Source organism: Haemaphysalis longicornis, unplaced genomic scaffold, assembly GCF_048455015.1.
Source record: "Haemaphysalis longicornis isolate Haplotype H1 unplaced genomic scaffold, Haemaphysalis longicornis Haplotype H1 scaffold_2, whole genome shotgun sequence".
NCBI classification, from domain to species: domain Eukaryota; kingdom Metazoa; phylum Arthropoda; class Arachnida; order Ixodida; family Ixodidae; genus Haemaphysalis; species Haemaphysalis longicornis.
This window is the reverse complement of record NW_027526295.1, coordinates 86,475,677-86,619,855: the sequence shown is the minus strand read 5'-3', so window position 1 is coordinate 86,619,855 and position 144,179 is coordinate 86,475,677. Positions and strand designations below refer to the sequence as shown.

General features: G+C 47.5%; 1 protein-coding gene and 1 long non-coding RNA gene across 2 annotated transcripts; one reads left to right on the top strand and one right to left on the bottom strand.

Annotated features, from left to right (window-relative positions):
* Window positions 1–66,121: 66,121 nt before the first annotated feature.
* Window positions 66,122–80,194, top strand: LOC144168147 (uncharacterized). The gene is made up of 2 exons (XM_077697195.1): window positions 66,122–67,118; window positions 80,085–80,194. The coding sequence occupies exons 1-2, from the start codon at window positions 66,122–66,124 to the stop codon at window positions 80,192–80,194; spliced, it is 1,107 nt and encodes a 368-aa protein (XP_077553321.1).
* Window positions 80,195–97,611: 17,417 nt separating this feature from the next.
* On the bottom strand, window positions 97,612–101,058 carry LOC144167230 (uncharacterized). Its single transcript, XR_013321894.1, has 2 exons — window positions 100,993–101,058; window positions 97,612–98,240 (listed from the first exon to the last, which is right to left on the bottom strand). It is a non-coding gene; the product is annotated as an uncharacterized LOC144167230 (long non-coding RNA).
* Window positions 101,059–144,179: the final 43,121 nt, after the last annotated feature.

The window sequence follows — 144,179 nt, the reverse complement described above, 5'->3', positions numbered from 1 at the left end:
GACGAACCGAGCCGGGTGTGATGCCTGGGCGGAGGAAGCCTTGCTGAGGGCGGCAACGACCGTACACGAATATGCAAAGACCTGCGGGATGAGCTGCGCTACCCAGAAATCGGAGCTGCTCATTGTTAAGCCGGGACGACCACAGACGGAACAGCCTCCGAACGTGACCATCACCAGTGATGGAACGGTCATTAAACCAACGCAACAGATGAGAATCCTGGGTCTGCTGCTGCAAAGCCACGGACGAGCGTACGCGGGCGTCACGAACATCAATCGGAACAGATATTAAGCATGATCGGATGGGTCTCTAACCGTAACAGAGGCCTAAAAGAAGACTACGCAATGCGCCTACTGCAGCCGTTCATCGTGTCGAGGGTGACCTACTCTGTCCCGTACCTACACCTAACAAAGACAAATAGAGACACCTTGAACACGATGCTGCGTAAAGCCACCAAACTGGCAATGGGCCTGCCGATCTACTCCTCCACGCAGAAACACCTGGACATGGGCGCCCACAACACGGTGGAGGAGGTGATCGAGGCTCACCTGTCCAAGAAAAGGGTACGGCTAAGCCAAACGGAGCACGGCCGGGTAGTCCTACGGAAAATTGAATCGCAGATAGAACCACTGCCAATCAAGGCAGCCCTTCCCGAGCAGTTGAAAGAGGCCATTCAAACCAAGCAACTCCCCAGGAACATGCAACCAGGGAAGAACGAAGGGAGGCGGAACGCGCGAGCCAAGGCCCTAGCCCGACAGCTGGAGGAGAACCGTGGGTACTGTACACGGACGCCTCGCTCAGAAAACACGACAACCGAGCAACGGCGCCACGTCCACCGACAAGCTGATCATCAGCACGTCGCTGAGGACGACAGACCCAGCCGTTGTGGAAGAAGCAGCCGTGGCACTCGCACTCGTGCAACCGAGCGTGGACACCGTAGTCACAGAATTGAAGTCAGCCTACGGAAGCTTCCGAAGAGGAGTGATCTCTCCCGCGGCGCGAGCCATTCTCTTAACGCACAAGCCTCTCCACGCACAAGAGGATGAGCAGGCTGAGCTACCGTGTCCGGTGACGAGCTTTAAAGACATTACTCGGATGTACAAAAACGCGAGGTGCAAACTTTCTGAACCACAATCGCGGTTACCCTGGCAACAGAAAACTATCCTGCGGCGCATGCAGCCGGGATTGCTAGCGAATCCCGTTCTGTTACACCGAATGTACCCGGCGCAGCGCAACACACTCTGCCCTTTCTGCAAAACGGAAAGAGGCACTCTGACACACGTCATAGTCGAGTGCAAAGACCTCAAGAACCCCCCACTTCCTCTTCCCTCCAACACCCCCCCTCCCCAACCCCCCGAGCGATGGGAGACCTTGTTTTCCAGCCCTGCCCTGCCAACTTAGCTCGCACTGACGGCCAGGGGCCAGGGGTTGCTAGAGACATATGGGTCCCGTGAATAGAAAACCACCCCGTCTGGTGCCTGCGCGCACCATCAATCGTTTGAGCTCAGTAAAGTTTATTCTCTGTCTCTTTCAGTTAAAACAAAATTTCATTCATCCTTTCGTTTCCCGTAAAGTTCCGTATAATTCTAGACTACAACAAAAGAAATTTAGCATGCATTGTATCTTAGGTATATATTCGGTTACAGTCACTACTTTCATTGCTGTTTTATAGTATGTATACCATTCAACTGATATCTTATGTTTAGGTTCTCTCCTCTGAAAAAGAAGCTGCTAAAGGAACTGAACGAGCGCTTGGAAACAATTATTCGAGATGATGTGTTTGTTGCAGCCAGTATCCTCAATCCCCGACAAAAGCTTCGTGTCTTCCAACCATCATTTGCATTAGGGCTAAAAAAGCCAACACCGGAGCGAGCTGTGAAAGCCATCGAAAAGCTGCTGGAGGAACAAGAAGAGGTACTACTGGTTTTTCTTTTATATACTTGTAATTTAAAAGCGACGGTTTGACTAATCGCAGTGTGATGTATGCGTTTTAAGGTGCGGAATACAAAACATTAGTAGCAGTTTGCCCATGAGATCACGCCCAATCAGCATCCTAATATTGGCAGCAACATAATCTCGATTTTTGAATTTGTATGAAGGTTGTTTCGCTACTTGTTATATTAAAATGTGGGAAAAACAACCAAATGTGAAAAATATGTTTTTTAACCGAAAAACATGTTTTGGCGTTTTACGCAGAATAGATAGGGGACACGAATATGTGAACTGAAGTTGACTAAATATAAAAACAAGCAGTTTTACTTACCATATAGACCATATTTCTGCCCTCCCAGCACCCGGTCGTCGATTGTGGCAATCGAAGTATTTCTGGAATCGTCTGCGCCAGAGAGGTGAAATTTCGTAGAATTTATGTCTATCAATTGTTGCTGTTGCTGCGAGACGTGAGTGATAGTGCTATACCCATATCAAAGGAAATGAAATGTAATCTTGCCATCATAAAGATAAGTGTGCTCAACTGTCCTGCTTTATGAAATATATTCCCTTATCGAGAAAAACTCCGAAAACCCCTCTTGCCATGAAAATAGGAGACATAGAAGGAACCTTTACTTAGAGGAAACAAATTCCCTGGGATACGAAATAAAACTCGCTTGGTAGACTTAGCTAAAGTCGAAACAAAAAAAGAGAGGAGCTGTACCGGAAATCGCTTGGTAGTTTTAGCTAAAGTCGAAACAAAAAAGAGAGGAGCTAGAGCGGAAATACGATGCAAAAAACTCGTAAGTTGCCACTGGTTAACTACAAGGATAATAGGGCCGATGGGAAACAGATAACTCAATGGAGAAACTTGGCAGAAAATTCGGGGCAAGGAACGGATTTCGAAGGCGGTGGACCGCAGTGGTTCGAAGTAATGAAAATGCTGCTTGTAGTGCAGCGGACTTAAATAGGCCGGCGATGATTAAAAATATTAAAGCCTTTTTTGCTTTCCACTAGTATTGCACTCTGGTCCTTTAACAAACCATTTCACTCACATTGAGAACTTCTAGCGTGGAAATAAATAAGGACAACAATTTGTTTCTCTCAACTTTTTCACTATCAGCAATTACGCAGAAATTTCTGCCATTTCATCTCAGTTATCAATGTGATGTTAGAATATTTTTTAGTGGGTTGCATATTTATAGCGATTTGCAATACTTCCGAAATAAAAAGTCCATCTAGAGGACTTCGTAAGCGTACGCGCGATCAACTACATATTAAGTTACTAATAGCAATGAATTTTGTCTAACGGGTCTATTGTGACCTAGGATTTCTGCAGTGCCTTCTTAAGGAACTTCGGAATAGCTAAGCGGTTTAGGAATACCCCAGATCTTTTCGTGGGCACGCAAAATTGTATTTTGGCAGCTGTGAGATGCGTTTCCGTTTGCCTTTTTGATAATGGTCCACTGCAGTATTCCTTAAAAAAGCGCACTGTGGTGGATTACGCGTTGTGCTGCTCCTACGTACAGGAGGCGCCGAATCTGACTCCGACGACGAAGAGCGTTGTTTATACCTAGGCAAATCACAAAACGTTCTGTGCATATAATACCACCTTGCGCACAGCACTTCAGATTTCACCTGGACTAAACGCATTCGTATCCCTCCGATACGGCGTGCATTTTTTGATCATTTAAACAGAACTATGCTGGTCGCACTTATTTACAACTTCTCCAAAAAAGCGCAAATATTCTATTGCTTTTTTCTGCACACATGAAAACTTGCCTCGCCACCGTTTCCATTTGAACCGTTCTCTTTCTACACTTTAATTGTTTGATCGGCACAGCTGTGTGCGTTCGATGCGAAAGTGAATTTTGTAAGAAGCTGAATTTCAGAATGACTACATTAGAGCATGCCTTTCCGCTGATCTCCTTCAGGACCGACCCCTCGCTTCAACTAGCCATGCGTCCCACCGACCAGAACGTCTGGAAGTACCACACAAGGAGAAGGCTCATGCAGCCGCGAAGTATTCGGTCTCGAAGACCCATAAACCTTGTTGGACTACTTCAGCCCGCCTGGAGACTGTGGGCAAGACTCCGAACTTGAAAGCTAACTAAAGGCATCTCTGAGTTTGAGGACTGTTTCTCGTATTGAAAAAAAATGAACGCGCCTATCCACAGCTGGCACAGCTCGCGGCCTTTGTTTTGGCGTACCAGCGTCATCACGATCTGTGTAGAAACTGTTTTCTACGTCGGGAGCGCTTCAGTGCACAAGGAGGGCATCATTGTTGCCACAAACTGTAGAAAAACTCCTCCTTGTGGCTGAGCACAGTACACGCAAGGAGAGCTCATTTTAGATGCCGAGAAAAATTCAAGACTCATTGTTTGCTGAGGCACTTGTATTAGTTTTTATTAGCATTCGCTAGGTTGGGTGAGCTCTCGTAGCTCGGAAAAGCACCATGCTATCGTTGTAAGCAATTACCGCCACTGTACCTAGCTGTTAACTTCAAGCATGCACACGTGTGCGTGTGCGTGTGCGTGTGCGAGTGCGAGTGCAAGTGCGAGTGCGAATGCGAGTGCGAGTGCGTGTGCGTGTGTGCGTGCGTGCGTGCGTGCGTGTGTGCGTGTGTGTGTGTTTGTTCGTACTAGCGTGCGTGTGCGTGTGCGTGCGTGTCTGTATGTCTGTGTGTGTGTGTGTGTCGCGTCAGTCATTGGTTCTTTCATTGTGTTTGACATGTAGTCGTTGGAGAACTGCAGCGCCCGAGTTAATTCTTTTTATTTATATTGTTATCTTGTGCTAGTTTTGATTTCTTGCGCTGATTTCTCATTGTAATATAATAGGTGCGAGCGGACACACAAACTGCGCTTGCATATTTTTCTGAAGTGTTTTCTTTTTGTAGCAATTTCTGTTTATGTCTTAGTGTCTCTGTTGCCTGTCTATCTCCTACACCCTAGCAAGGAGTTATTATCTCAAATGTAATTGGCCAATTCTGAATTCGAGTGCACGTTGGCACACCGTGGGAAGGAAATTACGGACACGAAACGCGTCCGCAAGGCTTATTCATAAACAAATGTGAAATTCGCCTTTCTGATAAGCTGTGATGCCCCCTGTTACCTAATACCGTGCACAATTTCCACGCCACCATATGTGTCGAAGGATTTGCTTGTTTGTTAGGGCACACAAAAATTGGAGGAAATAACGCTTGAATGGCACTTATTAGCAGAGAGTTTTTAAATCCGGGAATTTGCGTTCGATAGTTTGGCATGGCTTTTGTTTTTACCTTATGCCATCCTGCCTTGATGATTCAGCAATTAGACTCCAACATTTTTATTACTATATACTGCATTGATGGACATCTCTGGACAAACCTTCGCGTGTATGTAGGACAACAGCCTTACGGGTTGGCAAGAAATTTTGGTTAAATCCGACCCAGCAATTAAAAAAAGATACCTTGTGATATATCCTCATAACTATACCCAGAAAGCATTTTTATATTTTTCCCACGTGATTCCACTCGACAAGACCTTTAATTTAATACACCACTCACCCTAGCAGGATCATAAGGAATTCATACCAGTCAAACAAACCATGACTCTCATGGCTGTAACCATGACGCATTATTTAAATGTCCGAGGTGATTTCCCAAACTGAAACCTTCAATTTGACACCCCACATGCTTTAGCGGCCTCACCTTGAATTTTAGCATAATCTATAACTCATCATGAGTATCTCATGATTAGGACCACGAAGCCTTTCCTTATTTGTAAAACGTGATTACCATCTTCAAGACCTTAAATTTGATACCCTATACGCCCTAGCGGGGTCACTTCGAATTTTAATCCAATATCAGACTCGCCATGACTATCTCATTGTTATAACGAGGAACCATTTTTAATTGCTCTAACGTAATTCCTCTCATCAAGACCATTTATTTGATATCCATCACATCCTAGCGGAATCAATTTGAATGTTAACCCAGTCCACGACTAACCATGACTATCTCATGTTATAGCCATACTACATTTTGTCCAACGTGATTTCCCTCATAGGAACCTTCAATTTGATGCCCCACACACCCAGTGGCGTCATTGTTAATTTTAACCTAATTTACGGCCCACATTGACTATGTCATGATTATATTCATGAAGCACGTGAGTACCCTCATCGAGACCTTTAATTTGATACGCCACGCTACCTAGCGTCATGAACCTCAATTTTACCCGAATCTCTGACTAACCATGACTACGTCATGATATAACCATAACGCAATTTTTTCCCGAATAATTCCCCACATCGAGACCTTAATTTGATTCCCCACATGCCCTCGCAGTGTAATTTCAAATTATAACCCAATCTATGACTCATTATGACTGCCTGATGACTGCAATCAGGAAGCTATTTTTTATTTACCCGGCGTGATTCTGTTAATCGGGACTTTTCATGTGACACCTTACACGCCTTAGCTTCATCAGTTTGACGTTTCACCCAATCTAATGCGGTCATTATTCTGTCTAAAGGGGCGTTTCCCAGTCAATTCAGCTAATTCATTAAAAAAGTGGAAGGGACAGCCCCCGCCCCTTTCCCCACCGGCTCTCACCTCTTTTTTCTGACCCCTAGTAGATCAATCTGTTAACAGAAGCAGGCGTAGAACCAGCAAGCAAGCGCCGCCGTGTGCTTTCCACAACCCTTTCCCGCCCTTTTTGTGGATCCATCAGGAGGAAAAGTAAAACGACCATTTTTGTGACCTCACCGGTTGATTATCAGTCACGCGCCTAGACGCGAAAACTTGGCATACAGCAAGTGAGTTGGGTCATAAAACGAGAAACTAAACAATATCAGACACCCCCCCCTCCCAACCGATCATGCGGATCGCGGAAGGTGCCGTACCCGCAGGCAACATGAATTCCGAGCCCACAGTGACGCATGAAACTTAACAGCCAACCATAGCTACCTCCTAGGCTACTCATATGTACTCAAACTCAAAATGGACTCAAAACTCATATGTACTCAGAATTCACAATGTACTCAAACTCAATATGTACTCAAACTCAAAATGTACTCAAACTCAAAATTTACTCAAAACTCAAAATGGACTCAAACTCAACATGTACTCAGAACTCATAATGTACTCAAACACAGAATATACTCAGAACTCAACATGTACTCAAATTCAAAATGTACTCAGAGCTCAAAATGTGCTGAGAACTCACTAGGTCTCAGGCATACTCAAACTCAATCGGACTCAAACTCAGTCGCGCTCACTCGGCTCAAACTTACTGAAGCTCAAACTCACCATGCCACACTAGCCTCGACCCACTCAAACTCAAAATCACGCGTGAGTTTGAGTCCAAATTATTATGAGTGAGTGGACTCATGAGTGAGTTCGCCGACCTCTGCTCAATGGACACCAAACACACAGCGTTCCCCTGGTCAGCGCAGCAGGGACACTTGAAGACCAGGCTGGCACACGTGCAAAACACTTCCAACAAGTGTCTAGTTCAGCACACTACACAAACATTTTCATGAAGCACAAACTCGTGGCCGAAAAGGATCCTTTACGTGACAATGACAGATCAGCGACTTTTTATAACTCTCAGTTCACACTTCATGAGCTTTAAGGTGCTCTAAGCACGTGTAAACCCTCAGCTCTAGAACCAGACAACATCACATACACAATGTTATAGAACACACACACCGACACTCTTGTAACACTCCTTCAGTTTTTCAGCCGGACATGGCTTTCGGGGCACATTCCAAAGGTTTGGAGGGATGCTAGAGTTGTGGTATTCTTGATAGAAGGGAAGGACCCTTCCTCTCCCGCAAGCTACCAATCCATTGCCCTGACCAGCTGCCTGTGCTAGCGTCTCGACAAGATGATAAACCGGAGGCTCGTGTACTTTTTTGAGCAAAACGGCCTTCTTAAGAGCTGCCAGGAAGGCTTCAGGGTGGGGAGATCTACAAACGATCAATTTGTGGCACTACAGTCCTATATCAAGGATGCCTTTATTCACAAACACTTCTCTTTAACTGTGTTTTTCGACCTAGAAAGGGCCTATGACACCGCTTCGCGTTATTTTATCCTTAGTGACCTGAAGTTATTTGGCGTTTCTGGAAATATGTTTAACACCCTTACTACTTATTTGTCGGAGAGAACCTTCCGCGTAAGAGTTGGTTGTGCATTCTCGAAGGTTCACGTGCAAGGAAATGGCGTGCCGCATGGTGGCGTGTTGAGCTGCGCTCTCTTCATAGTAAACATGAACTCTCTTATAAAGGCACTGCCACCTACAATTTCTTGTTCAGTGTATGTAGACGACATGCAGATATCTTTTAAATCGTGTAATATGTCAATATGGGAACGTCAATTCTAGATTGGTGTCAAAATACTTGCCGGCTGGGCAGACAAGAATGGCTTTATACTGAATCCTGCAAAAACCTCTTGCGTTGTATTCTCAAGGAAGCGTAGGGTCCATCCGTTCCGAGACGTTACTCCTAATAGCGTGTCGCTTCCTGTGACTTCGCAGTCCAAGAAACGCTCGTCCTGGTCCAGGATTCGGAGGAAGCTGCCTATCTTCCTTAGTAGCCGTTTCTGTGTGGCAGCATCAACTCTAAGGCTCACTGCGCGAGCCTCGTCCCGCACGCGGTCAGTGCTCCCAGGAACTGCGGGCGTTCGGCCAGGCATAGCTGCCGCTGGAACGTCAGCTGCTGACGTGTTCAAAATGTATGTGTTGTTCTGTGGTTCGGCGTTTCATGGCCTCGTGTTACCACAGAATTGGTGACCAGGGACATCGGACATGGCAGCCGACAATCAAACCACTTTTTATACCCAGCTCGGAGCCACCGCTGCAGATGACAGCCATCGAACATCCCCTGCCGTTCAGGGTGACGTGGCTGCACTTTCGCTGAAGCATCCCCAGTACTGGCCTGAGGACCCAGAGCTCTGTCTCGCCCAGGTAAACAGCCGGTTCGCCATTGCTCGCATCACGTCGCGGAGCCAGAAATTCAATCACCTCGTGTCTGCGCTGCCTCCAGAAATCGCAACCAAGCTTCGCGACCTGATTGTTTCACCGCTGGCGATCGCCCCGTTTCATACCCTAACGAGTGAACTCATCAAGCGGGCGACAATGTCGGAACAACGACGCTTGCAGCTTCAACAATCTGAAGAACTAAGTGATCGCAAACCCTCACAGCTACTGCGTCGCCTTCAACTGTTTCTTGTAGAAAAGGAAGCCACGTTCGATCAAGTTTTGCTTCGAGAGCTTTTTCTTCAACGCGTGCCCACATCCGTCCGCATGGTGCTGGCAACCGTGAGAGCTTTATCCATTTCCCAGCAGGCCCATCTGCCGACTCTGTCCTGGACGTTTCCACTCCTGTCAAACGTCCCGTGTTCACCTTATCACTCACGGAATTTTCCGGGTCCACTAAAGCACAACCCACAACACCGCGTCCACCTGCGCTGCAGAGCCTGCGTGAGGAATTCCGAAGGGAAATCACCAAGCTGTAAGATCGGATCGCCGCTCTCTCAGCCCAGCGCTAACACACTCTCTCGCGCGGCCACTCCATCTTGGGCAGTCGTTCGCCGTCCCCTTCAAGGCAAGGCGTATGCTGGTATCATCGCAACTTTGGAAAAGCAGCGCGGAAGTGTACAACCCCCTGCACGTTCGGGGAAACTCCCCAGCGCACCACTAGAGGCGGCGAGTGGTGTCAGCTGCAAAGTAAACCGTTTGTTTTTTGTGACGAACAAAATCACCGGACTGTGTTTCCTCGCCGACACAGACGCTGAGGTCAGTGTCATACCGTCCTCAGCCGTGTTTCACAAGCGCAGGCGAACCATAAGCGGCTTACAAGCCGCCAACAAGACTCCCATTGCAACCTACAGAGAACAATCACTGTCACTCAACATTGGCCTCCGCAGAACATTTCGATGAATTTTTATTATCGCTTATGTGGCCTAGCCCATTCTGGGCGCAGACTTTCTGCGTCAGAACAACTTGTTAGTTGACATGCACCGGAAGCGCCTCGTTGATGCTACAACGCACCTTTCTGTGCTTGGTATGGCATCGAAGGAACCGCTCGTGGCGGTCGCAAGCACCTCGCCGAAGTCGGTCTTTGACAAGCTTCTTAAACAATTCCCGTCCCTTCGGCCACCTGCCAACTTACTCCGCCCCGTCCGCAATAACGTCACTCATCACATTCTTACTACTGGCCCACCCTTTCACGCTCGAGCTTGACGCTTACCGCCTGATCGCTACAAGATCGCACGTGACGAGTTCGAACACGTGCTTGAGCTCGGAATACTTCAACCGTCGTCGAGCCCTTACGCATCCCCGCTGCACATGGTTCCAAAGCCGTCATCTGGAGACTGGCGTCCAAGCGGAGACTACCGGTGGCTCAACAACGGCACTGTCCCTGATCTTTAAACCCTTCCGCACATTGCAGACTTCTCAGCACCTTTGCATGGGGCGACGGTTTCTCTAAGATCGACCTTGTTAAGGCTTACTATTAGACTCTCGTGGAGCTGGCAGATATTCCAAAGATGGCAATCATCACGCCGTTCGGACATTTTGGGTACGTGCGCATGCCTTTCGGTTTTCGCAACGCTGCAAAGTTTCCAACGGTTCATTGACACTGTGACCCGAGGATTAAATTTTTGCTTCGCTTACATCGATGACTTGCTTGTGTTCAGTAGCGACGCAGAACAACACATCCAGCACCTTCGCCAACTCTTGTTGCCTTGCCGAATACCCTTATCGTCAATAAAGCCAAGTGTGAGTTCGGTGCTCACGAGCTAGACTTCAAGACAAGAATGGCATTCGCCTCTTGCCTTCAAAAGTACAGGCCAACGAAGACTTTCCACATACATCTTCCGTGCCAAAATTCCACGAGTTTCATAGCCGCCTACATTTTTAACGCCGTTTCATCCCGAACTGCGCCGCCATCCTCCAGCCACTGACAAACATGTCCACGGGAAACAAACCAAAAGCATCGGCACGCACTTGGTCTCCAGAAGAACTAACCGCTTTTAAGAATGTCAATACCAAGCTGTCCCAGGCAACCCTTCTCCTTCATTCGGGACCGGGAGTTCCGTTTTGCCAAATTACCAATGAATCGGACGCAGCAGTCTGAGCTGTCCTGCAACAGTTTGTGGACAATGCCTGGCAACTCCTTGCTTTCTTTTATCGCAAGTCCTCACCCGCAGAGTCACTCTACAGCACTTACGGAAGAAAACTCCTTTAAATGCACATGGCTGTTTGTCACTTCAGGCACTTCTTCGAGGGTAGAGAGTTCTATATCCAGACGGACCACAAACCTCTCCTTCAACATGCGGCCGAACGCCACCGAATTTTCACCTCGTGAAACCCGCCATCTTTCTTTCGTCGGGGAATTCACAACGGACATACGGCTTGTGCAAGGGCAGGACAACGCTGCCGCGGATGCACTGGCACGTGTCGCCGCAAACTCCAGTTTTCACAACTCGGCTGACATTGACTTCACCGTGCTCGCATCAGCGCAGCAAGATGACGCCGAAATAATAGCCCTTCGAAAAAACCCCGGCGCGCGCCACCTTTGTGCAGTATCCATCCCATCGTGTGCTGTCCTGGTGCTTTGCGATGTTTTCACCCACACCCCCTGTCCACTCGTCCGGGCGAATTACCGACGCATTCTTTTGGATGCCTTTCATATACTATTGCACCCTGGAATAAGAGCCACGAAACATCTGCTGACGAAGCGTTTCGTTTGGCCGGGCATCAACAAGGACGTACGCGAGTGGACGCGCTGCTGTCTCGTATGTCAGCAGTGAAAGGTTAACTGGCACACCAAGGCCCCTTTAGGCTTGTTTACGGCACCAACTGAGCGTTTCGACAAGGTGCACGTAGAAAGTTTCGGGCCCTGGTCTCCTTCAAAAGGAAACACATACCTACTAACTTGCGTGGATCGGTTCACGCGTTGGCCCGAGGCGTTCCCTCTCCCCGACACTCGCAGTGAAACCGTCGCCAACGCCTTCGTTGCCAGATGGTTTCCCACTATGGTGTCACATCAACTATCACCACCGACCGGGGTCGCCAGTTCGAGTCGGCAGTCTTAAATAAACTTCTGACCCTCCTTGGCTTTTCCCGCATTCCAACCACAGCTTACCACCCCATTGCCAACGGGCTTGTTGAGCAATTTCAACTCTCCCTCACGACTGCAATCAGGGAAACCCGACGCTACCCATTGGTCCCCCTCCTTTTCCGTTGGTTCGGCTGAGTCTTCGGGCTACTTTGAAGCAGGATCTGCACTCAACGCCTGCAGAGATGGTTTTTGGTGCGCCGCTACGCCTGCCAGGAGAGTTTTTCACTGATTCCGAATCATCACCGCGCCCTCATCCTACCGACTACGTGACCAAACTACGAGGTTCTTTTCGCTCACTTCGTGCGCCCACACCACGCTGCCAACAGCATGCGGATGTCCATGTTCTCAACGAGCTGACATCGTCCCCCTACGTTTTTGTCCGCCGTGACGCCGTGCGCAAACCACTTCACCCCCGAATGAGGGACCCTACCACGTCATCCACCATGCTGATAAGCATTTCACCGTGGATTTGGATGAAAGACAGGACACTATTTCTGTTGATCGCCTTTAACTAGCGTTCATTGAGGAGCCGCTCTTTACACAACAAGACGAATCCACAATAGTAACTGCGGATCACCCTCCCCAGCCACGACAGTCGCAACAGACAATAAAACCCACAGGATGACCTCCAAATGTATCCTTCCCGTTTATTTCATGGCTCTGAGACTAGGGGGGGGGGCTCCTGTAGCAGCATCAACGAAGACGAAGACGATGAAGCACCCCTCTGAGGCTCACTGCGCGAGCCTCATGGTGCAAGCGGTCAGTGCTCCCAGGAACTCCGGGCTTTCGGCCACGCATAGCTGCCGCTGGCCCATCAGCTCCTGACGTGTTCAAAGTATATGTGTTGTTCTGTGTCTGGGCATTTTCGCTGCCTCGTGTTACCACAGCTCCATTCAGGTGGATGTCAAACTTGCCTTCGCAGAAACTTACTCTACCTTGGGGATTTCCCCTAAATCTGGTCGTTTAACACCTGTCCATTACTTCGAGTTGTTGAACAATTTGTTCTCGCGCTACAAACGACTAGCCACCTGGTTAGCTCAGTTGGTACAGCGACTGCTCCCCTTAAGCGGTGGTCCCGGGCTCGAATCCTGGACCAGCAGGAATTTTTCTTCAACTGCGAAGTTTCTGAGAAAGCTGTATAGCTTTTCTTTGTAGCCGTATGGCTGCATTCAGGTGGATGTCGAACTTTCCTTCCAGAAACGTACTCCACCTTTGGGATTTCCCCTAATTCTGGTCGTTTAGCATACCGTTATTACCCTATTAAATATTATTGTGCAGATAACTACAGCCTCAAGGGCAGTGTTCAAAGTGACAGGGTGGCATACTAAAGATTTCCGAGCGATTATGGCCAAACTGCGAGAAGAGTGTGTGCAGCCATCCCTGTCCTTTTTAGGTACCATGTAACTATTCAAGAAATTTGTGTGTTTGGAATTCAAATGCGTCTACTGAACACACATTAACTAGCATGCAGGAACTCGTAGACGTCGTCAAGGTTATTAGGAAGGCCTCTGCAGCTTCATTGAACAATATTTTTCCTTCCCAATATTATGTGTTCAGAGCTACTAGGGTGTGACTATTTATGTAAGATCTATTGGGGCTTGGACTCTTCGAAAGGGTTTTTCGACCATCTCTACTGACCTGGACGTTGCAGACCGTTCCTTGTGCTGTGATGAATGCCGGAATGGCTCGACGTCGATGTCGTCATCTGAAGGCAAGGGGGTGGGCAGCCGACTGGGCCCCCTTGACTTGGTACCCTTTCGGGCGTTCTTTGCCTGCGCTGCCAGTGCAGAAGGCGTGGGGAGCCCCACAGATGGCACACAGAGGGAGGTGAGGAAGAGGGTCGCTGCGACTGCCTCCGTCTCCTACTCTTCCGTGCCCTTGCGTGTGCTTTGGGCCGGTGGAGAGGAAGCAGTGGATGCAGCGTCATACTCAAAGACGTGGTTGCCACCACAGCCGCTGCTAACGGAGTGAGCGGTGCAGAGGTGGGTTGGATTGCCCGGGGCAACTCTGAGGCGGTTTCAAGCGGGACCAAGTCCGACTCGCGGTACTGGGTCCCCGGCGAAACCAGACGCCGTTCCGCACCCCGGAGAGCTGTGTCGGCGTACCTCCTCAGGGTGAAAGAGGCGAACCTCTTCGGCGCCTCTCGGAAGGTGACGTTTTCTGTAACCTTTATGGTCATTATTTTCTTTTCAAGTTGGAACTTTTCACATTTCCTGGAGTAGGCTGCGTGTGGGCCCTAACAGTTAGTGCAGAGGAGTTGTTCTGAACCACAATTATCTGTGGAATGGTCATGTGGAGCGCACTTGGCAGAGGTTTTTTGGCCCCGACCCGAGTTAGTACCATGCCCAAACCGCTGGCACTTGAAACAGCGCCCTGAATTCGGGATGTACGCTCGCACGGAGCAGCGGATGAAACCAGCCTTGATGTGTTCTGGAGGGACAGAATGATCAAGTGTCAGCATGATATGCCTTGTGGGTACTACCTTATCGTCTCTTCTTATGGTTATGCGCCCGAAATCCTACACACGTTGACTTTTTAGGCCTTCAAGAAGATCGGCCTCTGGCTCGTTTGCTAGGTCTGGCTCCGAGATCACGCCCTGCGACCTGTTGAGGCTGCGGTGGGGCGTGACCTTGATGTCGAAGTAAAGCTGTAGACTGGGCTAGTTGGTAATTCAGAGTGATCAAATGTAGCGCAGCAGAAGCACGCGGGACGGAAAGAATACACACGGACGAGCACTCAGTTCCAACTGATTCTTTATTCACAATACGGCAAATATTAGGCTTACCTTAGCAGGAACAAAAAAGTCGTAGGAAACAAAAACAAAACCACAACAAAAACAAAAAATACTAAGAAAGATCAGATAGCGCGGAAAAAACGACTCTGTTAGCGAACCGCCGGTTGCGTTATCTGACCGTGAATTACATTTTCTGCAATGTGAGGCCATACGCGACAGGTCACTGTGATTGTGAAGATGTTTGGCGCGTGTTGTGTGTACTCGATCTTTCTTTGTCAGTATTTTTTTGTTTTTGTTGTTTTGTTTTTCTTTCCTACGTCTTTTTTGTTACTGCTAAGGCTAAGCATATATATTTGCCGTCTTGTGAATAAAGAACGAGTTGGAAGTGAGCGCTGGTTCGTGTGTATTCTACGCGTCCCGTGTGTTTCTGCTGCGCTACGTTTGTTCACTTGATGTCGAGATCGGCAATTCCTGTCTTCTTCAGGAGTTTTGTGACCTGCTGTTGATTGTGTACCTCGACCGAGTTGTCGCCGGTTCTTTGCTTCTTAGATTTAAAAGATTCTCGTATAATACTTTCTGATTGATTGATTGTAGGGTTTAACGCGCCGACGCAACGCAGGCGATGAGGCGCGCCGTAGTGGAGCGCTCCGGATTAATTTTGACAACCTGGGGATCTTTAACGTGCGCCGAAATCTCGAACACACGGGCGTTTTTGCTTTTCGCCTCCATCAGAAAAGCGGCCGCCGCGTATAATACTTTCTAAGAACTTCGAAATCAAGAACACGGACTGTGAAGAAATAGGCCTGGTTTGTTCAAGAGATTCAACTACCAAGAAGTGTGGGTAGTTGTCAAGTTTTTGAATAGTCTTGTTCGGAAGGGGTGGATAAGATACTTCGGTGGGGCCCCTTTTAGTGGGCCGATCATTGGGTTTGGGAAATATAGAAAGATCCACACAGCATGTATAAAAGCAGGGGACTGCGGTACTTTCTTCTTCAGCCTTACCCTGATAGCTGAAGAGGTCCCAGAGCTCCCTGCCTGGTAAACAGACAGGGAGCACATCCGCCGGAGTTTGACCTGGGCTCCGACGGCCACCGTTTGAGGTTTCTAGCCTTCACAATAAAACTCATTAGCATGGTCGGTTACAGCGTTAATATAGGGGGTCGGGGTCCGTGGTTTCGCCAATACCGTCACCAAGATTGCTCGAGGTGTCCCGTGCACTGCACACCACAGGTGGCAATGGAGACATGCGAATACGTGCTGACCGGCAGGCCTAACACATAACCGATACCACATTTATATTGGAAACGCACGGTAGTTTTCTATGTGGGCGAAGTTCGCAAACTTAGTGAAATTCGCGAGTGATTTCTCATCGAAAAAGATAAAACTAATGGCGCATCAGCGTAGCGAGTTCTTTATATCAAGGTTAACAAACAAGTTTCACTTACTTTAGAATGGGTTCAGGCCCTCATGCTATGATGTCGCTGTCTCATGAACACGGTGTTGCTTCTAGCCCCGAAACTGCTGATAGAATTGAAAACTACCAAAGACTGTTTCACAGTAGCTTCGTACTTTATTTCTGTCCATGGAATGTTTACTGCGAGATTAGCCCTGAGACGTGGCACGCTCGCCACTTCTCAGAACTATTCTGAACTGGCCAATAAGAGAGAGAGATTGAGAGAGAGAGAGACCTTATTACACAATAATGTGAGGGTGGATCACTTGTTTCCTTGCACCTGTGGGCAATTTCGCTAACAGGAAGAAGCGTAGCCCACTGATACTGCATTTTATTGTCCTTAAAGAAGCAGTAAAGGCTGAATATTTTTTTTTCGTCTTACCTAAAAGATCATTTTTTTCATTTCTCTTTCAGCTCTTATTTTATAACAATGACTTATTTGTTGAGAAATCTTTGAACTTGACATTTCCCTCTGATATTCCGGTTCAATTTATTCCAGCTGATTGCACTCAGTTTCATTTTCCCCATTTCTGTTTTAGATATGCACCAGTGGTAACCAGGTACAGAAGGCTGTGACGTTGACGTGCATGCATGCATCTTTTGGCGGCACTCGTATGCGAAGTGAAATGTTTCCACAAAATCTGAAACAACGCTAGCTTCTTGAACAAAGGCACCCAGTTTTATTTTTGGAAGCTGAGCTTTCCATTCCTAAAAAAAGCGCACGTGTAGTTCCAACGTCCATTAATTTACGTTTTTATGTGCCTGACTCAGCGTTAGTTTAAGAAAGATGATTCGGCAAGCTTCACCAATCCTGTTATTCACAGTTCAAGACTTGTTATGTCACAAATCTAGTGGTAAAAGTTATGTTGCAGCGAAACCTGTTTTCACGCTTTTTGCTTTTTCTTGTAATGATAAGTGTCTGCTGCTGCTGTGAGCGCTATGTTCGTTGTCACGACACTCTACTATTACTGATATAGACTAACTTGCTTTTATACTTAGTGCACCTTTAAGGAACTGCGCTTTCTCCATCACATTCAAAACCACTGGCAACGCTGCTACTGGTGCAATGGTAAGATGTGTATACATTGCAATTTTCATTAAACTAGTTGCATGGTCATTCTTCTGTTGTGTTCGAGCACAGTAAATTATTCTAACTATTTCATAAGACACTGTTTTTTTGCGTATAAAGTTTCCCAGAGCAGAAAGAGATGTCTGTCACCAAGAAGCAGTTCCGTTAAAAAAAATTCGATAGCCTTTAAAAAGGCAGATTAACCATGGTGATGGCGGAGACGGTGGAGTGTTTATGAGGGCAAGCACCAGAGACGTTGTCGGCCCTCTGCAGTGGCTGAGTGTCTAAAGGGCCCAAAGATGCGGGGTCCATCGCTGCCGCGGTGGCTGATAATGGAGGACAAAAGCAAAAACGTCCGTGTGTCGAAATTTCGGCGCACGTAAAAGGTTCCTGTGTGGTAAACATTACTCCAGAGCTCCCAACTACGGTGGGCCTCCTAGCCCAGGTGTAGCCTATGCGCTTTAAACACCACCAACAGAAGACTACGTCGGAGGTGGTTGTGCTATTGGAAGTGCTGTCGTCGTCATCTTCTTCAAAGCTTGTCAACACGTCCAACACCACAGAGGTCGCTGTGAGAAGCAGTGGCGTCATTAGAACTGCTGTCGTTATCGTCCTCAAGCTTAATGATGGTCGGCTCAATGTGGTCACTTCAGTAGATCACGTGCTGAAACATGGCCTAGAGAGTTTCAACATGTCTCGCAGATTTCTGCCTCCTTGGAAGCTGACTTCTAACCTTTTCCTTTAGCAGCTGTTCCACGTGTGTGAGGTTAAACGGAGTGCTGCCAGCTGCCACGGCGCTCTTAACTTGCGCCTAGATCAATTCAATAGGGTTTAATTCAAAATGTAAAGAGGCGGCCTCCGCACGATAAAGCCGGCCACCTTTGCATGACAGCTTTGTTTGGTAGCTTTGACTTTGTAGCTGATGAAGCGCTGCCTCACTCGATCTCCTATATTTTTCAGGTGCTTCTTGGGCAGACCAGGGCAATACTGAATGTCCTTGCTGCCCAACCACTCAGTTATCGCTCCCTTGAGGCAATTCGTTGTCGGCACTGCCTCGTTGTGCGGTGAGTGGTTGGAGGCATTGTCCATGATTAATACGCTACCGCTTTGTAGCTTCTGCGGCCCACCTTCGAACCAGTTCTCGAAGCGGGGGCCATTCATTTCTTCACGGCAGTCCCGTCTTCTTGCCACGAAACACATCAAGACAGCCATCTTGGCTGCATATGTGGATAACTATGACCAGCTAAGCTTTACCTGAAGGCTGCTTCTGTTCCGTCGTCAGGCCGCGCCTCAAGACGTCTGCACAGAATGTCACAGTGGTGCCAGTCAACACAGTCCACTTCATGTGTCCTGCCGTCACGCAGGTCTCGTCGAAGTGGAAAATCTGCCGATGTTCCACTCGGCATCGCTGAGTGTCACGCGTGTACTCCTGCCACCAATCCAGGATGTCTTTGCGATCAAGCAGAAGAGTTCCCGCTTCATTTCTTCCGCTTATACCCGATCTCTCAAAGCAAAACTGCGTATAGTCCACGTCTTCAAAAGCGGGTCAGCTGTACACTCCAAAAACTCTTTTGTGATCTTTGCCACCATCGATGACTCGCTGCGGCGAAAAACGTCGTGCAGGCAAGTCTTCAGCACGTTCAACGTGAGGGTGTAGTCGCTTTTTCTAGGCATTCCGCTGGAATTTCCAAGGCAGTACTGAAAGAACTCCACCAGTGGCTTGCGCCTCATTCGTAATCACAAACATATTCCGCGAGCCAATTCCGACCAAATCGGTAACAAATGCGGCAGTTTCTTCGACGGTACTTATCGGTCCTATTACCCGCCAGAACTCCTAGAAGTGGAAGATCAATTTCCGCGCAGTGCTGCAGAACACGGTGCCGGTCTTGCTATTCTAGCTTATGACTCTCGGTATAGCGGTCGAAGGTCCACCAGACTCACCAGGCAAGAAAGAATTGCATGCCAACGTCACACCGTGGGCATGCATCACGGAAGAAGAGCCACACAATGAACTCGCAGAACCGATGAAAGCAGACATGACGCGCGCTGGAAGTGGTGTTGGTGGCACACTACACATACGCCAATGCGCCAAAATCAGACGGGGGTAACTATTCCACGCATAAGTTACCTGAACGGTTTTAAAGACAAATAGAAAAAAAACAGCTTTTTGCGAAAATGTCAACTAAAAAACGTACAAGCAATAATTATATTTTCGCAAATCTAAATATTTTTAAAAGGTTGGAATTTTTTGTCCCGCACCGCATTTCCATCCAGATTCTTGTTTTGTGGTTTCACATACGTACTTTTCCATAAAACACTTCTTCATAACTTAACAATAAATCGATACGGATATTTTTTCTTCCTTTGTACTGATTATTTACAGCCCAAACAAGGATTTGGTTAAAAAACTACAATGTGAATTGCGAAGGTCTCCAGGGCGACCGCATCACGCCTGTGAGCGGAGCATTTCGTTGATTCTTGAAACACCTCTGCAGATTTAAGCTCTCACCGACTATAGTAAGTATACTGGAGAAGAAACTGCACCTGGGACTCCACGTCGTCGTGTGCGGTTATGGGAAGAGCACAGCTTCTTGCTTGGGTTTGGCAAGACTATTGAATTCTTAGCGGTTTTGGCATTTGTTTTCTTCGGTATGCATGAGCACGTCTACGAGCTACGAGGTAGGCAAATCCTCCTTGTTCCGTGGTAGCCTCGAGTAGTGTCAACGGGACGTTCGGTGAAAGAACAGGCAGTGTGCTGTCGCACCTAACGTTGGTCATGCCTGAGTCGAAGGAACGTATGACTGATCGGGTAATATGCCACGAAGAAAGTTGTAGCTGACGAAAAAAACAAATGAAACGTACTTCGTCGAAGCTAAGATACAAAAGATACGGCACCTGTATCCGTCCTATCTCGTCTTCTTCACCGACTGTTTGACGCCGAGTTTACGTTTTCTTCAAATATGACCCAACTTGCTCAGCGACATGTTTTGTTAGACAGTAGCTGACGGTCGGTGCACAGGTTCACCACGAATGCGACGTTTTCATAGGCACAATGAAGAACATTTCCAACCTCTTCGAAACACTCAATGTTTGAACAAATAGTAAAATTAACAAAATAGGATTCTTATTGAGCTTCTCCCTAAATATTAACATTTATGTTCACTTGCTGCTTGGACTGCAGAATAATAGGCACTACTGTTCCGGCAAAAATATGCAATACTTCCTTTTTTCTTAGCTTCAAAACAGCTGTTTTAATTTCCCCGTCTACAGTAACACAGTATTTTTCGCTTTTTTGTGGCACTGTGTTCGAACATACAGCCACTACAACTTTCAATCAAAGCCATTTAGGAAACTGAGGCGACCGCCCGGCGGCTATAGTTTTGGCGGTATTCTCGACGGACTAAATTCAACGCGAACTACAAATTTGCGAGTAGTCTTTTGTGATTGGCTCTCTGTTTTGTCCACATGCTTCCGGTTGACAAATTGGCTGTGTTTTCGCACGTTTGACGTTTCGTGGCGTACACTTGCACCAGTTTCAAATTTTGCCGTATTTCTCTCTACTGACAGCGCATAATTCTTGGCCGGCAATGAAAAACTCAACGAAAAGGAGCGGACATGACAATGTAGGCATGTGTTATTCAGGCCTGTCTTTGGTACGCCGTCTCTGTGACTGGCTGAAAAGACGTGATGAAATATAAACACTTAGGGGGAACGCCTACGTCACACATTTGCAAATTCAGCCAGCGTAAAAGTGACGTGATGCTACGTGACAGGTTAAAAATACCATCTGCTGTAGCTGCGAAAAAGGCATGAAATGGGGCGAAAAATTTCACGGGAGTTCGGCGACGTGAAATCCCTTTGAATTTGAAACCGGCGGAGTTGCGCAGACGACATGCGATTTAAGCCTGATCTCTAGCGAAACAAAAATAGTTGTGAGGGTTTCGTACTCAGCCATAACGGCCGATAAAAACAACGTCCCGTATTTGTTTTTCTGTTTGCAATAATATAGCAAATATTTCTGAGAGAGAGAGAGAGAGATATAGTCTTCATTCAAATATAGCAGGAAGACAATATTTGTTTGGCGTAACAATAACATAAGTACAACCCGCCGCGGTGGCTCAGTGCCTAAGGCGTTGCGTTGCTGAGCACGAGGTCACGAGTTCAATTCCCGGCCGTGGCGGCCGCTTTCCCGATGGAGGCGCAAAGCAAAAACGCCCGTGTGTACGAGATTTCGGCGTACGTTAAAGATCCCCAGGTGGTCAAAATTAATCCGGAGCCCTCCACTTCGGCACGCCTCATCACCTGCGTTACGTCGGCGCGTTAAACCCTACAATCAATAAACATAAGTACAAGCCTTGTCATTACAAAGAGCAAAAGCATGGCATTTGTTAAAACTCCTCCTAGTAAGCCAATGGTTCGCATCATCAAATTCAAGGAAAGCACAGCAAAGAAAACTGACTCTTTTATTCATTAACGCGCTGATTGAGCTCGAGCTTGACACCCACCGCCGTGGTTTATTGGGTATGGCGTTTTGCTGCTACGCCGAAGAACGCGATTTCGATATCCGGCCATGGTGGTGGCTTTTCTAATGGAGGCAAAAATCAAAAATTGAATGCGTATCTGCCCCTTTCGTTGCAAATGTCGTCAAAAGACGATAGTCTTTGTACACATTTGCCAAGGAAATGCCCTCCTTTGCTTTCCCACTCACCTCTCATGATGTTCCTGTTCCGTCGCGATCATCCCAAGGTAAACACGCTAAAGGTTTTCCCAAAGCGATTTCGACTTCCCACGATCTACTCCTACAGGCGGGGTTCCTGGACGCCCGCGCTCCAGTACTGCGGACACGCGCGTTAATCGATGGGGCCGACTTCAAAATTGATAGAGCCGCGTTGCCGTGCTCCACGTGCGTTCGAAGCAGAGCGTGAAACATAGCTATTGGAACTTTTCTTTGCTGCTGCCGCGTTATTTTTTACATGCCGCCAAGAGGTGCTGCGGGCAACAGCAGGGGGCGGGTTTTTGCAGGAGATGTAGAATGTCATTTGCTATCGAAAACCAAGCATCCATGAATTTTTTATAAAACTGTAAATGACCCTTGTGTACTAATTTCTTGTCTTATATTTGCTTAATGTCTTGTTCTTGTTCAACAAAGTTGACAAGTATGAACATATAAACCCGGCTATATTAGTGTATAAGACTATTGCGCAGTATGAATTTTACTTTGGCCGGGTGGCTGAATCGAGTTACAGACAGACAGATGGTCAGACAGACAGACATATATAAAGACCAAAATTTCTGCGTTTAAGTAGCCAAAGAGAGACTATCGTCTTTGAAACACTCGTGTGTGCGAGATTTCGGCGCACGTTAAAGATCACCAGGTGGTCGAAATTAACCCGGAGTCGTCCACTACGGCGCGCCTTGTCGCCTGTGTACTGTCGGCCCGTTAAAACCAATATTCAATCAATCAGTTCGAGGTTGACGAATAAGTGAATTGGCGGCACGTGTACGCTCCGCGATTGTCAGGCGTATCGTTTCACTGTATTTACCGGATCATACAAGTGGTAGTCAAGGCCGTTGTTTTCTGTAGTCACGCGATAAACTCGTAACATAGCAGACAATACAGCGGCAGCAGTGACGGCCGCGAAGGTGATAATGAGAGTAAGCTTGCATTGAAGCAGTACTCTTAGTCGAGGAGTGCAGGGCACTCTGTCTGTGAGTAAAAACGTTTGCTCTATATTTCATCTCCTTTTTGAAGAATTGGGCTATTTTTCCCAGGAGTGGCGCGTGGCCGTCAAAACGAGAGAAAAAATACTCCTCGAGTGATTTAGTTGCTGCTTTTGAGGCGAAGTACTTGAACTCTGCATGGAAATAGCAATGCCAGCTCCAAGGCAGCGTTCCGTCACTTCCTTTACGCGTGAATAAGCTCTATTGGCTGCGGCATTACCGGAAACTGCAGAATGGTACTACTACTCCCTCTTAGAAAGCACCCCGTTACGCCCTAAGAGCATTCTGCAATTCCTGCGAGGCAGCGCATTTTCGCTCCGGCTACTATATATATACTACCCCCTCCCCACAATGGTGCCGTAGACAGTTACAAGCAACCAGAGAAGGAGAAGCTATTTTGAAACATGGTCAAGATGGAGAAACGAGCTCAGACTGTAGTTCCCAAGAAAGTATCACAACAATCGGTTCATTCTGCAATTTCCCACAAAGAGCAATTTATTTCTAAATAAAATATCACAGTATAAAAAGCGGTTCCTACTCCACATCCAGACAGAAGGAGAAGTAGCTCATATTTAGGACACATTAAAAAAAATCACCAATGAAAATACACCAAATCAATTGACAACACTGAAACTCAAATATTAAATTAAGACAATGAAATGTCATTAACACCCTCAAATAATAAGGTACTGCGATTAGCACGAAAACCATCAGTAGAAATGCAGCAGTGGGAGAATAGTTAACAGCATTAAAATAAAACAAAATGCCCGTAGTACATCAGTGAGTGCCTCACATGAACTGGAAGGGCAGCTCTTATTTAGAACAAATTAAACAAATAAATTTTTCGAAGCAAAAATTTGGGGCTAAAACAATAGAGCTTGTAGTACGATTAACGCATTAAAAGGTGCTATCAGCACAAAGATAAAAAGACATTGACACGGTATCTCTGCAACACACATATGCTGATGGGACAATAGGAACACGCAGGAAACATTGCTACTGGGTTTTTTAGTAGGGGTGGTTCTCAAATAAGGATGCGCTAGTAAGATTTTAAGAAGGCATAACTTGGTATTATAAACAAACGTGTTAAAGCTGACTGCTTCATAATGCTGGTGGCGGCCTTCGGAACTATACGGACCAGGACACTTGGCTTGAGCGGAAGTAACGCCTCGAGAAGCAAGAAGGTGCGCTTCGCCTTTAAAGCGTATTACACACTGAACAGCCAAACCACAGACAGCAGCAATAGGAACCCATCCACGATGTCTAAGGCGGTGAGGATAAGTGTCTCAAATGCGACGGCCACTCCTGCTGACGCCTTGGGGCTCTCTCTCTCTCTCTAAAAAACAATCTTCGGGAAAGAAGCAATTTCCCCTGGTTCCTACATCAGCAGAAGAAGGGGGAGTAAAGATAAGTTCCACAATAAAAAAATGGCATCCTCTCCACTCCGTGGATGATGGCGAGGGTGCGGAGTACGGGGACTCGAAATGACATCCACGTCACTTACTGACATCGGAATTTCGCTTCATTTTTGCATGATGGTGGTGAGCGCGTGGATGGACGTGGACGGACATTGGGAGGTCCTAAGGTTCTCCTCCCGTTACAGGCGAGGGAGTAAGCCGTTTGACTCTCACGTACTAAGTCAGCTGCGCTAGCGTGCAGACGCAGAATGTCGTGCTCCCTTCAAGGGGCGGTTTTGGCAGCCCAGGTGGGCCGCTGTAACAGTAATGACGCTTTTGCATCCCAGGAATACCAAGTAATTCTGCCCAATTGCCAACAGGTTCTACAGTTTTAAAAAAATTCCCCCGCACCTCCCCGAAGGGAATCGTGGAGAAATGCCGGTGAGCACCGATGAGTGTGTTGCAAATGCATTGGGAGCACCGATGAGTGTGTTGCGAGTAATGGCGTAATTAATGACGAGAGTGTGAACGTAATCATTTATTCATCAGCACCTGTTTGTGTTATCGTTGTACCTGACGGCCACAGTCACTGCCTTGTGATCGCTAAAGTGCACGGTCAAAGGGTCATTGAGAAGCATACGCGCGTCATAGTTTCGCGTAAACACCAGATCAATGCAACTCCCGTGAATGGTAGTGGGGCACGTGTCGAAGCCGGCAGAGAGACAATGCATAGAGTGCCTGGTCTGCATGTACTCGACCAGCCACTCGCCACTCTTCTTGCGCACGTCAACGTTGAAGTCTCCAACCAAGACTATGGGGTCAGAGGGTTTGGAGCGCACGCGCACACTTTCCATAGCCGCGTCCAGCTGCGCGGCGACGGCATCTCGAGCGAGGTTGGGCGCGAGGTACACGGTCACCACAAAGACTCCGTCTCCGGTGTAGGTAAGGGAGTACAAGTCTTTGTACGGAGACGTGTCTCGAACGGGAGACGTGACAACGGCGTGCGATATCAATTTCCAATACACATTAGGCACGAGACTAACACCGCAGTACTCGTCGTCCTTGCCGCTTCGAGCAAAGTAGTACTCGTTGACGGCGTCATCAGCCACAGCAGTAGCACTCGGGCAGACACTGCGATCGAGGACGAGGAGTGACGCCTGTCGTTGTTGTCGCAGTTCTTCGCTGAAGGGCAAGTAGCGCTTGACGAACACGTCCACACCACCGGCTCGGCAGAGAGATAACACCTGCGGGCGCACGCCGACGGAGTATGACAACCCCCGACTAAGAAATGCATCCGCATTTACGACGGCGACGACGACGAAGGCAGAACTACGAGGCGCGCGCTCACGTGCCCTTGCGCTGAAGGAATGCAAGCGCACGCCGGCCAACGGAGCAAGACAACCCCCGGCTAATAAATGCATTCGCATTTATTACGGTATTTCTGCAGGCCGACCCAAGCGCACGGCCATACCGCGTCGATGACGTCCGAGACAGCTCCTTTGTTTGGGCCTGCTTCTGGGTGTAATCGCTGTGGGAGCATACCAAATGAATCACTGCTGGGCGGTCACTTTCAAGAACGGAGACGGTGTGAAGAAGCTGGTGGCCCCCGCAAGCATCGTTGTGAAGGAGCGATGGTGCCTCGGGATAGACCCAGGTCATCAAGACGTTCGTTTGAAGTTGCACTGGGTGTTGTACAATGTTCCAAACGACGCAGTGCGGGCAGCGTTTGCTCCTTACGGGAGAGTGACCGATGGGGCGAAGGAAAAGTGGCGAGTACAGGGCTATGTCGAGAAAAGCTCGACGACATGCACCGTGTCGCTGAAGCTGAAAGCTGGCGTCTCCATCTATGACCTTCCACACCAACTGCGTGTCGCCTGTGACCTTGCGCTCCTCGTAGTCCCAGGTAGGCCGCCTGTCTGTCTGTGGTGCCAGAACGCCGGCCATGTTCGTCGAGAGTGCCGAGTGCCGCGCTGTTCCCAGTGCCGTCGCTTCGGGCACAACGGGAGTGCTTGTGTGAAAACACACGCCACTGTCGCTGGTGCTGTAGGCGGCAACAATATTTCGGAATGTCTCATAGACGAAGTGGATGCCGAAGAAGCCGCTAACGGTGGAGGCATGGAGGCGGTAACCGTGGCGGCTGATGCGACGGGCAATACTGCGGATGGTGATTCCGATAAAAAAGCGTCTGGCGCGGTGCACGGGCAAGAGACTGTACTTGCAGCTGAGGAGTCTGGGCACAACAGTGTTGTGCAGGGAAAACCTGCCGTCCAATCCGAGGAGAAGGCCACGCCCACAGGTGCTTGTGAGGGTATAAAAGTGCATCCTGTGCCCCGGTCTCCTACCCTGAGGAAGAGATAGCGGAAGACATGGACAGCACCAGCACGCTACCGAAGCGCCAGCGTGATGACAGCGACGACCAGACCAGTACTGGAGTTTCTGCCAACCCGGATGAGCCGCCACTTAAAGCGGCTCCCATGCGTCGCTCGCCATACCGCAAAAAGCCCATTACTGCGACGAGGAAGAACCTGGCGGCAACAGAACCCAGGTGAACGTTGACTCAGGGATGAGAGCAATTGCGGCGACACGAAAGGCTGTTTGACCCACGTTCAGAAGGAGAATGTGCTGTGTGTGTGAATCATGTCCCGTCCTCCTTCCTACCCCCTTCTTTTTTTCCCAGCATTGCATTGGCACTCCATTGTACTCAATCACTTGCCGAAAAGTTTGTATGTACTGTTATGTTCATTTGTTCTTGCTTGTAAATGACAACTGCGACAGGAACAGTATTACGCATTGGTACCCTTAATTTCCGAGGGCTGTCTGCAAAACGCCGACAGTATAAACTTAGTCGCCTGTTCATGGAACAGGAATTCGATGTTATAGCTCTACAAGAGATTAAGACTGAGAGTCAAGAACAAACCGACCGGATGTACAGCCCTTTTCAGCAAGCTACAATGTATGTGTGTGTCATGCCAATGGCCATTCTGGAGGATGTGCAATTTTCCTTCGTAAAACGGTGGGAATCGTAGAGGAGGCAGTTGGCGAAACGGGCCGCTTTGTCGTTTGCGATTTTTCATATAAGCAGTGGCGTGTAATGTGTGTGTATGCACCGATCGACGAAAATGAGCGAAGGAGCTTTTTCGAACGCATTGACCCATACCTGAAGTGTGAAATGTTTATCGTGTTGCTGGGGAGGACTTTAACTGTGTTTGCTATGCCGAGGACAGATTTAAAATTTTAAAAACAAACCAATTCGTGATCCTAGCGCCCGTCATCTTAATGAGCTGATTCAAGAACATGGAATAGAAGATGTTGGTGCCATTATGTCCTGCGGTAAATCACCGCGGTACACGCACAATCCGCATGCAAGTCACGCTAGGCTAGATAGAGCGTAGGTATCAGCAGAATTGGTACCAATGTGTGGCGAATATGAAGTCATGCCTGTCATGCTGGTCTGGTATATTTTACCCTGGGAAGTAAACCAAAACACCCTCGCTTTACCTGGGAGTTGTGGAAGTTTAATGATAAGCTATGTGAGGATGATTGCTTTCTAATAGGTGTTAATGGCCTTTTAGAAAAACTCTTCAAGACAAAGTGGAATACCTTCATAGAGCCATGACAACAGTTTCTTCTTCTTCTGGTGGGGTTTTTTGGCGCAAGGGCATCTAAAGCCAAGAGCGCCATTGCTACAATGAGGTAAAAATGTGCTGATGAAATGAGTGCAAATAGTGCATAAAATTACTTCGGTGTAAAGGGCCGGATCCAAAAGATGTGTGAGGAGTGTGATGAGGCATGGAATGAGCTAACGGTGTATAGGGCCATGATAATTAGAACCCTACGGATGAACAAGGTAATGAGGTGGACGAGAATGCTACTTTCTAAAACAAACCTGCTTTAAAAAACCGATATCACCAAGGTATTCTAAAACTCTGGTGAACTCCAACACAGGACAGTCTGATAAAAACATTGCAATGTGCCGTGGCATATTCTTACGGTACATTTCCGGGAAATAGCGTCTCCTTTCTGGTTCCATGGCCGAGCACTCAACCAAAACATGGAGGACTGAAAGAACCTCGCCACATCTGGCACAGTTTGGCGGCTGGTCACCAGTCAGGAGGTAGGAATGCGTGCCATGTGTGTGTCCTATTTGTAGTCTGCATCGCCAGACCTCAAAGGCCCTGTTTTTTTCCCTGGCAGCTGATCGGCCGATTATAGGTTGTACCAAGTGAAGCTTGTTGTTTACTTCTCCGTCCCATTCTTTCTGCCAGAGCTGAAGGAGTATGTGTTTTACTGCTGGTTTCATATCCAGGTAAGGTACTTGCGTGATGTCAATACTGGTTCTTTCAGCTGCTCTGGAAGCAGCCTGGTCGGCTTCCTCGTTGCCAGCTATGCCACAATGGCCAGGAACCCAGCACACTATAATTTGTAAATTTAGTTGGTGTGCTTTGTACAGAGCTTTAAGAAGGGCAGTAGATGTGGGATTCTTGGTGCCCTTTCCTGTGGACAGGGCCGTGACAACGCTGAGTGAGTCTGTGAAGATAACAGACTTTTGTGTTTTGCTTGTGATAATGTGGTCTACAGCCAGATATACTCCGTGTGCTTCTGCTGTAAATATGGTTGTGTTTTTATGCATTGTTTTTGCTATTGAAAGTGCTGTCCAACAACTGCACAGGCCACAGCCGATTTGGTTTTCGATGCATCAGTGAAAAACTGAGCAGCCTTGTACTTGTCTTGGAGGTATGCGAAGTGCTGTTTGACTTCCAATAGTGAGCCTTTCCTGTCTACTTGTCTAAATGAGGTGTCGCATGATATGATGCTTGTATCCCAGGGTGCCACGCATTCATCTGGGGTCATTTTGTGGGTGTCATCAAACGAGATGGATAGTTTTGTAGAGATGGAATTGATCAGCAGAGGAAACGGTTGCGCTAAGGAAGGTCGATTTGAAAAGAGCAGCATTCTTGAGTTATCTCTAATCAGGGAGTCACACGGGTGCTCGGGCTCTGACGTAACCTTCAGGGCATAAATAATACCAATAAAAGTTCGCTGGTACTCCAGAGACCAACAGTCTGATTCAGCATAGAGGCTCAGTACTGGACTAGTGCGTAAGGCCCCTGTGGCCAACCTGATTCCCAGATTGTGGGTAGGATCAAGCATTTTCAGTGCAGTGGTAGAGGCTGACCCATAAACTACACATCCATAATCTAGGCCGGACAAAACAAGACTTTTGTACAGGTGTAGTAGACACTTCTTGTCAGTGCCCCATTTTATGTGTGCTAGTATCTTAAGCACATTCATTGCCTTCAAACACTTCAGTTTCAGATGCTTCAGGTGGGGGGGGGGTGAACGAGAGTCTCGAGTCGAAAATCAATCCGAGAAACTTATGTTCTGTTTTAACAGGAAGCAGCTGTTCATTTAAGTAGATTTCTGGTGCAGGGGCAATGCCCCTTTTTTCGAGAACAGCACACACGCACTTTTTGAGGGGTTAAACTTGAAGCCATTCTCATCTGCCCATTTGGAGAGCTTATTCACTGACAGCTGAATTTGGCGTTCACAAAAAGAGAGATTGCAGGACTTGAAGCCGATCTGCACATCGTCAACATACTCTGAGTAAAACATGGTTGGCGGAAGTACAGTGCGTAAGGAATTCATTTTCACAATGAAAAGTGTGCAGCTCAGCACACCTCCCTGCGGCACCCCTGTCTCTTGTGTGAATGGTTTAGACAGAGTACTGTCTATCCTTACACGAAATGTCCTATCAGAGAGGTAGCTTTCAATTGTTTTTAGCATATTTCCTTGTATCCCAAGGGCACAAAGATCTCTCAATATACCAAACCGACAAGTAGTATCATAGGCCTTTTCAAGGTCAAAGAATACAGACAGAAAATACTGTTTATGCGCGAACGCATAACTTATTTGGGACTCCAAGCGCACAAGTTGGTCAAGCGTGGATTTTTGTTCCCGAAAGCCACACTGGAATGGATCCAGGAGCCTGTCTGCTTCTAGAAAATGCATTAATCTTCGGTTGATCATTTTTTTCAAATACTTTGCACAAACAGCTAGTCAGAGCTATAGGTCTGTAGCTCGATGCAACTGCTGGGTCCTTCCCTTCCTTCAATACTGAAACAACAATGGCCTCTTTCAGCCTTGGAGGGATATATCCATTGTTCCATATCCTATTAAAAAGTGATAGTAATGCAAGTTGAATTTCTGGGTGCAAGTTCTTGATCATTTCATAGTGAATATTATCAGGTCCAGGTGCTGCTTTACCAAGTGTGTTTAGGCAAGCTTCGAACTCAGCAATAGAAAACTCAGAATTATATGCCTCACTTGGAGGTGATTTACGATGAAGTTGCAGTTTTTCTTCTCGACGTTTCAATTTAAGAAACTTGGCTGAGTAGTGCGCTGCACTAGAAACCGACTCAAAGTATGCTCCCAATGCATCCGCCTGATCTTCCAGAGTGCCACCAGCATTATCAACTAGAGGGCGGGGACAAGTCTGCTGCCCTTGCAGCTTGCGTATCCTATTCCATACTTTATTTTGGTCGGTGTAGGAGTTAATGCCCTCTATGTACTTCTCCCAACTCTCACTTTTTGCTATCCGTCTCACTCTCCTCGATTGGGATTTGATGCGTTTGAAGTTTATGTAGTTTTCAGTCGTGGGAGAGTTACGGAAAAGGCGCCATGCTGCATTTTGTTTTTTCCTAGCACTTTGGCAGTCCTCATTCCACCAAGGAATCGGATTTCTTTTTGGATTACCAGAACTTTGTGGGATACATTCACTAGCTGCTTCAATTATGTGCTTTTCGATAAAGGAAAGTGCGCTGTCGATGTCCAGTGAATCTAGATAGTCACGTGGAAGACAGGTGAGCTGTCGAAACTTTTTCCAGTCCGCAGACTCCATCCTCCATCGCGGTACACTGTTCTGCCCATGTGTCGACACTACCTTTTCTTTCAGCACGATTGGAAAGTGGTCGCTTCCATAAGGGTCATCCACGACGTGCCAGTCCAGTAGTGGGAAGAGATTAGCAGTGCAGAGAGCTAAGTCAACTGATGAGGATGTTTTGTGCGTGGGACTAAAGTATGTGGGCTTCTTTTTGTTCAATATGCAAGCTCTAGTGGAGACTAGTAATTTTTCTATCATTCGCCCTCTTGAATCGTAGTTTTCACAGCCCCAGAGAGGATGATGGGCATTGTAGTCTCCTGCTATTATGTACGGCTCTGGGAGCTGGTCCATTACATTTTCAAATTCATATTTCTGTAGTCGCTTGTCTGGGGGAATGTAAATGGAGAAAATTGTTATTAGTCGCTGCAACCATATAACTCTCACAGCTACAGCCTCTAGTTCAGTCCTGAGTTTAACTTCCTTAGCTGTGGTTGACCTATGAAGGATAATAGCCACACCACCCGATGAATGGTTGGTGTTTTGCCTGTCCTTTCTGTATGTGATGTACTGGGGTAAAACATCTTTGTGTTTGCTGCTTAAGTGAGTTTCTTGGAGACACACTGCCAGAGGTGCATGCTCCCAGAGCAGCTCTTTAACATCATCCAAGTTTTTCAGAAGCCCCCTGCAGTTCCACTGCAGTACACTACAAAAAGCCATTGCTAATATTGAGAAGTTTGTAACTAAAGACAGGCTCAGCTTGTTAGCTGCCAGAGCCTTTTCCAGTAGGAGACACCTTAGGAAGCTCTGCTTTTTTTATCAGTTCCTGTGAGTTCGTACGCTCCAGGGGTTTGTCGCGATCCTTCGGCGTGATTGACGCAGAGGATGGCTCACTTGTGTCCATAGCCTCCAAAGAAGGATTCTTTGTTGACGGTTTGAGACCTGGGGCCTTGGCTGGCCTCCAGTTCTCCTGTGAGGTTACGACCGTCCCAGTGGTGTTAGTCAGCTGTGCAGACCGCGAGGCTGCAGCTGACACATTGGCCGTTTTCGGGCCACCATTTCCTTGAGGTGCAGCAGGTGTCGCTGTTTGCACCTGGGGGGCTGAAGATGTCTCCTCAGGCCCTCTCAACGAGGTCCCTGATTGGACAGTTGCCGCACGTGGCGCCGCCCCCTCACGCGCCACGTCGGCGTATGCTATCTTATGCGTGATAGCAAGACGCCTGCGTGCTTCGGGGTAAGAGAAGTTTTCTTTTACTTTCAACGCAATGATTTCTTTTTCTTTTTTCCATTGCTGGCATGAGCGTGAGTATGCAGCATGGTCACCGCTGCAGTTGACACAGTGTGGTGGGGCAGTGCAGCTTTCCGACACATGGACGGTTTTGCTGCATTTTGCACATGTCTGCTTACCCCTGCAACTCTGTGATCCGTGGCCGAATTTCTGACAAGTATAGCACCGGCGCGGGTTGGGGATGTAAGGTCTGACTCGGATTTTTACGTAGCCAGCTTCTACGGTCTCCGGGAGAACCGTTGTTCCAAAGGTGAGAACAATGTGTTTGGTAGGGATTTCTTTGTTTTCACGGCGCATTACTATCCGCTGAACTTTGACGACATTTTGCTTATGGAAGCCTTCAAGAAGTTCATTTTCAGTAAGGTCTAGGAGGTCTGCTTCACTTATAACACCACGCACGGTGTTCATGTAGCGGTGAGGACTGACAGTAACAGCGGTGTCACCAATTTTGTAAACTTTGAGGAGCTTGTCACATTGAGTCTTATCTTTACTTCAATCAGCAGGTCGCCATTGGACATCTTTTGTGTCTTGTAGCCAGCCCCAATGAGGTTCGACAGACATTTGGACACAAGAAATGGAGACATCTTTCTCATTGTTGTGTTCTCATTTTCCGAGTGCATCACGTGAAAGCGTGGAAAACACTCTTGCTTCTTTGAGAGAAAAAATTCGAAGGTGGTTGCCGCGGTGCGCCCCATTTTAAGAGAGCGATTCATGGAAAAGAAATTTGAAGATGCCATACAACAAGTATGTGTTCGGTGGCAAGGCCGGTCGCCCACCAGAGAGCCCAACAAGAGAACGTGGCTTTTTCAGCACACGCTAACCGTACCTTGCCACTATAACCCTATGCTTGAAAGCAAGAGTGATGTCTTTGCACAGGGTTAACCCTCGCCGCCTGGAGAAGCATGGAAGCAAAGAAGAAAGGAGATGACAGGACAGGGTTAGGAAAGACGATAGGAAAGCAAAAGAATGAAGAAGAAGACAGGAAAAGGCGACTGGCTGATTCCCCCCAGGTCGGGTCAGACTGGGGGCACCGTCTACGGGAAGCGGGGGCCGAAGTGGTGTGTTGCCTCTGCCAGGGGGCCATGAAGGTCCAAAACAACCCTGGCTTTGGCTCAACCACCAGGATGCCCTTTTCCCCGGACACGGCAAAGCCACGCACAGCCGAGGGCGTGGGTGGGTCCAACCCACATGGGCTCGGGGTCCGCGGTGTCGCCACTACCGTCACCTTGAAACGCAAGGTGCCCCTGCGGGCAGCCATGACAACAGTTTAAAAGCGGTGTTAAAATGCTTGCTATGGAAAGAGGGTGCTTCTTGCGGCAACAATAAAGGAAAAATGAAAGCGAGCTCAAACGTGAATTACAGTTTTAATAAGTAGTGATGGCTACAACCCCAGGACTTTCTACAAACAAATAAGGGAAGTAAAAGGGAAGCTCGAGATTATAGATCAAAATAGATATGCTGCTGCAGTTGTTCGAGGTCGATCGGAACGTTTGTGAATGGGTGAAGGCCCTACTAAGCGATCGCTTAGTGACGAAAAGAGCTATGCTGTCAAGAAAGAAATCAAGCAGACTTGTCATCAAAATAAGCTCACTACAGACCCAGCGCAAATAGCAGGTGCGTTTGTTGACTGCTATATTAATCTGTTTGGTAGAAAACTGCACGTTGAAGAGGGTTTTAAAACTTAAATCGAGCCTCTTATGACCAAACTTGATGGTGACGTCAAGGCGGAGCTCGAGGCTCCGATCAGTATAAGTGAAATTGAACAGACAATAGATGAACTAACCGCAGGAAAATCGCCCGGGCATAATGGCTTGGGGGCTACCATTTACAAAATGTTCAGAAGCGAAATCGCCACGGTTTTACGTTGATTGTAGTTCCATTGATATAAAGTAAACCGGATGCCCCCTCCTTTTGCAGGACACACATTGTTTATGTACCAAAAACCGAGGATTCTGTTCAATTACTCTCTGTAATTTCTTACCGCCCAATTAGTCTCACAAATGTTGATTATAAAATATACATGAAGGTGTTGGCTAAACGATTGCAAACAGTAATGAATATCATTGTTGGCCCGCACCAAACCGGCGGGATTAAAGGAAGAACAATTTTCACTAATATACATACAATGAGAAGCATCCTAGAGTGTTGCGATGCGGGGAATGGACACGTGGCAATGCTTCGAATCGATCTTGAATAAGCGTTTCACCATGTTGCACATAAAATTTTGTTTTGTATTTTGTAGTACGTGAATGTGGGTGCTGTGATACTGGATGCGGTGAAAATGTGTTATCGGGATTGCTTGGCTAGTCTAATTGTAAATAAGCAAGTTACGCCAGGTATTCCGCTTCTATTGTTGGTTAAGCAAGGCTGCCCTTTGAGTGCTCTGTTGCTTACCATCTACTTGGAACCATTTTGTTTAAAGATTAAGAACAGTGGAAAAATAAGTGGTTATCCGTTCTTTGATAGCGCAGTAAGCGTATTCGCATATGCGGATGACATAACCACAGTCTGCTGCGACAAAAAAATTGTTGGAGAGGCTGTGAAAGAAGCTGGCAAGTTTTGTAAATGTACGGGTAGTGCTATAAGCCGGAAAAATTCACTAGGTTTTGTGCACAGGGAGTGGGAAGACACGCCTCAGATTTTTGAAAATATGCAGTGGACGTTAACTCCGGCCAAATACTTTGGCGTACCACTCAATAACTACAGGCAGCCTACCGAATTTTGGACGCTGGTAACAGAGCGCACAAAAGTTCAGACAACCAGGTGAGGTGGGAAGGATTTGCCCATGTTTGCACGAGCTAATGTGTGCAACTTATTTCTTGTAGCCAAAGTGTTCTATGTCCTTCAGGTGCTCTCCGTGACGAGAGGTTCTGTTCAGAAGCTACACAGAGTGTTTGCGGTTTTTATTTGGTCCTATCCGTAATCCCGCCACGCCAGGTAGAGAGGAAGCTGCTGCCGGTCAAAATAGTGGATTATTGTAGTGGAGACACCGCCGTGCCAAATGGCGGGCACTATCGGGCACGCCGCTATTGAGGGGCATGGTGGTACAGATGGTGGCATACCCGTCTAGTGGGCATAGGCGTCACAGGGAGAACATTGTGTCGTGAATTTTTCTGGAATGGCAGCCGTCTTGACAGAATATGCATAGATGTATGCGTGGCTGCCGGGACGCTTTTGCTGCCTAATGTGGAAGAAGTAATGCCAAACCATCCGCTCACACCATAGCTTTATTTTATTGTGCACAGACCCCCTTTTCACGGCGGCTCACCCTTGTAAATAACCTCCACAGGTACTTGAGGGCTTAGTTAACGCACATTTCACCAGGGGATTCTGAAAGTAGAAGGCAGGCCACATATCTGGTAAAGGAAACTCACACAGACCTTCCATTTTTTGTTCTCAATAAAACGTTTTCTCTCCTGCTTATTAACATTTTAAGTCGCCTTCTATTTCTGATATATGAACTCAGCCTGTTCTAAGGATGAACGAGTGAAAACCATTGACATAAAAAAAACTACGGGTAAATATGGTTCTCACCCAAATTATTTTCTGCCTTTCATTACCATACTGAAACCACAGGGCGTGGAAAGGAATGGGATAACAGTAAGAAACCTAACACAAGCGTTGACCCGCAACCTCTATTAGCAAAATGGAAAAACGCACGCAGCTGCGCGCATGCGCAGAGGGAGGAGAAAATATTGATGCATCTCTGCAAACAATATTGCGCTGAAAAACGAGAAAACACAGGATAAAGCGTTTGTAGAGGGGTCTTACAAATTACTTGAGCATATGGCCGACAATCTTGGCTTCTTTTTTGTGGAGCGTAATCAAGGTGTGGCTTACGCAGTCAGCTTTTTAAATGTTCGCGTAAAACGCTTCTAGTATCTCCCTAACCATTCCATTTCTATGCTAGAAGTGCCCCTTGCTATCATCCAAACAGCGTTTGCAACCAGACGTTTTGCAAGTTGCAGGTAAAATTGCGTACGTGCGATCTTTTATGGTCCCTGAGTGTGCTTCTAGTCTTACATTTAGGAAGGGCCCCATCTGCCCCATACGCTCTCCTTCACATGACAGCGGTATTGGGTGAACGGCACACATTTTACAAGGCAAAAAGCACACGCGTTTACACCATGTGAAGGTTTTTTTGTTGTTCACCAATAAAATAAATAGAGCCGGCCTTTTTTGTTCTTAACTGAGGAAAAGGCTTGCATACCATATATGGATCCCACATTTTTTGCCTGCGTGCCGTTTTGTGCATGTACGCCAAGACAACTCCGCAAAGGAACTCGTGATTGTGCGGTCATGCCCTACATTCACAAGATGGCACATGGGCTGAAAAATGTTGGGTCTCAATATGGTGTGCAAATCCTTTTCTCAGCTAAGGACAAAATAGGCACGCTTTGTTCGTTGGTGAACAAAAAGCGTCCACATAACGCCAGTTTTACAACTTCCAAAGTCAAGCACACGCGTGCTTTTGTGCCTTGTAAAATGCGTGTCGTTTACCAGATACTGCTCTCTTGCATAACAGTGTACGCGAGGCAGATGGGAGCTGTTCAAAAGAAGAGCACCCACAGACGATAAAACATCACACGTATGCAAGTTTACCCGCACAGTGAAGAAAAGTGTGCATGCAAACCTCGATTCGGCGATAACCAGGGGCTCTTCGAGCATAGAAATCGGATACTTAGGAATATTGTAGAAGCCTTCAACATTAACCTTTATAAACCAAAATATTCCGGCACTTCTTGGGCTGCACCGTCCGGCTGCTTCCTCTGGGTACTGCGGGCAGACCAGCCGCTGCGCCAGCCGAATGCCACCGCTCACGTTGGAATGCATTTTGTGCGTCTCATTAGGCGTGAAAATGTGTAAATGCCTTTTCATTTGATGTGTAATCATGCCACAGCTTACTGCCTAAAAGCACATTCAACGAAAACGAGAACTAATTCTTATGCCAGGCTTGACCACACTGCACACAGATGCAGTGTGTCACAGCGAGTCGCATGTCGTGAATGAACGGTGTTGCGCGTTCTCGTCAAAATCACGAACTGTGTGGTTCGATTTTGTGGGGACCCGTGTTTCCCTACGCCTCGCCGGCACATGCTTTCGCGAACCGGGAGCCGTCATTTTGGGCAGCCGGCGCATCGCGGGAACCATGACCTCTTCGTGACCCCATGCGACGCGCCAAACCGGCTCGCTGTGAATCTGTGCGGGAGGGCGCGGGGGAAGGAGGACCAGTTTGTCGCCTTCTTTCGCGCCACCCTCTCCTCGACCAGGGGAAGACCTGCTCTCGCCACCATGCTGACCTGCAGGACGAACGAGCGCTCCGGCGGGAATCGACTGGGCGATTTGGTCGGAATCGGTTGGCTATGCCCAGATGACGGGAACCCAGTTTGTTCCACGGACTCTGCTGAGATTCTGCCCTGATCGGTGGCACAGATGCCTCCTTTGCTCCTGCAGCCGTGATGACGGTTATCGAGGTCTGGGTCCCTCAGCTTGAGCGAGCGAACGAAGCCACTGTCTCCCCACAAGCGATAGGCATGTTGTCTGGTATATGTCTTGTATCTGCCAGGCAATAAAGCCTCTGAGAACCCGAACCCGTGCGCGAGTCTTCGGATTCCTGAGGGCTAGTGTACGGCGCGTAGCACTTTCTCTATTAAGCTACCCGGGGTCCTCTGCTATCCCTTACTTTAGCCCACAATTTGTAGTGCCAGTCTTTCTAATGTGCATTGTTATACCCAGGTGTTTACAGCTACTTTCCGTCTTTTTAATTCCCACGTTCAAGTCCCGTGCTCAGAGAGACATTCACATGCACAGAGGCCATCCGTTCGAACGTGAAAGAGCCGCTGTTGACTTCTAGAAGCTAACCTCTAGAAAACCGGGGTTTCTGACCTCAAGCGTCATGGAGGTCAATAAACGGGCTTTCTAAACTGGCGTGCCACACCTTTTCTTTTTCCTTTTTGCTGCTCATGCCAAGCTGCTGGATAGGAAGTACTTTCGGTTCAACATGAAGACCCATTTGCGCAGCGCTGCAAGCCTCCATAAAATTTATACACTTCGCACATGTATATGCCCGGGTAAAGTAGTGAATTGGGGGAGTTGGTGTAAGTTCATTTCGTACAACAGTGCAAACACAAAGACAGAAGGAAGGAAAAACATGCAAGCCCTGTGTCTTTTCTTCCTTATGCTTCAGTGTGTTTGCACCATGGTACGATATCTATACGCTTATTTCTGAGGGTTAGTTCTTGCGTGAAGACTTTGCAGTTGTGTTGGTTGTTAATGCAGTCAACAGCAGCGCAGTCATGCTTGAATGGGTAGCTTCCATACATAGTTAATTTCACGCAGGGCATGGTGACTTGAAGGTGGGATTTAAAAAAGAAAACAAGCGACTGTAATAACCCGGGTACCACAGTGGTCATCAAAAAGTCTGGCACTACAAAATAGTCACACAAGTCATGATTTTGCCGAAAACAACGTGCCACACACGGCATTCACAATCTGTGCAGCAGGGTCAAGCCTTTCATAAGAATTAGTTCTCGTTTTCATTGAATGTGCTCTCTGGTGAACAAGCTAACTGTGTCTTGATACATCAAATAGGAAGGCACTTACCAATGTTCAAACCACACGAGACGCACGATATGCAGTCCACGATACGAGCGTTGGCACGCTGTGGGAGTGGCAGCTGGCGTGCCCACATTCCCCCACAAAGCGCTTGCATGGCAGCACATTGGTCACGGAAAAATGCCAGCGCCCAGGGAGAGCCAGGCAATTATTGTCTATAAAGGTGACTGCGTAAGCCAGACGTCGATTACATCCCACCAAAGAAAAAACCAAGCTAGTTGGCCATATGCTCACGTGACTTCTCAGCCCCTCTCCACACACTTTTTCTTCCGACTCTTCTCTTTATAGCGCATTATCCTATGCAAAGCTGCATCAGTATTTTCTTCTCCCTCTGTGCAGGTGCGTAGTTGCATGTATATGCGCATTCTTTCTGTTGCCTAATAAACACTAGTTCGAGCCAGGACAAGTGTTGTGCCCCTTTTTGTTGTCCTGTTTTTTTTCAAGCGTGTTGTTTCCCACAATCATAAATGTCGTAACTCCCCTGTCAATTTTCAACTAGAAACTACCCCTCAGCCTGAACTCAGGTTGAAGAGCTGGGAACGGGTTTTTTTCTGTAAAAATACCTATTCCCCAGTAAAAATACCAACTCCAAACATGCGTGTCAGCCAGTTGGAAACATCTTATATGCTCCAAATATTACATGAATCGACAATATAACCCTGACTGATTTTTTCAAAATGCGCACGATAACAATATAGATGTTCACATACTTTTTCAAGTTCAACATTCACGAAAGATGCTGTCTTCTCTATCGCCCGTGCCATGCTTTAGAAGGTCTGCCCCGTCACATCCTGTACAGCCGCTTCTGTAGGGTTGCCAGATTCAGGCAGAATTCTCCATAGGATGTGTTCCGCATCACCCACGTCCTTTTTGCGTCAGGCAAATCCACATTTGGACCAATCTGCACATGTAATTAGAAAACAAAGCAATTAATTGTAAACTCCCAATTGATCAACTTGCGCTATTTGAATCAGGTATAAGTACTATATCCTGTGTTGAGGTTGTACCTTACTTTATTAGAAAGCTAAATCATGTAACCAAGCTTTACTGGTCACATAAATCCAAAGATTTGACCAAACAAGTGTTGTCGTGCTCTGCAACATCCTATACGACTGGTCCAAGGGGGTCCGCGAGAGCACTTCAGGGGTCCGTGAAGCCTCGTTCAAAACTTTTCCCCTGCTACTGTTTTCTCGATTTTGCCAGAACTTTCTTGCTATGCAAAAAGGTGGCCTAGCTGCATTACATGTATGTTTAGTTTCTCTGCGTAGCGCATATTTTAACACCTTCTTTCCGCACAACATGCCAGCTATGACAAGAGATAAAAAGGCCTACCTAAGGCAGTATATAAGTGTTCAATGATTCGTAGATACAAGTACAAATTATTTGACATAATGACACTGATCAACATAAGCTCAATCGTGGGGTCCCCACTGTTTCGTAAGCCAAGAAGGGGTCCCTGGGGCAGTCATGGCTGCGAACCACTGCGCTGCTATACTATTGAAGTTTTGGTAGGCCAAAAGATACACACCCGCCGCAGTGGCTCAGTGGCTAAGCCGTTGCGCTGCCGAGCACAAGGGCACGGGTTGGATTCCTGGCCAATTTTACCCTAGTGGCGCGTAGATGGGCAAAGGGCAAAGCTGGCCGCCCCACCTAACTTATTTTTGGTTCAACTAAGATTATGCCTGGTTATGCTTGGAAACTCGGCCAAGTGTTATGTGTAGTTGTTTTGAAACGCGGACAAGTTTTAAAAGACAGCTTTCTGCCTCTACCAGCCAACGGTTTCTTCGTGGAGTGCGGAACAAGACACTCCCAACGTGGCTGAGGTGGAGGAGGGCCCTTTTCACTCACGGAGCACTGTGTCGACGAAGCGGCAAAGCGCGCTATTACCCAGCGTACTTCGAACGCCGGAGTTGCTTTCGGAGCTGTGCGCCCCGGCGGGCACGTTGGTAGGACCATTCCGTTGGCTTTGTCATCTGCTTTAGCGATGGTTGTTTGGGCCTGTTCTTGTGCAGCTTCGCGTACATTGCGCGCTTCCTTCACAGGACTTTTTTACCTGCTCGACAGCACCTCCTGGGTAACCCAGGCCCTACGGAATTAAGTGGCCATACACCAAAGATACGTTAAGGATTGGTTTGGAGGGCAGGAAAACAAAATGTACAGACCCCTTTACAGACATCTGGTCACCAGAGAAACGCTACCTTTTGCGCAGTGATTGCCACGAATGGGACTCTGTTGTCTGAATTACTGAATACAAGTTTGTGTTTTAACAGGCATTACACAAGGCAAAAGAATCAACAGGATCTGATAAATAGCGATTATGAAAGTTCCCTCAGCTTTCTTGCAATTCTCAACCTTACTAAGCAAACTGGTTATCGGTATATACGGGAATCACTAATCTCACATGCCGAATTGCTTCGGTGTCTGCGCTTGTGTCGTGCGGTGGTGTAGGCCCTAGCTAGCTCATCAGGATGACGAGGTTCCGCTGTCTCACCCTCAGAAAGACGCTCGTCACAGTTTTCTTTCTGCTGACGCACGGCCGGGTTACAGCGGCGGCGTCCAGCGCTCTAGCCCGGCCGTGGCCAACACTGCTGCAATCGGGACGCCACCCCCGTGAATTCCAGATAACGGCTGGCAGAATATGTGGTTTCACTGTTTGCACTGCCACGTTTGTGAATTCAAGTGATGGCAAGGGCAATTGTTGTGGGTGTCGTTTACGGCTTTGCTTTATAACCACCTTTAAAGCGTGGATTGGAACCAATTTTGTTTTGCTTGGTGTCGTCGTTAGACCCCAAAAGAGGAATGACGAATCAGTGATAAAAGAATGTACAACGTGTGCGTGCCAACCAACTTTGCAATGAAGCCCAATGTGTGCGGTGGCCACTTTTTTAATTGGAGGTGAAAAGCATAAGTGCGTGCATGTTCAAGATTTCGGCACACATTAGAGATCCCCAGGTGGTCAAAATTAATCTGGAGCGCTCCACTCCAGCGTGCCTCATCGTCTTTGTAGCGCCGGCGAATACACCATACAATCAATAATGCATCTCGAAGGGTAATGGAGAGCACAGGGGGACAATCGTTGGCTTTTGAAACTTTTTGAACACCTTTGCTCTCAACCATTTGGCTGCGGGGTCTGGTGTCTGGGATGCTAATTAGGTTGAATAATGTTAATGTTTCACCGACATTCAGCTTCTTTCACTGCATTGAGTCATGCAAGGATTGAGCCATAGTGATGCTGCAGGATTTCTTCCTACGCGAACGCTGAAGAACCCCGCAGCACACGTTTGTAGAAGTTTGAAATTGTCGGTTTACATGTTCCGTCGATGCTTTGCACTGTCGTAGTAGTAGTCATCATATGCAAAAATATCGTCGTGGTCCTTTCGACGAGCACTGCCTGCGCCACTTGACAACAGCTGGGGCGCAGTGGCGCGCCTACATGCACAACGCATGCGCTGCTTTCCTCGATTTGCGTTAAGGTTTATTGGAGCAAGTGTTGAGCAACTGTGGCGTTGCTGGTCGCTAGGCAACCCGACGCACTCCTCCAACATTTTGCCTCTTCTTTTTTGCTAAAGGCACTGTGCACGCGGGGGTCGGTTGGTGGTTGCTCGAGGCACACGCTCACGAGCACTCGGCATTTTTTGGGTATTTTAAACGCATCACCGCCACACATTACAGCCAGCTACAACAGTTGCACTGTTCAAACAGCACGCAAGGGAAAAAAATGCTGCATGAAAGCCAGTCCGTAGTGCAGCATTCCAGTGTCTATGAGTATCTACTGGTAGATTGACCATAACGTGCTTTCATTTCTATTTATCACACTGCAGACCAGGGGGGAAGTCTTGTACCATCACCACCATCATCATCAGTGCCATCATCACCACGAGTATGAAATGGCTGATCAAACACGACTGTCCACCTGGGCGGCTGGTCCTCAGAGCTCCCAGTTCTGGTCGGGCCTACGCGTACACAATAATGTAGCACGCCGCATCTGCAACAACCAAATCTGCTTCTTAAAATAAATTGTAATCTACCCTAACTTTTTGTTTAATGCTTTTGAAGTAAGCCATAACCGAACACATGCAACTGAGAAAACAGCGTTAATAGAATAGAATAGCTTTTGCAGGACAGCTATTGAAATTCGTGACGGTAAAACTCTGGAGTGCTGTATCACTGCTTCTTGCGGGTTATTTTTATGCATACACAATTGAAACCAGGTCATTCATCTCTTACAAATAGCTGCTACAATCAGGCCACTATTCGTAAACTCGAAGCGCCAAGGCTAGTACACAGGCCACATTGTCTACTGCGACTTGTGTGGTAGGAACACGTTAGACTTCTTACTGCACACGTTTTTCACTGCTTTTTCACTGGACAAAATTAGCCACGACAAAGTATTGTTCTTCCATAGAAAGAAAAGTGCGACATGAGCCACTTCCGGCGCATATCTGCAGGGTGTCGGGAGCGGCTGCCGTTCTCAGTTTCGGTTCCCAAAACCCCAATTTATTGGACAGTCTGTGGTGTGTGCAATCAGGTTTTAAACAAGTTGTTGACGCTAACGTTCTTTTTATGTTGACTATTAGACAGCATTCTTACATAGCCAAAAATAAGTGCAGTTGGATAAGAACCAATATTGTCTAAGAAATAACTGTCCATAGAACCTTGCTCTTGAGTGCTGCACATGCATCCAGCTGAAGTTGTAAGGTAAAAAAAAGTGCTGTCGAGATTTAAATTGCAGGCTGAATTCTGGTTTTTTGGCTCCTTATTATTCATTAGTGTACAGCAACGGCAAGGGAAAAAAATTCTGCTTGCCTGCCCATCTACAGCTGCAAACATTTTCAAAGCTGGCTCAAGGAGGAAGGGTAGAGGGGACACCACAGCTCCAGCAACACCTTTCCTCCAGCAAGCGAACCTGGTGCTGGTCGCACCGGCACTGCAACTACTAAAAGCAGATACAAATGAGGATCACGCTCAATATACTGAAAAGTTCAAATGCAAACATAAAGGCCCAATGGAATGCATTGAAATTCCACGTAGTTTTCTAAGAAAAACGGTCAGCCGTGTGGTTAGCTGGCTGCTCCAAGCAATGCTATTATGGGCAATAATTGTTGCATTGTGCACCAGAAGGCACTAATTACCAGGACAGAAGTGCAGTGCATGCTTAGTAGCATATTCTACTGTCACCGCTCATCTGCCACCAATTTGTTTTACGAGAAAGACCTGAAAGCAGGTGCACGTTCTCGAGACTAGCCTGCAGCCGCCAAAGGTTATATTCCTCTATTCCCTCATTGGTAACCATTTGCTTGCAGCGTGGTCAGCGTCAGATATGTTTGTCTGATTCTTCGCAAGCTTTTTTTATGTCCACATGTACAAATTAACTTGAACTGCCAAACAAGTGGGAGGAAAAAGTGCAGACCTGGAAAGGAGAAAAAGCTTTCTAAGCGCTGAGATGAGAATACGCTTGAGAATACGTGCACACACGCGCTGTAGCGCGTGTGTGCACGTACAGCAACTGGAAAAATCCCTGCTGCGCGAATTCGCCTTCGGATACAGGAAAGTGCGGTGGCGGCCGCACGTTGAGGTGCAAACCGAGTGAAAAAATTGCGCGCCAATCCACGCTCTAAAGGTGGTTGGAAAGCGATGCTGCAAACGACACCCACAACAGAACGCACTTAACCAAAATGAACGGACTTAACCGCAACATTTATTACTGCAAAGATACATTCTTGGCGAACGTTAAATCAATGCATGATTAATGAACGTGGTTGGTTGATTTGTTTTGGAGAAGCATATCAGTTGAAAGTCTTTTTTTGTAAAATTAAAGCAAGCTGAAATCCGGTGTTAGACGAGCTCACCTCTGCTCCGCCTCTGCCGCCACCAACGGTGGAGAAGAAATCGGTGGTGGAGACGGAGAACTAGCACGATGTCATGCGCTGGTGGGAGCTTCATTTATTTTATTAACTCCTGGAGCATGCATAAGCATCACACACGGCCGTTAAACGTGCCTTGGGTGGAGCGAACAGCGGCGCGAGAGGTCGCTTGACGCTATCGCGTGCCCTTAAGAGAAAACGCAGCGGGTAATTCCGCATATGGGCTCGGTGAGTCCCCCGTCTGTCTACGACACCTCATCGTGGGCTCGTAGCAGAGTTTTACACGTTCCTCTAAAACAAGACCGAAAGCTCGTTCTTCGTTCCTTCAAAATTTTGAAACGAATTCCCGTTACAAGTTTCTTATCGCGGAAGGAATGGGTTCCAGTTACACTTCGAACACTGGAACGTGTCGTTACCTTAACTGAAAAGCCGTGGTAGTGTGGGCTTGTTGTGCATTCTTGACAGAGAATAACAGCGCTTAAACAGGACAAAAGAGAGTTTGATAAAATAAGGCGCTGACTAGTAAAAACGAGGTTTATTTCATCGTGGCGGAATAAATACCTTCGAAGAAAAAAAACGCAGAGAGAAGAAACAGATGAAGATAAAGAGATTGTAAACAGCTTATATTTATATACATAGACACGTGCGAGAAAGTTGTCCTCAATAAAGATAATCAGGCTCCTTTGTAGCAAATCAATAGATGGTTTGCTGACGGATAAATTCTTTCACGTGTGGATGACGTGCGCCTCGAAGATATCTCTGGCGCACTGATCTGTGTATTTTCGAAGCACACGTGTCTGGGCAAATTTGGATGTGCATTTCATCCGTCAGCAAGTCATCTATTGGTTTACGACAAAAGGAGGCTCCTGACTGCCAAAGCACGATTTGTGAAATACTGCGACATCTGTCAGCGGACTGTACCAAAACACCTAGCAGGCTGCGTGCCCCTAGGGAATACGCCAGTGGTCGAGACACCGTTTCAGCGAGTCGCCATCGACATAGCGGTACCACTGTCCCCCACAATATAGCACGGAACCGTTATGTTTTAGCGATGGTGGACTTCGCGAACCGCTATCCTGATGCCGTGGCGTTGCCAAGCATTGAGACAGAAAGGATCGCTAAAGCGCTTGTTCAGGTGTTTTATCGAGTGGGATTTCCAAGTGAAATCGTCAGCAACTGAAGCCAGCCCTTTACTTCTGGACTTGTGAAGGAGCTCAGCCGTCTCCTCTCAATTGCACAGATGCCAACTACACTGTATTACACGCTGCGGTGGCTCAGTTCCTGAGGCGTTGCGCTGCTGAGCACGAGGTTCGCAGGTTCAGTTCCCGGCCGCGGCGGCCGCTTTTCTCATGGAGGCAAAAAATGAAAACGCCCACGTGTACGCCAGTCACAAGCCCCTATTGCGCATATAACCGACCCTAAAGCTGCTGCAGACAAACACTGAGTTTTGACCGCAGCGAAGTGTTGCTTCTTCTTTTTTGTTTGTCATATAGCATAAAAAACTGGACAATCATCCTCTAGGGTCGACGCGATAGTACCAGCCGAAAAAACTACAGTTTCAATATTTGTAATCAACACGTCAAAGGCAGAGGCACTGGTTTCTATGAAACCCGTAGGTGCTGTAATTAAGGTTAGGAATCCAGTTTGAGTGTAGTGTAAAGTCCGGTGACTGTTGCACAATCTTTGAAGATGTTTATATTGAAGTCACCGGCACAAACATGCCCGAAAACATTGTCGGGCCTATGGTCTAAAATACTTTTCAAGAAACGCAAATATTGTGAAATATTTTTATGTGGCGGGAGGTATGCAGCTACTAGGCAGTCTTCAGTGTGTAGTAGCTCGTGCTGCGGGAGAAGTGCACCGCGTGCCTGCAGATCCTGTGCCAAGGCGCTAATCACGATGCACGAGTCACGAGGCCGGGAGTTCAAATCCGGACACCAAGCTGACAGAACCGCGCTCGCACTCTGCCACGCAGGATCATCACCTGCGCCAAGACTCGCCCGTCTCCGCCGCAGTTTTCTTCTGCTAAGCGCTCGCTCCTCCTCAATAAATGAAGACGGGACGTCTGCTCACGTCCCCTTCAAATACTTTCTCTTCATTTGTGCTACCGTTCTACAGCGCTCCACAGGTGTACCATCTTAACCCCCGAACACAAGCCCCTCAAAACTAAGGAAGCGGCGATAGCACGTGCGCTTAGCCAAAGCATAGTCAAAACTCTCATAACAGACTCTTAGCAGGCGTGGTGCAACTTTTCCAACGGTCGATTGCATGTTACAACACTTCGAATGATCAATCAGAGACCACTAACGAGACCAGCCAGGATTGTAACGGCACCAGCTCATGCCGACATCCCGGTGAACACGATCACCAACCTTGTTGCTCGAGATTTGACCCGCTTAGCCAGCACTGGTAATGCGAACGCGAGTGTGTGCATCCTGTTGTCCCATACTAGCAAATTACTCAGCAGTATGGGCTCGCTGGTAGAACGTATTCCTCGCCGCAGAAATTTCTACTGTATAATCAGGACATAATATTCCGCACCCTGCGGGTTATCGGCTACCCAAACCCCGCCAGACTTCCCCTCTTTGACCGACAACATTTTTCTCCATTTGGTAGCTTCTGTGGATAGCACGGGAACCTCATACACATAGGAGGAGGGTGCGACAAGTCTACCCTAGATCCATACAACCTCCAACTTACCATAAATATTTGGTAAAGAGTCTTGGCGCGCCCCAGCCAAGAGGACCAGCTGCTCCTGGTTGACATGGCTGTCAATTTCGCCCCCTTGGATAAGGACGCCTCTCTGAAACTTTTACTTTATTTATTAAAGTTCATTTTTTTCTTTTTATGAGTGATAATTACTGATGCTTGTGACTTACCTTGACTAATACCTTTTCTAGAGCCCAATAGAGGTCAGTCGCTGTCACCTATCGCTGAAGTGTCACTAGCAAGTTTCTATCTCAGCCGATTCCCTATCAAATGCCGTCCTATACACGCCGTCCAATGATTCATTATAACCGTTCTTTCATTCTGAGTGGTCTGTTACCAGATAAAAGATTAGCAGAAGGTAATTGCTCTAAATGCCTCTTGCCGCGCTTAATATTGAGAGGTTGACACCGATTCCAGGCTGTTTTCGACTTCTAGCACTGCTAATGATTTCGTGTTAAAGCTAAAGTGCTGCTGGAACTATGGGTACATGAAAACGGTAGTAGACAAACCAAGTTATTTACAAAGCAAAAATTTTGTCGCAATGTGCGAAAATGGCGGTGCTTGCGCGCGTGCGTGGATACACGCTTGATGAATTCATGGAAAGAAGGCGGGCGCGCAGGCTCACCTGCCCGCCAAAGAGGCTGCCCGCTTCCCAGTAAACTATCTGCCTGCCTGCCAAGCTGAAGAATCCGGCAAGGATGCGTGATTTGGGGACAAAGGGCGGCCCGTCACGAGCCGCCCTGTGTGTATGTGTGTGTGTGTGTGTGTGTGTGTGTGTGTGTGTGTGTGCGTGCGTGCGTGCGTGTGTGTGTGTGTGTGTGTGTGTGTGTGTGTGTGTGTGTGTGTGTGTGTGTGTGTGTGTGTGTGTGTGTGTGTGTGTGTGTGTGTGTGTGTGTGTGTGTGTGTGTGTGTGTGTGTGTGTGTGTGTGTGTGTGTGTGTGTGTGGAGGGGGGTCGGGGTACAGACAAATGCCTCACCCTGGCAACGCTCGAGGTACAAAAAAACTATTGCGGACGAACGGGTCATCTGCTTACTGAGAGGGGGCAATAGGCAGCCTGCTGGGTGGCTTCCCATTGCCAGAATATTCTTGCGAGGATGCACCGAGGGGGGAGGTGTTAGAGAGACCGGAGCGCTCCCACTGACCAGGAGGCTACAGGTTTGCTATCTAAAAGCCTGTGGCGAGGATGCTATATTTAGAGACGTTGTGTGGCACGTCACTGGTTGGCGAAGGGAGCGGATAACAGGGCGGCACAGCAGCGCCTACGTAGAGCCATGCGTTAGAGCGCATCCCTAATGGACCGCTCCAATGGTGTCGCGTGCTGTCTTAGCGTCGGCCTTGTTGTAACCGAGAGACCAACGAAGCCACTGAAGAAAGAGCGAGCAAGAAAGTAGAGGATGAAAGTCTGGCGAAAGTATGAGAGGAGGGCGGAAATTCTAAACCGGGCGAGACGTGCGACACAGCAGAGGCGCCTTACAAGATAACGGCAGAAAATACCGCGCGCCGTCATGCATCTGCTGGCGACGCAACTATTCCCTCAGACACAGCAGCTATGCGCCATCGCCGAGAGGACTACATACAGTTCGCGCTGCTCTCAAATTTCACAATAACGAGTATCGTAATCACACACCAAACATTTTTAGGGGCGAAGCTTCTCTTGCTCGGGACCTGTCCCGTCTCTCATTGCTGCTGTACACGGCACCACGATGATGATTGTGGCAGGATCCCCCTTGGGATTGGCCAACCAAATATTGGCTGAAGAGGTCAAAACGTTCAACGCGTTCGTTGCTACCCAACAAGGAGGAGAGGTAGAAGAATAGGTTATCATTCGTCGCCTGCGAGCTGAAGACGCGTACCGGGGGTACGCGTCACAAGAAGCTCTGCAGAAGGCGACAGCCAAGGTGGCTAAAATGTCACACACCGAATTCGCCAACTTACCCATGGAGATTCTCATCGTCCCAAACAAGTCCTACATAATTACCACAAACTTCGACGTCGTCACGGTCTTGTCAACGGAGCGGTGGGAAGTCTCAAGCTTTGCGAGCGAGGAGTGGTGGTCTTAACGTGGCGGTGCCCGGTTTCGATCCCACGACTCTCTGGCCGCGACCGGAAGTATGTGGCCCAATTCCCACTGCGCTACAAACCGAGACGCGAGCATGTCTACGAACGCGCCTTATGTCCTTCACTCATGCAGATGGTGCGCGCCGTCAAGAAGACTTATAACTACGTTTCACGGTTTCACCTATAAGCAATTTAGCTTCGCCCCTCTCATCATCATTCATTTCGTGGAGATGGCGGGATTTTTTCTTCGAGAAAGCAACTTCGGGATTATAAAATAGCATTGTTATTAGCCAAGAATAACATTAAAATAAATTATAAATTATATAATTTATATTATTAAAAATAAACTTCGGGCAATAAATAGTCATGCCTTCACATTCATACAAATACAAAGCCCTAATTCTCCCATAGAACCTTTTATTTCGCTTCAGGTAGTGTTATAATCGTTCACCTACCATGAAAACATTTTTCAGTAGATTATACGGTTAGATATGTTCCTAAGCACTTTCCAAAAACTGTTTCACTCTTTTCTTCGCATCTGGAAGCACTGCGACAGCTATAGCTATTGCCAGCGCAGTGCAGAAGAGCGTGATTTGCTCGTCGCTGCGTATACGCCTTCCGTTTCTCCTTCGTTTTTGTGGCTATCTTTTTAAATATGCTATCAAATGCGTTATTACATATCACTAAAGAAAAGCCGGTAAATAGCAGCTACACCGCTGTATTGTCGTCATTACAGTAGTAGAAGAAACCGAAGAACAGGACGGGGAGAAAAATATTTTATGCAAGGTTCTAAGTTATATTATGGGGATGCAGCAGTAATTTGTCGGTGAGGCACTTTGCGACCCCTAATCTAAGTACTGTTTGTGTTGGTTGACTACTTTCTGCAAGCATTGAAGATTTAGAACATTCTAAGTTGAAAACGGTGTTGCATGGTTGCTTTAATTTCGCTTAACAAAACATTCGCACAAAGAACCCTACACTACGAATTTGTCTTTATACTGACTTGACAAGAAAACGAAAACTTAGCACAAAAACATTTACAGAAAAAAACACGCCTGCTTGTTTTCTCCGAACATGTTCGGTCCCGTTCGAACCGGTTCCAACCCGTTCAAACCAGAACGGAATGATGTTCCGTAACGAAACCCGGAAAATACCCTGAAAGGCTTGAACCGAACCAGAAGCGAGCCCGCAAAAATTTTGGTTCGACACCCCGATCCTGGAAGTTGTCCATGTTGGCCAGAAAAAAGCCATAGTTCTCGCGTTCAGGTGTGACACTGGCTAATTTCACAATGCGGCGCCAACTCATCAAGCAATCTCCCCGATGCTGAAAAGACTGTATCATGCAGTTTATTAAAGATTGCACCTTTATTCTTTATTACTTTATGCTTCCACACCGAGCCTGTGCTTTTCGAAATGGAGGTTTGATGGGTTTAGGGAGAAGGGTTTAACTGCACAAAGATGCTATTAGTCAAAGCCGCTAGGACCACGAAGTGGTTGAAATGGTGCTATTTCGAAATTCTTCAATCTTGCACTTCTTTTCCGTGCGCCACTAGCTGATTAAGAAAGCTCTCGGTGCTACCAGAGCGCCTTCTGAGCACAGCATATCCTTGAGCTTTTACTTGTCGGGCGAGGTTTTGCTGTATTTTGCGTACGATAGAATGACCGCGATAAATATTGCTGCTTACAGTATGGGTTAAGTGATTACGCATGGGTAGGAACAAGAGAAGTTATCAGGGGGCCTTTTAATTAGGGGCTCAAAGCGCGGGATTTGCAACACGCAGAAAGCAAAAATACAGTAGATGCCCCCCTATGACTAACTGCGTTAACAATATTTTGGGTTACTAAAACTATTCAAATACCGAATGAACGTCCCACGTAATAAAGTCGCTTTCCTTTTGCAACACCAAATATGAGTTTAATGTCTCCAGCATTAGGTCCTCCAGGGAGTGGAATCTTGCTAGTTTTTTTCTGATCAGTAATGGAAAAATATAATTTCGCTTTATGAACAGACATAGTTTTAAATGACACATATAAAAGCTCAACGTTTTTGTAGAAGTGTCACTTGTGCTCAGGGAATCATTGTGTGAGTTCTGCCGCAGGTATAAACTTTGTATACAATAATTTGGACCTTAGGGTTTGCTGGAAGTTCGCCATTTTGTTTTAGATTTGCGCTTCCGGTGTCCAATAAAGTAAGCATAGAACTTGGGTTATGCAGTTGCGGTTCACTGAAGGTCGTCAACTACTGAAATCAGCCGCTAAATAAATATTGGTTCCTGTTTTTGGGAATTCACACAACATGTCTCTTTTAGGTCACCAACCTTACGTCCTCTCTCCCTGGGTTTCATTAGTACAATCCTCTTAGGTCCTCTCTCCTGATTTTATTAGTACAATCAGGAAATGTTCCACATAAGCCCACTCCCAGAAGGTGTTTCGTGCCTATTTCTTCTTTTTAATTCGTAAGGATATTTTTGTTGTTTGGTCGTTTGTGGCCAAGTTGAGCTGCAACTCCAAGGCACATTTGCTAAAACAGTATATTAAAGACAGATATTATTGTTCTTAAGCCCCGAAGAATATTTTTTCCAGCTGCCGCAGCCAATAATGTTAGCGTACTTTGAAAGAGAAACCACTGGAAGTAACGCCCTGAATGCCACTACTACATAAAGAGTTTAGTCGGATTCGACGGTGTAACAATTGTTATAGATTGCCAACTTAAGGGACTGTGTGGACACAAAAACTACGTCGCGTAGCTTTATATTGGGCAGAAGGCGTGAACAAAACTCAAAGCAATCCCAACAAAACAGCACTTAAATTGAAAACAAAAGCTAAATACTTTTGTTATTTGCAGTTGGAATAAAAATAACGGCTTGAAGATTTGAAAAGTCGCGTTTTCCTAGAAGGAGAACGTTGTCGTATGCGCCCTGTTGTCTGAATTTATCTACTGGCAGCTGCAATGCATGCAATGTTACCCGTTCATTGACAGTGCCGCTTCCGCTCAAAAAAGCCGGGAGATCACGCGCCGGTAGTTCTGATTCTTGGTCCCAAAATACATGAAGGCAGGATCCGCTGCTCGTCTCCGTTGAGCGCAGTATACATGGCCCGTTGGCGTTGCGCGCCGGTTGCCAAAAGTCATTTGACATCTGAGCCTAACCACGGCTGTGGTGCTACAGGAAGCGGTGTTGAAATGTCTACACAACGTCCGCGTGGAGGAAGTAAATATGCAAATACCGCAGCATATGTTTAAATTCGCCTGGACAACTGGCTCTGTTTATCAATTCTCAAAAGCAAGAGGCCCCTCTATGCCGTCACGGGACATTCTGATGACTTGCATTCCTGAGTCTCCAACAAGTACCACTTAATGCTCATGTGGAATTCGCGTCGAAACGCGTAAATGTCAACAAATTCGGCCATATGAACCGTTGCATAATCTAAATGAATCAGATACTACAGCACTGCGACTTATTTTGCTCGTAAAAAATGATAGTTTATTCTACCCTCACTACAAAGGTAAACCTGACGGTCACGAAGCCAAAGATGGCGCAGTTTTCTTCAAGCAAAAACACGTTTATTGGAGCGAACTTGTGCTCCCCTTACAACTCAAAGAGGCGGCGAAGCAGCAGTCAACGAGTAACGTGCGCTCTCGAGCGTTGGCGAATAGATTACCGCGGCGTCTTTTCTGCGGGAATTTATCTCGGCGCGAGTTGTTATCTAACCGAGATTTACATCAAGAACACTGTAAATAAAAATAGGCTTGTGATGTTAATACGAAACACTCTGCCTATCAAAGGGGATAACGCGAGCAGCCTAAAAAATGAAGAAAAGAACACGCTAAACTTGGCTCACGGGTGAAACAGATAGCACAGCCCGGCGCAGCCGGTCGGCAAAACAAAACATAAACAAACCTAATTCATGGTTCGAGTCAGCACACTATTGGGCATGTACGTTTGCAATAAAGAAAAAATGCTCGCCCTTGTTTGACTTTTTGGAAAAATATAAGAATTACGCTTTCCAAATATCGTTTCAGAAATATTCCACCGTCTTGAAAGTAGGAAAAATACGAAAGCCGGGAAGCAGCATATATTTTTCAAGCACTAGGCAAAATATTAACAAGAAACGTTCAAGAAGTGCACAAAACAAGGCCAAAATAGACTGCAGCTTTTTGCATATTTATTCAACAGTTGTAAATACTTAATTCGACTTTTTTGCTTTCTTGCATATTTCCCCTCTACCTAAAATTAACTTCCCATGTACAAAAAAGGTCTTCCGTGTTTTAACTGCCATTTTGAGGTTATATTCTCTGATATATAATACAGTGCTGACCAATAAAACTTACAATTTTATACAAATTACAGTTATGTTGCAAAGTTTAGACTCAAAAGTACGGATGACGTTTGATTATAGCAAAAGTATACCCTCTAGGTTATTTTTATTTTTCATTTTCTTGGTGCTATTGCGTGGTCGGGTGTCGAAACAGATATAAATATTGTATTCCTAATGTATTTGCACTTACATTGCAAAATCATATTTTAAATAAAAAGCTAAACTATACTCAACAAGACCGGTTTGAGAATATATCTCAGCAAAAAATCATGTGGGCTGTCATCATCATAATGAACAACACCACAGCCTACTCAGGCCCAATCGAAGGCGAAAGCCTCTCCTATTGACTTCAACCCACTCCTCTCCTGTGCCTCCGGAGTCCACTGTTGACCCCTGCATTTTACTATATATTATTCCACCGTGTTATTTCCCATCCCCTTCTTCTAGACCCGTCTCTTGGTATCTATTCTGTTACCCAAATTTTGCGCCATTTCTTGGTTTGTCTGACTACATCGATAGCCCAAGTCCACTTCCTTTTCATTATTTGAAATATAACATCATCTAATCGAGTTTTTTCAATGATTCGTGAAGCTGGTTTCCTGTTCCTGAGTATTTCTCGTCAGTTCTTGTTCTATGGCCGGTTAAGCCGATCTAAGCTTGCTTTCCATTTGTCTTGTAAGGCGCCAAGTCTCAGCTCCGTACTCAGTAGGCACTGTTGAACATTATAGTTTTGAGTTACAGGGGTAGCTTAATTTTAAATTTAAAGGAGTGCCTGCTCAGCGCTCTCCATCCCATACTATTCTGCACCAGATTCCTGGCTCGTGTTTTCGGTCGGCAGTAACCATCTGTCCCAGGTAGTTAACCTTTTTTTACTTCTTGCGTTTCAGATTCTAATCTGAGCAGGTCGCTTTGGCCTGCTTATTCCTCATAATTTTTGTTTCTTTTCTTTATTTTACGCCACACGACCGCGCTTTGTGGTTGTAGTTTCTCACGAATTTTTCGCAAATGTTCTGCAGTCACAGTAAGCAAGGCTAAGTAGTCTTCAAACCTCAAGTGACTCAAGCACTTACCGTTTATCCTTAATCCTTTATTTTCCCAATCTCTGAATACCCCGTCCAGACATGCTGCAAACAGTCTTAGCAAGACGGTTTCTCCGTCTCTTGGCCCTTTTCAAATTAGCAATTTAAAAGTTCCCTTGTGAAGCGTCATCTTGCCTGTACATCCATTATATATGTCCTCTAAAATCTTACGTAGTTGTTTTCCATTCCTTGGTCTTTAACGCTGTTGGCAGTGTTGCGGTGTCTACTGGGTCCAACGCTTTCTAATAGTCGATAAATTTCATGTAAAGGGCTGTAGGGTATTCTGCGGATTTTTTTATCACTTGAAAACATATGAAGCGTAGACGTCATTTAATGTTGAGTACCCTTTTATAAACCAAGCCTGTTTTCTGAGTTGTTGGGAATCTGTGCCGCCATACATATGCGGCTGACTATAATTAGGTACACACCTTGTCAACAACTGGGAATAGGCTTACATGTCTGTAATTCTCGAAGTCCTTCGTATCTTCTTTTTTATGACTCAGAATAGTGTTGTCTTTTATGCACGCCATGGGCACTATTTGAGTACTTAAAGGCAAACTGCACGGCCAAATTCACATTGAACGTACAGCACGTACCACCAAACCAACTGAGTGTCACTGCAAGTTCCGTGAAACGCGTTGTCAATCCGTTATAATTAAAATTGTTCTGTCGCAGGCTACGCTCTACCTGCCGGACGATCGCGCAAACAGCCATGAAGCGGAAGTGAAACTGCGGGCAGCCCCGCGCTTTTAGATGCGACACTAAGAGGAGCATCTCTTTCCGGCGGCCCTGTCCAGCGTCCATTGTCGTCGGCGTCCGTGTCCGCACAGCTGCGTCTCTCCTCTGCTCACGCCCTCTCCTCTCTCCGATAGCGAACACTCTCGCCCAGCATCTGTGCGCGCGTGGCGCAGCGCACTCTAATTCCACCGGTGGGCGGCGCTGCAAGCGGCGCATACGCGGTGTGCTCATGTTCAGCGCCCTCTCTCTCCGCGGTCTCCTCTCCTTCGGGCGCGCTGCGCATATAAGCGGAGTGCCGCGCTCCGCCCGGTCTATCACTCGACGGTCGTCCGCGCTACGAATGCTCTCTCTCTCTCTCTGTCTCTCGCATTACCCGACGATTGCTCACGCAATTCGAGTAATTGATCCAACGGAAACTCTCAATGGAACCCCCTTCAGCGTGGCATCACACCAGGGTACCGGCGAGGGGAGGTGGGCGTGTTTTTTTCGACAGCCAGCCAGGAGAATCAGCCGACCTCCGCTGGGGGCGCTCCTCCTAGTGCTGCAGCGAGGGCGGAGAGTTTCGAGGAGGCTCGCTCCAGCCAGCCGGCCGTGTGCGGTTGCTCCCACGCCGGCTGCGCCAGCTGAAGCGTCACTTCCGCTTGGCCGTAATGGCCGCGCTCTTCTCGATTCCGGTTTCAAAAATCCCCGCATTTTGATGATCGTTTGTACCGCGGATACCCGTATTTCAACTTTCGTATCTTGTATCTCGCAGCATTTTTAATCAAGCTCTACGAAAATAACGTTTTAGAGAGTTCGTTTGAAATTTTGAGTGGAGTTGGCCTTCAGGCATTCCGAAAATACTGCAGCGCGCTTTTGCAGTACAGTATATCCTCCTTCATTGAAAAGATCCTCGGTTATGCCGTCGTAGCCTCCAGCTTTTCCTCTTCTTATGCCCTTGAGAGCCATTCCTACTGCCTGTTCAGTTACTTTTACGAGACCGCAGTGTTAGCTTGTACTCTCAGTAGTTTCGTCTAACCTAACGGAGCTGGTATGCACTATGCTGACGCCTCTGCTACCGTTATTGTCTCATTCATATTGCGGGTATTCTTACCCCATGCTGTTTGTTTTACTTCTGTCAATATATTTTGACACTATGCTAAATTGAACCACTGTACTTGATACTTTGATATCCCTAGAATTGGAAATTCGCTCATTCGCTCAACTGTAAAAATATTCATTTTTACAGTTTCTTTCGTATGTGCTGCATCTCCCACAGCTCTTGCTGATTCTTTGCTTGCCGCTGTTATGTTGTTACACTATTTACACTGACCTCATTCTGCTTGCTGAACAGCACAAATTTGTTTTGAAAAGTTATTTTAGGCAACGTCATGTCTCTGAGAGACTGCATGCTTTGTTTCTTACTTTTCATGAATTTCTTCCTTTCTCTTTTGCGATTCAGGCTTATCTCTCATGAATCTATACGAATATCACTGCTCCGTATCTTCCCCGCCAATATAGTAACCTCAGCAACTCTGTATGCACTGCAACAGCCAAAATATCACTTCACGTGTACCAGAGGAGTTAATACTTCTCACCTTAACATATGCTAGGTTTTGTCTCACGATAAAGCGTGCAATATCATTTACAAACATAAAAAAGAGGCTGGTTATTTTAAATGGCAAAAAAAAACAGAATCAGAAAACCCACGAAGACATCCGCAATATAGATACGGTTCTCGTACCTCATGTTCACGGCCATGCACTTACCTAAGCCCAAGTTGTAACTTCCTCGAAATATTTGTTTTTATGATGAATGGGTGAAACACCGCATTCCTTCCATAACTCATTTTTTTTAAATATACACTACGGAGAAAATTTACGCTGGCCTAATGTGTTCCAGCCGAAGAAGGGCAAACGTGATAATTTTATTTTCTTTATTGCCGGTCTGCAACGCTTTAATGAATAGGAGGAGCACTTCAAACGCATAAAAACGGCTATAAAATTTTATTTAGCTGGGTATAACTAATTTCACGCCAACGCTATGTACCAGAAAAGGAGCCAGCTTTCATTTGTCGTGTTTCTTTTTAACCAGGACTATCTGATAACAGGCCGGTGAAGCAGTCGGGGCTACAGTCCATAAAAGGTGCATCCTACGTACAAACCATGGTTACGCCAACGTTAGCTTACACGAGGTTGGTAATACAGGACGAACTACGCCAGTGTAATTGATTGCAGCCTAAATGATTTGTCGTAAGGGCGCAACGTTTAGGCAGTGTTGTAACAATATTATTTAGAATATTCAATAAACCACGAAAGTACCTCTTCCAAGGGCATTTCGTATGTAAAGATCCTTATTCCGGCTTGTTTTGCCTACCAGAATAGCGGGCAAAAACTGTTGACGCAGTCCTATTAGAATATTAGAACAGAAAAACTGCGTCATGCGTTGTGGCGTGTTTTAGTGCTCTCTTATTTCTTTAAATAGTAGCGCTTAAACTTTAACGTCATTGTTTTGCAGTTTACTTGGTGTTATCACCAAGAAAACATTAAAAATTGAACCAGAACGTAGCCAATATATATATATATATATATATGTATATATATATATATATATATATATAGGGAGTAGTAGAACTTGGAAGATGGTAGAGAACACAAGAGAGGAAAAACTTCGAACAAGGTAAAAGCACGATTGTGGCCTACGTTTCAGCAAAGAGAACTTGCTTTCCTCATGGCCTTTTTTTTTTCAGCCTGTGCTTGATGTTTTCGGAAATCAGTCGGACGCCTCGAAAGTTAGGGTGTAGTCCGTCGTTGGCCAGGTGTCCCAGGGGGTCGTGGTGAATTTTTGCGTGGTGGATGATGTCAACGTTTCCTGTGTTGTGTCCAAGGTACATGAGGAAGTCGTTAAGCTTAGCTGACCTTTGTGAGTGAGCTAGAAGTCTGTGTGTCTGGGGTATGTCTGGCTTGTGTTTGTTTTCGATCCTGGGAAGTACTGTTGTCAAGGTTATCTTTGCTTTGGGCCTGTTGGTATGAACATCGTTAAGAAGTGATTCCATGGCCTCGATGGTGCTTTCAGCGGTGTTGTTCTTTAAGTCGTTAGTGCCAAAGTGCAGAACGAAGTAAGTGATGTTGCGTGGGGCGGCGTCAATCAGTTTTCTGATGTTATGGGTTGTGGCGCCGCTTTGAAAGCTGATGTATGGTGAATGTTGTCCGGAAGGGAAGTGGTCGTGAATGTACTTAAAGTGGCTATCACCGATGAGAGCTATGTGTGCCAGGGAAAGGAGAGGGGGCTTACCTTGCTCCGTCATCTTCGTACACGAAATCCAGGGAGTAGTAGAACTTTGAAGATGGTAGAGAACACAAGAGAAGAAAAACTTCGAACAAGGTAAAAGCACGATTGTGGCCTACGTTTCAGCAAAGAGAACTTGCTTTCCTCAGGGCCTGAGGAAAGCAAGTTCTCTTTGCTGAAACGTAGGCCACAATCGTGCTTTTACCTTGTTCGAAGTTTTTCTTCTCTTGTATATATATATATATATATATATATATATTTAAAATATTTATTATTGTAAATAGCACCTTCCCGAACCGGTCGGGTACACGCTAGCGGTAGGTTCTCGTGTACTATATGTAGCAAGCTCTAACCAAACCCTGTTATACGCTGCGTGGCTTGCAAAATCCCCTATAGCAACATATATATTTTAGCTAGTGCTCTATGATAAAAAAGAGGATACAAAAGTTTGCCGTCGCCTTTCTTGAGGCCATCGCATGTCAAAGCAGAGATCATGCTATCGAGATGGTAAGCTTCCAATATCGACAGAATTTACAAACTTCAGGGAGTTTTGATAGAGAAAAAAATGCTTTTCTTCCGCATTTCCTGCTACATGATGGTACAATTGCCAAATCCAGCCGGAAGCAGGGGACACGTATTAAAATCTTGATCGCCGGTAAAACTTGTCCGTGTGGTAACAAGTAGTAGAACTCGGTATCGCACACAGCGTAAGAAAATACAAACCGTTACTGAAGGTTTATTTCTCGCTCTTCAATCGAATGCATGAACCCTCGGTGTTTGATAGATAGGTGTTTTTTTTAAATAGCAAACCCTTTGACTACAAAGTTTTTTATTTGTGCCTTAGAAGTCAACATACTTTATGTGTGAAACCTCACCAACCCTCTACCGCGGGGAAGAATTCAAAATATGCGAGAAAGATGTTCTTAACGAGGACGTTGAACTGTCATCTTTATCATAAAATTATTGTTATAAAGTTTGTTTTCGGCGCCTAAAAAGTCTAAAAACATCATTAGAAAATTGCTTACTATATAAAAAAAATCCTTATAATTTTCATTAGAAGTCGCCGGTGCCCATTATTTCTGTTTATTCTAGCGAATTTTACCCAAAATTGATGAGTACCACAGCATTTGATTTCGACACTTTTAATGATATATAGTTATCAACAATTGGTCACATAGATATTGTATTATTTTGCTCAAATGAAAAAAGTCTCTGAAACAAGGGTCAACAACATGACCTCTTTTTTCAAAATAATTTGAAAATTTGACATTTTAATCTTCATGGTAACCTAGCACCCAAATGTGAGCGAAATGCATTTTTTCACGGCTGTAGCTATATCGCAAAGAGCCAAAATAGATGGGTATTTAATCATCACCAGGTACTTTGAAGCTTTGTTTATTGATCATGTATAGGTTTCTATCATGCGAAACAGAACATATCCTTGAATATGCCAATGAAAAATTAGCTCAATTCGCCTTTAGTCAATGTGTGATTATTGTAAGCGATGCAAATATTTAAAGACTCACATACAACAATAATGCCTAATATAAATTCATTCGACTATGTACGAGTATGACTTCCAAAATTTTGTAAATTGTGCCACTAGAGTAACTGCAACTTCCGAAGCTGTACTGATGTTGGTTTTACAACATGGGTGCAGGAAATATTTTAAACGTTAGAATAAATACGTTTACAATAAATATTTTACTATAAAGAACCATTCAGGATTGCGAGGGCTTCACATGCTAAAAAATTCCCCGGTGCTAAATAAGGGACGAAGAAGAAACACGTCACACACAAAACTCCGTTCATTCGTTTCTTACCACCTTCGTGAGATCCGGTTAATGTGGGTCTCTGGTCACGCAGGGACAATCTTCAATGAACTGGCAGACAAATTAGCCAATTTGGCTCTTGGGGGTCCTGACGTTGTGAATTGCCCAATTGACAGTTTTGTTTTGGGGGCGAGGTTCGGGCGCCTTCGAGTTTTTCAAATTATTCGGCAGGATGACCTTCGTTCATGACACGACTATATTCACCCCCTCTCACTTATGGAAGCCTAAATTCTGCGCATCTCGTAAATGTGAGGTGGCAATAACAAAATTTCGCTGCAGAATCCCCCCTTCAAATTTTTATCTACACAAAGCTGGTCAAGCTTTCTCTCCCCAATGCCCTTCCTGCAAGACCACCGAAACTATAGAACACTTTCTTTTAACTTGCCGCAGCTTTTCCTCGATGCGACGCACGCACCTTGAATACACATTTAATCGGATGAATCTCCCTTTATCTTTAACCGTTATTCTTTCCCTGTGTGCTTCCGTCCTGGGCTATTGCCACTAAGATGTTGTGATCGCCTTTCACTCCTTTGTTGCGGTGACAGGCCGGATGCTCTGCTAGACAGCTATATCTTCATTCGCAATTTTTTTTCCTGACTATCCTGTTCAATTCAAAGATTTGCTTTTCCTTCTCTCAATATTTTTTTTCGTACTTCACTTTTTTTTGCTCTCTCTCTCTAAAATAAACCGGGTCACAGCCTAATCATTACAGGCAGTTTTGTGGGCAATCCCCCGCGTGGGTACGCGCCGTACCTTAAGGATACAACCAACCAACCAACCAACAACACAATGCCAAATGCTGGCCGTATATAATACAAACCTTTCACCCTATGTAAAGTCACGAAGATGGAACAGCGGCTTTCCTGAGCAGGTGGTCAGAGGATGGCACCAGTACATAGAACTGCGGGCTTCGACGTTTGCATTGTATACGGAAGGGAATAACGCAGCCTATAGGGGAAGTGTGCGGGCGCATCGCAATTAACATTGCAACCATTACTGAGCAGCGGGAAGTGTGTACGGTCCACAGAAGCTAAACGACCGTGTCCAACATCATTCTTGAAGCAGTGGCATGCGATCACCTCAGAGATGACGGAGCGTCCCAAGAAAGCTCCTCCTTCCTAAGCATAGTGTGAAGACTAGGAGGAAATGGCACCGGTCCTCATAGCAGTGGGCGTGTTCGAAAACAGTGGTGCGGGCCGTGCGCAACCTCATTCAAGAGTCGCGAATATATCTGCTGGAGTGTCGGCAAGCAGTTACCACGCGATTTGTTTAGAGCTGGAAACCCTTACTTTGACACTTTCAGTACCGCTATATCCCTTAGCGCTCTAAGCAGCTGACCAGCCACGCAGCCTCCACGACGCGGGTCATACTCGGGCGCCAGCTCACAACCCTTTCAATTGTATTTTACGTGGTACAGTCAACAAAATATAAATTCCTTCTTGTCATACTTTCAACACCCTGTGCCGTGCCGTCGTTAGACAAATATCGTCAGGCGACGGCTATTATTTCAGCCCAGAAAAATCGTTTGGATAAAATAATGCTCACTATCTATGGCCAACATGCGGAATAAACTCGTAGCATTTACGTCACGCTGCAGAATGCAGCGTTACATTTATGAATACGTCTCACTGACAAACTTGGTGGAATAATTAAAAGATTTACCTATTTAAAAATTTCAAGTAATTAGCTACACCGGGGTAGTGCGCTCAATTGCTGTTGTGATGTTACGCAGGGGTATACCCTTGGGCGCACACAGTCAAAACTTGCCCACAGACGTAGAATTCCTGTAAATATGTTGTTACGCGTATATAAGGCACGATGACAAGCCTTTGTTTCGGGGAAGTAGGGTTCTGTATTTTGCTAAGAAATCCGCTGATGATGCATTACAAGAGAAAGAGCAAAATGTAGACCTTACGGATAGAGCTAGTCTGTTTTCTTCTTAATGCTTCAGCAGCGTCACCTGTAACTTGGTTATTTTCCTATCCACGCTTTTGACAGACGTCCGCGAAGAAATGTCAACCTTGGTCGTCCATGGAGACAAAAGCCGCAACATGTCTGAAAGTCATTCCAATTGTAACCACTGAGTGTGACATCCATACTCTTCGTCAATGTGCCATTTTTTCTCATTTTTGTCCTTGGGCAAACTTTTAATCACGTCTTTAAAAGAAGTAAATGTGTTCCCTCCGACAATAATCATTTTTCAAAATTGAGGGCGTCATACGGTTTTACTAGGGTGAAGCACACGAGTAATAAAACGTATTTAAAGATTTTAGCTCGTAAAGTTATGCCGTATATTGAATAATAGAAGGCGGCTGATGCAGAGTAATAAGTACGGCTTCTGCATTAGCCGCGAATTCTATATAACAAAATCCAATTTAAAAAAAATTCAAGGACTTCTACGCTTCGCCTTTGAGCGTGCAGTCCGGCACCGTTATAGGCATCGTCGGCATCGCCGTCCCAGATGTGAATACTTTGGCGTATGCTGTGATTTGCAAGCTAATGGCTAGCGAAAATCAAATACTTCTCAGTGCTACGTATGTTTGCTTGTCCTTGTTTGCTTTAGTGTCTTTGTTTCTATGGCACAAATACCTTAGGCAGGCCTACCAGCCGCACTACATGTGATGGCTCCCCCATATTCAGAGCTCTCTGTGGCGCGTGCGCAGCTGCTCTAAACAGCTACCACTTTGCCAACCTGCTACGCGCAGCGCACCAGGGTAACTGTCCGTCACGATTTGTCAGAGTGCCGAGTCAGCGCAGTACCAATGCACTCCGCTGCTGATTTTTAATTGCTGATTCAAATCTGCAAGACACACAAATGAGTTTTTATTGTTTTTTTGACGAAGACGACCATGACTGTTCGCATTCGATGCGACAAATTAGGTTTTCGCTTAAAAGCAGGAGAGAGAGTGAACTGTGCCTTACGTAATACCAGACCGTGTGTTCCCACACTTCGGGCAGCGCCTTTCGATCTCAGCGGTTGCAGCACCGACGCAAGATAGCGTTAGGGAATTTTTCACCCACGGTCAACCGCACCGACAACACCAGTTGTTAGGTGCGGAGTACTTTAGGACAGCACAATGTCCGTCCTCGTCCATGCGCAGAGCATTTACAATAGCACAAAATCACACAGGCACCAGCAGGATTCGAGCCTGTGTCTGGTAGACTACACAGAGTAAGCGTCAGTTGTCTTACGCATTGGCCTACGAACATTATATAGTGTCCGAGAGTCAAACGGCTTACTCCCTCGTGTATAACGGTGCAGAGTACCTAATAGCTCCATATATTCGTCCGCGTCCATACGTGAGCATACACTCTATAAAAAAGGTATTTAAAACAGAGTCGTTTCTTCAACCACTCCCTTTGACTCTACTAAGACACTCTTTTACACTCCACGACTCTCATTACAACAGCGGGGGGGGGGGGGGTCACAGGGACTTTTGTACTTTGCAATAGAGGTGACGTGTCAACAGTGTTTTTAGCATATATTTATTTGCTAATTTTATTTCCACAGCGCTAGTTATGCTTGTTTGTACTGTATTGCAAGATTTTGTGTCGCTGACACAAAAACATACAAAGGCTGCACATTTGTGTGTTCCCTGACTTTTTTGCTTGTGCGTAAACGGTCCAGAGTTTTCTTTTCTAGCAATCCAAAGCATAAAATTTATAACTGCCATTTCTGAAAAAAAGATGTTTAAAATACCAAGCTTTCTCTGACGCAAATGCAAAGTTCACAATGCAAAGGGTTGTGCTAAGCAATTGGGTTGTTATGATGTTTTAGTGCGTAATTGGGTCAACCGAATATGCCGCTTCGGTTAGCTCAGCGTTCTCGCTGACTTGGACTTTGGCTGATTGGATTGTGGACTTTGCATTTCTATCAGAGAAAGCTTCGCATTCCTCCTCCTGCTTCTTTACCTCTTCTCCTTCATTATGTGTCATCTAAAATTGTAAAGTTAGCTTTCCTACTTCGCATTTTATCAACGTGATTACAATTTGTCCTCCTATTGTGTAACGTTGGCTTTCCTGCTGCGCGAAATATTGTTACAGTGTGTCAGTAGTTAAAGAAGGAAATGTTGGTACATAGCCCCAAGCATTGCGGACATGTGCTGGGGCTCAGCTGTGAGGAAGAAGAGGTTCGGGCTAGGTCCAACGCCGTGCTCCCTTCTTTGTGTGTGTGAAATACACCTTCATTTTTACGTATTCCTCTACGTAACATCTTGGTGGAGGTTGCCCGACATCCCTTACCTCTCGTCTTGCCGCTCAAATCCTCGAGGTTTCGTGACCATTCATCACGTTACTCCGCAGCGGGCGTCATATTCACCCTGCCACCATGGCTCCGCCCAGCCAGTCGGCGACCCCGCTGGTCGTCGTTACTCAGCCCCGCGAGCCTGGTTTCTTCACCGGCACTGACAACGTTGACGTCGAAGATTGGATCAAGCACTACGAGCGGATCAGCACTCACAACCGTTGGGACCCCACTATCATGCTCGCCAACCTCCCTTGCTGCTTCAGAGGTACGGCCCTCACTCGGTTTGAGACGAATGAATCCACGCTCACCAGCTGGGACGATTGTAAAGCCAAGCTTTTGGAAGAGTTCGGCAACCCTGTCGCCCACCAGTTACGCGCAAAAAGTGAACTTGCCTCCCGTGCCCAAACGTCGACCGAGCCGTACGTCGCCTACATCCACGACGTTCTGGTTCTCTGCCGTAAGGTCGATGCGAGCATGAACGAGCAGGACAAGGTCGGGCATGTGCTCAAAGGAATAGCTGACGACGCCTTTCACTTGCTAATATGCAAGGACTGTACGACAGTCGATGCTATACTGAAAGAATGCCGGCGCTTCGAGCATGCGAAGAGTCGGCGCATCACGCAGCAGTTCCAACGGCTGCCCAACACCGCTGCTACTTCTTCTTGCGACGCACCAGCCCCTCAGTCGTTTTCGCCCACGCCTTCTTACCGCGACGCCCTAGAGCACACCGTCCAAAAGACACTGCCCAACCTACTATCGCTCGCAGCCCCACCGTGAGACCCAATTACCAGCAGATGCTCCACCGGAGAGTACAACCTCCCAATGCCGTCGCCTGTCTCGCTCTCTGGAACCTCGTCGACTTTCGCCGCACTACTCTCGCCGTTCTTCTCCAGGAAACTAGCTGATGCAGCTCCCGGAGGTGACGCTGCATCAACGACCGACCCCGCAAACCCTCTCTTCACGTTGCCGACTGAAGACAATTTGCTAGCAGTTGAAATTGATGGAATCCCTGTTAATGCCCTAATTGACACTGGTGCCCACATCTCCGTCATGAGTGCACAGCTGCGCTCTCGCCTCCGCAAGGTACTCACCCCTGCCCTTTCGCACGTTCGCGTTGCTGACGGAGGAACTTCGGCTGTCGCGGGTATGTGCACTGCCCGAGTGAGCATAGCTGGACACCCCGTCACTATTATGTTCTTTGTTCTGGACAAATGCCCTCATGACGTCATTCTCGGCCGTGATTTCCTCTCAGACCATTCTGCCCTAATCGACTGTTCGACGGGTCTGCTTCGACTTGAGCTCCCACTTTCCTCCGACGACCACGCCCCACCTTTCCTCCACTTACGCTCTGATGAGCACGTTCGCCTGCCGCCTCAAGCCGCTACTTATGTCCCTCTCTCTTCAAGCATGCCCGTCCCCGATGGAGACTACGTCGTTGCGCCCGTCCTTGACGTTCTACTCACCCGAAACGTCGCCCTTCCCCATACAATTGTCTCCATACAGCAGAACCACGTCTCCTTGCCTTTCCTGAACTTCGCATTCCACACCCAGGTTCTTCCGCAAGGAATGACTGTCGCTACTGTTTGTCCGGTCTCCGATTTCCATATTTCCGCTTTTACTGTAAACACCATATCCCATCCGCCCACTTCCTCCGCTACACCTCCGCCCACCACTCAATTCGACGCTATGATTAGCCCTGACCTTTCCCCAGATCAGATACACCTTCTGCGTCAGCTGTTGGCTTCGTATGGTGACATCTTCGACTTGGAAAATCCAGTGCTGGGTCGAACTAGCCTCGTGACTCATCGAATCGACACCGGTGACGCCATCCCCATCCTCCACAGGCGCCCGTATCGGGTATCTCGCGCTGAACGGGACGTCATCCAAGCCGAAGTTGACAAGATGCTCTCCAAGGATATTATCGATCCTTCGTGCAGCCCCTGGGCCTCACCAGTGGTGCTGGTAAAAAAGAAAGACGGCACCTGGCGATTCTGCGTTGATTACCGGCACCTTAATCACATTACAAAAAAAGACGTCTACCCCCTACCCAGGATTGACGATGCTCTCGACTCTTTACACGGTGCTAAATATTTCTCTTCTATTGACCTTCGATCTGGCTACTGGCAGATAGCTGTTGACGAGTTGGACCGAGAGAAGACCGCTTTCGTCACACCAGACGGCCTTTACCAGTTCAAAGTAATGCCGTTCGGACTATGCAATGCTCCCGCAACGTTCGAGCGAATGATGGACTCTCTTCTTCGCGGTTTCAAATGGTCAACATGCTTATGCTACCTGGACGATGTGATAGTGTTTTCACCCTCTTTTGAAACGCATCTTCAGCACCTTTCAGACATCCTCATAATATTGTCACGTAGCCAAGGACGAAGCAGTTGTTTGGAAAAGAAACAAGTTTATTGGAGCGAACTTGTGCTCCCCTAACAACTGAAAAGAATACAGAGGCGGCGAAGCAGTGGTCAACAAAGTGACGTTACGTGCGTCGGAGAGCGTCGCAGAATCGAATGCCCCGGCGTCCGCACTGCAGGCTTTTTATCTTTTGGCGCGCGTGGTTCTCGAAACGTCGATTCGCATCGAGAACATAGTAGATCCAAGAAGATTATTCTGGGCTGTTCACGTTAGATCGGAATGCTCTCCCTATCACAACAGATAACACATGCGGCACAGAAAGAAAGAATGGAACACGCGCTTCCCTTGGCGCAGAGATAACACAGACCGGCGCAGCCGGCGGTAAAAGCAAAACACAAATAAACAAACCCAATGTATGGTTCGCGGCATTACCCCCCCTCTAAGAGTGCATCGACCCGATGCTAACATAAGCGACAGTCCGAACAAATGAAAATAAAAGTTCGTCATCGTCCGTAGAAAGGTTTTAAGCGAACCACGTGGACGACTTCAGGCCGCGTGCGTTGTCGTGATGTGCCGGAGTCACCATCGGGGATCACTTCGTAGGAAAGTTGGCCAACACGTCGTAGAATCTGGTAGGGTCCGAAATACCGTCGCAGGAGCTTCTCACTGAGTCCGCGTCGTCGGATGGGAGTCCAAACCCACACACGATCCCCTGGTTGGTACTCGGCGTCTCGGCGTCGGAGGTTGTAGCGGCCCGCATCCACCAGCTGCTGGTTCGTTATACGAACTCGAGCGAGCTGGCGGGCCTCCTCCGCACGTTGAAGATATCCGTGGACGTCGGCGTTGAGGTCGTCGTCTTCTACGTGCGGAAGCATGGCGTCGAGCATCGTAGTCGGCCTTCTACCGTAGACAAGCTCGAACGGCGTCAGCTGCGTCGTCTCCTGGATAGCCGTGTTGTACGCAAACGTGACATACGGGAGCACTTCGTCCCAAGTCTTATGTTCAACGTCAACGTACATTGACAGCATATCTGCGATTGTCTTGTTCAGACGTTCTGTTAGTCCGTTCGTTTGGGGGTGGTACGCCGTCGTTCTTCGGTGATCCGTGTTGCTGTAGCGTAATACTCCTTGCATCAGCTCCGCAGTAAATGCCGTTCCACGGTCTGTGATTAGGACTTCCGGGGCTCCATGCCGCAGCACAACTTGGTTTACAAAGAACTTCGCCACTTCTTGTGCAGTCCCCCTCGGAAGAGCGGCGGTCTCTGCGTAGCGCGTCATGTAGTCTGTCGCTACGACAATCCACTTGTTCTGTGATCGTGACGTAGGGAACGGGCCTAAAAGGTCCATTCCAATCTGTTGAAATGGTCTCGATGGGACGGCGATCGGTTGCAGAAGTCCGGCGGGTCTTGTCGGCGGCGTTTTTCGTCGCTGGCAGTCACGGCAGCTCCGGACGTAGTGGGTGACGTCAGAGGTAAGGCCGGGCCAGTAGTACCTCGCCTTGATTTTTCCGATAGTGCGGGCTGTGCCCAGATGTCCGGAAGACGGGTCGTCGTGGCACGCTTCCAAAATTTCGTCACGAAGGTCCGCGGGGATGACGAGAAGGTAATTCGCTCTTGTTCCGGGGCTGAAATTCTTCTTCACAAGGACGGAGTTTCTCAGGCTGAATGCTGGTAAGCTGCGTTTGAAGGTCCTAGGAACGGCAACGTTGCATCCCTCGAGGTACTCGATTATGACGCGTAAGTCGGGGTCAGCACGCTGCTGGGCGGCTAGGTCGCTCTCCGTCACAATCCCGAAGAACGCGCTGTCTTCATCAGAGTCTTGTGGTGGTGGGTCGACGGGGGCGCGGGACAGGCAGTCGGCGTCGGAGTGTTTCCTGCCGGATTTATAAACGACTGTAACGTCGAACTCCTGCAGGCGCAAGCTCCACCGCCCAAGACGGCCAGAGGGGTCCTTCAAATTGGCGAGCCAACACAGCGCATGGTGGTCTGTTACAACCTTGAATGGCCTTCCATACACGTATGGGCGAAATTTTGAAATCGCCCATATAATAGCCAGGCACTCTTTCTCAGAGGCAGAATAGTTTTTCTCCTCCCTCGACAGACCACGGCTGGCATAGGCGATTACCCTTTCGCAGCCGCTTTGCTTTTGGACAAGGACGGCACCCAAGCCTATATCACTGGCGTCGGTGTGCATTTCCGTTTCGGCATTTTCGTCGAAATGAGCGAGCACGGGCGGGCTTTGCAGGCGTTTTTGCAGCTCGCCGAATGCTTTTTCTTGGTCGTTTTCCCAGCTGAAAGGGGTGCTATCTTTCGTCAAGCGCGTGAGTGGCTCTGCAATTCGTGCGAAGTTTGCGACGAAGCGCCGGTAGTATGCGCACAGCCCGAGAAATCTTCGCACGCCCTTCTTGTCTTTCGGCCTTGGGAAGTTCGCAATGGCTGATGTTTTTGCCGGGTCAGGTAGGACTCCCGCGGCGTTGACGACGTGGCCCAAGAACTTGAGTTCCCCGTATGCGAAACGGCACTTTTCAGGCTTCAGCGTCAACCCTGACGTACGAATGGCCTCGAGTACAGACTCCAACCTTGCAAGGTGTTCGTCGAAAGTCCGGGCGAATACCACTACGTCGTCGAGGTATACGAGGCAGGTGTGCCACTTAAGGCCAGCTAGCACAGTGTCCATGACTCTTTGAAACGTCGCTGGTGCTGTGCACAGCCCAAACGGCATCACCTTGAACTCGTATAGGCCGTCTGGGGTTATAAATGCAGTCTTCTCTCGGTCTCTCTCGTCCACTTCAATTTGCCAGTAGCCGGTCTTCAGGTCCATCGATGAGAAGTACTTCGCGTGGCAGAGGTGGTCGAGGGCGTCGTCGATTCGGGGGAGGGGGTACACGTCCTTTTTCGTGATTTTGTTGAGTCGCCGGTAGTCAACACAAAACCTTAATGTGCCGTCTTTTTTCTTTACGAGTACGACGGGCGCAGCCCAGGGGCTTTTCGATGGCTGTATAATGTCGTCGCTGAGCATGTCATCGACTTGAGTCCGGATGGCTTCCCGTTCGTGTGAAGAGACGCGGTACGGTGACTGTCGGGTAGGTCGGGCTCCGTCTTCGATTATTATTCGGTGCTTCGCTAGAGGGGTCTGACGTAGTTTTGCGCTCGACGAAAAACATTCGCTATAGCGACGCAGCAAAGCCAATAATTTTTTCCGTTGTTCTTGCGGTAGCGCCGGATTCACGTCGAACGGCTGCGGGAGCTTGAAGGTTTCTACGGGTGTGCGTTCAAAGTCGGCGACCGCGATCACATCACTTGCTTCTTGCGTTTCTTCGAGGAACGCAACTGCAGCTCCCTTGTTTAAATGCTGGTACTCTTCGGTGAAATTAGTGACCAAAACGTGAGATTGGCGTTGCTTAAAGTGCGCAATGCCTCTTGCGACGGAGACACCGCGGTCGAGAAGCAACTTTCGATCACTCTCTACGATAGCGTCGATGTCAGAAGCAGCATCCTCACAGTAGACGGCGATCATCAAGCTTGCGCGGGGTGGCAGGGTGATGTGATCGTCGGCGATCCTGACAGCAGCACGGTGATCGGGGTTCGGCTGCGGCGTCGTGGAGTGATCGGAGGAAAATGTTATCGACTTGGTCTGCAGGTCAATTATTGCACCGTTGTCCGTCAAAAAGTCCATTCCGAGAATCACGTCGCGGGAGCAGTTAGGCAGAACGACGAACGCCGCAGGGTACGTTGTGCCGTCTATGGTGACGCGCGATGTGCACGTTCCACTTGGCGTCACGAGGTGGCCTCCTGCTGTGCGTATGTGCGGACCGTCCCATCTGGTCATAACTTTCTTCAGCTTAGACGCAAATGGTCCGCTCATTACGGAGTAGTCGGCTCCCGTGTCTACGAGGGCGACTACATCAAAACCGTCGATGGACACCTTGACGTCGGATGCCGCCTTCCTCGAGTTCCGGGTGCGTCGGGGCGTCGCATCTCGGCTTGTGCGTGTTGACGGTCGGGCACTGTGCGTCGTCGTTGTCCACGTCTTCTCAGCGGACGTCTCGGTCAGGTCGGGTAAGCGTCGCGGCGTATAGCTGTCGTCGTGTTCAGGAGTCTCGTTAGGGCTAGGTCGGGTCGTCGGGATGAGGGCATGTCGTGAATGATGGTCTTCAGCGAGTCGCTGCGTCGTTGGAGGGTTTTCATTTTTCCGCCGTTGTGCAACTTTACCTCCCGAAGTTGCTGCTTTTAGTTTCCCCCGCGTGGGCTGGGGGACCTTCCACGTGAGAAGTCAGCAGTGCTGCGGCGGTTTGGTGACTGAGACGGGTAGGGCGACGGTGAACGGTTGAAGCGGGCTGGTCCTCGGTTGGTGTTGGAGAGGTATTCTTCGATCTCAGCAGGGCGCTGGCCGTATCGGGGGCGTGGGGCGTCGACGGAGAACCCTCGCAAACCGAGCCTCTTGTATGGGCAGCGACGGTAAATGTGGTCGGCCTCTCCGCAGTGGTAGCACAGAGGACGGTTATCGGGAGTTCGCCATACGTCCGTCTTCCTCGGCGTCTGGTTTCGGGCTACCGGGGGTCGGGCGGGTGACAGTGGGCGGCGGTACGGCGGGGCCTCTTGACGGCGTGTTGGAGCAGGGCGGGGTCGACGAACAGCCGCGGAGTATGTCATAGCTTGTAGCTCTTGGGGTACCTCGGATGGCGTAGAGGTTCCCAACGCTTGTTGCACTTCTTCTCTAATGACGTCGGTGAGAGAAGTGACTTGGGCCTGCGGCGGCGTTGGGAGAAGTTTCCGCAGCTCCTCTCTCACTATTGCGCGGATAGTCTCGCGTAGGCTGTCGGCCGGGATCCGCGTGCTGCCAAAGTCGTTCGCATTGGCCGCGCCAACAAAGTTGCGGTCATACTGCTTAGCACGCATTTCGAGGGCTTTCTCAATGGTGCTGGCTTCGGTCACGAATTCGGCGACGGTTTTGGGCGGATTTCGGACAAGTCCGGCAAACAGTTCCTCCTTCACTCCGCGCATTAAGAAGCGCAACTTCTTTTCTTCCGTCATTTCGGGATCCGCGCGGCGAAATAGCTGCTTCATCTCCTCAACGAAGATCAAGACGCCTTCATTGGGGTGTTGCGTGCGCGTTTCCAACAAAAGGGCGGCTCTTTCTTTCCGCACGACGGTACTGAAGGTCTTAGTGAACTCGCTTTTGAACTGAGCCCAGTTTGTCAAGGAGCTCTCGTGGTTCTCGAACCAAGTGCGAGCCGAATCTTCCAAGTAAAAGAAAACGTGCCGGAACGTTTCTGCGTCGTCCCACCTGTTGAACTTCCGGACGCGCTCCAGTTTCTCCAACCATTCTTCTGGGTCTTCTGCGGGGGCTCCTCGGAATGATGGCGGTTCCCGTGGCTGCTGCAGAACGACAGGAGGATTGGCTTGGTTGGGCATGGTGCTGGTTGCGACGTTTTTCTTCTTCGTCTTCTCCGGCAGTAGACCGAACTCGGGTGGTAAATCTTGCACGCGGAGGCTGGCTCTTGTTGGACTGGCTTGGCGGCTTCCAGAGGTTGTAGTGGGCATGAAGGGTGCGTACCCCGCACCTCCACCAGATGTCACGTAGCCAAGGACGAAGCAGTTGTTTGGAAAAGAAACAAGTTTATTGGAGCGAACTTGTGCTCCCCTAACAACTGAAAAGAATACAGAGGCGGCGAAGCAGTGGTCAACAAAGTGACGTTACGTGCGTCGGAGAGCGTCGCAGAATCGAATGCCCCGGCGTCCGCACTGCAGGCTTTTTATCTTTTGGCGCGCGTGGTTCTCGAAACGTCGATTCGCATCGAGAACATAGTAGATCCAAGAAGATTATTCTGGGCTGTTCACGTTAGATCGGAATGCTCTCCCTATCACAACAGATAACACATGCGGCACAGAAAGAAAGAATGGAACACGCGCTTCCCTTGGCGCAGAGATAACACAGACCGGCGCAGCCGGCGGTAAAAGCAAAACACAAATAAACAAACCCAATGTATGGTTCGCGGCAATATTTCGACGTGCGGGCCTCCAGCTGAACTAAAAAAAAATGTCGCTTTGGCCGCCGGCAGATAACCATCCTTGGCCATCTTGTTGGCAATAATGAGGTTCAACCCGACCCTGACAAAGTACGCGCAGTCAAGCAATTCCCCGAGCCTCGCTCATCCAAGGACGTCCGCAGTTTTATTGGCCTATGCTCGTACTTCCGGCGTTTTATACGGGGGTTTGCTGACATTGCGCGCCCTCTGACAGACCTTCTTAAAAAGGACGCTGAGTTTCATTGGGGTGCATCTCAAGCAGAAGCGTTTTCTAAATTGATATCCGCTCTCACCACTTCACCTATCCTGGCCCACTTCGATCCCACTGCCGCCACCGAAGTCCGGACAGACGCTAGCGGACATGGCATTGGCGCTATCCTCGCTCAGCGACAGAACGGTAGAGACCGTGTCATTGCATACGCCAGCCGCCTCCTGACGTCCGCTGAGCAGAATTACTCAATTACGGAGAGGGAGTGCTTGGCACTGGTGTGGGCTGTAGCAAAATTTCGCTCGTATCTGTATGGACGCCCCTTTTCGGTGATAACCGACCACCACGCGCTCTGTTGGCTTTCTTCTCTGAAAGATCTTACAGGACGCCTAGGTCGCTGGGCTCTGCGTCTGCAGGAGTATTCGTACACCATAGTTTATAAGTCCGGCCGCTTGCATCAAGACGCCGATTGCCTGTCCCGTTACCCGGTTGACAACCCCGACCTTGCTGTTTCGAGAAACCCAAGTAGTGTTCTCGCAATAACGGATTTGTTACGCCTTGGGGACGAGCAGCGCCGCGATCCATCTCTCAGCGCAATTATGAACCGTCTCAACTCTGGCTCCCATGACCCTTCACTGCGCCTCTTTAAGTTACGCAATGGGATCCTCTATCGCTACAACATCCGCCCCGAGGGTCCGGTCCTTCCTGAACGTCTGCGCTCGGACGTTCTCCAGCAACTCCATGACGTACCCACTGCAGGCCACCTCGGAGTTTCCCGCACCTACGACCGTGTGCGTCATCGCTACTTCTGGCCAGGCCTTTATCGCTCTGTACGGCGTTATGTGGCCTCTTGCGACCTCTGCCAACGTCGTAAAAAGCCTACCACATCCCCAGCAGGCCTTCTCCAACCGGTGGACATACCCACCGAACCATTTTTTCGTGTAGGCGTCGATCTCCTTGGTCCTTTCCCGGTATCCAGTTCGGGCAACAAGTGGATCGCGGTCGCCACTGATCATGCCACACGTTATGCAATTACACGCGCTCTCCCCACCAGCTGTGCCTCTGACGTTGCTGATTTTCTTCTCCAAGACGTCATCCTTCATCATGGCGCTCCTCGTCAGCTCCTTACTGATCGGGGCCGCTATTTCTTGTCTCGCGTTGTCGCCGATATTCTTCGTGCTTCCTCAACGCAACACAAGATCGCGACTTCTTACCACCCTCAGACGAATGGTCTCACTGAGAGACTCAATAGAACACTTACCGACATGCTCTCAATGTATGTCTCCGACGACCATCGGGATTGGGACGTGGCGTTACCGTACGTTACATTTGCGTACAATTCGTCCCGTCACGACACCGCTGGATATTCTCCCTTTTACCTGCTCAACGGTCGCGAGCCTGTTTTGCCACTGGACACTCTCTTGCCGCCTTCAGTTCCAACTTCGGAATATGCTCGAGCCGCAGTTGACCGTGCCGACCATGCTCGACAAGTTGCCCGCTCTCGCCTATGCTCATCGCAGTTTTCCCAAAAGGCGCTTTACGATTCCCGCCACCGAGACCTGCAGTTCTCACCTGGGTCTCTTGTTCTTCTGTGGTCGCCGTCCCGCCGCGTGGGGCTCTCTGAAAAACTGCTGTTCCCTTACACGGGACCCTACCATGTGGTCCGTCAAGTGACTCCAGTCACCTATGAAATCTCCCAAGCCGCCCCTTCGCCAACTTACCACCTTGGAAGCGGCAAAACAGACATTGTCCACGTTTCCCGCCTCAAGCCGTACCATCGCCCTCCCACAACATCGCCCTAGGAAGCACCGAGACGGCGCTTTTTGCCGCGGGGGTTATGTTACAGTGTGTCAGTAGTTAAAGAAGGAAATGTTGGTACATAGCCCCAAGCATTGCGGACATGTGCTGAGGCTCAGCTGTGAGGAAGAAGAGGTTCGGGCTAGGTCCAACGCGGTGCTCCCTTCTTTGTGTGTGTGAAATACACCTTCATTTTTACGTATTCCTCTACGTAACAATATAATCATCATCACCACCACGAGTTCTCGCATTAGATGAAGTTGGCTTTCTTGCAGTCCATTCTGGCTTAAAAGCTCCAGCATTGAGGCACAGACAGCTTCACTTCAATAAATTCTGTGAATATGTCTTATCACAAAGCAGTCATCAGCAAATCAGCAATTCATGCCACACCTATGATAGCCAAATTATTTTACTTCTAAAATTGTCGGTAAGTATGGGCGAATAGAAATGCTCAAGCGCACAAAAACTTGCAAGTATCATAACATCGCATAGAAACCGCGTGTTACAATAACACAATATACTAAGTGGGTAGTTAAGTCTTTACTGTAAGCTATTCTATGTTGATGAAATAAGTACCAGGTATGATTTACATTGCTTTTGGATACAATTTAAATGGGTTGTCTGTTTTTTACATTAAAAATACAAGAACTGGTACACTGGATAATGCTTTGTGAGCAAGAACAACGAGAATAAACATATTTCCTAATATATATGGCCATGCAAAAACATGGCCTCCTCCCGAACCCTAAAAAACAGGTGGGAGAACATGTGGATGGGTGACGTGTTCGGAACTAGCTTTTGCGCCAGAATTCTCTCGCCCTGCAATTCAGCATTTTTATGCACGATATTGTGGGCCTGCTTTCTTGCACATTTTTGCTGTCGGGCAAGAAAGCCTACCCTACAACAGATTTTTATTCTCAGTCGTGTTTTATCAATTAGGCGGTAAGTTTAATGCTTCATGTGCCGTTGGTAATTTTCTATATTATTTATATATATATATGTGTCTAAAGCATCCAACTTGCGCACGTTCGGTGTTCTGCATTCAAATGTCGCGTAAATTGACACCAAGCTAACCGACCAAAAAGCAGAATACAACTGTTAGTAATTCAAATAGTTATTTGTAGTCGCTTTTATTCAATGACAACTATTTCATACTGAGATAATCCCTTTATTTATACGAATAAATTTGTTGCCCACAATTATTATATATTTGAACCTGTTTGCAGGCGTCGTCTCTTTTAATGCGTGTAAAAAAGCCCCGAAGTAGTCAGATGACTGATTTGTGTTCGTAATATAAAAACAATGTACATTACATAAAACGTAGATATATAAAACGTTTGTGCCAGAACAAGGTTGTTTTGCGTCTAGCGTTTGCTTTAAAACCCAATAACACGAATACAAATTCAAATACTTTACACAATGCGAACCAATAGAATCTACTGCGAGCAAAGCAGAGTAAGCCAATGGCGCGAAGCAGCGGGCGGCTAGCAACGGGTCGTGTTGAGGCATTTTTGTCGAATTCGCCTAATAAGACTGCTACTGATGGAAACGTCGTGACACCTATATGAAATTTGCTGTCGGCAATTTATTGCGCACCGCCCCAAATCGTCTACTAGAGTTTTTCAGCTCAGCAAGTCGACTGCGCACTACGGTTCAATGCGATGTCGGAACAAAGGCTGTGTCATTGTAGTTTTTCACGTTTGTGAAGTCCCAGCTAATAAAAGCAAGTGAAATAGTTGTGTGTTTTAGGTTTTCGGGTGCATGCCGAAACAGTTACGTACGCTGTTCTTGTTTGCTCGCGTAGCGTTAAGCGTGTCCAAACTCAGAACAAGCGATTCATAGGCATTGTTCTCTTTGCTACGGGCTAACTTGTGAATCCCATCCGTGCTCTTTAGCGCAGTCTTGTTTTACCCTCGTGCATTTGCTCACGTCAAGCTGGTCTTTAGAGCGACTGTCCTGTTCGCTGTCTAACGGCTGCGTTTTGCACAGTGGGTCGCGGTAAAAAGTTTGACCGTTGAGCGGAGTGGTACAATTCTGTAATACACGGCGCTAGTTTTCAACAGCAGGCTATTCAAAAATGTGTCAGGTTGTTGCCTTTTTCATTCTATAGTGTTTTTCCCAGCCGGTTTGTGAAATAACAAATGAAGTATGTGGCGGTGTTCAATCATTTTCGACCCTCCGCCAACTTATGCAAATCTATTCTTGACGCCCCGGTCTGCCCGTATAGGCAGACTTGTTTTTACAGTTTAGTGTCCTTTTTATGAGTAAATAGCAGTATGAATAGCGTATTCGCTTGTATTGTCACGTTCGTGCGATATTTACAGGTAAAATATTAAACCGCCAATGCAAAATGAATCTTTTGATATCGGCATCACAAAAAGCCTGGAGCATGCTGCAAAACGTTCGTTTTAAGGTAAGTTGCGCTTGTTATGATCACAGATACGGACGCAGAGAAAAAAACACTTTGACGGCAAGGCGGCGCCTTCTTCTCGTGAAAGTGTACATTTTTTTCTGTATTTGCCTCTGTGATCATTGCAAGCGCAGCTTACCTCCAAACGCATGTTACAACAAATAGCCCGACATCAATCTTTGAAAAATATTACACGTTCTGATCACGCACTCGGTGTGTACGAAATTTCTGTATTTAGTGAGTAGCCTATTTGCATCCTCATTATTGTCTGCCAGCCATGTTTGTCACTTGCGCCCTACTCTAGCATGGAATCAAGCGATACACAACTAGAGCTGCTTGATCTTCACAGGAAGCAATACGGCTGCACGAAAGACGAGAATGAATACTGGGGTGACATGACGGTGCTCGTCTTGTCACCCACATATTTCGCGCAGCCTTCGTGTGTCACGAATCAACGGGCCAGCAACCAAGTCCCATTATGTCCTTAATCTTCCATCCCTTTTGATTTTGTACGTGCTATATTACAGGGCCAATGACACGCCAGCCTGCTAAAATCAAGTAAGGAGGAGGCGCTCAAGGAGTGAAGTGGAACGCGATTCAGGTGGAGGCTGATGGCGGAACCAGATGACTCTGAAACTCGTGAGCTAACAAGGACTGGACATGGGTCCGCAGATCCTGCCTACCAGTGGTTCCAGACATGCGAGTTGGCTTGTAGGCGACTGGGCTCTGTTCTGCCCCTGGCTGTGGTTTGTGGTCACGGCTCAGGCCGGATCACCGCATCTGCCACTCAGGGCATGATGCTGCCTGTCTTTGTCCGAGCAGTACTTGCAATCGGGGGCCGATTCTCTGCTGCAACCTGGACCAAAGACGACTCGCGACACACATTGCTGAACAACGCCTCTCAAGTCTGTGAGAGCATTTGCGTTTTTCTCTTCATTTTAACTGGAATTCGAGCACTGTACTTTGAACGTTGTGCTATTGTTTTGTGCAGAATTTTCTTTTCATAGTTCACAATTGTAACGTGAGTACAACTCATTCTCTTACCTTTCTGCCGAGTTCCATGTCCACGTCTCACACTTATCCAAGGCCAGGCCAATCGTCACTTCAACAATTAATCTTTCCCGAATGATTAGAGAGTTTCAAGCACCACGTACTGGCATGTTTGGCATGGAATGACCCACCTTTGAAACATGTCCTTACAGGAGGTAAAATGTGTTCTTGCAATTCGGCAGATTCTCACCGACGTGGCTGTCTGCAGTGATGTGGGGGTTGCTGAGTAAAGCACGTTGTTGGGCTAGTTGGTGTTCCATAATAACAATAAAACTGCGCAAAAGGACGGGACGGAAGAAGAGGACAACAAACGAGGCGCAGACTCACAACTAAATTTATTCAGAAACAGCCTACTCACCTATATACCCTTCCGTGCACATGCGCACAGTCGCATGCGTTTAATCACAAGGACGCGTTTAAAAATTCATACTCACTACAATACAAAGATAGTGACGCTTCGCTAACGCATTTATCACCATTTTTTCGTATATGAAAGGCCTCTATTAGTTCCCTTTCCACCTTTTCCTTGCTCCGGCCCAGCACTGTGGTTTTTTCCAGTTGCGGCTTGCAGGACTTGTTCTCACATTTCTTGCAGTGGTGCGGAAGGTGCGAGCCAGTTCCATTCTTTATTGACAACTGGTGCTCTCTTAGCCGGTCGTTCACACATCGGCCAGTTTGGCCAATGTAAACCTTCCCGCATACAAGCGGAATCATGTATACAACCCCAGTTGCGCAACCCACATACGGTGTGGTATGTCCCTTCAGGCAGTCTTTTTTGTTGTCCGGTCCTCTCAGGATTTTGGGGCACAAACTAGCCAACTTCCGGGGGGCAGAGAATACAACCGGCACTCTGTGCCTGTTGGCTACATTTTTGAGGTTGTGTGCCACCCTGTGAACATAGGGTACAACCACCGGTCTCTTGCGCTTAGGGGTGTCCGTCGTGTATGCGGCCCTGCCCTTCACCTTCTGTAGCAACGACTCGGCTACCGCTGTCAAAACGACCACAGGAAAGCCAGCCGTCTGCAGCCTGGCAACCTGAGCGACGAAGCTCTCTTGCACCCTGTGATGGCATGACTTCGTCAGAGCACCTTGTAGACAAGAACTCGCAATGGCCCTTTTAACAGTCTTGGAGTGCGCGGAACCATACGGAAGCAGGCCTTTCCGCACTCTTGGCCGGTACAACCAACAAACGTGGTCTGATAAAAGCGTCATGTTAATATCTAAAAACTGCAGGCAGTCATTGTGAGGCAGCTCATGGGTGAAAGAAAGACCTTTCCCTAATCGTCTAAACTCGCCTAAAATCTTGTTAGTAGCGTCCAGGTTAGTTAATACCGGTGATGCCTTTACAAAAACCAGGAAATCATCGACATATCTAAAAACTTTAAGTACTATTTCTTCGTCAAGGTCCCGCTCTAGATTTCGATCAATACTGGCCAAGAACATTTCACAGAGAACAGGCGCCACGCATGATCCAAAATTTCACTGGAGGTTGTCTTTCGCGACCAAAAATTCACTGGAGGTTGTCTCGTTTTTGAAAGAAGGCCCGCCTGTCGGCTCTGCGTTTTCGGTGGATGTGACCGATCTGTTTTATTCTATACCACACAAAGAATTGTTCCTTGCTGTAAGAGATTGCATTGAAGAGGGTAACGTTGTTTCTTTCCAGAATACCTGTGGCTTGACTGTAGACAATTTTATGACATTGCTTGAATTTTATCTGCAGTCTACATTTGTATCTTTTAAGGACGAGTTGTTCGTGCAGCGAAGGGGTGTGTGTATAGGATCATGCGTGGCGCCTGTTCTCTGTGAAATTTTCTTGGCCAGTATTGATCGAAATCTAGAGCGGGACCTTGACGAAGAAATAGTACTTAAAGTTTTTAGATATGTCGATGATTTCCTGGTTTTTGTAAAGGCATCACCGGTATTAACTAACCTGGACGCTACTAACAAGATTTTAGGCGAATTTAGACGATTAGGGAAAGGTCTTTCTTTCACCCATGAGCTGCCTCACAATGACTGCCTGCAGTTTTTAGATATTAACATGACGCTTTTATCAGACCACGTTTGTTGGTTGTACCGGCCAAGAGTGCGGAAAGGCCTGCTTCCGTATGGTTCCGCGCACTCCAAGACTGTTAAAAGGGCCATTGCGAGTTCTTGTCTACAAGGTGCTCTGACGAAGTCATGCCATCACAGGGTGCAAGAGAGCTTCGTCGCTCAGGTTGCCAGGCTGCAGACGGCTGGCTTTCCTGTGGTCGTTTTGACAGCGGTAGCCGAGTCGTTGCTACAGAAGGTGAAGGGCAGGGCCGCATACACGACGGACACCCCTAAGCGCAAGAGACCGGTGGTTGTACCCTATGTTCACAGGGTGGCACACAACCTCAAAAATGTAGCCAACAGGCACAGAGTGCCGGTTGTATTCTCTGCCCCCCGGAAGTTGGCTAGTTTGTGCCCCAAAATCCTGAGAGGACCGGACAACAAAAAAGACTGCCTGAAGGGACATACCACACCGTATGTGGGTTGCGCAACTGGGGTTGTATACATGATTCCGCTTGTATGCGGGAAGGTTTACATTGGCCAAACTGGCCGATGTGTGAACGACCGGCTAAGAGAGCACCAGTTGTCAATAAAGAATGGAACTGGCTCGCACCTTCCGCACCACTGCAAGAAATGTGAGAACAAGTCCTGCAAGCCGCAACTGGAAAAAACCACAGTGCTGGGCCGGAGCAAGGAAAAGGTGGCAAGGGAACTAATAGAGGCCTTTCATATACGAAAAAATGGTGATAAATGCGTTAGCGAAGCGTCAGTATCTTTGTATTGTAGTGAGTATGAATTTTTAAACGCGTCCTTGTGATTAAACGCATGCGACTGTGCGCATGTGCACGGAAGGGTATATAGGTGCGTAGGTTGTTTCTGAATAAATTTAGTTGTGAGTCTGCGCCTCGTTTGTTGTCCTCTTCTTCCGTCCCGTCCTTTTGCGCAGTTTTATTGTTATTGTGGGGGTTGCAGTGATGCCCGTGCAATCGTGTGCTGGGTTTCAGGGGACATAAAAATTCCTTGTGCTTAGTTTTAATGGCCCTCGACACTTCGACTTGCTTGTGCCGTTTGACTACTGTGCAATATTTTCATTTGGTGTAACTGCTCCCACCCTTACACTTTGCCTTCCCCTTTTGCTCAATCAGATATGGCTGCTCTTACTCCTCAAGTCCTGTGAATGTCCGTGCTCACCATGCACTCTAGCTTTTTACAGGTTTGTATTGCACTTGTCATTATCTCAGTTCCTTCAGTTAACCTCCTAACTGCCACTCTGAACAACCCAAGTACCCGGAGGTCTTGCAAGCACTTCAAGCCCTGACCAGTAACATTGCGGACGAAGACAGTGGCCGTAAAGCAGCTTCTCACGAGCCTTGACGGCACAGGTATCAAAAACGTATTGCTGTACTTTGTCGAGCATTAGGAACGCGCACAATAGCGACCCCATGGAAAACGTGTCAACATGCTGCTTATTCCAAAGCCAGGAAAACTTAATAGGCTGGAGGCGATCCGTCCCACATCAATAATTTCGTCCACATGGAAGCTTTTTGAGGTGAAGTTCATCGCCTTTTTTTAACCATATATTGTAGGCAGACATTGTTTACCCATACACAATGTTTGGCTTCTGAACTCATCGTTCAATGCATTAAATCCTCACTCCACAAAAGGACGACCCAATACACATGGCTCCGAGCTAGTTGGTATTACAAGATCTACCATGGTTAACTTCAAATATATTTCAGATGAACGGCATGACTGAAGAGGGCAGGCGTCAGCTTCCACCAGATTTTTCTGTCGCTCGCGACTGTCTTATATTTAAGAAAAAAGCACGTTGCCAGCACGTTGCCAGAAAAACACGTTGCCAGATTCAGATAAAGAGGTATACATTCCTACATGCGTCGCTGGCACCACATCGTAGTGCTTTTGTTAAAAATTCGCTCATTCTCGGGAGTCAAATCATAATTGAAGAAGACCTTGTCATAGTCTCGAGGGGCGTCCAAAGCTGTGAAGGCAAGTGCACTTTTCTTGAGGCGTGCCTGTCGTGCCTGTGCAACCAATACCTTTTTTTTTGTGGAAGAGCTGAATACAACAATAGTTTTCTGTTCTTCTTCGCACGAACACAGTCTGACGGCATACCCTTGCTGTCCATGAAGCAACCAAGTTCTTCCCCATTTCAACAACATGCGAAAGTGTAGAAACTCTTCCCTGAAACTCTGCCCTGAGGAAAGCAAGTTCTCTTTGCTGAAACGTAGGCCACAATCGTGCTTTTACCTTGTTCGAAGTTTTTCTTCTCATATATATATATATATATATATATATATATATATATATATATATACAGATATAAAGTAACAAATGGGTATAGCTTTTAACAAAACTGTTTATTGGCCGACGTTTTGATCGGATGCCGATCTTTCTCAAGACAACATTTCGTATTTCTGTGCACGTATTTATAAGCTCGTCGTCCAACGACGCCGAAAAAAGAGAGAGGGGGGATTTGGGGAGAAAAGCAGCAACAAACGCACACTCCCGGCGAGGTGAGGTGAAGGTTTGCAAAAGAGAGAGAGAGAGAAGAGAAAAACAAGAGTAAACGAAAGAAAACGAGCGAAAACACAAAACCAAAACAAACCTAAACATGCACAAAAGAGAGAGGAGTACACAACTCTTTCAAAACGCTGTCCTCCATCGTTCGTCAGCTTGTAGAAAGAGTGACAGGCAGCGCCCACTTCAGAGGGGGCCGCTCTGCTCAAGAAGCGAAAGCACAAAGCAGTAACAGGGACGCTCTCACACCATCACTGGGGGGCACAGAATTCCAATGGTCACTGACGTTACGAGGGGAGTTGACAGGAAGCGTTCGCAGCCGCACACATGTTTCAGTGACACCAACGCTACAAACAGATAGGACGGCTCGTTAAGAGTGTAGGTACGATCTCCGCACTGTGGCTCAAAGCATGCACGATTCCGCTACCGGCAGGACGGGCGAGCGCCATTCATCATTCCTAGCTCTATTCTTCTGCCCTGTCCGCGCAGCCGACAGGGTCGTCCCCGACCATGAACCAGGGAAAATGAGCTTAACTTATCCTCTAACCGCACGCAGGAGTCGCGCGGATCCTTTGTTGGAGTAAACGGCGCCGGGCGCCTTGATGTTCTTTGTGGCATATGCCGCCTGTGCGGACACCCAAGGAAGGGAATAAATAAAATAAGAATAGCTTGATTACTTGTTTAAACAACAGAGAGATAATTTAGATAGGGGAATATTCTGCAGCCAGATTATCAACAGCTTGTATAGACGACATAGTGCCCGGGCTAACATTCATTCCTGCTTTTACTGTATTGAATTTGTAAATAATGTAAGATTCACGTTGTTCGCATTCTCTTGTAGTAGAAAATCCACTCTGTAAAAGTGTGACCCTGATGGAGTCGAACGGGTGGTTTTCCGAGTTAATATGTCGTGATAATGGTAGATCCGGGAGTGAACGAACATGTGCGCGATGGTTGTTGAAGCGCATGCGGAATGCCGTGTCCGTCTAGCCAATGTATTGGATGCCGCAAACACCGCACTCGAGAAGGTACACCACATTAGAAGAGACGCAGTTGAGTGTCGCTTGAATTAGATGATTGAAATGGGAGTTGGGGCTTTCTGCCACCGTGGTTGCCTGCATGTGTTTACATACGCGGCACCGTGCCTTTCCGCATGGTCAACACCCACCCTTGGGTGCCCTCTCAGTTTTGGCGTGTACAAGGTAATCTTTAATAATATTTGGGCGCCTGTATACGACCCGAGGAGGGGTGGGGAAGATTTTTGAAAGCCGTTCACTCTGTTGTAGCATGTTGAAGTGCTTTTTCAATATTGTGTTTATGTTTGGGGAGTTGCCCCCGAACGTCAAAACTAGGTTTCCTCTCCCCTTCTGGTTTAGTTTTTTTTTATGGTGCAGCAACTCTTGGCGATCAAGGTTGACCGCTTAGCAAATAGCGTCGTTGACTATGGGTGGTGGGTATTGTTGCTTCGCGAGTACATTGCGCTAGTTTTCTGCGTTTGCCTCGAAGTCCTCAGTGCGGGAACAAATTATCCTAAATCGGTAGGCCTGCGAGTATGGGATACTCGTTTTGCAGTGGCGCGGATGACAACTGTCGAAGTGCAGATACTGCTGCCTATCGGTAGGTTTTTTGTACACGGTAGTGATCAGTTCTCCTTTGTATGTATTTATATGCACGTCAAGGAAATTGATTTCCGTGGTTGAATAGGTATAAGTGAATGCGATGCTGGGATGGGCCTTATTGCAACATTCGATGAAGTCGATTAAGTCTTTGATGAAGTCGATGAAGTCGATTAAGGCTCTGCACGTCGCATTTGCATGAATTGACATCCTCGCCGCGCAAATGTTCCGACCTCCTCTCCCTCAGATGACACACATGATCAGCTGCTGACGCCTAATTTTTTTAAGATAAGGAAAACAATTGACAAGTGGGTGCACCATGACCATCATGTGCGTACACTAAAAATATATCTAAAGGCTGGGATCGGCCCCCGGGGCCTTCTTTTATCATTAACACCATCGATGCATACGTTTAACAAACGTGAAACACAGAATTGGAACAAAACTTTTACATCCACATCACTTCAGCTAACTAAAATCGTAGTGGATCATTGTGAGAAAACACTCGCGTCTCTGAGGGCGGAGGAGCGTCGTGCTAGGAATAATATTGTCCTTTCTGCGCTGGAGGCCAGCGAACTAGAACTTTTCGAGAAAAAGAAGACAGATGAAATAATGAGAATCAAAACTAAAAAATTGTCAAGAGATAAAGTTTCATACTCAAACGAGTTTTCTCCAATCAATTCAGCTCCGCACCACACGGACATTGGTAATCCTAAAATTACACCCAAAATCCGACCCTGCAAGTCGGAAGAAATGTCAAAAACTCAAAAGGACATAGATGAAAACATAATTAACATCTCCGGGGTACAGACTACTATTCATGAGCGGTCGTTAATCTCGCGTGGGCTGACATTTTGCCCAAGTACCGGCCGATACAATGAGTTTATCTTGTTGAAAGATCTGGACAATTTTTCACGGAATTTACGCCTCGAAGAATATTTTTTCGATAAGCCGGACAAAGAGCGTACTGCCCCAACCGCCGTCAATGTAGGGCGGCAGTGGACACCGAAATCAGAGCGGAAAAACACTTGGACTCGTACATTAAGGGCGTTCAAAGAGACCTCCTGCGGGCTTATAACGCTCGCAAACCAGGGGCACAGATCCTTTCTAAAGAGGAGCGCGAGGCACTTAAGGCACTGGGTGATCGAACAGACATTGTCAAAAAACCGGCCGATAAAGGTGGAGGTATTGTAATTCTTAGTAAACTAGACTACATTCAAGAAGGCCACCGTCAGTTAAATAATGAATTTTTCTACCAAAAACTTGACGCAGATCCAACTGTTGAACATCAGGAAATAATAACAACAACACTAAATAATCTTGTCAAAATTGGGGAAATAGAGCCACGCCTCTGTAAAGCACTTACAGTAGCAAACGCAATGCCAGGAAGGTTTTACATGCTGCCTAAAGTTCATAAAGAAGGGAACCCTGGTAGACCAATAATTTCGGGAAGAGGTACTCTAACCGAACCAATATCAAGCTACATAGACCCCCTGATTAAGAAAATACCCGCTACCCATTCGTCATATCTTCGTGATACTAACCACTTCCTACGGAAAATTTACAACATAAAAATCCCTGATGGCGCCTTCCTTGTAACTCTAGATGTAACTTCTCTGTAGACTAATATACCTCACCGAGATGGGATTGAAGCCCTGGTTGAATCCTATAGCATTCATCGGGATCACAAGTCGCCAAGCCCACAAGCCATTGAAACTTTGACCAAGCTAGTGCTGGAATTAAATAGCTTTGAATTCCACAATCAGTATTACCTACAAATAAACGGCAATGCGATGGGTACTCGAATGGCACCCAACTACGCTAATATATTCATGAACGATCTCGAAACAAAATTTTTATCAACCCGTGAAATTAAGCCATTTTTTTACAAACGCTTTCTGGACGATGTATTCCTTATTTGGACCGGTACGGAGGAAGATTTAATAGACTTCATCGAATGTTTCAACAAGCCCATCCTCGCATCGCTTTCCCTTATACCTATTCAATAACGGAAATCAATTTCCTTGACGTGCATATAAATACAGACAAAGGAGAACTGATCACTACCGTGTACAAAAAACCTACCGATAGGCAGCAGTATCTGCACTTCGACAGTTGTCATCCGCGCCACTGCAAAACGAGTATCCCATACTCGCAGGCCAACGGTTCAGGAGAATTTTTTCCCGCACTGAGGACTTCGAGGCAAACGCAGAAAAATTGCGCTATGTACTTGCGAAGCACCAATACCCACCACCCATAGTCAACGACGCTATTTGCAAAGCAGTCAACCTTGATCGCTAAGAGTTGCTGCACCATGAAAAAGAACTAAACCAGAAGGGGTCAGGCAACCTAGTTTTGACGTTCGGGGGAATTCCCCAAACATAAACAAAATCTTGAAAAAGCACTTACATGCTACAACAGAGTGAACGGCTTTAAAAAATCTTCCCCACCCCTCCTCGGGTCGTATACAGGCGCCCCAAAAATATTAAAGATTACCTTGTACACGCCAACACTGAGAGGGCACCCAAGGGTGGGTGTCGACCATGCGGAAAGGCACGGTGCCGCGTATGTAAACACATGCAGACAACCACGGTGGCAGAAAGCACCAACTCCCATTTCAAGCATCTAATTCACGCGACACTCGACTGCGACTCTTCTAATGTGGTGTACCTTCTGGAGTGCGGTATTTGTGGCATCCAATACATTGGCCAGACGGACACTGCATTCCGCATGCGCTTCAACAACCATCGCGCACATGTTTGTTCACTCCCGGATCTACCATTATCACGACATATTAACTCGGAAAACCACCCGTTCGACTCCATCAGGGTCACACTTTTACAGAGTGGATTTTCTACTACAAGAGAACGCGAACAACGTGAATCTTACATTATTTACAAATTGACTACAGTAAAAGCAAGAATGAATGTTAGCCCGGGCATTATGTCGTCTATACATGCTGTTGATAATCTGGCTGCAGAATAATCCCCTATCTAAATTGTAAGTGTCTGTGTTGTTTAAACAAGTAATCAAGCTATTCTTATTTTATTTTTCTCTTCCTGGGGTTTCCGCACAGGCGGCATATGCCACAAACAACATCGAGGCGCCCGCCGCCTTTTACTCCAACAAAGGACCCGCGTGACTCCCGCGTGCGGTTAGAGGATTAGTTAAGCTCCTTTTCTCTGGTTCATGGTCGGGGACGACCCTGTCGGCTGCCCGGACAGGGCAGAAGAATAGAGCTAAGAATGATGAATGGCGCTCGCCCGTCCTGCCGGTAGGCGGAATCGTGCATGCTTTGAGCCACAGTGTGGAGATCGTACACACTAAACTTTTTTACACCCTTTCTGGCCGAAAAGGGTGTAAAAACCTTGTCCCATGGCTAACACCTTTAAAAGGTGTTTTCGCAAACAAAGGTTGTATGGACGAAAAGAGGGTGTAAGAACAAAAAAAGGGTGTTGAGCTCAACACCTTGAAAAAAGGGTGTTGAGGACGCTCAACACCCTAAATAAAGGGTGTTGAGCATCCTCACACCGTTTTTTAAACGTGATGGCATGCGCAGTACCATGGTGCTGCGCGCGTCATCACCAGGGCCTTGGAGGCGTGCGACCTATCACCATGGTGTCTTAATGCAATTCATGGCGACAGGTGTATGTCTGGAGGCTCTGTAAGTAAATGAAATGCAACAATTTATGACTAATGGCACAATTTTAAGTTATATATACAGTGATCCCTCGCGGCGCCACACTCGGATATCTTGCAATATCGGTTATATAAAAAAAACACACAAAAAAAACGTAGTAGTCTGAGCCAAAAAAGAAGAAATAATTTCACAATTTCCTGCACGTGACGATCACAACGTTGGTGCACTAGAGGGACCACTGAAAACTGTTATCAGTGTGCTCACTACACATTAGCATTGAAGTGATACAACTAGACAGAACTGGAGCAATTGCAATCATGTTTTCTGGTGGTAGCTTCCAAAAACAATATCCCATGTGATGTGCACCCGTAGAGAAATTGTATTGGTATTTGTCGTCACAATTTTTTTAAAAGGCAGACAACCACATTTATAAGTTCAATTGACCATAAATTGCACAATTCCTTTTGTGTCAAAAATCTTGAGACTCAAGCCGAACGAAACCACGTTTTCCGAACAAACTGTTACAATCGACAGTAAATGTCGCAACATAAAAAAAAAGAAACAAGAATGTTTGCATAATTCTGTGCATGAATCCTGAGACTAAAACTAATTCACAACCATAAACTATGATTGAGGTGTCTATTAATAAACATTTTGGCAACTTCCCTTAAAACTTTACAGCCAAGCACATACTAAATATCAAGATACAAGCAATTATGAACTTCCTTCCCTCCGAATGCAATGAGGTGGACAGAGCAGTCTGAACTATAAAGAACATTTATCTTTGACCCATCCTATAGCCGGTATTAATTGAAAAGTTTAGCTGTCAATTTCTTTGTTTGGCAATACTGAAATAGCCACGAACATGGCTGATCGCGCCACTGCGGCCGCACGCCGAAGAAAAATATAACACCGACGTGTGTCGCCTGCTCCGTTTCAACCGATTCTCAACAGTGGTGTCATCAAAACTGTTATTAAAAGCACTCGCATTGGAGTCAAGGCATTACTTTGCGTTCGGCGGGCTAGAGCTTGGAATGTCCAAACCATATCATGCGCTTAGCACGGACAAGTACCGCCGTCTTGCGGAGCTCGATCTAACCCCACACTAAACATTTTTCATACCAAAAGGGTTCGTTCAGCTTGTCGCCGCAGGAGCACCCTCATAACACAATATTTTACACCCTTTAGGGTGCCTGGATTCTGTCGCTGCAGGAGCATTCTTTTCTGCCCAAAATATCATAGTGTGTTTACTTAGCACCCCAATCTGAGGAGCTTTTCCTGCAAAAGCACCCACCTAAAGGGGTACAAAAAGGGTGCATCATCCTCGGTTCACAAATGGCGCTGCAGGTGTGCAGCCACATATGGCACAGTATGACACACAATTACGGTATGAAACATTCGTGCTTTCCAAGCTCCGTTCTACGAGACATTCCATTGAAGCTCAATGTCAGCTGATAATTTACTTGAACTTTTTGACCCACCGATTTTTGAAACATCTATTTATAAAGTCTAATATTACAGCCAAATTGCAGTACAGAAGTTGTATGATTAGAGGTTGTTGATTATTCGAAACGGTGTTAAAAATTCAATTTTATGTTCATTTTGCTGAACTGCAGTGCACATCCTTCGAGCTTCACTGCACAGCATAAACGTGTTATGCAGTGAAAGCAAGTAGGCGTGCAACACATCAACTGCACAAAAGTTCTTTGAACCTTAAAACCCTTGGCTTCTCAGCACTGCATCAACCTTCCAATCACGGTAGCTACCCGCAATGTTTAGTGCCTTATTCTTGAGCTGAGCAGAAAAACTCAATATTAAGGCAGACCAAATGCAATATGTATACTTCTCTCCGTACTGTGGCTTTATTCTACCCATAAAAGTTGGGTCCTCACTGCCACTTATTTTATTTTACATTATTCTTTTTGCTTCATGAAAAATGACCCCACATAGCAATACCAAGAACTGTAAACATCACAGAACAATGCATATGAGTTCCCTGGTGAAGCCCATGGTTGAAATGTGATGACATTGTTGCTATAGTAGTATTTTATCATGAGTCTAGCTTGTGCATGGTGCCTTGCATTATGTCGCTGCTGGTGGATGTGGGGTCATTTTTCAATGTTGCAAATGAAAAGCCAACAGCCAGTGCCCATTAGTTTCGTCTAGTATTACGAGGTGCTTCATGGGAAGCATCAAACCCGTCTATAGCCCTTTTTAGAGTTGACTAGAAGTAAAATCAGCAAAATAGTATCGATAAAACGTTCAGCATCTTTTTTATTAGCAGCTTTAGTGTTGCTACTTTCCATATTTAGGTTTTTTTTGCTTTTCTTAATGACATTTTTGTTTCGCTGAGAAGGTGCATAACTAATGAAAGCTTTTCTGTAAACCTTTGGTAAATATGCAATTGTTAGAAAATATTTTACTAAATAAGGCAGCTTAAACTGAGAATACTTGCATTTAGAAACATTAAAATCAATTTAAATTGATCATACATTTCTCGCTGTTTTTACACAAAGCTGCACATGGGATATTAAGTGCGCCGAAGAGGAGGGCTCTGGATTAGCATTGGCAACTTTGGGATATTTATTGTGGACTTAAATCTCCACACATGGGCATTTTCACTTTCTGCCTCCACCAGGAAAATGGTCACCAATTTAGAGAGCTATTCTTACTAGTATTTGACGTACATTTTAAAATAATCTCAAGTATTATAGCCACAATATTATTCTCTACAACAAGCACCCAGCGGGTGCTGTTATAGAGAGATTGTGCACTACACCAGACCCTGTACTACACTGTCGAGAGCTTTGCCATCTACAATGACCTCTACAAAGCAAGCTAATACTGGTAAAATGTTTCATACCGCAAGTACAGCATGTTCAAAGCTCACGTGTGAAGTACAGATACTGGTGCTTCAGCAAGAACCGAGGATGAGCACCCTTCCTGGTTCTGAAAAAAAAAATAAACATATAAAAATGCTTTAAGCAGGATTAAGAAACAGGGTTGAAAAAAAGTGAGCAAGCAATTCTTTCAAAATATGTAAAGCAATGCAAACAAATATTTATTTCAACTTCATGTCTACAAAAGACAATCTCATTAAGGCTGGTCATGGGGTCTTGGGTAAAAAAAAGAGCAGGGAGCACTTATATAAATGCTACAGGGAACCTTCAAGCCAAAAATTTCTTGAGCACTTAAACTAATCACTGTTCAACAAATTCATGAAAATTGAATGGATGAAAAACCAGCGGTAAACACAAAGAACAACGGGACAAGCTTATCCCGTCGTTCTCTTCCGTACCCTCTGTTTTCCGCTGGTTTTTCATCCATTCAAACATGTACCAACTAGCACAGTCCGACGCCTTGGTATCATAAAAATACGAATTGTCACTCCTTGCAGACAGTTGGAAAAAAAGAAAGTATAAAGCAGGTGACAAAATTAAAATGACAGCAGATTGGTTAACTTTTAATTTTGAGTGATAATATAAAAAATAATGGCATGAATGAAAGTGAGCAGCAACCAAAGGACCATGATGCTAGGCCGACATTCCACTTTGAAGCAAAATATCCGCTTTCAACGCTACATAGGCGAACCACGCAATGAGGCAACCCTTTAGGCCCACAAAAACAATATAATCTTTAAAAAAGCTACAATTTAGTTGAGAAAAACTGACCACAACAAATTGGAATGGACAAATAGATACAGTTGTCACACCCAAGCAAGCCGGCGAAAGATGAACAGATATCTAGCTGTCCTACCCCCTATTTGTGCCCTAGCCTCTGATCCGCTGCAGCAAACAAAAAAATTGTTTATAGCTTCGGATAAAGTCCTTGGAGAGAGTATTATATTTGTTTCCATCAAACACAAAAAAATGCATGGTAAAGCGCTGACATTAACTTTGTCTACTGCGGTTCTTCCATGGTGACATCACTACAGGAACCAAAAATACAATACAGTGCATTAAAGGGGCCATTTGGACAACATAGAAGTTCATTTCGTTCGAAATATTTCCTGTTTTATAGTGCCCCCACCACTTGACCGCCAGCAAATGATGCTGCATTCACTGAGAAATTAATTTAGGTTAAAATTCTGATTCTCCCACCATATCGTGTGTTCTTGGGATGTCAGCAATGAAGCCATAAGTGCGTGTGATCAAACAGACTACTTCGTCACTCGGGTCTGCAGCCTTGCTAGCCATCAGTCCTCCCAGGTGGAGCTACCATACTCATCCACGAACTGTTGTTTGCCATTGCTTTGTTTTTGACCGCGTCTGCACCTGGGTTGTTTTCGTTACTGTAGAAAGTAATGGTTTTGTGAAACATGGGTTATCCTCGACAAACAGGGTCACGTAAGACAACATCGCCTATGCCAATCGGCCAGTGCCGTGCAGGCCAACTCCAAAGCGGCGGAGTGCTGTCCAGCTAAAACAAGCATAGTGCACGCCGTACCAACAGTAGTGCGCATCGATACTTGTATGTTTACGCGTATTTTCGTAACTTTCATTGTTTACTGCCCCATTTTTACTGCTGTAAAATGAATATGCATTACATTTAAGTGCAAATAGCTCGCTTGGCATGCTTATAAGGCCTGCCCTATTTGCGTTTGCTTTTGCCGGCCTCAGCCAATCGCACAGCTGGGGACATATGACATCATAGGTACTGCTGTGGGAAATGAGCTGGTGGGTCGCATGACCATTCCCTTTTTCCTAATTATATAGCTTGTTCGAGTGAAGTGCGCGTTAAAATGGTGTCAGTATGATTCTAACGAGGCAATCTGTCAAATGAACCAAACTTGTGCGTTGTCTGCATGGCCCCTCTAAGCAAAGGCAAGGCAGCCAATTTTTTTATTTAGGCTGCCTTCATGCACACAGTAGTGCTCTATTGCTGCCAGAAACTCATTACGGGACTCCTGACATATTTACAGTTGCAATAAAAATCAGAAATAGAACGAAAAATCATTGGACACTCCACAATGTCCAAAAAACAAAGGAATAATGTGCGAGTGAGCTACCTAAAACACTGCGACAGAAGATCATATTCATCAAAGCAACTAATAAAAACCATGGCTAGTGCATAGCCACTACGCAGCTCATTTGTTAAGAGCTTATGTGCGTCCCACAAGTTGGCTGTGTAAACCTACCGACACCTAACAGAGTCCAAGGTTCGACGAAAACTCGTCAGGGGAGGGTTATTCATTGATGAAATACAAACAGGCAGGCACTCGCCTGGTAATACAAGCAGGCACTCGCCTGGTCAAAAACAAAGACATTTTGGGCCCCTACTGGCCTTTGATCACAATGAAATGGGGGTGAAAGGTCGCGATTATTTATAGGTTTCGTGGTGCAGAGTGCGCATGTATATCTCGGGGAGACTACCCCGCGACTGGTTAATCGTGTTTTTAGTTGGTTGAATATGCACTGATTCTAAAAGTAGTCGTGTCGACAGGCACTTCTCTGATGCGATTATGCTTGCGGAATCCCAATCGACGACGTGGTCAGTAGCCAGGTGATGATCCGCCAAGGCATTTCAGCTTGCATTGCCTTTTTTGACATCGTTCTGGTGCTATTGAATTCTTTTAAAAATTTCCAGTTTCACCTATGTAGGATTAGGAACGAAAAAGAGACGCCGACCCGTCCAAACAAAACGTACTGACGTTGCGGCTTCCAGCACGAAGCCTTGTTCACAATCAATGCATCACCAGAAGTGGGTCGTTTAAGTGGGCTTGAATAATCGCTGAAAAGAGCATGCGTAGATCGGGTTTAGATTTCAGTCATTACGATTGACTGTGTTAGATGTGGTCTGAATGATTAGTGATTCGAGATGTAGCCGTGATGCTGTCACTTTTTCTGTAGTGACGATTCTTGCATTGTCCCAATCAATCTTGTGGTCATTCACGACGGCGTGTTCGGCCGTCGTGAATGACCAAAAGATGCGAAGCCAAATGCGTCGCGAAGCCAAAAAGATGCGCCATGAGCTCGTGAGAGTCAAGGACCGCTTGCCCAAGGAGCGCTTCCCCGGTGTGGTATATGAGATACCTTGTGCAGACTGCAGCGGCGTGTATATCGGGGAATCAGGAAATTATAACAATCGTCCACAGCAGCACGCACGTGACGTAAAGAATAAAAGCGTCCACAACAATGCTGTAGCCGAACACGCCATCGTGAATGACCACAAGATTGATTGGGACAATGCAAGAATCGTCGCTACAGAAAAAGTGACAGCATCACGGCTACATCTGGAATCACTAATCATTCAGACCACATCTAACACAGTCAATCGTAACGACGGAAATCTAGACCCGATCTACGCACGCTCTTTGCAGCGATTATTCAAGCCCACTTAAACGACCCACTTCTGGTGATGCATTTATTGTGAATAAGGCTTCCGTGCTGGAAGCCGAAACGTCAGTACGTTTTGTTTGGACTGGTCGGCATCTCTTTTTCGTTTCTAATGTACCCTCCCGGCCAGACGGGATTCCGTCATGCTCTCGATTTCACCTATGTCGGATGCGTCACAATCCTTGCATGGAATTTTGTAGGCAACTCCGGGGAATCTTGATTTTTCTAAAGGGTCCTTCACGCGTACCAGCTTCTGATTAAGCTGGTACGCGTTTAACACCATATTTTAATTTTAACACCATATGTGCCAAACACCCTTGCAAGAGCTTCACTGATGCCTTGCGTGTAGGGGACGGCAGCGCGGTTTTGCCTGTATTCTTCAGGAACCCTTTCGGGGGAGGCAACTGAAGCCCGCAATTGTTGCGTCCTCACACGCTTTGAAGGGTAGCCGTTGCTGCGAAGGTCCTTCCTTACCACGGCTAGCTCTTGCTTGCACAGACCAGGCCCACAGCAGATTCGTGATGCGCGAGAGAAGAGTGCAGCGGCGACGAAGCGGTTTTGGCCTGTAGGATGCGCAGAGTCGAACCCCAGGAATCTACCCGTGTGGGTCGGCTTTCGATACACACTGGTTGTAAATCCTTTGGCCGACCGTCTCACAAGTACGTCGAGGAAGGCGATCTGTCCATTATTTTCTTGTTCCATGGTGAACTGGATGCTTGGAACACAAGAGTTTGGATGCTCAAATAAAGGCATTACGTTTCGGCGGTTGATCAGACAAAAATAGTCGTCTACGTAGCAGACAAAGATCTTGGGGCCGTCTTGTACGAGCATAGCGCAGAATTTTCTAGAGCCTCTAGGGCAATATTCGCACAGACTACTGAAACGGAAGCTCCCATCGCTGTTCGAAACCGTTGGTCCGTTGCAAACAAAATATGTGTTCTGCAGGCCAAATTCCAGGAGACGATATAAGTCTTGCATCTCAATTGGCGAACGTGAAGGCAGAGCTGCATCTTTCTCGGGTAGATCCTTGCAACTCCGGACCGCGTAATTTTGCCTGGAATTTGGCCTGCAGAACACGTTTTGTTTTCAACGTACAATGTTAAAAGCAGCGGTTTGGAACAGCGATGGGAGCTTCCGTTTCAGCAGTCTGTGCAAATATTGCCTCAGAGGCTCTAAAAAATTCTGCGCTATGCTCGTACAAGACGGCCCCAAGATTTTTGTCAGCTACTTGGACTGCTTTTGTGTGATCCACCGCCGAGACGTAATGCCTTTATTTGAGCATCTAAACTCTTGGGTTCCAAGTATCCAGTTCACCATGAAACAGGAAAATAATGGACAGATCGCCTTCCTCGACGTACTTCTGAAACGGTCGACCAAAGGATTTATAACCAGTGTTTATCGAAAGCCGACCCACACGGGTAGATACCTGGGGTTCGACTCTGCGCATCCTATAGGCCAAAAACACTCCGTCGCCGCTGCACTCTTCTCACGCGCATCACGAATCTGCTCTGAGCCTGGTCTGTGCAAGCAAAAGCTAGCCGTGGTAAGGAAGGACCTTCGCAGCAACGGCTACCCTTCAAAGCTTGTGAGGACGCAACAATTGCGGGATTCAGTTGCCTCCTCCGAAAGGGTTCCTGAAGACGGGCAAAAACGCGCTGCCGTCCCCTACACGCAAGGCATCAGTGAAGCTCTTGCAAGGGTGTTTGGCACATATGGCATTAAAATTGCACACGTGCCAACGAACAGGCTTAAGCAGAAGCTGGTACGCGTGAAGGACCCTTTAGAAAAATCAAGATTCCCCGGAGTTGCCTACAAAATTCCATGCAAGGATTGCGACGCACCCTACATAGGTGAAACTAGAAATATTTAAAATAAGAATTCAATAGCACCAGAACGATGTCAAAAAAGGCAATGCAAGCTGAAATGCCTTGGCGGATCATCACCTGGCTACTGACCACGTCATCGATTGGGATTCCGCAAGCATAATCGCATCAGAGAAGTGCCTGTCGACGCGACTACTTTTAGAATCAGTGCATATTCAACCAACTAAAAACACGATTAACCAGTCGCGGGGTAGTCTCCAAGAGATATACATGCGCACTCTGCACCACCAAACCTATAAATAATCGCGACCTTTCACCCCCCTTTTATTGTGATCAAAGGCCAGTAGTGGCCCAAAATGTCTTTATTTGTTTATTTGTTTTTGACCAGGCGAGGGCCTGCTTGTATTTCATCAACACCGAACTAACCCGCCTGAATCACCACTTTATAGACATTGAGCAATTATTTGAATTGGTTTATTGTAGCAAGCTGTCTTGTTTATTTCCTTATTTTTTTTGGCATTTCCTGTCTCATTTGAAATTTGGAGACCAGATAGCTTTTACTACGGGCCATGCACTGGCGACAACAAATATTTGATTTCACTTTAAACAATTTTCGGTTGTTTTATTGCTCACCAGCCAATGACCTGAAATATAAGAGGCTCTTAAAACATGTGCTGGCATTTCTTTCCTGCACTGCAGTACAACTAATCATGACTTTTATCATATTTTGTTCACAAATTGTAATATTTAAAAAGTATTCAGCTGAATGAAAATGTTATTTCAGTAGCATGCGCAATAAACAGGGCCTCAATGCCTCTCACCACGTGGTTCACTTGTTTCTGTCACAAATAACCTGATTGCAGCCACATTCCACCCAAGACGAAGGTAACATATCCTCTGGGATGATGAATATTTAAAATGCCTTACGAGTAAGTGCTAAGCACATGAAATTGTGGCATTAAAACCGAAGATCCCTCTGCGGCATCCTTCACTTGGGGCAGCGCTTGATCACAAACTTCGAGAAGTTGAAAAATGCTCCATGCGCCGCTCCAGCCAGCAGAAACAATGCAGGACTCAAGTTGGTAGGTGGACCGTTGGCATCCTGCGATTGTGAAGATTTTTTTAGTAGATGCACTTTTTTTTGTACCACTGTTCATTTTTCCATTAACAAGCAGCGGAACTCCTGCAGGTTCTACGAATCATACAAGCATAATAAAACGCAGCAATGCAGAACAATTGGCAGGGTTACCTCAATTTTTTTTTCTAGGAATGAAAAAAATGTAGGTAATCTATACACAACTACAATCAAACCTTTCAATTTTTACCTACTTCACTCCTAACAAGCACACATACACGTTAGACATGTGAGAAAGCTGCTAAATTTATGCCCACAAACTTAATCAGGCATCAGAAATCGGCAGGGAACGACCTGCCACCTTTAAATGGCACTTTTTTCGTTCAAAACACCAAAATGGGCGAGAAAGACCCATAACTATGATTTGGTACCCTTATCTGGTATGGTTTTCAGGCAATGCTTACATCTCACTTCAGTACCTTCAGGTGGTGGAGATCTTTGAAAACTCATTGTGGGCAAGTGGGTTGTGTTCAAGGTCTCGTATCTTGCCAGCATATGCTGGATTCCAGCATTCCCAAATCAACGTGACGACTCGAATGTGATGGATGCAAGAGAAAGAATAAGCACACGCCAAGGGCGTAGCCGGGGGGGGGGAAGGGAGGGGGGTCCCGGTTCCCCCCCCCCTTCATAATGTTTTATGTCAAGGCTGGAGTTATCTTTGTGGGTGTTCTTTTCCCCGGGGCTTCTCCTCCAAGCCGCTGCAGCGCTGAGGATCTCACCCCGGGTATCTCCAACCGACAAACTCAGCCTCCGATCAAAACTATACATTTATTTACAGCCCAGTAGGCGGCTAAAAAACAGTGCTCAGGCGGAGCTCGAAGACGACGGGCCGAGCTCTCCTGTGCCCGGACCGCGTCTCTCTCGTCTCCTTGTCTTCATATTCCCTCCACCCTAACGCTGGGGGTCAGGGAAGAGGGAAAAGCGAGTCCTTCGTGGGAACCCCATGTGGTGGCCATTAGCGCGTCCGGTGCGAGCAGGCGCGACCCTCTTCGGAATGCGGGGAGTTTCAAGGCGCCGCGTGACACGACACGTGCGTTCAATTTCTGTGCTGCTCGTCCCAGGGCCCGCGCCAGTTCATGCGTCGAAGCGCCCGACACCTCCACCGCCACTGTGAAACATAACTTCAGGAATGTTTCACACACCACACACACTTTGCGAGCGTGCTCCATCGTTCCTTCAATTGGCGACACAACAATGAGCAGGGCCAGTGCCCCTTGACCCTGGCTGCAGGTCACCATGACAAATTAGGCACAATCCTCACATAGCTCATTCAGAGCGAGCGGCCTTTAGAATGCGGTACGCACCGGCCGTCGTCGTCCGAAAACGCCCTTGCCATGCGTCGCACACCCTCACACAACAGTATCATGGGCCCCTCTCCTCCTCGCTTCCTCGCTCGGGAAGGGACCACTGCTGGCTCGTCACCATGCGTTGAAGCCACTCTGCACTGACGCTTTCGCCTCTTTCTAGGCGAACCCTCGGGTTCGGCCGCTTCTGCGCTCGGAGCGCCGTGCTCCACTACGCACCGTTGGTCAGCGTAAGCAGCAGAGGACTGCTTAGCGCCTACGTCAACGCTGACATGAAATGCTGTAGGGGCTATCTCTTCAGCCACTCCTACAGACCTACCTGCAACTGCCCTGGGCTGCATTACATGAGCGGCCGTACCCTGATTTACACTTTCCTCGCTGAATTCGCTGGAGCTCGCTATGACAATCATATTGTCGGTACTCGACATTTGGGTATCTCGAGAAACACAAGATACAGTGTGCGTGACACCATCTGCATCCGATTCCTCGCGCGATTCCCGTTCTGCTGCCTCCTGCAATGCAACTGGCCGCTCGCCCACGCTCCCGGACCGTTCTCCCTCTCTGAACGCGGTGACAACGGGCTCACGCTCGACTAAAAACCAGCCCCTTCACAACGGCTGATTTAAGAACTTCATAGTTCTTCCCCTCCTTCCTGTGCGAACCCTCGTGTTCGGCCGCTACTGCACCCCTGTGCGCGCACAAAGCGCCGTTCTCTACCACACAACGTTGTGTGAAGCAAGGAGTAGCGAGGGGCTCATCAGCAACATGAACAATAACATGCGACGCTGCGGAGCCTTTCTCTCTTGCCATCAGCTTCATCACGAGCATGCGCACACTCTCATTCAACTTTGACTGCCTGTCATTTACCAACGCAGCCGCGCGCGTAACACCTTCGTTCACCTCCATCTTTATTTCGGTGAAATTCTCTAAGCGGGATGCTTCACTATCCTGCTCCCCGGTTGCAGAAAATCTCAACGCCCACGAAGGAACGTGCGCCACTATCCTATCTTCGCCTTTCCCACGTGACTCTGATCGTGGCGGATCGCACGAAACAGGAGGACTACGCGCGCCCAGTGAATGGGTTCCACCCAGCGCATCTTTCGGCATACCGGAGCACCCCAGTTCACTCTCTCCCCGAGTGCTGAACATTACTGTTTGAGCAATCGGTGAGGTAGGAACATTGTTAGCTCTCTTGAAACGTCCACTCTTCGAACGTTCCGCTGCTAACTCTGCCTCAGCGATTCTCAATTTCGCCAGCAATAGCACCTTCTGCTCAGCGAACGACATTGCAATGCTTGCTGTCCCTGCAACGTTCATGCACGCTTCCTAACCCTCATCATTATCTCGCGGCTACACCTAGATAATCGCTAGATGTCATGGTGAACCACAGACCCAGCATCAAACGAGGCACTGACCTGTATAGCTCGGCGCCTGTAGAGATGCCGCACCGGTGCAGATGGGTTATCCGTTTATGCACCGCTCCTTCTGCCGAGGACCAAACAATCGCCCGCCGACTTCTCGCCTGCCGCTTCTCCTTCAGTGGGCTGCTGATGCCTCCACTGACCGCTCACCAAGCTGCTTCTCCGCTGCTCAGCAGGCCGCAGAGATTGCCTCGGTCTCCGTTGAGACGTCCGTTGAGCGCCGCTCGAGCCGCTTCTCCACCTGGGTGGCGAGCTCGCTGCTCCTGCAGATCTCGTTCAGCAGGCTGCCGCTCTCCGTTGAGAAGTCCGCTGAGCGCCGGTCGAGCCGCTTCCCCACCAGGCTGACGAGCTCGCTGCTCCCGCCGATCCCGTTCAGCAGGCCGCGACTTCTCCGCCTGCTCCATCTCGCCCGCCGGGTGGCTGAGTCGTCGCTGTTGAAGATCCTGTCGACTGCGCCAGTTATCTTCTGGATGTTCTTTTCCCCGGGGCTTCTCCTCCAAGCCGCTGCAGCGCTGAGGATCTCACCCCGGGTATCTCCAACCGACAAACTCAGCCTCCGATCAAAACTGTACATTTATTTACAGCCCAGTGGGAGGCTAAAAAACAGTGCTCAGGCGGAGCTCGAAGACGACGGGCCGAGCTCTCCTGTGCCCGGACCGCATCTCTCTCGTCTCCTTGTCTTCATATTCCCTCCACCCTGACGCTGGGGGCCAGGGAAGAGGGAAAAGCGAGTCCTTCGTGGGGGTCCAACCCCATGTGGTGGCCAATAGCGCATCTGGTGCGAGCGGGCGCGACCTTCCTCGGGATGCGCGGAGTTTCAATGCGCCGAGCGACACGTGCGTTCAATTTCTGTGCCGCTCGTCCCGGGGCCCGCGCCAGTTCGTGCGTCGAAGGAGTGTGGGCATGCCCGTGAAAAAGCTGATAGCCAGAGAAACAGCCTCAGCTGCGTCGCATGTTCTAATTCATGTTACCGATGAGCCCCTCTCTACTCCTTGCGTCACACAACGGTGTGTGGTAGAGAACGACGCTTCGTGCGCGAACGGTGGTTCAGTAGCGGCCGAACGCGAGGGTTCGCACATTAAGGAGCGGAAGAACTATGAGGTTCTTAAATCAGCCGTTCTGAAGGGGCGGAGACTGGCTTCAGTTGAGCGTGAGCCTGTCATCGCACAGTGCGGAGACAGAGAACATCCTGGGAGCGTGGCCGAGCGGCCAGTAGCTTTGCAGGATGCGGCAGCACGGGAATCGCGTGAAGAATCGGATGCAGTTGGTGTCGCGCACACTGCATCGTGTGTTTCTGGAGGTCCCCGAATGTCGAGTCAAGAAAATATGATTGCCATGGGAAGCTCCAGCGAATTGAGAGAGGGAAGTGCAAATCAGGGTACGGCCGTTCATGTAACGCAGCCGTAGGCAGTTGCAGGTAGAACTGCAGTGACTGAAGAGATAGCCTCTCCGGCATTGCATGACCGCGTTAACGTGCCCACGAAGCAGCCCTCTGCTGCTTACCCTGACCAAAGGTGTGTCGTAGAGAATGACACCTCGTGCGCGTACGGTGGGTCAGAAGCGGCCGAACCCGAGGGTTCGCCTGGAAAGAGGCGCAAGCGTCAGTCAGCTTCACCTCAGTGCAGAGTGGCTCCAACGCATGCTGACGACCCAGCAGTGGTCCCTTCCCGAGCGAGGAAGAGAGGGGCCCCTGATACTGTTGTGTGAGGGTGTGCGGCGCATGGCAAGGGCGTTTTCGGACGACGACGGCCGGTGCGTACCGCATTCTAAAGGCCGCTCGCTCTGAATGAGCTATGTGAGGATTGTGCCTAATTTGTCATGGTGACCTGCAGCCAGGGTCAAGAGGCACTGGCCGTGCTGATTGTTGTGTCGTCAACTGAAGGAACGATGGTGCACGACAAAATGTGTGTGTGGTGTGTGTTTCGTGTGTGAAACATTCGTGAAGGTATGTTTCACAGTGGCGGTTGAGGTGTCGGGCGCTTCGACGCACGAACTGGCGCGGGCCCCGGGACGAGTGGCACAGAAATTGAACGCACGTGTCGCTTGGCGCCTTGAAACTCCGCGCATCCCGAGAAAGGTCACGCCTGCTCGCTCTGGATGCGCTAATGGCCACCACATGGGGTTGGACCCCCACGAAGGACTCGCTTTTCCCTCTTCCCTAGCCCCCAGCGTCAGGGTGGAGGGAAGATGAAGACAAGGAGACGACATCGGGAGACGTGGTCCGGGCGCAGGAGAGCTCGGCCCGTCGTCTTCGAGCTCCGCCTGAGCACCGTTTTTTAGTTGCCCGCCGGGCTGTAAATAAATGTACAGTTTTGTATCGGAGGCTGAGTTTGTCGGTTGAGGATACCCGGGGTCAGATCCTCAGCGCTACTGCGGCTTGGAGGAGAAGCCCCGGGGAAAAGAACATCCAAGAAGATAACTGCTGGGCTGCGGTTTAAGCAGCCTGAAAAACCCCCTGAAGTCACCTGCAGGCGCGGAACCTGCAGTTTTAAGGACATTCTTGCTCATATAAAGCTGAAAACAAGGGCTATGTCAACGTCTGATCCCTGCGCCCACTCCAGATGCTGTACCTGTCAACATATACAGGCCGGCTGCATTTCGCGCCGGATACACCGACAAGCGCTGGGAACCTGCCACGAGCCAATCGAAACAGCCCCACTGTTTCAATGCCGGAACAGCACGGCCGGGGAATGGCAGAACAGCAGCAAAAGCCTCATATAGGCTTACATGTTGTCGGGAGCGTGTCATTCCTTGTCTTTACACTGGTACAAAGTATAATCACATGACAGAGCACGTCGCTGTATTTTGTTCAGTCAACTATCAATCCTTGATATGTTTACTTTTCTACCGACATCGCATTTCATTGACTATTGCAGATCCATAATTTCTGCTGCATAAAAAGCATTGCTCTGCCCATCTTGTATTTCCTCCACATCAACAAAACTACACAATTCTCCCTAATGCGGAGCTTTGTTTTTTTTTTGGCACTATTCCAGTTTCCTTGACCTCCCTCTTGGTTAGAATCAGCATTCTGTATTTGCTTAACCGGAGTTTTACTGAAGCCATGTCTGTTTCGATTTAACAGATAGAAAGATAATGAAATTTAAGAAACGTGCAACAAGCTCAACATTCAACAGCAGTGCAATAAGGTTCCGCTTAGCGAAAGTTTACTACTCGCGCTACTAGCACAAAAAATAACAAAAGGCGATTACTTAAGGACGAAGACGCACATTTGCTAGTTTCACCGCCATAATATACGAATGCGCCGCATGTACAGTTCACTGCGATTCGGAGGTTGTTGCGGGAAAGCTACTCTTTCAAACGAAGCAGGAAGAACAACAGCTTTAGCAAATATTCCATGCAAGTTTCGTTATCATTGGTGTAGATAAAGGGCAACCAAGTCCAAGTCTGTGCTTGGTAACAACGAATGTATGTACAGCTTGAAACCCAAAGGGTGGCAAGTCAGTCGTGCAGGCCATTGTTGTATCATGGAACAGCCAACAAGGGAGCGAAGAGTGTGAAATCTCGATTTTCATGGTTCCGAAACAAAACCGTGGGCTGGTGGCACGCTTGGCGGCTCAATAACCTTCAAATCGTGCTCGACTGTACTTCACAGCTGACAAGAAAACTTAATAGTCCCTTTTCTAAAACACGAGAATCTTGATAGTAAACATTCAGTGTTGGCCTCCACTTCCGCCTGACGAACTTCGGGGTCCGCGCGCCACTCACGAGCGCACTCATGATCACACTCACGAGCGCGGGTCCGCCTAACCACCTGCTCTGCGGACGAATGAATCGCCGGTGGTCTGCCCCTAGACCAGCGAACAGCAATTTAGCTGATCATCACTATCATCACCATCTAAGCTCCTTAAAGGAGCCATGAAGAGAAAATACAACTTCGTTTAATTTGAAAGAACTAGGATTCAGTGTGTCACTCAGCTCCATTACAGCCGCAAAATATGTTTTTTAACGAAAAAAAAGCAAGAAGTATTTAAAAACTTTCAAATTTTGCGCCACAGTGACGTGTTATGAGCAAGAATGACGTCATACGGGCCCACAATAAAACATAATTTTCACTACCTTAACTGCACGTTAACGTTCAAGTGATGCGGTCAAATGAAACTAGAGGCCGGATTACAGACGTCCAGTCATGTGCCGTCGCGACAGGTCAGTTAGGCGGCCGCCAATCGCACAAACAAGGTTCCGTGACGTCATAGATAAGTTGCGGGAAATTGGCTAGGGGGTCGCGACTGCTTCAAACGTTTTCCTTAATATCTCCGTTATTTTTTCGAAGATTGCGATGATATTGGGATCATTGTTATCAGGACTAAGCAGTCTTTCTAATAAACCCAACTTGTATTTTGTCTTCATGGCTCCTTTAAGGTGGGCTGTACAGGTAGTGTTGAGCATACACAAATCGCATGTTAAAGTCAGTTATTTCAAGCTTCGTTTGCAAAACAACGTGCAAGATGCCTTGCCTACATATTTCCCCGTCCCATTTTTTGGTCGACCCCACCCCCCCCCCTCCCCCCGAAAAAAATTCCTGGCTACGCGCCTGGCACACGCCCAATCAGGAGTACGTTCAGCATGCACGTCGGTTGTTTAAAAAAAAAGTGCAATGTATTGCTCAGAAGACTCAATGCTTGCACGCATCTTTTAGCAGCAACGGCCTTGGCAGATGTGTTTCAGTGGTTTTCTTCTCTCATAACATCCACAGTGCTTTCAGGAAAAGCCCCAGGACTAGCAATTAGCATGTTCCACTTAAGAATAATGCTGCTTATACTTTACACTTTCAAATCTTTTTCTTTGTGGAAGGATGTTTCTTTATTGGCGGTACAGCACTAGCGTGCGTAAATCGCAGCCTTCAGAACTCCAATCAGGCCTCTTTAAATGGTACAGGCAGTTACATAACTATTTGAAAAAGTGGACTGCAAGGACTGTCAATTCACATGATAAACATCCAAAAAATAGCTGAAAACAGAACAGGTAAGGCTTTATCGAAGACTAAACTACAAAGGTAACAACATTTTGGTGTCACCACCTAAGAAATATGGCTTCACCGTAAACATGACTAACACCAGGAAGTTCGTATACATGGTGATTAACTGTTACGCCCGCATGATGATTTTGGGTGAAACTGAGTTTTCCGAAATTAACAAGAAAGGTTGTCATTTAGCGGCTACATGTTAGGCTATGCATGAAACACCAATAATTGTTACGGGGGCGAGAACTTGTACATTCAAGTGATCGAACATTATTCAAGTATGGTAGCCCACTGTGCTACCAAAACTGTGTTTGAAAACTTACGTTCTGGCGGCCAAACACTGTTGACAATGCTTGTGGCTCTTGTCCGGTTTAATGTAGGGACGTGATGTGCTCAGACCGTCCAGAGGTCTAAAACAGGATGACACATGATTACCACACAGGCAAGAATGGAAATTATTGGGTGCACGAATGTTACAACTCGGGCAACACAATATTCAGCCAAAATCAATGCCCGCGTACAGCGGCACCGTACACATGGTGAGGTGGCTCGCCGCAAAGGCAACGAAGCTTGCGAGGCGCGCACATTCGCTCGCAAACGATTCTCCCTCGCCATTCCCAACACGGCACAAATGACAGCGGTGATTAACGAAGCCGTAAACGCTGCGCAGCACAGTTTAGAGGAGTAGCCGCCCGTGTTCTGATAAACTACGCGTAAGACGTGGTTTGCAGTGGTGAACTCTGAAGCTGTTCAATGTAGAGCTGCGGAATGGGAAACGTTACTGAGTTACTGAGCGCCACTGCGTTACTGAGCGCCAGTGCGTTCAGCGCTCAATGCAAGCACCACAATGTTCTTTCGCACATCGCCTTTCTAAAGACGAGCCCTCAAGGTTCAACCTAGCTAGTTCAGTTAAACAATTCACACACGCGGGCTCCTGTTAACGAATCCTTAAAGCGGCGCTGACAGCTACAAACGGCATCCTGTGAAAAGAAAGGCGGCAATTGTGTTGAGACAGCTTACCTTCAGGAAACGAAGCAGAAGAGCGAGCGACGTTCAGGGGCAAGCGCCGAACGAATTCAGCCGTCTTCAGGTGGCAAAGTTGTTCTCAAATACTTCATCGCGAAGTCGAACACGACAGACATAACCGAACACGACGAGGTGTCCAATTAATCATAATAACTGCGCTTGTGTAACTGCACACCACAGTAAACAATCCATGAAGGACGGGTCACGGCATGGAGGGTCACGGGGTATCTGTTCCGGAATCCGGCCACACCGCCGCGCGCCGTACTCAGGGTTTCGGCCGTTGGCAGGGAGTTGCGTAAAGAAATTAAAACGACAACAATAAATAATTGCCTCTTTTACTGACTACAACAGTAAATTATTATTTTTTGTGTGCAATATAATAAAGAAGCTTAGATTTTTAAAGTTTACAAACACAAAACACGGACTGAGTTTTTTGGCGCTCCATTTGAACGTTAAAAAAGCAGCAGATAGTAAGATAACACTGCGCAATGAAATTTGGCAGTGTTCTAGTGTAAGTAATCGTATTATTATTTGGCGTCTGTTTATTTAGCGCCCGACTTCATGCCCCCTCCATTCCCAACTTTTGTTTTCTTTTGATATCTGCCTTGTTCTCCAACGTTGTTTCTGTAGGCGAAACTAGGTGGTCTGTTTATTGCATTTGTACACAATATTTACGGTCGCTAACAATAAGAATGGAATAAAATTGTGATTGCTAGTACTTCATAACTCCACTGAGTGACGAGAATGACTGTTGTCAGAGGGGGCTATGATTGTGCTGGTGGGGCAGGAGAGGAACAGGGAATGACGGAATGATGATACAGATGTCACAGTTCAAGGTTGTGCTGTGCTCGGTGCAAGCTTGTAGAAAACAAAAAGTGGGAGGGGGAGTGTTATTCTGTCGATGTCGTAATAAGCAAGGGCTGATATTTTTTCCTGTTTCATTGTCGGTGCTGCCGCTGCTTTTTATTGAATTTGGCAGCTTTTTTTTTTGCTTTTGAACATTTTTGACGAGGTTGGGTGGATGGCACAATGGGATGTCTTTTTGAAATTATATTGATACCATGACCTCAATCAATGATGAGCTTAACACCTTTTCCCCACCCTTTCAACACCCTTCCAAAAAAAGGGTGTTGAGGTTGGTCAACACCCTTTTTTTCACGCAAAAAGGGTGGAAAGCTACAAAAAAGGGTGTTGAGATTCAAGAAAAAGGGCGTAAGGGCCTCCCAACACCCTTTTATAAATTATCTTACACCCTTTTTGGCCAAAAGGGGGTAAAAAAGCTTAGTGTGTACCTTCACTCTTAACGAGCCGTCCTATCTGTTTGTAGCGTTGGTGTCACTAAAACATGTGTTCGGCTGCGACCGCTTCCTGTCAACTCTTCCCATAATGTCAGTGACTATTGGAATTATGTGCCCCCCAGTGATGGTGCGAGAGCGCCCCTGTTACTGCTTTGCGCTTTCGGTTCTTGAGCAGAGCGGCCCCCTCTGAAGTGGGCGCTACCTGTCACTCTTTCTACAAGCTGACGAACGATGGAGGACAGCGTTTTGAAAGAGTTGTGTACTCCCCTCTCTTTTCTGCATGTTTAGGTTTGTTTTCGTTTTGTGTTTTCTTTTGTTTGCTTTTGTTTGCTTTTTTTTCTCTCTTTGTGTCTCTTTTTTGCAAACCTTCACCTCACCTCGCCGGGAGTGTGCGTTTGTGGCTGCGTTTGTGGCTCCCCAAATCCCCCCTCTCTCTTTTTTCGGTGTCGTTGGAGGACGAGCTTATAAATACGTGCACAGAAATACGAAATGTTGTCTTGAGAAAGATATATATAGCGAATCAGACATGAAATGAGGGGCTGGGTGAATTAAGACAGAATAAGGGTTTGCAGTCAAGAAAACCTCAAAAAGCAAAGGGGCGAATGCGGTAGGTCATAGACTCAGATAAACAATTTTTTGAGTCAGAAAGAAAGTGGCAAAAAAAGCACGTCATCCCTATTTCATCTTTGCCGCGATTTCAAAGCGCTTTTTCAAAGAAAGTGCTACGAGTTGTGCCGCGCCTCCGCCAGATGGCGCCACGTGTCCCGCGACCAAGAGAAGACGCAGCGAAACATCCCCCTGGCGAGGGGCACGATCAAATGCAGAGCATTTCCGCGGGCGCACGACGTTAAGTAGTTTGCGTAACATTAAGGTTGTTGCACTTGTAGCAACTGCTGACGAGAGAGCGCTCGTCAGCAGTAATTTGAATGAGTCAACGATATAAGGTGTGTCCGTAGCCTTCCATTCTGTGTCGGCTTTGTGGCGCAGTGGGTGGAGCACCATGTACATTGCGTTCCACCCGCAGGGTCGAGGGATCGAAACCGGGCGCCGGATAGTATTTTTTTATATTGTAGGGAGGGGTGCGGTGCGGACACAGACGTCAACGCGGGTGACATCTTGAGTTACTGAAATGCTCTGCATTTAAAATGCCCGCCGGGTGGCATCCGAACCGGCGACCTCCAGAATACCGGTCTGGTGCGATAACCACTACGCTACCGGCGGGGCTGTTTCCCGAAAACTTTCTCGGGTATTTGTGTTAAGGCATTTTTTTGTTTTCTCCACTTGGGGGTGGTAGCCAATGCCACTCGGACTGCTCGGGGTGAAGGGGACCTTCTTTTTAACCCCCAGGCCGTGACTCGAGTGTCTACGGCATGTCGATAGTGGTCGCCCAGCGTTGAACCCTCTTAAGCTACCTTTGGCACCAAGACTGCCAGAGCAGAGGCCCTCGCTATGCATGTAGCGATCACAAATGTGAAATGAGGAGCTTGGTGAATTAGGACAGAATAAGGGTTTGCAGTCAAGAAAACCTCGGAAAGCAAAAGGAGAATGCGGTAGGTCATAGAAACAGATGAAGAAGTTTTTGCGTCAGACAGAAAGTGGAGACAAAATGCCCGCCGTGGAGGATCCGAACTCACGACCTTCAGAATGCCAGTCTTGTGCGATGACCGCTACGCTACCGGCGGGGCCATTTTCCCCTCCATTTTCTGGGGTATATATATTAAGGTATTTTTGTTTTCTGGGCTTGGGGCTGGTAGCCAGTGCCACTCGGACTACTCTGGGTGAAGGGGACCTCTTTTTAACCCCCAAGCCATGACTCCAGTGTCTACAGCATGTCGAGAGTGATCAACCAGCGTTGAACCCTCTTAAGCTACCTATGGCACCAAGACTGCCAGAACAGAGGCCCTCGCTATGCATGTAGCGAATCAGAATGGCAAATGAAGGGCTTGTTAAAAATAACACAGAAATAAGAGTTGGCAGTCAAGAAAACCTCGGAAATCAAAGAAGAGGTTGTGGTAGGCCATTGAAACAGAAAAATATTTTGGAAATAAAGAAAGAAAGTGGAGAAAAAATGCCCGCCAGGTGGGATTCGAACCCACGATTTCCAGAATACCGGTCTGGAGCGATAACCACAACGCTACCAGTTGGGCGATTTTCCCCTCCACTTTCTAGGGTATTTATGTTAAGGTATTTTTGTTTCCTGTGATTGGGGGGGGGGGTAGCCAGGGCCACTCGGATTGTTCGGGGTGAAGGGGACCTACTTTTTAACCCCCGGGTCGTGACTCCAGTGTCTACGACACGTCAAGAGTGGTCCACCAGCGTTGAACCCTCTTAAACTTCCTATGGCACCAAGACTGCCAGAACCGAGGCCCTCGCTAAACATGTAGCGAATCAGAATGGGAAATAAGGGGCTCGTTGAAAATAACACAGAAATAAGAGTTGGCAGTCAAGAAAACGTTTGAAAGCAAAGGAATGTGGTAGGTCATTGAAAGACGTAAAGTATTTAGAAAGAAAGAAAGAAAGAAAGAAAGGAAGAAAGAAAGAAAGAAAGAAAGAAAGAAAGAAAGAAAGAAAGAAAGAAAGAAAGAAAGAAAGAAAGAAAGAAACTGGAGAAAAATGCCCGCCACGTGGGATCCGAACCTACGACCTCCAGAATACAGGTGTGGTGCGATAACCACTACGCTACAGGCGGGTCTGTTTCCCCAAAACTTTCTCGGGTATTTATGTTAAGGTATTTTTTGTGTTTTCTCCACTAGGAGGTGGTAGCCAATGCCACTCGGACTGCTCGGGGTGGAGGGGACCTTCTTTTTAACCCCCGGGCCGTGACTCGAGTGTCTACGGCATGTCGAAAGTGGTAGACCAGCGTTGATCCCTCTTAAGCTACCTTTGGCACCAAGACTGCCAGAACAGAGGCCCTCGCTATGCATGTAGCGATCACAAATGTGAAATGAGGGGCTCCGTTAATTAGGACAGAATAAGGGTTGGTAGTCAAGAAAACCTCGGAAAGCAAAGGAGGGAATGCGATAGGTCATTGAATCAGATAAAGAAGTTTTGCGTCAGAAAGAAAGTATACACAAAATGCCCGCCGGGGAGGATCCGAACTCACGACCTCCAGAATGCCGGTCTTGTGCGATGACCACTACGCTACCCGCGGGGCTATTTTCCCCTCCACTTTCGGGGGTATATATATTAATGTATTTTTGTTTTCTGAGCTTGGTGCTAGTAGCCAGCGCCACTCGGACTACTCTGGGTGAAGGGGACCTCTTTTTAACCCCCAAGCCGTGACTCCAGTGTCTACGGCATGTCGAGAGTGGTCAACCAGCGTTGAACCCTCTTAAGCTACCTATGGCACCAAGACTGCCAGAACAGAGGCCCTCGCTATGCATGTAGCGTATCAGAATGGGAAATGAGAGGCTCGTTGAACATAACACAGAAATAAGAAATGGCAGTCAAGAAAACCTCGGAAAGCAAAGGAGAGGTTGTGGTAGGTCATTGAAAGAGATAAATAATTTGGAACGAAAGAAAGAGAGAAAGTGGAGAAAAAATGCTCGCCAGGTGGGATCCGAACCCACGATCTCCAGAATACTGGTGTGATGCGATAACCACTACGATACCGGTGGGGCGATTCCCCCCCCCCCACTTTCTAGGGTATTTATGTTAAGGTATTTTTGCTTCCTGTGATTGGGGGTGGTAGCCAGGGCCACTCGGACGGCTCGGGGTGAAGGGAACCTTCTCTTTACCCCTGGGCCGTGACTCAAGTGTCTATGACACGTCAAGAGTGGTCGACCAGCGTTGAACCCTCTTAAACTTCCTATGACACCAAGACTGGCAGAACCGATGCCCTCGCTAAACATGTAACGAATCAGAATGGGAAATGAGGCGCTCGTTGAAAATAACACAGAAATAAGAGTTGGCAGTCAAGAAAACCTCTGAAAGCAAAGGAATGTGGTAGGTCATTGAAACACGTAAAGTATTTGGAAAGAAAGAAAGAAAGAAAGAAAGAAAGAAAGAAAGAAAGAAAGAAAGAAAGAAAGAAAGAAAGAAAGAATGAAAGAAAGGAAGTGGAGAAAAAATTCCCGCCACGTGGGATCCGAACCAACGACCTCCAGAATACAGGTCTAGGGCGGTAACCACTACACTACCGGCGGGGTGATTTTACCGCCACTTTCTTGGTTATTTATGTTAAGGTATTTTGGCTTCCTGTCATTAAGGGTGGTAGCCAGCGTCCCAGTGGAGCTGGCTACCACCCCTAATCACAGGAAACAAAAACACCTTGTCGATCATGTGGACAAGGTATACCATGTCGAAATACCATGTCGACTCTCTCATTCGCCACTATCCCCCCAGCTTTCCATCCTTCATTAAGGATACAAATATTTTCTCTCGGATATCATGGAGATAAAAATTCCTATCTGTTTACTTGTTACCCTGGATGTCGTGTCGCTATACACTAACATTCCGCATGCGGATGGAATTACCGCTGTATCCTCTGCGGATGAGATGTCGGTGGGTGACAAACCTATCTTTTCTCTCCCCCTTGAAACTTTCATTCACCTTATCATTCAACTTGGCAGAAACTTGGAGGCTCACTAAGAGGGTTCAACATAAATTGAGAACTACTCAGCGGGCAATGGAGCGGAAAATGATAGTGTAACATTAAGGAACAAGAAGAGAGCGGAGTGGGTCAGGGAGCAAACTGGTTTTAAAGACATATTAGTAGAAATTAAGAAGAAGAAATGGACGTGGGCAGGGCATGTAATGCGAAGGCAAGATAACCGCTTGTCATTAAGGGTAACAGAGTGGATCCCTTGAGAAGGCAAGCGTTGCAGGGGGCGGCAGAAAGTTAGATGGGCAGATGAGATCAAGAAGTTTGCGGGGATAAATTGGTCACAGTTGGCACAGGACCGAGGTAATTGGAGGATAATGGGAGAGGCCTTTGCCCTGCAGCGGGCGTAGATAGGCTGGTGATGATGATGATGATGATCATTCAACTAACCATTTCGAGTTTGATGGTGTCAATTACGTGCAAGTCAGCGGAACGTCAATTGGAAGCAAAATCGGGCCCAACTACCCAAATATTTTTATAGGATGTCTACAATCAAACTTCCTCGTAACCAAGAATTTGAAGCCCCTCTACTACAAAATGTATACAGATGATATATTCATGATATGGCAGCACGGTGAAATGGAACTGCGTGCGTTTATTGATGCTCTTAACCTTGCGCATCCTACTATCTCCCTCTCTCATTCCTACTCTACGCACAGCATAAATTTCTTGGATGTTACTATCGCAGTTTCCCAGGGCAGGCTTTAGACTAATCTCTACAGAAAACCTACGGACACGCGCCAATATTTGCACTTCCACAGTGTTGTGTCGTGGGCGACGGCGAGCGGCCTCGGCAGCGACGGAGCGAGGGACGGCCGCCGGGCCCACCCACAAGCCCAAGAAGAAAGAGTGCCGCCTGCTCGTACCAAGACCAGAACCCAAAAAGAACGTTTATTGTTCAACAAGACGGCACCGAGACGCATACGCACGTGACCCGTCACGTGCGTCCACAGCAACGACATCTAGTTACAATTCATACAACCAAGCGCACACAGTGAGCGGGTGCTCCACTAGAGGGCGCCACTACACCACATCATCTCCCCGTCCAAAAGAAGTTCGCACACTCTGCGAAATACATACAGCCTTAAATGCACACTCCACATCATTCCCCCGTGCTTTGAAGAATGTCTGCATCTTCCTTTCACTTGACTCACACAACAGGCTATCAGTCGCTCACGACAGTTCTATAAGTCCCAAAAAAAACCCGCCAAAACACTTTCAATGATGATATACGATTCAACACAGACATGACACGCCCAACATGACACTAGGCATGAACCCTACGTCTACCCCCTACCGCACATAGTCGTGAAGCCACTGAGGCTGCTTAGTCTTACGGCGTGGACGCGTAGACGATGAACTTGAATTATCTGACGACCCAGAAGCCCCCTCATTTTCCCTTGTTTTGTCTACATGGTTATTTGGATCTATTTGTTCACTTTTTTCTTCCTGACATTCTAATGGTTCCCGAGGGGCAACGGATTCAGACCTTGCACTGGTAGAAACCTCCGACAGATCAGGGTCTGTCTGAACCCTGGGGCTTGTCCCTTCTGACAACTGTAGACTAGGGGACTGACTGTCACAAATGTCCAAGTTAGACAAAGAGTACAAAAACTCTCTATGCCTCGAAGAGAGTTCAACATTTTCAAAGGAATACGGTGCCGAGCCAATCTCAATTCCTTTCGGAACGACTGTGAGTTTCGAAGCGTTCCAGATCTTTCCATCACTGAGCTTAAAGGTGAAAGGTGCAACCTGAGCTTGCACTGTCAACGGCTTACTATACTTCAGAAATCCTTGCTTACGGAATTTTACCTTCACGACATCTCCCACCTTTATGCGGGTCTGCTGCGCACCTTTCCTTCTGTCAAAGTACTGTTTAGCTTTATGCTGCTTCGTGAAGACTTGATTCCGAACATGAGGCAGGAAATTGTCCGATTCCGCTGCCTTTTTACGTATCCTGCAGTTGCTAATATCCACTTTGGAACGAGGCTGACGTCCATGCAGCAAAAAAGCTGGAGAAAGACCTGTCACTGAATGTGGTGTGACCCTATACGACCCAAGAAATTGTGTAATGCTTTTCGAAGCATCCTTGCCTTCAAGTCTGGCTACCTGTAAATGTTCTTTGAGAACTCTGTTAAACCGTTCAATCTGGCCTTTAGCCTGAGGGTAATAATTCGACGAGAACACGTGGCGGATACCTTTCTCCTTTAGATACTCTTGCATTTGTTTGGAGACAAACTGGGGTCCATTATCCGTCACTAAAACCTCAGGGAGCCCTTCCCGACTGCAAGACCAGTCCAACAACTTAATGACCTCCTCAGTTGAAATGGAATTTGTGCCCAGAACCTCAGGCCACTTAGAGTAGTAATCGACTAGTGTAACAAGAAATCGGGGGTACGACACATCTATCGGACCGACGATGTCCATTCCCAACTTTTGCCAAGGCCCTTCAGGCCATTCCACTGGCTGCAACGGAGCTACATGAGGCTTAGCAGACTTGTCTGCCAGCTGACAAACGTGACAATGCTTTACATGTTCTTCAACATTGCGATCCATTTGAGGCCACCAGTAACGTTCCCGGAGAAGTTGCTTCCTTCGTACTATTCCTTGATGATTTTCATGTGCTAACTGGAGGAAGGTAGGTACAAGTACACAAGGGATAACTACACGGTCATCACGCATGAGTAATCCGTCCACAACAGAAAGTTCATCCCTTACATGAAAGTAAGCAGTTAAATCACTGTGTTCCTTTTTCTTATCGGGCCAACCCTTGGACACATACTCTGCTACCTTCTGCAACGTCACATCTGCCTTCGTTGCCAGCTGCACGGTTTCTTTATCGACTACTGATGTTACTAGTGACACGATCTCTTCCTCCTTAACAAGTTCTTGACCGATCTGAATGGGAAATCTCGATAGAGCGTCAGCCACCAGATTTTCTGACCCTTTGCAATACTCGATGTCAAAATTGTAATACAGCAAACGAGCTGACCACCTCGAAATCCTCAAAGGTCTCCGACGTGAGTCTCCTGCGGCTAACAAAGCCACTACAGCCTGATGGTCAGTTCTAAGTGTGAACCGTCTGCCCCAAAGAAAAATGTGCCACTTTTCACACGCGAACAAACAAGCCAGAGCTTCGCGCTCTCCCACAGAGTATTTTCTCTCCGTCTCGGACAAAGTTGTAGAAGCAAAGGCTACTGTTTCAAGCCTACGACCATACCGCTGCTGTAGTACCGCGCCAATTCCCACATCAGATGCGTCGGTAGTAACTACTACAGGCAAGTCAGGATTAAAGACCTTCACAACCGGAGAACATGTGAGGCACGCTTTCAACTGATCGAAACTGCGCTGAGCATCATCAGACCAACAAAACGTCTGACCCTTCCTGAGCATGAGGCGAAGTGGTTCAACTATCTCTGCATAGTTCTTTATGAACTTAGCATAGTATCCTGCAAGACCTAAAAATGATTGCAGTGACTTTATGTCCGTAGGAGCGGGAGCATGAACTATAGCTTTTACTTTGCTCTCCAAAGGTGAGATGCCCTCAGCCGAAATCTTGTGACCCAAAAAATCAAGTTCCTTGACCGAAAAAAGACATTTGTCGTTCAACTTCATGCCACTGTTTGCTATACATGTTAAGACTTCAACCAGGCTCGCGTCATGCTCAGCTTGAGTCTTTCCCCACACAAGAATATCATCAAGATAGAAAACAACATTTTTTCAATTTTTTAAGATCTGAGACATCATTTTTTGAAAAACCGCAGGCGCCGACGCCAGACCAAAACACACCCGCTTAAATCTGAATAAACCTTCATGAGTCACGAAAGTAGTTAAGTCCCTACTGCCCTCTTCCAGCAACAACTGATGATAAGCCGACGCCAAGTCAAGCTTAGAAAAACAAACAGCACCATGAAACATCTGCAACAGCTCTTCAACATGCAGTAAAGGATACCCATCAATGATAATTGCCTTATTCGGTTCCCGGAGGTCCACACAGAGCCGAATGTCCCCGTTCTTTTTCCGGACGACGACGAGTGGCGAAACCCACTCCGAGGCGTCGACACGCTCAATGACATCATTGTCTTCGAGGCGTCGCAGCTCGCTGGACACTGGATCACGGAGAGCAAAAGGCAATCTTCGTAGCTTAGATGCAACTGGAGTCACACCTGGCCGCCGTTGGATCTTATGCGAGACGTCCTTGACAAGACCCAACTCGCCGTTGAAGAGATGTTCGAAACCCGGGGGCACGTTCACGGAACACTGCACTGCACACACCGATGCTAGTCGACACGTAAGAGACGCACCGTCGATCTGAATGCCCAGTTGCTGGATGGCGTCGAGCCCCAAAAGAGATGTCCCTTTGTCGGTGACGTAGAATGTGACGGAGCAAGACCGTTGCAAGACTTGAACAGGAGCTTGGAATGAGCCGCGGATGCCGATACGTTGTTTGGAAAAATTCCACAAGTTGACGGAAGCCTTGGACAGCGCATGCTGTTTACTGAAGTGACGCTTGAAATCTTTGACAGTCATTTACGACACGGATGCTCCGGTATCGACTAAGAGTTGCATGGTCACTCCGCTGACTTCGGCTTGAACGACTAAGTCCTTTCTTGGAGGATTGTTGACGCTGACTTCCGCTTGGATGACTAAGTCCTTTCTAGAAGAAGTGCTGACTGTTAAGACGGAAGATCTCGAAGATGAGTTGATCTCCGTGGATGTTGGATGCTCTACAGGTTCCGGTGTCGAAGCGGGTCCCGTAGCTTCCTTCGAAGAAACTCGATGCACTGGTGCCGGCTTACGGCACATCGATGCGAAATGTCCCCACTTATTACAAGAGTTGCAGCGCCGATTTCTGGCTTTACAATATGAAAATGCTGAATTATGCGATTTATTTCCGCATCGCTCGCATAACTGAAGCTTGCCTGCAAACTTCTTCTGCTGAACTGTACCGCGGAACTCTACAGCTGACTGCGGATGGAAACGTCCATCTTGGGGGCCACCATCTTGTCTTCCCGAACCCGGTGGAATGACGTCACGGCCTCCACGGCTGGCCAGGCCATCTTGAATTCCTGTGCCGCCATTTTGAGCGCGCCGGCCTCCCCGGCGGCCCACGCCATCTTGACCCTCCACGCCGCCATCTTGATCGCGGCGGCTTCCCCGACCGCCATCTTCCGCGACGCCACCTTCTCCTCGTCGGCCTACCGCTTGTACTTGATGATGGGAACCGAAGGCTTGGTTCGCCAACGACAACGATTCAAAATTCCGACCAATCTCTTCAGCTTTCTCCAAAGACAACTTTTCGCCATGTGCGAGCAGCTTTTCTCTAACCTGGGGGTTAGACGTTCCATGTATGATTTGATCTAGGACGCGCTCCGCGTACGTCAGCCCGAACTTGCAACGTACGGCTTTCTCCTTTAGAGCGGTCACGTATTCTAAAAAACTTTCCCCCCGAAATTGACGACGGCTTGTGAACTCATGTCGTTCAACAAGCGTATTTGTGGACGCAGCGAAGAGCCGGTCCAGCTGCTCCAAAAGTTGGTCGAATTTCGAAATGGCCGGAGCCGAGGATGCGGTCACACTACAGTCGGTCGCGGAGTCGATCACGATAGGGCTGGTTACATTAGCGTCGGTCACGTTACTGGCGGCGTCCCTCCCTGCTTCGTCCTGCTCCGCCTCAGCAAAATACCTTCGTTGCCCCTCCCTACCCAAAACGCTGACGAGCGCCGACGCGTCGTCCGTCATTCCAGTCGCTGCCGCCAGCCGCCTCGAGATGGGCCTGAAACAATTTTTTCCAGTTATGCCACGGAATCGGAGGCGGCCCCGGCAATTCGAGGAAAACGGGCAGGTTATCGAAGAGGCTCATGCTGCCAAGCAGGAAGGAGAGAGATGCAGGAGCAGAAGCAGAAGAACGAAGTAGGGCGAGGCCTAAACGACGGTTCGACAAGCGTCAGCACAAAGAACGCTAGGCCTCGCGACGCCAGACGCGCCGGACAGTCATACTCGAGCGAGGTCAAACGCACTCACGTTTTCATTCTGCCGGACCCGTCGACGATGTCGTCGCAGCAGAAGAAAATGATCCCATCCTCGTCGCCAAAAAGATGTTGTGTCGTGGGCGACGGCGAGCGGCCTCGGCAGCGACGGAGCGAGGGACGGCCGCCGGGCCCACCCACAAGCCCAAGAAGAAAGAGTGCGGCCTGCTCGTACCAAGACCAGAACCCAAAAAGAACGTTTATTGTTCAACAAGACGGCACCGAGACGCATACGCACGTGACCTGTCACGTGCGTCCACAGCAACGACATCTAGTTACAATTCATACAACCAAGCGCACACAGTGAGCGGGCGCTCCATTAGAGGGCGCCACTACACCACACACAGCAGCGATGTCAGGCACTGCAAGACGGCAATACCCCATAGCCTATGTCACCGTTTTAGGCGAATCTGCACAAGCCAGGCGGATTTCGATTCTAGCTGCTGAGAACTTAATACAGCGCTCTTGAATCAAAAATACCCAGAGCAGGTGGTCGATGACGCGATTACAGGAGCTAACCAGTTGAACCGCGCCGACATTCTAAGTAAAAAAACTCCAAAACCCTATGCAAAAACAAACCTCGTTTTGACCCATTCGGCCTCTTTTCCGAAATTTGCATCCATACTAAGGAAACATCACAATATGCTTGCTCGAAATGAACGCCTAAAAAGAATATTTCCCGAGCCGCCACGTGTTGTTTATAGGCGCAGCAAAAATTTGGGCGATGTTCTCACAGAATCCACCATCTGCCGAACACAGAGTAGTGGTTGTATGCATGCCCTGTAACAAACCACGGTGTAAGGTATGCCCACAAATGACCACCACACAGCGCGCCTCCAGCACAGCTTCAAACTATTTTGTTAATGTAAAAGGTAACTTTAACTCTGATTCCGCCAACGTCGTATTGGCCGCGAGGCCCACCACTGGAGAGGCCGGCGCTGCGATCGTTTTGACGTCACTTGTAGGATCACCGTTCCTATCTTGCTGCGTAGTTGGCTTGCAACGCGTGACACTTCGCTTAGGAAGCGCGTTCTAAAGGTATTTTCGTGTTAATTTCCTTCGTTTGAAGGTAATTGTCAGTGCGTCAAGCGCAGTTCGACCTAATGGTGACTGTAAACCGTATCAACTGTGGTAGATTATCCGCAAACACCATGAGCGTGGTGGTGTATTACGCATGCGACCGAAGCGTAAGCAGCGGCTTGTTTCCCCGATCAACAATGTGGACTACGACGATCGCCGAGTGAAGTTTCTAGATTTCCCTTGTTTGCAAGAAATGTATAAAGCAGGAAATCGTGAAGCGTTAACTGCTCGCAGAAGCACACGCACCCGCCGTGTCTGCCCGCACAGCCGACGGTGCGGCTCGAACCGACGCAGGTCGCGGCAGCAACAACTTGTCGCCACTTTTTAAAATCACACAAGTCGTGGAAAAGAAGTTCCAGATTGGTGAAAGTGGATGTTAGTGGGGTGAAAAATTCTGATAGGTAGTGTCATCAGCTGTGGTTTTCAAAGCAATGCTCAAATATCTGCCGCGATTTACGCCAACCGGCCGCGGAGGTCGGTCCCGGTCCCGACAGCGCCGGCCCGTTCACGCACGGTGCGGCGAGCGACCGAAGGATGGCTATGCTTGTGCGCAAGAATCGGCCGAGGCCGTGCAGGTATCTTGATCGTCGATCGCTTCAACGGAAATCACCGCGCTTACAGAGTTCCCAGCGCGGTGAAACGTTTTGTTAGGGACTGTCACTCACAATTCTAACGGCGATGAAATATCTGCTGCGACACCAAGCCTAAAGTTCCCAACATCCGATTACGTGCATCCGAAGCCGGCTGCGAGCTGTTGGCGAAGGCCCTCCCGTCGCGCACGCGCGTGTTGCGTTTGGGTTCCTCTAACTTCTTGGGGGCCCCCAGCGCTCGGTTCTCCTATTCTAAATATCCCCATTACCCGAAATCATTAACGACGTGTTTCGCCTCGTACGCAGCCTCGCCTTCTGTGAGCAGTCGTGAGTTTCGAAATTGATGCTTGAGAAATGCCGGCTTACTGTAAACATACAAAACACGCTGCAATTATAAATTACCAAGCCGAGCACCTAATGAAAACTAAATATAGACTTGTCCTAACCCGCTCGAAAAACTCACTAAACTCGGCGTTAAAAACTCGCGCTCATACCGTTCATACATTGCGGACAAGTCGCGAAAAGTAAACATCAGCCGTACAGAGTACAGGCTACGGCAGTGATCGTTAATGAAATCCGGGCATGACTATAAAAAAATCGTAGGTGAAATAGACGCTAATTAACACAAACTGCAGACCATAAAAATACGTTTAAGCATGTGCGGCGAAGCAATCTGATCACCGTTCTCGCATCATTCATTTACCAGGCAATACGAGCAGTTCGCGCGGTGAGATCATAAGTAAGCGACGCGTTTCCGTCGCTGTTACAAGGTGTTTCCTTGCACACACATGTCCCGTCACAAGTATTTCATAATGAATTTACAGCGTACTTTTCTCGGCATCAGCTACATCATCCTTGGCGCTAGCTGGCTGCGTATGTAAGAGCGGTGGGTCGCGATGGTAGCAACTACCTAAACGCGGTGGTGTCGCCGTGAACAAGCGAGTCGCTGATTGCTTGCCCGAATTATTTGGTTTACAGACAACTTTTTTGGTAATTTGCATCAAATCCACAAGGAGCGGGCGAGGCGGTGGCCACAACAAAAAAACACGCTTCCGCATACGCACGGGAAATGTGTTGTAGCAGACGACAACACGATTCGGCGTCCTACAAGTGACGTCACTCGTAGGTGGCGCCACGGTATGTCCTCGAGGCCAATACCTGCTGGAATGTACCCTCTGCGGCAAACAATACATCGGACAGACTGAAACACCTTTTCTTTTGAGGATTAACAATCACCGCTCTCATGCAAAAACCTGCCCTTCTTTGCCTCTATCAAAGCATACTAACACTCCTGGTCATTCTTTTCAACAACTGAAGGCCAAAATTCTTGAATCTAGTTTTAAACCGCATCACGATCGCGAGGTTCGTGAGTCCTTCCTTATTTATAAGTTTAAGTCAGCGTCGTATGGCATAATAGAAAATTATGGGAAATTGACGTGGCTTTCCTCCGATTAAAATTTCGGCTGCATTTCTCAGGCTAGTGTTATGTCTGTTCATTTCTTTCCCTCGATAATATTCAGTTTGCGACCCCCCATAGATGGTTATAGTTTCATGCTAGCACTGCGTTTTTTATAACAATGGCTTCACTAAACCAAATTTGACAAGCAATTCTGGACATTATGTTCTGTGTAGAGGGCTGCGGTACCATTGTTAGCTTTGACACTCTTACCTTGTAATCAATTTGTGCACGCGAGCGTGTGATTGCTTTCATCTCCCCTTGATTTTTATGTTACGGTTGTCTAATATTTGTTGCTGACCACCTCGGCGTTCCCCGAACGGGTACAATGCGCCGGCAAGATGTATACCGCCCTGTGCCCCGTCATACGCGTGTACCTGCCTTCTGTTTCCTTTCTTTTCATGATTTCTTTGATCGTGCCCTTTTTTTTTATTGTACACTCATTTCTTGTCGAAACTGCCTGTCCTGCTGCTTTTGGGCGTGACCCTTTCCTCCCACCAACAGAAACCAAGTGTCTCATGTTTCAGTCACCTGACCCTGATTCTTAGAACGGGTGTGTATGGGCAGATGCTCGCCCTTTCTGTGCATTGGCTTATCTCCTCTGGTCCTTCTTCGTGACTGATTTTTTCGCCGATATCAAACACGTGAATGGCATATTTTGTTTGACCCCTCTTTCCCCCCTGTTCCCACAGGGAAGGAAGGGCATTACCTTGTTATTTGTTTCTCGTTGTTTCTTATCTTGTTTGGCTCTTTTTTCTCATTTTCTGAGCGTGCGCGACAGTAGGTTCTTGTTGTTCTTTTTTAATATTTTTTTCCTCGCCTTCCTTGGGCTCCGTGTTTGTCAACCTCTCCCGGCAGAAATTTCCAATACAAGTGCATTTCTGGTGTGGATACCCCTTCCTAAAGACCATCCACAGCACCGGACACGTCCCACTGGACCACCTGCGTCTCCCTTAGTGAGTTTTCACCATCTTTGGACAAGTGCCAGCTGAGCGCCGCGCTAAGCCTAACGCCGAACGCCGGCCGCCACCGCCGGTGTGGTCGGCTATGCCCGCCGGGGAGAAGGCCGACAAGGGGCAAGCCCCGCCCGAAAACCACAGCCAGACCTCAAGACGCCTCTATCCAAGGGCCATGGAAGTCAAAGGTGAGCCGCTTTCACCCGACGATACCGTTGGGTGGCTCGAAAGCTTCAAGAAGCTGCGCCGCAGGGAGCTGGAGAAGCTAAACCAGCCGCTAAACAATACAATGGCTGGCCGCCATGGCCAGGCTATCGGGATCAACAACCCCCGAGCAATAGTTAGGACAGCCAACAAAGCAAAACAACGAAACGCCACTGCCTCCGCACTTGCCGCGAGAGGACCTTAAAATTGTTGTGCGACCGAGAAACGGCCTCAATGTCTCCGAACTGAGTGAAGCGCAACTGCGCGACTGCATTACCAGGGCGACAGGGCTTGAACCCACGCAAGCGGCGGATGGTATTCTACGCACAAACCCGAAGCAAAATACCTTCGTGATCAGCACTCCCTCGGTAACCCGCGCGGAGTCTTATGTCAAGATCCGGGAACTCCCCGTCCGCGGAGCAACCTACGAAGCTATGGCGTATGTGGCACCCCCGGAAAACACCTCCAGGGGAGTGATCCGCACTATCCCAGACTACGACACCGCGGAAGACATCACTAAAAGCCTCGTATATAACAAGGATCCCACGATACTCCAAGCAAGGCGCATGGGCAAATCCAGTTCGGTCATCATCCTCTTCGAAGGAAGTAAAGTACCCTACTACGTCTATTATCGAGGAGCAGAAATGCGATGCTACCTACACAAGAAAACGCATGAAATTTGCGAAGCCTGCGGAAAAGTTGGGCACAGATCCGACGTGTGCCCTAAACCTGAAACCACGTACTGCAAGGCCTGCGGCATGCAACTGCCGCCCGAAAACCACGCATGCGATCCGAAATGCGCACTGTGCAGTAAAGGTCATCCCACTGGCGACAAGAAGTGTCACCAAAGATTCCAGACCCCGTACCTGCTGCGGCGACGTCAGTGGGAAAAGAAGCTCCGACAAGCTGAAACCGACCGATGACGCAGAAGCTCCACGGGAAGACCACAGCCAAAGAGCGAGAACGTGAAAGAAGCCCTTTGACGAAGAGGAAGAAAACGATCCATCTCCTTCCCCCGTCTACCCGGCAGTGGAAACCACAAGTCGAGGGCCGAGAGCCGCGAAGACCCGCGGCTCTCGAGACAAGGGAGCCGCATCCGCAAGGATCAAAGTCAGGCGACCGCTCCAAACGTATCCCGGGATGCGAGGCGCTTACCACGGGAGGATCAGGCCAACGACTACTGCAGTGAAGGCGGCCATCCAAGCACTCCGAAAGAAAAGGTGAGCCGGGTTAGCACGGTCTCCCAAAAAGCTAATGTTAAACCGACAGGGATACCCGCCCCGAACACAAAACAGAATGAGCAATCCGAACTCGCGCGCATTCGGCAACAATTAGAGTTAGTCCTGAAAGAGAACAGGGAGCTTAAAATGGAACTAGCAGCACTCAAAAGAGGAAAAAAGACCGCTCCCGTGACATCTCTGGCCAAAAGCACAAACGCACAACCATCCAAACCCAACGAAGAGCCAACACCTATGAACGAGGCACCCACCCGAAGAAACAACAACAAATTAGGCGAAGACTCCGACCCTCCGCGCAAATGAACAAAGCAGGAGTGCGAACCTGCAGCCTTAGAGGAAAAAGTCGAGAAAAACCTCAAGGATATCGCCACAGCCATCAGGGCCGAGTTGAGGGCGGTGATATCGGAATTTATAGCAGCGATGCAAGCAATAGTAAACGGCGCCCAAGCAGGTATGAGCGACAGGTCTAGCCAGATAGAAACATCAGTAAGACAGATGAGCAGCAAAATGAGCCAAATGGATGCACCTCTGGTGGATAAGAAATCTAAGCATAGCAAACCTTACGACAGACCCAGCTCAAAAGATACGCTCAGGACCGCCGACTACAGCTGCCATGGTGACGCAGACAGCTAAATATCCGCAATACCGCATATGGCAGTGGAACTGCAGAGGCTACAGAAAGAAGCGAAGCAACGTACAATTATACTTAGGCACACACCAGACGCCTCCCAACATAATAGCCTTACAGGAAACAGGGGGCAAAGCCAAGCTTGCAAGCTGCAGGGCCTTCATAGACCTCAATGCCACAAGCAACACGGCCATGGTTACCACCTTCGTTGGAAGAAATTTACCGACGCTCCAGCACGACACCGAAGAAACCACCGTCGAGCACGTTCTCTTAGAAATCTTTGCCACATCCAAACGAGCCGAAACCAGTCTGTTCATCCTAAACTTATACAGTAGCCCCAAGAAGCAGCACAGATTTGCGAACGTATTTCGCAAGACGATTGAAATAGCCAGAGACGATTGAAATAGTCATTGGTAATACTCGGAGATTTTAACGCGGCCCACCCTGCATGGGGGTACGCGAAGGAGCTGATTAAGGGCAGGAACTTGTGGGCAGATGCACAGAGAGAGGGTTTGTCGCTGATCACGGATCCAAGCCAACCTACGCGACAGGGGAACAGCGTCACCAGAGACACGACGCCGGATCTCGCATTGGTTAGAAACCTCGCCAAAGACAACAGCGCCGAGTGGAGTAACCTGCGCCAGGACCTCGGTAGCGATAACGTCATTACAGCCATTCAAATAGCTGCGGGTCCCATCAAACCCAGAGGTGTGGCATGCAAAATCACTGATTGGGAGAAATTCAGGCAATGCCCCCGAGTCGTACCTAGCGCCATTGAGAATATTGCAGAATGGACGACTAAAATTACGAAACGGGCAGACGAAGCCACTACAACCGTTCCAGAGGAAGAAGGGCTCCAACAGGCAGACTCCAGACTCCTACACATGTGGGAGGCCAAAGAGAGCCTTCAGGAACGGCTCGAGAGAAATAAACGCAACCGCCCGCTTAAAAGACGCATAGCGAAGCTCAACCTAGAAATGCAAGAGTATGCTAACAAGCTCGCGCTGCAAAACTGACACACGCTATGCGAGCGCACGGAGCTCCAAATGAGTACGGCCAAGGCGTGGAACTTACGCGTTGGGTGTACACAACACGCTCTAAGAACTCATCGAGGCGAAACGCACTTCGCACCTCGAACGCCTCACCAAGACGGCCACCGGCAGACACCTACTCGATAGCCTGCGCATTCCATACGAGAGAACTTTCGGCGACAAGCTCTCCGTCCCCGCCGAACTACGGAAAGCCATCCGCGTTCCACTTCTTCCCAAGAATATGCACCCGCTAACCAACGAGAAGTGGAGACAGCTGCGAGCCCAGGCGCTCAAGAAATAACTTCGAGAGGATCCTCACGTCGTTTATACAGACGCGGCCACTTACGAACCACGTGGAGCTATGGCTTCGGTCGTCACTGACCACTCAGGCAAAGTTCTAGCCGCCTCCTCCATCCGAACCAAACACCCAGAGGATGGCGAAGAACTGGCCATTGCACTAGCCTAGCAACGACCCAAGCGCGGAAAATCGTTAGCGACTCCCAGCCAGCGATCCGCAATTTCGCACGAGGAAGAATTTCCTGCGTGGCGCAAAGGGTTCTTTCCCGCCGCCACACAAACCAAAATGCCACAACCACGTTAATATGAACGCCCGCACACGCGGCACTAGAAGGCAATGAACGGGCCAACGAGGCTGCTCGAGATCTTACCCACCGAGAGCCCCCGCAACCCGGCTCACAATCAATGGACAACGCCAAGGATCGCCTCTGTGCTTACCGAGACGTGCTCGAACACTACAAAGGGGAAAGACGAACCTACCCGGCTGCCCACCCCTCGCTCACCAAGAAGCAAAAAGTCGCGTGGAGACGCCTCCAGACGAACACGTATCCTAATCCAGGCCTTTACAGGCACTTCCATCCGGATGGGAACGAGCCCACTCGTCATAAGCCCACTCGTCACCGGAAAACTCGTCATAGGCCAACTTGTCACACCGGCCCTTTGGTACACTGCCATCTCGAGATAGGAACTCTCGTGCAAGGCGCCTTTTCGTCCCATGGATTGCGTTACGCCGCGGCCGGGTGAACAAAAGCCTGGAAGTCCTGACGGGAAAATGGCATTGAAAGCAGCTCTGAGGCTGGTTTCTACAATGGTAAATTCGTTACGGCTGTTTAGGGGGCGTGGGGAGGTCTGTGCGACCAGCAGGTGTGCATAAAGAGCTGTTTTTTTTTTTGCTTTGGGGGGAGGGGGGGGGGAGTTGGGGTGAGGTCAGCGCGACTTGCACTTCTTCAAGTGCTGATCGTCAGGGGTGTTGGGTGGTGTACTTCCGTATTTTCGCGCGTATAACCTGCCGTTGCGTACAACCCGCACTACACTTTCAGTCTGCGAATAAAAAACAATAAAACATAACTCCCGCAAGGCTTGAACAATAGCTAAGCTGGAGTATTTTTTTTCTATGTAAACACTGAAGGACACACCACCGCACATTGCATCAGGTTTGAAATTGTTTATTTGATGATTTGATTGATTTTGGGTGTTTAACACGCCGAAGCTACGCAGGCAATGAGGCGCGCAGTAGTGGAGGGCTCCGAAATAATTTTGACCACCTGGAGATATTTAATGGGCATGCGCCAAAATCTCTAACACAACGGCGTTTTTGCTTTTCGCCTCCATCAGAAAAGCGGCCGCCGCAATCGAACCTGCCTCGTTGGGCTCAACAGGAAAACGTCAGATCCACTAAGCTTTAATTGATTACCTTTTCTGCGTGCTATTTAATACTAATTCGAATGCAATTATCATTTTAATATAATTAACTCGGTATGGCGACATATTTGCCTAACTTCCTACGTCAAAAACTTTGAGAGCACACTCGCTTGCCTACATCATTTATGGGCGACGTATAGCAGGCGGAAACGTCGCTTTAACGTTCCAAAACAAGCTCGTAATGCGAGTTTTCCTTGTGACGAATATTCCGGTGATACGAGAATTCCTCGTACGAAATGCCATGTGACGAGTTGGCATTCCTGACCAGTTTACCTGTGACGAGTTGGCCTATGACGAGGGGACTTATGACGAGTGGGCCTAGACCCCTCAAGATGAAGACTGGTCCCGCAGTCGAAACGTCAGTAAACCACTGTTTTTGTTTTTAATCATGCGTCTACCATTTTTTCAAGTATTTTTTCTGGCTCCTCGAGAAGTTTTGTTTTACTGCTATATATATATATATATATATATATATATAAATATATATATATATATATATATATATATATATATATATATATATATATATATATATATATATATATATATATATATATATACGGTCGAACAAAAGAAGTTTCCAATGGTCCAGAAAAAATATCAAAAAGTAGAGTCCGACGCAAGTCTCAAAAAACAGTAAACATGTTTGTTTTTGTTTTTTGAGACTTGCGTCGGACTCTACTTTTTGATATATATATATATATATATATATATATATATATATATATATATATATATAACGGGAACGAGCCCACTCGTCACAAGCCCACTCGTCACCGGAAAACTCGTCGTAGGCCAACTCGTCACACCGGCCTTTTCGTACAGTGCCATCTCGAGACAGGAACTCTCGTGCGAGGTGCCTTCTCGTCACATGGATTTCGTTACACCGCGGCCGTGTGAACAAAAGCCTAGAAGCCCTGACCGGAAATTGGCGTTTAAAGCCGGTCTGAGGCTGGTTTCTACAATGGTAAATTCGTTACGGCTGTTTAAGACGGCATGCGGAGGTCTGTGTGAGCAGCAGGTGTGCATAAAGAGCGGATTTTTTTTTTTTTTTTGCTTTTGCTGGGGAGGGGGGGGGGGGGGGAGAGGTCAGCGCGATTTGCACTTCTTCAAGTGCAGATCGTCAGCGGTGTTGAGTTGGTGTACGTCCGTATTTCCGTGCGTATAACCTGCCCTTGCATACAACCCACACCCCCACTTTCAGTCTGCGAATAAAAAAAAAAAAAATTGGCGAAGCTTGCACCAACTCCCGCAAGGCTTGAACCATAGCTAAGCTGGAGGATTTCTTTCTATGTAAGCACTGAAGGACACACCACCAGGCATTGCATTAGGTTTGAAACTGTTTATTTGTTGATTTGATTGATTGTGGGGTTTTAACGCGCCGATGCTACACAAGTGACGAGGCGCGCCGAAGTGGAGGGCTCTGAAATCATTTTGACCACCTGGGATGTTTAATATGCGTGCGTTGAAATCTCGAACACACGGACGTTTTCGCTTTTCGCCTCCATCAGAAAAGCGTCCGCCGCGGCCGGGAACCGAACGTACTTCCTTGGGCTCAACAGCACAGCGTCATTTCCAGCTGCGCTACCGCGGCGGACAATTGTTTTTTAAATAATAATAATCTTTATTTCACTGCACTGTATACATATTCGGGCCAGCCCAAGCCAAAAAATCTTGTGGGGCGTTTTGTTAACCTGTTCCGTTGTCGCTTTTCACGGTGGTGGTAGTAGTCATCGTCGGACGGCACCCCCTACGGCTCCCTCGCAAATACCAAGATGTCAACGATCGCATCGCAAGAATCCTGGCTGATCACGACAGCTGAGCCTCAGTCAATACGCTTCGGAATATTGCCCGCAACATCCGCTTCCGGTACTGATGAAGTGAACAACGGCGCAACCCAGCGTTGAAGACGCCTACACAACGAGACAACAGTATAGTACAAATAGTACAACAGTACAAAGAGAGTACAATAAACATTTTTTTTATTTCATGTACAACCTGTTCAATTTGTTTACTTTTTTGCGTGTCATGTAATACGAATTTTCAGGCTATTATCATTTTAATATACCTTGGTATGGCGGCATATTTACCTAACTTTCTGCGTTAAAAACTTTGAAAGAACACTCGCTCGCCTACATCGCTTAAAAAACAAGTTCGCAATGCCAGTTTTCCGTGTGACGAATATTCCGGTGATACGAGAATTCCTCGTACGAAATGCCCTGTGGCGAGTTGGCATTCCTGACCAGTTTACCTGTGACGAGTTGGCCTATGACGAGTGGACTTGTGACGAGTGGGCCTAGACCCATATATAACACAGAAATAAGGGTTGGCAGTCGAGAAAACCTCGGAAAGCAAAGGGGCGGATGTGGTAGATCATTGGAACAGATTAAGAATTTGGAAAGAAAGAAAGAAAGTGAAGAAAAAATGCCCGCCAGGTGGGATCCGAACCCACGACCTCCAGAATACCGGTCTTTCTTTCTTTCTTTCTTTCTTTCTTTCTTTCCAAATTCTTAATCTGTTTCAATGATCTACCACATCCTCCCCTTTGCTTTCCGAGGTTTTCTCGACTGCCAACCCTAATTTCTGTGTTATTTTCAACGAGCCCCTCATTTCCTATTCTGATTCGCTACATGCATAGCGAGGGCCTCGGTTCTGGCAGTCTTGTTGCCAAAGGGAGCTTAAGAGGGTTCAAAGCTGGTCGACCACTCTGGACATGTCGTAGACACTCGAGTCACGACCCGGGGGTTAAAAAGAAGGTCCCCTTCACCCCGATTAGTCCGAATGGCGCTGGCTACCACCCCCAAGCACAGGAAACAAACATACCTAACATAAATACCCCAGAAAGTGAATGGGAAAATCGCCCCGCCGGTAGCGTAGTGGTTATCGCACCAGACCGGTATTCTGGAGGTCGTGGGTTCGGATCCCACCTGGCGGGCATTTTTTCTTCACTTTCTTTCTTTCTTTCCAAATTCTTAATCTGTTTCAATGATCTACCACATCCTCCCCTTTGCTTTCCGAGGTTTTCTCGACTGCCAACCCTTATTTCTGTGTTATTTTCAACGAGCCCCTCATTTCCTATTCTGATTCGCTATATATATATATATATAAATATATATATATATATATATATATATATATATATATATATATATATATATATATAGATATATATGACAAACGAGAAAGACATTAAAAATTAAAAAAAGTTCACTGACGTTTCAGGTAGAGGACTTCCTTTCTTCAGAGTACAGAATAACTTGGTTTCATGCTTATATATATACAGAAAATGCAGCCCAGGTGAGGGCAGGGCAAGGGAAGGGAGAGTATGTACAATAGGATCGCGGTTGGTGGGCAGCACAAAATGAGAAAAGGGGAAGAGGGAGGCGAGGAGAAGGAGGAGGAAATAACTTTATTTAGTCCAAAGAGGAGGCCTATTCATGCCCGCGGCGCCTTAGATGACGGCCAAGATATCTTGACTCCTGAGGGCGTCTTCGGCCCTTTGGACGGCCCACTGCTGGATGTCAGGGTTTTCGCTGAGTAGCACGGTCTCCCATTGCTCTTTACTAGTTATAATAAATGTGCCTTTGGTATTGCTAAAATCTTGTTTCTGAATACTGGAAATTCCCATAGCATGTGTGTCAAGCTTGCAATTTCGGGGCAGTGCTTGCATTTGCCGTCGTGTATATCCGGATGGGGTCTAGGTCCACTCGTCACAAGTTCGCTCGTCATAGGCCATCTCGTCACAGGTAAACTGGTCAGGAATGCCAACTCGTCACAGGGCATTTCGTACAAAGAGTTCTCGTATCACCGGAATATTCGTCACACGGAAAACTCGCATTACGAGCTTGTTTTCTAAGGCGATGTTTCCGCCGGCTATATATACGTCGCTCATTTCAAAATGATGTAGGCGAGCAAGTCTTCTTCCAAATTTTTTTACCCCAGGAAGTAAGGTAAATATGCCACCATACCGAGGTATATTAAAATAATAATAGCCTGCAAATCTGTATTACATGGCATGCAAAAAAAGTAAACAAATTGTTATAATGACGCAGTGAACAGGTTGTACACAAAATAAAAAAGAATGTTTATTGCACTCTCTTTGTACAGTTGTTCTATTTGTACTATTGCACTGTTTTCTCGTTGTGTAGGCGTCTTCAACGCTGGGTTGCGACGTTGTTCACTTCATCAGTACCGGAAGCGGATGTTGCGGGCAATATTCCGAAGCGTATTGACTGTGGCTCAGACGTCGTGATCAGCCAGGATTCTTGCGATGCAATCGTTGATATCTTGGTATTTGCGAGCGAGCCGTGGGGGGTGCCGTCCGACGGTGACTACTACCACCTCCGTGAAAAGCGACAACAGAACAGGTTAACAAAAGGCCCGAAACGATTTTTTGGCTTAGGCTGGTCCGGATGGGTACGTGACAGTTCATCGAACGCCGTTTCATCGGACGCCATTTTATCGAAGGCATGTCCGTTTCATCAAAACCGTTTCGTCGAACGCCGTTTCATCGAACTGACGTCGCCCGTTTTATCGAATGCTGTTCGCGAGGTGCGGTCGCGATTAGTAATTAGTATTGCTTCTAGAAAAGTTCAAGCTATCTCTTCATGAAGTGCATGAAGCTTGAAGGCTTTGTAATTTAGGGTCGCGTAAGAAAACTTCGTACTTTTCAAGCACAAGTCTTTGTGACTGCCGCTTTCCTATTATAGGCAAGAAGTAATTAGTTGAAGTTGCTCCGGGTGGGGATACGGCCCGTTCGTCACATGGCGTTTCGTCATAGGCCGGTTCGTAATAGGCCGTTTGGTCACATAGGATCATTCGTCATAGGCCAGTTTGTCACTTAGGAAAGTTCGTCACAGGTGCACAAAATGAATGTCCACGTGTTGTTTTTTTTTTTTCGTCTCGAAAGAGAGAAGCGATGCACAGGTTTAGTGAGATTTTTTTTTTGTACTTTGGGCCCTACATCTAGCAAAGCTCAACAAAGAATGCAAGCCAGAGTGGGCAAGTAGGGTGTCGTGTTCGAACGAGATTATAGATACGGGTTCAACAACCCAAGACAGAAAAGCGAAACAGGGAAGTAACCCAACAAAGTTCTTGGAAGACGGGCCATGCGTCTGTTTCTAAGTGGTAGGGAAAGTGGTAGCACCGACCTTCTTGTTCTTGGAAATTTCACATAGGCCATTTAGTGTCAGTTATTAGTTGTTTAATACAAATGGTGCAACTAATTATTTGATTGACCTTTCTCCAGTAGCCATCTGCGTGTGCGCGGGGTGCCGGTCCGCCATTCTTGGCAGTAGCTCTCGGGCAAAATAACCAAAAAGTCGCCCCCTCAGCTAGCTGCTTGAGGAGCTGATAGGGCTGCACGTTTTTATATCCTCCTTTCGGAGAGTTCGGGTGAGTTCTTATGTGCACACAAAAAAGGCTTTGCAAGGAAAGGGGCAAAAATGACCACGCTGTGAGCACTTGGCTACCAGTGAGAGAGCAACGAAATGAAAAAAAGTGAAGAAATAGGAATGCTACGGCCACTGAAAATTAGTCACGCGAGCGTGCGCCTGCTACCGTAACATTCATGTGAAAGGCAATGGGGACGGGTGGGAGCGGTATGGACGGCAGGACCAGGATAATTCGTGCACGAGTTCCTCGAAAGGCAAATATTTTTTGGGGCGTGCCTTATTGCCAGTTCAAGATCGCCGTGGCTGCCGCTAAAAGGACTGGTACTGCGAAAAGGTGTGCAAAGTAGTTGTAGTCATGCCTCATCACCACTTACGTCAAAAAAGCCACGAATTTTGTTTTTCCGTTTCTGTGACGAACTTCCAAAAGTGACAAACTGGCCTATGATGAATGATCCTATGTGAGTAAACGGCCTATTACGAACCGGCCTATGCGAATGATCCTATGTGACCAAACGGCCTATTACGAACCGGCCTATGACGAAACGTCATGTGACGAACGGGCCTACACTTCTCCGGGTGATGGTGCGCTTTGTGTTGTGTTTATTGAAGTTACTTATTATTGCCTCTCTTTAGGTTTTCTGGAACTCTGTTTGTGCAAAGTAATTTATCGTACAAATCATCAAGACGGCACACATTACAGGACACTAACAATTTATCGACCCACTGCTAGAAATCAAAAAAAGTTTATATTGTAAGGAAGATACGAGCTGTATTTGTAACTGCAATGTACAATGGCATAAAAACGTACGAAAATGCAGTAACTCTTTTTATTGGTGTTCATTTGACCTTAAAAAATACTTTGCTGGAATGTTTCTCCGGTGGTTCGAGATGCGCTCGAGGGCCTCTTTTTGGCTATCACCACCTTCCTCTGCTGAAGCGGCTGCTGGATACGCAAAAGTGCGTTCAGCTGGTCGTCCGTAGCTTTTTGTTCCTGTTGCAGGCGGCGGAGGAACCGCCCAAAGCCGGAATGTCAGATTCCAAAAACTTTCGAAAACATGCGGTGCCAACGTATTTCTTCCTGGTAACCGTTGTTCTGCTAAGGGCTGAACGAACCAGAAGGCAGGCCCATCCAAGGTGGTGCGCCGATCGCCAGTCCACCGGGCAGTTCGGCCAGCTCTGTGGCTTTCCCACGACGTAATCTTAGCCAAACCAGCATACCAGCTCGAAAACGGCTGGCGGAAAAACCTTCTTCAGCTCGTCAAACGCCTGCTAGCCAGAAAGATTTCAGCAATACGCGCAGTAACTGTAGTCTATTGACATTCAGTCGAATTCTATGGTGTGGCAGGGAGGTCAAACCGCAGGTTTGTCGGGCGGAGGCCGAAAAATCGGCGTCGCTTGCTGAGGCTGAGACACTTACGTAGGTTCCAGTGTATAGCGAACTCAGGAAAACTTAGCTACGTGTCAAAGTGTTTGCTCCCATGCTTCAACAAAATAAATAAACGATTTCTTACGTACTAAAATGGCCATAACAAAACGATCAGCATGAAGATAAAAGCGCGCAAAAAGTAGCAATCTCATTTGTTGCTCTCGATGCGCCCTCATGGTTCTGCTCTATTGTGTACGACCAAATTCGATGAAATGTCCTCGATGAAACGTCCTTCTACCAAACGGCGTTCGATGAAACGGCTTCTATGAAGTGGCGTTCGATGTAACGGCGTTCGATTAACTGTCTGCAACCCGACCCGGGTATGTATTCAGTGCAGCGAAATAAAGATTAATATTACTTAAAAAACAATTGCCCGCCGCGGGGGCGCAGCTGGATATGACGCTGTGCTGTTGAGCCCAAGGAAGCGCGCTCGGTTCCAGGCGGCGGTGGACGCTTTTATGATGGAGGCGAAAAGCGAAAACGTCCGTGAGTTCGAGATATCGGCGCACGCATATTAAACATCCCCAGGTGGTCAAAATGATTTCGGAGCCCTCCACTACGGTGCGCCTCGTCACTTGTGTAGCGTCGGCGCGTTAAAACCCCAGAATCAATCAAATCAACAAATAAACAATTTCAATGCGATGCCTAATGCAATGCCTGGTGGTGTGTCCATCAGTGTTTACAAAGAAAGAAATCCTTCAGCTTAGCTATGGTTGAAGCCTTGCGCGAGTTGGTGCAAGCTTCGCCAATTTTTATTTTTATTTTTTATTCGCAGACTGAAAGTGGGGGTGCGGGTTGTATGCAAGGGCAGGTTATACGATACGCGCGAAAATACCGACGTACACCACCTCAACACTGCTGACGATCAGCACTTGAAGAAGTGCAAATCGCGCTGACCTCTCCACCCCCCTCCCCAGCAAAAGAAAAACAAAACAGCTCTTTATGGGCACCTGCTGCTCACACAGACCTCCGCACGCACTCCTAAACAGCCGTAACGAATTTACCATTGTAGAAACCAGCCTCAGACCGGCTTTAAACGCCAATTTCCGGTCAGGGCTTCTAGGCTTTTGTTCACACGGCCGCGGTGTAACGAAATTCATGTGACGAGAAGGCACCTGGCACGAGAGTTCCTATCTCGAGATGGCACTGTACGAGAAGGCCGGTGTGACGAGTTGGCCTACGACGAGTTTTCCGGTGACGAGTGGGCTTGTGACGAGTGGGCTCGTTCCCCATGGCGATATATGTTGAAATGCTTGTTGCTCTCAAAGACATCACGATTAGCAACATACGAGGAAAGCCAAGTTTCCGTCAGCAATATAACGTCAGCATCGCACGAATCAATCAGCGAACTCAATTCTTCCTTCTTTGGTAGAACACTTGTAATGTTAGTAAAAAGAAATGACAATGAACTCTTGGATGATGACGGCAAACGGTTCCCAGACAGTTTATCGAACGCCGTTTTATCGAAAAAATGCCCGTTTTATCGAACGCCGTTTTATCGAATGCCGTTTTATCGACCCACCTACGTCCGTTTTATCGAAAGTGCGGTTTTGCGGCTTGCATTGTAATTTTCGGGGTTTATTTTGTTTAACTGGCCATCGCATTAACCTAACCTGCAGTAACCTTCCTCCTACATTGTCTCTGCCGTGCATTACATAAAAACCTATCTATATATGTTGACGCGCCTTTACAGTGCTTTCGATAACCTTTGTTTTATTAAATTATTTTTATTTTTTGAGTCTTTATTGATTTCACTCAAGCATGTATGACCCCCTTGTTTATATTACAGAATTTGCCCCTATAGTACCAACCCGAACCCCGTGCGCAATATTCCTTAGATGTGTATCGGCGTGTTTAGGTTAGTGTTGAAAAATATATCCCTTGCGCCATGGTTCATCATTACGTGATCCAGAGTCTTGTACCCCACAATTGTTCTAGTCACGTGGTTTACCCGCGACTCCTACTCGGACCTTGGGGTCACACTGTTTGCATCTGGAGAAATGTTGGGCCAAGAACTTCTGAAAGATTAGTGCTATGTGACTGGAACAGGGGGGTTCCGACAGTGATAGTGAGACCCCAACAGAGGTGGTGGAGTCTAGGAGAATCGTCACAAGGAAACCTGTCACAGCCAACTCGTCATAGGTGAACTCGTCAAGTAGGACAAGTCGTCAGAGGTTATCTCGCACTAGGGAAACTCGTAAGCTAGTACAGCTGGACAATTGCCCATCCCACCACAATTTACGTTTTTTGTTAATCATGCTCAAATAAAAAAATACAGGATTTGGTATAATTTTCTACTTTTGCGTCAACACTCTTAGCCCCTCTTTTGATTCACCAACCTTACGTTTTCGTGGTGGCCTTGGAGAAACACGCCCGACCAGGCAGCGCATTTTGTTGGTTTTTTGTGTGCCTTGTTCAGGTATAATCGCACGGGCCATAGTATTGCTGGTTCTCATTTTTTTAATTTTTCCATTTTTGTTTAGAGGTAATCGGGTCACGACGCTGTATTTTGAGTAGACCTTCATGATTTCTCCATTTTCGGTGTTTACTATTTTGATCTTACTGTTTTTATGCCTTATGATAAAAAGGCAAGAGCATGCACCCCAGCAGACCTGCTGGGGTGCAACCAGAGGGAGATGAAAACGAACCAACCTGCAGTACGGTGACAATTTTGTACCTAACGTTTTTCTCGTTAGTTCATGCAAGGCAACGAGAACAGTAGTACAAGGCTTGGTAACCTCTTAGCAACTGAACTCAGATCCCATTAAGAATTAGGAAGGCAGAAATCGGGAGAGACTTTTGCTAGCGTTCCAGTTAGGTTTTTGACATTGGACCCTCAAGCGCCAAGAAGTGTTTTACTTATGTACAACATACAACAAAATAATTAGATTATGTGTCGACACAAAAGCGGTTTATACAAAAAGGTACGAAGCATATCGAGGCATTTTAATCAATACGCCACAATGCCGTGATATGCTTCGGATCAGAGGGGATAGAGGCACAAGGAGATTCGTTATGGCAGTACCAGTTGCGCAATGAACACAGCAAAAAATTCTGGTGACATATTTCGCGCATCACAAAAACAAACAAAAAAACACGCAGGAAATAGAAGTCAAATAGAAGACAGACTATAAATGTTTTTAAATAGGCCTGCTGTGGAGACAAGATTTGCAAATTACATAGCGAGAAGGAAATTAAAAAAAACGTATCGCAAATTCTGTGACTCGAAAAGGCCGAGAAAAACACTTTCGATAAAACGGCTTCGATAAAACGGCGTTCGATAAAACGGCGTTCGATAAACTGTCCGGATCCCACGGCAAACCACTACCCCTTGCGTATTCCTATTTCGTAACATCGGGCGAGTTTGAAAAAATGCTTAGTAAACCAAGGGCTCTCAAGATGCGGATTTGAATTTACAAGTTCAAATCCGCATCTTCAGGCATTAATGAGAGTTTGGGGAAATTATCGTCTTTGGTGGGTACCTAAGCCATTTTCACTGTTTTCCTTTCACCGTTTTTTTTTTGTTTTGTTTTGTTTGTTTCACTCGCCCTACCGAACACTGTCAGCCACCACACGTTTTCCCACCCCCCCTCCCCACCCTTGTCTGTCTCCCCTTTTTTTTCGTGGAATAGTAGCTGCATTCTCAGTACGCCTCCGCTCCCGCGGTTGGCAGCCCCCTTTGGGGGGTTAAATTTCTTATCGCGAACGCGCCGTCCGCGCGGTCACTCACCATCTTCTTCGATGTGGCGGGGTTCCCCCACCCCTCCGCTTCTTGGACTGTCAATCATTACTCACTTCTTTGCATGCCTCCATCATGCTGTTACATGCTTTTATTGTATACGCCTCGAGCGCGGCCTGTAGGGGCGCCACTGAAATCCCCCTAGCGGCCCGTTTCGAAAGCAGCGGCGGGAGTCCGCGTCCCGCTCCCCAGTGCCGCCACTGCTTTTGAGGCACGTTCACGACCGAGATTTACCGTTTGCGGGCGTTTGGAATCCATGTTTTTGTGAAGCAGTCACTCTGTTCGCAAATATGGAATGTGTTTACGAGAGCATAAATGTTTCTGACGCGGTCTTAGTGTGGTATATTCGGTCTGTATAAGCGCCAGGTGTGTGTCACAGGCTAGCGTTGCGGAACCGGCGTATGATGGAGCTGATTGTAGTTACACGGCCCTGAAATTTACTAACAGTGTCTCCGTGACCACCGGTTCCTCAGATGCTCATGCTACGGCTATACACTACGATGTAAATCAGTTTTGTGCGCTTACATAATCAGCGGAGCACTCATACCTGACAGCACGCCAGTTACGTTAGCCAATATTATACCTCAGATATTGATCACCACCATTTACAAGCCAGTCTGGGTTAATTTCGGGAATATTCAACAAAAAGTACGATGGACAATGCATAATTATACTCAGGGGTCAGCACACGACAGAGTCGTCTTGTCGTGAGGTGAGAGCCCACAAACATTCATCTGCTACATATATCCTCTGCGAGCAGAGTGGAGACGGGCTTAGAATATAATCCGCGTCCGCGACTAAATAGTTCTTCGAAATATCGTCATATGGCACAGGAAGCCTGCAGAATAAACCAGAAACTGAAATCAGAGGGCCTTATCACATACCACACTCTTCCAACGACACATTTCATCGGTTGTTGAACTGTCCAAACATGCGTCCGCCGTACGATCAGGTCTTCGTTGAAGTCGAAAAACAAAAGGAAAGTGAACGCGAGATTTGTGTGTGTGATTATTAAAACGTTCATTGCTTGATTCCGCTGCTCCGCATTTGTACACAACGTCCCCCTCTCCTCCTCCCCCCCCCCCCCCCCCCACTGATGTCTCGCGAAATAGCAGTGCATTTCGCGTATAGTTGGTCTGGTGAACCCTACCTGGCTTAAGCTTCGACGAACGTCTTTAGCATCTCAGAAGCTGCACTGTTTGTTTTTTTTTTTTTTTCATTTCCGTTAAAGCTGTAATGTTTCTTCCGCACTTGCACAGCATTTATTTTTCCGTGGTTTCATTAACTTGCCTTGGTTCTTGCTATAAGGCGTCTGTGGGCAAATATTTAACGACCCACAGGCTTGGAATATACTTAACATTTTCGCATGGTTTATATTCTCATAAAGGGCATAATTTATTGTCCGGAATTGGGTAATCACATACCCGAAACATATTTTTCTGCGACGTATATATTCGAAACGAAGTCGTATTCGTTGTCCACGCTGCAAAATGAAGCCAACCTCTCGCTGTGCCAGTATCAGGTAAAAACGGGGCGACAGTAGAATTCATTTGTCACAGCTTGACGTATTTAGAAGTGACAGTGGTGATATGCTGCTGCCGTCGCCGACGCCCGGAAGAGCGGCGACGAAGCGCGCAGAACCGCGTCCCCCGGTAGTTCTTGCAGGCGATCGCGTACTCTACGAAGACGCAGCTGCTTTTTAAGCGACCTAAACGTACTCTTTACTTATCGACGTCACCATAACAAGTTTTTTTAGGGCGCGGAAAGGCGAAAAGAAGAAAAACCGAACCAAAACACTGCACGAAGCCCTATCAGCCGCGCAGCGCAAATCCCGTCAACGCCGCGGAGAAGCGGCGGCAGGCGGCGCAGCGATCGCGAAGCTCGAGGCGTATACACAGAAACTTGTTGACCCTTACTGGCTACCGATTCAATAGTTGCTTCCGCGCAGAACACACATAGTTACTTCCTACCTGGCTAAATAATTGGTTGCGTTGCTGGCACGTGCGCTCTTCTGTGACTTCTGTGAACTTGTAAAGTGCCCTGACATTCCCCACGCCACCGGTAATTGGTTTTTTCAGGAATGAATGCGTCACCGGCGGCTTCTGTTCTCTATTTATTTGTTGTTCGTGTACTTTGCATTTCGTGTGCCGAGACGTTCCCTGCACCATCCATTTATTCGTGTAATTCGTATGAAAAGTGTATTTGAACATCTCCCTATCCTGTTTTTGTTTAGAGGATGAACTTGAATATTGCTGGGCTTTTTAGAAAAGAGTTTATCATACTGAAATATGCCACATGTATAATGCCCTCCCTTCCCTGTTCCCTCGCCCCAAACCCGCCAATATTGTTAAAAAAAAGGGTACACTGCAGCACACCCTCTGCATCTATATAAGCGTGCGTGCTGCAACGTTGTATGTTACTCAACATGAAGACTGGTCCCGCAGTCGAAACGTCAGTAAACCACTGTTTTAGTTTTAAGTGCGAATGCACTTTATAAGCGACCCTGAATTCCGTTGACCGCCGTCCGTCCACATAGCAACAGCTGCGGGTGCGCGCGCTCCTCGTCTTCCTTGGCAACGGGGGGAGATGGGCGCGCGCTGCCTGGCCGCTGACATGGCACATACCCACGTGGGGGGTTGGCCAGGAATCGGGCGTGAGCAGGGCTAATGCACCCGCTTAAAGGAGTACTGACACGAAATTTCAAAGCTGAGATCCGCTCTAGCAATCAAGTACAACGACAACACAAATAGGTGTCTGTGCATGGCACATACCCACGTGGGGGATTGGCCAGGAATCGGGCGTGAGAAGGGCTAATGCCCCCGCTTAAAGGAGTACTGACACGAAATTTCAAAGCTGAGATCCGCTCTAGCAATCAAGTACAACGACAACACAAATAGGTGTCTGTGCATGGCACATACCCACGTGGGGGATTGGCCAGGAATCGGGCGTGAGAAGGGCTAATGCACCCGCTTAAAGGAGTACTGACACGAAATTTCAAAGCTGAGATCCGCTCTAGCAATCAAGTACAACGACAACACAAATAGGTGTCTGTGCATGGCACATACCCACGTGGGGGATTGGCCAGGAATCGGGCGTGAGAAGGGCTAATGCACCCGTTTAAAGGAGTACTGACACGAAATTTCAAAGCTGAGATCCGCTCTAGCAATCAAGTACAACGACAACACAAATAGGTGTCTGTGCATGGCACATACCCACGTGGGGGATTGGCCAGGAATCGGGCGTGAGAAGGGCTAATGCACCCGCTTAAAGGAGTACTGACACGAAATTTCAAAGCTGAGATCCGCTCTAGCAATCAAGTACAACGACAACACAAATAGGTGTCTGTGAATAAATGCATCTTTCTTTCTTTGTAGTTGTGTGTGTGTGTGTGTGTGTGTGTGTGTGTGTGTGTGTGTGTGTGTGTGTGTGTGTGTGTGTGATCTCTCTTTCGCGAACATTACCGAACCGCGCAAATTCAAATCCTGCATTCGCACTTTCACATTCTTCCCCTCGGGGAAATGCGGGGAAATTTTTAATCGTGCGTCTACCATTTTCTCAAGTATATATATACACAGAAAGATAGGTCGGCAGTCTACAACGCCAAAGGAGGCATAGGGGTGTTGTTAGGCTCTTTTTTCACTACGAATAATAGAGTTACAATGTCTCAATATACAGAAGAATGAAAAAAAAAGACTGAAAAAAACAGAAAGAAAGAACTGTGAATGAACGTTTGCAGAAAGAAAGAAAGAAAGAGAGAAAGAAAGAAAGAAAACGCGCCCAGAGTGGGGCCTGAACCCACACTTTTCGACGCCTTTCGATTTGATCTCGAATGCCGTACCAATTCGGCTATCTGGGCGACTGTGTTCTCCTTCACTTTCTGGGGTATATATATTTGCTAGAACTATATCTAACGCTTGAGGGTGGTAGCCACCGTCACTCCGACTATGCCGGGAGAACGGGACCTTCTTTTTGAACCCGCGCTGGGTTACTCGAATGTCTACAGCCTGTCAGGAGCGGGAAACTGGCGGGAAGCCCTCTTATGCTACCTTGGCATCAAGGCTGCCAGAACCGAGAGCCTCGCTAGGCCTTTGCAGAGTAGTGTAGTTAGAAAAGGAGGGCTCGTTGAGGAAATACAGAAAGATAGGTCGGCAGTGTACAGCGCCGAAGGAGGCATAGGGGTGTTGTTAGGCTCTTTTTTATTACGGTAATGAACTTAACATTTTTTAAGTATACGGAAAAAAGAAAGAAAAAAAGAAAAAAGTAAAGAAGAAAAGAAAGAAAGAAAGGAAGAAAGAAAGAAAGAAAGGAATAAATAAAGAAAGAAAAGTACGCGCCCAGGGTGGGGACACAAACCACGCCTTTCGATTTGATCTTGAATGCCCTACGAATTCGGCTATCTGGGCGACTGTGTTCTTCTTCATTTTCTGGGCTAGTTATATTTACTAGAGCTGTATTTAGGTCTTGAAGGTGGTAGCCAGCGCCCCTCCGACTAGGCGGGGAGAAGGGGACTTCTTTTTCAAACCCCAGGGTGTTACTCAAATGTCTACAGCCTGTCAGGAGTGGGTAACTGGCTGGAAGCCCTCTAATGCTACCTTGGCATCAAGGCTGACAGAACCGAGACCCTCGCTAGGCTTTCGCAGAATAAAGTAGTTAGGAAATGAGGGGCTCGATGAGGAAATACAGAAGTTTAGAACGCCAAATAAGCCTTGTGGGTGTTGTTAGGCTCTTGTTTTACTACTTGTAGTGAAATTTCCAATTTTTAAATATACGAAAGAAAGAAAGAAAGAAAGAAATGAAGAAAGAAGGAAAATAAACAGACTGTGTATTTTCAAAAGATGCGTACGCTGAGAGCGTCCCTCGACGAGGGAAAGAATGGGAACCCCGGCGTTCTTCAAAATAGAGAGGAGAAAGGCCCCCCAATTGAGAAGACGGCAACAGCGCCAGGACTACTGCCAGGAGTCGTCCGGAGAAGTTATGCCTCCCCCGACGGCGACTGTTCAAGAGAGCGGGGGAATGGACGCATTAGTAAGCCATCGGCGACGTCGCCAATATGCGTCTTCCACAAAGGCGCGCTGTTGTCAAGCCGGCGGCAGAACGAAGAGAAAGGAAAATCCCCGTCTCAGTGGAGCCGCTTGCGCAGGGGTGCCGAGCGGTTTCTGCTACACCGTCTTCGCTGGCCTCTGCGACGACGACTCTGAGGAGCGGCTTGACCAGTACAACCGGGTCAGCCGATTTAGCAGGTGGGACGACACGTTCAAGCTACAAACGTCGGTTTTTTTCTTTCTGAATTTGCGAGGACGTGGTATACTCACAAAGAGCATAGCATAACTTATTTGGAAACCGTCACTGATAAGATACGCGCGATCTTTGGCGCAGCATCTCCTCTATGAGATGGGGTACAAATGAAACTTGAAGCCCGCTGGCAGTGCTCGGTGAAACATGCGTCTTATCAATCAATGAACCAATCAAGAAGTTTTTTCACTATAAAAAGTACAGCGAAAAAGGAAGCCGGAGAAAAAGCCACTCATTCGCGGCTTGATGGGGCTCCGGACGCCTAGAGGCAGAGGTCGCAACGCATTCACGAAAGAAACATACAATCGAAAACATACGTGACTATATAGTATGACATCGAAATAAAACACCTAAAACAAAAGATACTCTCAAGAACTTTTTAAACGAACATTTCGACAGCTTTGGAGGACATATAGATGCGTCCTTTCTCTCTGCCGCTGGGTTAACCCAGACGTGTCAGAGGTGGACAAGGTTCATCATCTCCAAGGC

Bases quoted from the DNA above. Each gene is read 5' to 3' on its own strand.
- LOC144168147 (XM_077697195.1), top strand. From the start codon at position 66,122: ATGCCGTCGCCTGTCTCGCTCTCTGGAACCTCGTCGACTTTCGCCGCA. The intron at 67,119-80,084 runs GTGACGCCATCC...TCTTGCGCTTAG, and splicing joins GACTCATCGAATCGACACCG to GGGTGTCCGTCGTGTATGCG.